A 140216-nucleotide genomic window follows, 5' to 3' on the forward strand; every position below is an offset into this window, starting at 1 on the left:
AATCCCCTCTCTCTCTCTCTCTCTCTCTCTCTCTCTCTCTCTCTCTCTCTCTCTCTCTCTCTCGGAACTTTAATAACCAAAGAGCTGTCTGTCTAGAAGGAGACAGCTTAACCGCATTTTATTTGCTTATGACAAATAAATCATGATATGAAAGGCTTTGCCATACTTAAGCCTCTTGTGTCCTACAATGAAACCTTTTCCCCCATTAGGGACTGCAATCAGCCCTCTCAGTCCTTCCGATCCATTTTTGGACTGGAGGAAAAAACATTAAAAGCCCCAAACAAAACACACCCACCCCAAAAGGGTAACAAACCAACTACTGCAATTTGGGATCCTCTAAGACAAAAATTCCCATTGGACTCCTTGGAAAAAAGATTTCAACCACATACAACAGGAGGCCAAACCCACGAGGGTGCTTAACATATACACTGGATGGCATTTGTCCATATCTTTACATTGAGGTTCCAACAAAAACACGATGTGATGGTCACAAGAAACCGAACATTTATTTCTATTGTCACTCTGTACAGGACACAAATTTTCACGCCAACGAAAGGTTCTAGACTCAGGCAGCCCCAAAGGTAGGAAGGTGCCTGGTTTGGAATGTCAGAAAGAGAACAGGAGAGAAGGACACACATGACATAAAATAATAATAATAATAATAATAATAATAATAATAATAATAATAAACAATGCAACAATGATAAACTATGGAAGAGGGCTCTGCAACATCATCCTTTCAGAGTGGGAGGGCCACAACATTTTATTTCCTAGTTTCACATTCATTTTCAGTCTAAGAGAGGGCCTCTGCTGTACAACTCAGGATTGGCCAGAGTCCTGCCCAGCTCCCAGAACTCAACTGGCCCCTCACCCTGCCAGGCCTTCTAGTGGAAGGCCCTCCCAGGTGTCCGGGTCACTCTTTTTTTTTCCCCCCTTGGACTCAATTTCCCTGCCCGCTCCTGTGTTGTCAAGGCAGGTCCCTCCCCCACGTGTCCCCTTCCTTCTGTTCCCTTCATCCCATGGTGGAAGGGGATGAGCAGTCATTGTCCCCCAGAACCGGCACTGAGAGAGAGGGAGGTTGTGTATGTGTTTGTTACCGTAGCCAAAACACTGTGCTATCTGGCAGTCACAGGGTGCTTTCGCTGGGTGTCAGGAATGGGGGACAAAGAAATAAAATCCAGGCTGTCTTCCAGCAGCGGCAGCAGCAGAGGCGGCGGCAGCCGAGCCGGGGGCCTCATTTGTTAGCCGAGTGTCGAGGTAATGGTCGCCACCGAGGCCCGTCCTCTCCTCGGCAGAGTAAACAAGACAGATGGGCCTGGGCCTGGCGTGATTAAAGATGAAACGTGGATCCATCTTCGCCAAAGCCGAAATGAGGAGCTTCAGCCTCCTCCTATTTCTCTTTCTGTCTTTTTCTTTTCTTACTTCTTCTTTCTTTCTCTTTTCTTTTTCTTTCTTTCTTTTTTTTTTTTTTTAAGGAATAAAGCAAGAGACTTGAACCTTGCTTCTGGGGGGGGGGCCTCTCACCGGGCTCCCTATTGTCATATTTATAAATAAAGCTCCCCTACCCCTCCTTCTTTGCTTTTATTCACATGTAGCTAAAGTGGGGGGAGGGCAGGTGGGATTTTCCAGGCCCAGGCCCAAGGGAGGGGGGTCCTCACGCACCCCCCAGTCTCCCCTCCCTTGCACTCTCTGCCCACCCTGGACCCCCACCCCAGGTTCGCAGCTCCAGTTTAGGGAGGCACTAGAGCGCAGGGGGGCCTCCGTTGGGTCGGCCAAGGGGCCCTCCGGCTGCTGCTGCTGCTGCGGTGCTACCCGAGCGGATCTTGGTATTGGGCAACTTGTGGTCTTTTTTCCACTTCATGCGCCGGTTCTGGAACCAGATCTTGATCTGGCGTTCCGACAGGCAGAGAGCGTGGGCGATCTCCACCCTCCGGCGCCTTGTCAGGTAGCGGTTGTAGTGAAATTCTTTCTCTAACTCCAAGACCTGCTGGCGAGTGTAGGCGGTCCGAGAGCGTTTGGGCTCCCCACCGGCGTAATTGGGGTTTACTGGACACACACAGAGAGAGGGAAAAAGAGAAAGTTTTATTGCCCCCGAAAGGGAGGAGGGAGAGCGCTTTCTTCCTACTTACAGTGTCTCCTTCCCTCCCTCCTTCCCAGACACCTCCTCTACCTCCTAGAGGGGAAAAGCCCCAAAGGGAAGAAGTGGAGCACAGGAAGAGAAAGATCTTAAAATATGGAAGGTTGTGCTGTCCTGGTTGTTGTTGTTTGGGTATCTAGTGGGGGGCAATGAGGAATCTTTGTAAGGTTTTAGTCGCTCCTCTCTCCCCCTAGGCCTGGGGCCCCGGTAGGAGAATAAGGGGTGAAAGAGGGAGGGGAGTTGCCCTAAACCTTTCCTCTGTTTAGTTCCCACCCTCGCTGCTCAGATCCCAAGCAGTGCCTGCCCCCAGTAAAAACTTTTCCCTACTTCTCCAGCCAAGGAGGCCGACTGGAATAAAGGAAAAAATAAATACTGGGAGTTGACTCAACTCCGCTTAAATACGGATTACTACCTCCTCCTCCTTCTCCTCCCCCACATCCCACACCCCTCCCCAATTCCAACTTCACTGAGAATGCATCTCCCTGGCGAAAGAGTCGCTGGTGAGAATGGGGAAGAGGATGGGGAACCGACTTCAAAGGCGCAAGGCCCACCAGGCCATAAAAATTTATGGGGGATGTAATTATGTGGCTCTGAAAACAGGCGACCGTAAATCTCTGGCAATGGCGAGTTTATAGCGGGGACAATTGGCTTCCCCCAGCTCCCTCCCCCCATGCCTCCGAGGTCCCTTCGGTGTAAAGCGCCAGGGGTGGGAGGGGAAGGGGTGCCCACGCACTCACCCGTGCTCACGTGAACTTTGCGCATCCAGGGGTAGACGACGGGCTCTTTGCACGCGGAGTGGGACGGGCTGGGATGTAGGGGGTTCTGGGCGCAGGGAGGCGGCGGGGGGCTGTTGCTGACCGCCTCACAGCGTTGGCCAGGCTCTGGGAGGAGGGCCCCGGCGGGTGGCTGCACAGGAGCCCGAGGGGACAGCCCCGGTGGTGGCGGGGGCGGCGGGGGTGGTGGCGGTGGCGGAGGCGGCGGGGGCCCAGGGTCCCGGCAGGCCGCGTAGCGCTGCACGGTGCACGCCGCGCGCCGCCCGAAGCCCGCCTCCGGCTGGAAGCTGCTCTCTCGCCTCTGGCCGCCGGCGTAGTACCCTGGCGAGTGGTCGCTGGGTAGGTAATCGCTCTGTGAATATTCCTCGCACGGAGGGAACTTGGGGTCGACATAGTTTGAGTTGATCAAAAAAGAACTCATAGCCATTAATTTCTGGGAATTGCCCACAAAATATACTAAAATTTATTCCGACCCCTGACTCGTTTTCCTGTTTCCGAAAGCCCTCCTACTTACTGTCAAGTGAACAAAGTTAGGGGCCCACGTGATCCTCCGAGCCAATGGCCACCCCGCCTGCGATTCCCGGATAAGGAAATCTGCTCACCCGGACCCTACTCCAGCCAAAGAGGTTTATTTCCCCTTCTTCTCCTTCCCCTCCCCACCCACCCACCCAACACTAGGATTTACATAGGGCTCCTGTGGGGCGACCCCCTCCTCTCCTTGCTCTCTCCGACATCAGAGAGACTGAGAGCCAAGGAGAGAGAGCGCGAGAGCTAGCAGGTTGCGACTGGAAGGCCTGTTGTTGCACTGGACAGAGAACAATCCCTGGATCCCCTCAGAAGTTGGGGTTCCTGATGTCGCCCCTCCTATTCTTCCTCACCTCTGTCCAGCATTCTCTGCTTTCCATAGGGCCCCATCTCCTCCCCAGGACGACCCCCTGCACCCTGCATCTGTGTGGGAATGGAATAGCGGGTGGACTGGGGGCTCCGCCTCCAAAGGGGAACCCACTGGGGGCGAGGGGCACTGAGCTTGGGGCATTTCTCTTCTGCCAGATGGGGAGGGGTATGGGGTGAGAGAGGAGGCGTGGGGAGTTGGAGGGCGGGTGCAACAGAGTGACTTGTCAGAGATGAATGGAACCTAGGGCGGATCGATAGGAAATTCATGCACTAATTCGGGGAGACCTCGCCTTCCAAATCGCATTTAGCTGCGCTATTAGCCTGGCGGTGTCAGTCCGTCTGTCCCCATTCTCCTATCTACTCCTTTTGCCTCACAGGGCCCAACCTCAGAAAAACGACTTGGTTTCCTACACTAAAGATGAACGCTGGAGTAAAAAATGTGCAACTTTGGAAAGCAAATTGAATAGCAATTTGCCAATTCCAGAATCAACCGAGCAATACAAACCGTGGCGCCAGAGACGTTCTAATTGCCGCTAATGCCGCAGCCTCCGCGGCGAATAGAAATCTCACACCCTTGTAGTACTGGGGATAGAAACCCTAGCGGTTGGATAACACCCCCCACCCCTACACACACACCTACACACAACACCACCCTTAGTAATCGCATATTTCCAGGGCATCTTGTTCTGAACCCTAACGGAAAGACAACCTCAGCATCCGCTTGAAAAGCGAATTTCCTTTGCCTTGGCATTGTATGCAAGCGTCATTTTTTTTTTTTTTTTTTTTTTTTTTTTTTTAGAATTTCCAATAAAGCTTCTCTGAGCCTAGAATGGAAAATGGGTGGGCTTGACACCAGAGGACAAATTTTAAAACATCGCCAACATTCATTAACTTCTTTAGACTAGTGGAAAAGGACCACAGCTCCCAAGGTCAGGCATGATGTTCAGGTAGAAGATTCCTCCATTTATAACCAGTGGTGGAGGGGAAAGAAAGACGAAGAAACAAAAAGGAAGGAGTCTTCTTATGGTCAGTCAGTGGATTGTCCTCATTTAGAAAAAATGTTTATTTATTTTTTCTTCTGGAAAAAAAAATGAGCGGAGTGTTTATGTCAACTACATATTCCCCTAGATACGAATTTGTGACCACAAAATTCCTTACACAAATTCGGATCTACAGGGTATATACAGAAGACAGACAGATCTTCTTGGCCCAGAAATTTTCCGGTTCTCCTACTTTCCGCACGTTCTTCATTTGAGGTGTGGTTTGAGTGCTTTCATTTTATTTCGTTTTGCTCTAGTTTTGAGCTCTGGGAGCAGAAAAAGGCATTGCAGTACCATTCTTGGGATTACAAGGTTTTCAATTCTCCTCTTCTATTAGAGAGAAATAGAAGCAGCCGGTCAGCAAGGGGACGCGAACCTCGCGGTCGACTCGCAACTCAGTGGCGGCGCATGAATTATGAGATGTAAACATTAGCTAAGCACAAAAGGAGAAAGGGTCATCCTGAGGCTGCCTGAAGTCGGAATCAGGCCCTTCTGGGTGCACTCGCGCCCCTCTCCGCCCCTCCCCCTAGGACTTTTATTTTTTAAAGGAAAAAACAAAACCCCAATCGGCTCCTCCAGTGCCCCTCACGGTCTTTAGGATGTGATCAAACGAATATCTAGATATTTTCCAAAGCGCCTCTCAGTAAAGGGAGGAGGGAGAGGCGGCTGGGTGTGAAGAGGGTGTAATAAAAGTCCTTTTGGAAAAATTCAATGGTAAAGAGAGGGAAACAGCTGTAAAGAAAAATGCTGGGAGACCAAGCAGATGGGGTCCTGGATATTTAATGATGGGCAATTCTGTTTACAACCTGAGAAAAAGATCAAAGGCATTTCATTTCCGAATGAAGGGCAATGAGGAACCATAAAAGATGCAGCCAGATGATGTGCCTGCCCCTCCTAGTCCCCACAAACCTCCTGGGGGCCAGAAAAAGAGGATAATCCCCTAGAGATATGGAGAAGAACCCCAGTCCCTAATTCTCTGGCCCCAGGTGGATTTCCTATGTCTAAGCCAATGTACTTACTTGCCCAGCCACCTGCTTGGATAACTGGCTGTGAGGCCAAAATGTGGATCTGGGATTTCTGAATCAACTTCCTGAGGCTTCTAATAACTGCTAAATTTACTAAACTGGGAGACTGGAGATTGTGCTGGGAGGAACTGGGCTTAGACTGTGAAAGCTGTGGCCAGGTGAGGGATGGTGTGCCCAGAAGCCTCCTCCCTTCAGAATCCTACCTATCTCCCTAGCTTTGAAAGATACTTGTAGCCCTCCTGAACGAGTCTAACACTATGAATTTCATTATCAACAAATCAATTCTCTAACCACCACACTCCAGAGGTGTCTGCCCACCCCCAGTCCTGGGATCCTAGCAGGTAGATGGAAATGGAACTCTCAACTTCAGACAACTAGGTCTAAAGACCCTCATTTTTTTTTTATCCCAAATCTAGTCATTGACACAGTTGGCCTTGGTTTTTAATTGCTAACACCAACATTCTCCTGGCTAGACCAGGCCCATACATAATTGAAGCAAAACAATTACATTGTACTTGCTATTTTTTGCCATGAAAGGCCCAACGGGTAATTTCAGACCCCATCTAGGCACCCGAGGAGACTGGAGACTTGCCCTGGGCCCACAGAGAGCCCCTGGTAGGATCCCCACCAGCTCTTTACCATCAAACAAGGACCTTTTTAAATAATCTCAAATGCCACTTAAGGGTTCCACGACCCATTCCAACCTGCCAGGACCCTCTCCCGTCCCGTACCTCCTGTCCTTTTCTCGCTGGATCTCTTAAAACCCGTTAGCATTTTGAAAGTTTTCGAAACCCGTTGGCTGGCCGCCGGGCCTCTCTGCTTCTCTATACTTCACAAGGAATGAGGCCCAGGTGCCCACAGCACCTCAAGAGAGTGGGATGGGAGGCAGAGTTACCTCGGGGTTGGCTATGGTTGGTCTTGGGGCCAGAGTTCAGAGATTTTCTTCCCTGCGCTCTGGGAGCCGCCACCTGCGCATCCCAACAAGGCATCGCATACACACCCCTCCCCGCCCCCACCATCACTCCAGCCGGGTGCAGCCACCAGGGGTGGAGGACAGGGTTTATCGGCGGCGAATCCCAGAATGGGTTTCACCATAGCTGGAGACTGCCTTTCTCCTCTTCACCCGGAAGAATACCAACAGCAATGTGCATAGTAAAAATAAGAACAGCAAGGGACTCGCGCGCGTTCAGAGCAACCTCTCCTGCGCTCCGCGGTCGTTTGGAGGCTTCCCCATCGCCTTCTCCTGGCAGCCACAGGTTGCTAGCGTGACCTCTCGCTGCCCAGCCCCCCTCCGCCGTGTCAGGCGTGCCCAGGCCGTGAGGAATCATCTACCTTTTGTTGACACGGAGAAAGGGACGCAGGAAGGAGGGAAACCGAAGGGCCAAGCAGAAGCGAGTCCCCAGGCAGTCTGCACCAGCGTCCACGCAGAGGAGAGGAAGGCCCAGAGGATGAGCGGGCAAGAGTACTCACCAGGCCGCTCCCCGCGCCCTCCCGGCGGACCCGTGGATCCGCTGAGCAACAGCTGAGCTCTCTCTGGTCCACTATTGTGTGTCCGGAAAACCGAACCTCGGCTGCGGGCAGAGGAGGCACCAGCCCCCTCCGAGGCCGGAACAAGACTTTTTTTTTTTTTTTTTTTTTGGTGTGTTTTTGTTTTGAAGCTCAAGTTTTCTTATTAATCTCATACTTTGGCAGTCTTTGTTAAACAGTGAGGCGCGTCATGAGGCTCTCGAACATTTTAATAATTTTTAGACGCCGTGACCTGCGGTTCACCCCTCTACGGGCCTCCCCAACGAGCAGGCAGTTACTATAATATGCTCCGCAGTTCGCTCGGTCATATTGTATTTTGCTCAGGTCATTACTTGGGAGAAAAATGACAGAGCAGGAATTTGATTCAGCTCATCCTCTCCAGCTCGACTTTTCGCCAGAACCTCCTCTTCCCCTCACCCAACCCCCACCCCCAAAAAAGTCCCATTCGGGTAGGATTCAGGCGGGCCCGCCCCTGCTTTGATTTTCCATCATTCCTATATTTTTGTCAGATCTGATTCCCTGGGCAAACAGTGAAGGAATGAGATTCCGTGGGGATTCCTTTTGAGGTCTGAGTACAAGGTTGGTATGGAGAGAACTGAAAGTTCAGCATTGGGTATCTGGACCCGAAAGCAGGCCTGAGCTAGAAAGGCCCCTTTCCCTCAGCCTTTCCCCTAAATGCATGCACTGGCAGAGCCTGTGTCCCCACCCCATTATACACTCCATTGGCTTCATTTACTCTCTCATGTGCCAAAGATACACCAATTATTGTAAAAACTTTGGAAGCTTATGTCCCCAGAAATGACTCTTCCACCTCTTGCAGTGGAGAGTTTGGTCCACAGCCCAACACATTTGAAAAAAAAAAAAGAAAAGAAAGAAAGAACTCAGAGATAGGGACTAGACTACACTAGTCAAAGCCCAGACTTGGGGACTTGGCTTTCAGAGGCTTAAGTTGTTTAAGAACAAAACAACATCTTTCCACCCCAAAATATTTTTTGAATGAAACATTTCTCATCTATAAGCAACTCCTTTGCCTACCCCCACCATTACCTCAAGGAGGTTCAGGAGCAAATCAGCAAAGTTTTTAAATAGCCAGAAATTTTCAGGATTTGTTTCTCCATAGTTAAAATATGGTGGAATGCCTACAACACATTTTTTACTTTCTCTAGGTAGGTCAGGTGACTCCTCTTCCACCCAGTTTAGGGTTCAGGCCTAGGGAGAGTCTGAAAAGGTAGTATTCCCCTAGTACAGAGGGGAGAAAGGAAAGTTGCTTCCCAAGGTGCCCAGCTTGGTCTGAAATGATAGAGGTCACTCCTTCCTCATCCTGAGGGCCCTCCAGCACAGGACCTTATCTTACTGGAGTCTATTCCAGAGATCCCTAAGTTCATTAGCATTCTATCTTGGAGGAAAAAGAGATTGAGGGGGAAAAGAAAGAGATGGATTCTTCAGTTCAGGCTCTGACTTCTTCCTCCTCAGGACCCAGGAATTCCTCCCTGGCCTGTCATTCCAGAGAAACTTGTTTGAGAACTAAGTATCAATAGGGACCTACACCAGCTGGTTTAGTTTAAAAACAATGGGGTCAAATCAATTTAAATTTTGATAGTAAACTTTTTCCTCCATTGGTCATATTTCAAAGGGCATCTTTACAAAAAGTCTCAGGTTATCTACATTCTGGAAGGGCAGTGCACCTCTTATATTAAATGCTTGGAAGAGACTATGATGACATCTCATAATACAACAGTCATTTAAAGACCGAAAATAAGCATATGCCCTGGTGTTATAATTACAGTCTCTCTAAGCATTTTACTTATGAGCTAAGCTTAATGCATGAATTCAAGGTTCATTTCAGGTCGCCTGTCTCAACTCCAGTTAAAAAAGATCTCTGTGAGGCCATTCAGTATTTTTCCTTTGCATTTCACTTCCCTCCTCCTAATAGGAAGAGAGGGAGCCAGAATGAAAATCCAAAGGACATTTGGGAGAGTGAAAGAACTAACAAACTAACCACCTTTCAATATTCTAGTTCTTAAACCTAGGAATTTAGAAATCCTCTAGTGCTTGTCCGTGGTCTTGAACTCCAACTGCCTGGACTCAGCCTGGGGGTTTGGTAGTTCTTTTTAACAAGCCAAGAGATGGGGGGTGGGGTGGAAGAGCCAGCAATTTGGCCCATTTAGGGCAAGTGGGGTGGGGTCGATTTAGTGAGAATCACCTTCGAAGCTTTTCTTTGGCCCTGCTGAACGTCCTGCAAGGACGTGTGGGTAATTGGATTTTTAAAATATATGCGGCTGGGTAAGTTTTAATTACATTTTATATGGTGACTCAAAGGTTATCTTTGGGAGAGAAAACTTCACAGAGGATTCGCCACGCCCCTAGACGCTGCTCTCTTTTGTGCAGCCCCCCACCACCACCCGTGAAGTTTTTAACTGAAGGGTTTTTTTTTCCTTCTCAGTTTCTCCTTCCCCAGATACCTGCCTCTCTTCTGCCCATGTCTGCTCCCGCCCCCAGTTCTCACAACCCATACCCCTGCCTTCCTTACCTCCAGCATCCCTTGCTCCCTCTTTTCTCTTCACACACACCGCCCCCTCCCCCTTTCCCACCCCGCCCCCACCGCTAGACGCCTCAACCTCCTGGCTCACGCATGCTGTAAACTTTTGACCCTCCAACTTTGCGACCCCTCGGGCAATAACACTGGCCTCACAGCCCAGAGTCTCATTCTACTATGCAGACTGCAGAAACCCAGGCGCAAAAAACGCTTTCCTTGCCCCTCCCGTTTCGCCACCTTGCCCCCACCCTCACCCACGCCACCGCTTAAGGGCCGTACTAAGACCTGGGGAATAGGAGTCTTTGATTATTAAATAATTACTTGGGGGAAAAAAAACGCCGATCCTGCTGCCTGCAACCTCACTGGTCATATCAGTTAGGACTCCTGGAAGAACTTTGACCATCCACCCTTCTTCATTCTTGTCCCCCAGAGTGGGACCAAGGTTGCTAGGCGAGGTGTCTATGAGGAGCCGCAGAATGGGTGGGCTGACCCGGAGAAGGGTATTTCTGGGGTGAAGAATGAAAGGAGTCTGGGGCAGGGTTTCCTTGGAAGCGGAGAGGACCACTGTGTTTTTAGGACTGATGGGAGACCTGTGTCCCAATAATACCAAGCCCGGCGAGGCCTGGGGCCACCTTGCACGGCCGCTCGCTGGCAGCTCGTAGGTCCCAGCCTGGCTGTGAACTTGGTCTAAGGCGGACTCTACTGGCAGCTCCGGGATGTTACAGCCTCTGCCTTTCGGCCAGTGTGAAAGACCCTGTGCGCTTTCGGTTTCCCTTCCGCTCAAATAGCACCTCCTAGGCCCCCAACTGTGGGGAGGAAGGATTTCATTTCTCCTTCCTTTGGGGGCTCTTGGGAGTCAGGAGAAAAGAAAAGAGAGAGAACGAGCACAAATTAAAGAGCTGGAGAGAGAGAGAGAGAGAGAGAGAGAGAGAGAGAGAGAGAACACAGTAAAAGAGTAGAAATCCGGATATAGGGATTAATCCCCTTAGTGCTTCCAAATCCCCAACAAGGAGACTCCCCCCTCCCACGCTGTCACTTTCCCTGCACCTGCCCTCTGGGTACCTCTTATAAGGTTAACTGCCCACCCCTCCATGGGGTTAGCTCATGGTTAGGCCAGCGGGCCTGGGGCCTGCGGTACTTTCTACCCCCCTAGACGGATTCATCTCTACCCCACCGGTCCCGGAGGTCAGGACTCTCGGCAACCAAAGCCAGCGCAGCCCAGGCAGCAGCAGCTTGAGCTCAGCCCAGTCCACTAGGAGAGCAAAGTCAGGGCACGGCCCCGCGGCCTGGGAGCGATTCCAGGGAGAGGAAATTGCAGGATGCTGCACCTTCCTCTTCCAGAGGAAATTTAGGAAGAGAAGAGACAGGGCGGGAGATGCCTAAACCATAGGGAAAAGGAAAAAAAAAAGAGGGAAAGAGAGAACGATTAAAACTTGAAAAGGAGATACTCTTAGGGATCCTACAGGTTCCCGAATTGTTCGAAATCCTAACCTCTCCAGTGCCCTAAATACCCCGACTCTTTGAAACCCGCGATTTGGATTTCAGTGAATTCGCCAACAGAACGGAGGAAAGATTCGCCAAAACCTGTCAGCATGCCCTGCCCGGCCTGCTGCTGTAGAGGTGGCGGAGGTGGCAGCGGTGTGGCCGGCAGTGCATAATGTATGCGGCAGCGACTCTGAGCCCCAAGTAGGCCAGCACTGCGGCCCCCAGTCTGCTGACCTCTGCGTGATCCCGGACTCTATGAATTATTGATGAGATATGAGCGTTGATTTCCCCTTTCAGGATGCAAACTCCATTATATTGTTAAAATGGCGATTTAATCGTTGAGAATAGCTTTGGTGTGGGTTTTTCCCCCAACTCATTTGCGCCTCCTTCCTTTTCATTTAACTCTCTTAATTAAATCCTTTAACAGATTTTAATCACTTTTTGGAGGGAGGGGTAGGAGGAAGGGGAAGGCCATTACATTATTACTACCAAACAACAACAAACAGGACCCTAAAACAAGGCAAAATAAAACAAACGCGAAACCCATCAAAGGCTTCTACCTTTGAAAAGTTGAAAGGAAGGTGGGGAGGAGACGTTTAACTCCTCTTTAAAGGTTGCTTTGGGAACTTCCATCAGAGACAGCAAGAAGATGACCAAGACGGACCTCTGGCAGGCAAGAGAGGCTGAGGGCCAGCCAGAACGGACCTGGGAGGTGTCTAATTCCACCCCAGGAGACTCGTGTGGAGTCCAGACTCAATTGTCATTCTTCCCCTTTCTGAGAAGTCCAGAGACCTCAGTCTTGGGGATTTGGGGAAGGACCACAGGATTCTTGTGAGGGTGACTCTCCAATCTGCGTCTTAGAGGCACTTAGGGAGAAATATCTATTCTCCTTAAGGGGCCCCCATTTCTCCCCTCCCCCTCCCCAAACAGCTCAGTTTCCAGGCGGTGTCTGGGCTAATTAATATGGATGTATAACAGCGCTGCAGTAATCAATAAATCCCCGCTCTGAGCAGATCCCATCCTCAAAATTCGATTACCCTGAGAAACTCCAAAAATAGGGTGAGGGACCAATGAGCTCCCTTCTAAAAGAGGGAGCTTGTTCTTGCTAGCCCTGTCTTCCAAGGTTGGCCAGGGAAGCCCATATAAAGAAAAAGGTACTGAGGAAAAGTCCTGGAAAGGCACTAAGTGTGGGGGATTGTGCTGGGTAGTCTATCTTCCCCTTTGCTCTGAATCCTTGGCTTCCGCCCTAACATCCAGATTCCAAGGATAAAGGAACCAGGCAGAGAAAAGAGCTTCCTCTTTGGTCTCCTGCGTCCTGCCCTTCCAGCCCTCAGTAAATAACTTCTCACAGCCAGGGAAGGGTTAAGTGTCCCTACCACAGTTATGGAGAGGAAGCCAATGAAATATGGGCACTTGGAACTCCAGGCCCGGCTGGCTTTCCTGTTTACACTTCTTTATACTTCCTCCCACCCTGTGGCCTCAGAGAAACATAACAAAATAAAACAAACAACCAAATAAAACAAAAAATCAAATTGTCCACTCGGTGGTGGCCAGGCTGGATGCAGAGCAAAAGGAAAACTGCAGCCTTAGTCTCTGGCTGCCACCTCCTGGGGCTTTCTCCAGGGTAAGGATTTGGTCAGAGGGTGCCAGCTTATAGCCCAGAAGGTTAAGGCCTGGACTGGCAGGGGAGAAAAAAAAGTAGTGGGAGAGGAAGGAAAAGAGAGATATGGAGAGAGAGTGTTTCCTAATAGGGACTCTTGGGGAAAAGTGGGAAGAAAGGACTCAGGTCTGGGGCAGGGAGAGTTCTTTGCCCCCACCCACCTCCCCAACTCTCATTCCCTCTCTCAGTTTGTCCCTGTTGGGGTTCAGGGAGAATTTTGCCCAGGCAGCCCACAGTGGGGAAGAGGAAAGGCCAGTCAGGGCTTCTTCTCCAGGATCCACTTAAATCCAGAGGACACCCTCCAGTGGTTTGCCTTCTCAGGCCTAAGTGGGCACCCCCATCTAGGGCTCCTCTTTGCTATTCAGGAAAATCTGCCCAGCTATGTCCCTGGGCTGCTAGCATCATTCATTCTTTATCAGAGTTTACAGAACTGATATGTGATGGGGGGGGGGGGATCTTTAGGGGCAAGCTTGCTTGTCTGGGGCTTCAGGTTACTAACGAAGTATCCAGGACAGAGAAGCCAGAGTAAGGCCAGGGGCTCAGTAAGAATGGGGCTCCCCTGGATGCCCCATATTGGACTCGGCCGCCGTTACACTCTTCCCCTGCACCTCTGTCAATCTCTTGCCTTGTATAGAGTGAAAACCTGTGGAGGCCATACCTCCAAAATGTTTTCATATTTTAAATGGTGCTGACCAATATCACCAAGGGACACACATCATTCTTGGGAAAATGTTTCTTTAAATCAGGGTGAGGACCTCAAGCCCTCTATACTCTAACTCTGCTCTAAAAGCCTGTTAAGGGTCTCTTGTAAGTGAAGCATGGGTAGAGAATGGCAGGTCAGAAAACAGAACCAGAACGGCTTCAGAAAAGAGAAGACAGGACAGTCCCACTGCCCCTTAATGAAAAACAGGAAATCTTGTAACCCTTTTTTATCCCAAATGACAGGAGCCCCTCAAGATGCCACATTTCCAATCCCAGGCACTATCTACCCGGGAGTTGGTGAGCTGAATCAAGAGATGGTGGGACAGAGAAAGCAAGAGGGAGAGTGGTTGGCCCCAGTATCTTAAATTGTGGGGAGGTGTCAATTTGGTACAGAAGAGGTATCTGGATTTTAGAATAAGGGTAACTTTTCTTTAGAAAAGGGTCAGATCTTGAAGTTGCTCTGGTTTGTGGAGCCACAAAACAAAGAGGCCTTTGAGGGTATCATAGGGAGAGAGGAGGAAAAAGAGGAGAGAGAAAAGAGCACCTTCCCAATTTCCTTTCCCAGCTCCTGGGTCTTTTTGCTGCTTCCCCACAGTTGGGGGTCTGTGTTCCTGAGGTGTTATTTGTGGAGGGCTTGCCAGGGATCTACTTAAATACCTAATTCCTCCAGGCTAGGGCAGAAGCTCCTTTGCTCTCCACCTCCTGGTCAGGAATTAGGTTTGGTATTGAGGAGATTACCCTCTCTGTCCGCTCCCCATTCTGACCTCAAGATCCTTCTTAGAACCTAGAAGAAGAGATCAGTTGGAGCCAATGGGCTCAATTTTGGTGCAATAGCTATGTATTTCCCATTCCGCATAAGCCTGATGAGGTCATAGAGAAAGAGAAGTTCTCTTTTGTGGGACCTACAGATCCAAAAGCCAGAGAGTACTCCAGGGCAAAGCAGCCCACAGCAGCTTCTTTCCCTAGTGCTTTTTCTCAGCTCAGATGTATTCAGATAAAAGTGACCAGCAGTGCGCCCCCCACATACCTCTGACAAATGAAACTCACAGGTTTTTTCCCCCCCTGGGGGTGTGAAGATAATCTGAAGATAGCCAGTAGTGAAATGCCCCCCAACAACAGGCCCTTCTTCCAGCAATGCACACCCTCCCTTCTTGCTCCCCAAATTTCCAAGGGAACAGAAGGAACATGGGTCTCCTGCAACCCTCTTTGCCCCAAAGAATCCGACACTTCACCAAACATAAACCAGGCAGCCTCAAGCACTGAAAGCTTTTGGAACTGAGTGCCCCCCACCTCAGGCACCCAATATCTCAGATCTGATGTATAAAAACAAGCTAAATTTTCCCTATATCACTCCACAGCCCTGCTGGAAACAAGATTTCCTTCTCCTAGTCCCAGATCCCAAAATTGCAAGGGAAGAAAGCGAAAGCTGGAAGCGACTTACTGCGGGATTGCTGGGCCTGGGCTGCCGCCACCGCCTCCTGGGCTGGTCAGGCTGCTCTAGGCTGAGAGAGCGCTCACCTACCTCTGCCCCCTTCCCCACCACAGCGAGCAGTTAAAGTGTCACTTAACATTCTGGAGAATGTGAAATATACCGCGCGGTGTCAACTCCCCAAAACCATAAAACTAACTTTATGGACCTCACGTGACTTTCTCGAGCCAGTGAGGGGTATCTGTCTGACTTCTCGGCGATTTTTACGATCTAACTTCGAGATAAAACCCCTATCCATTTGACATCTAAATGTCATAGCGACTTTTGGGATAGTTTGCTATCGGCAAAGGGGGACAAATTCAAGGGGTGAAGGGGAACAAGGGCCCAGTACAGTCTCCAGGACCCTCTGCTGCCTCCTCACCAGCCCCCCTCCCCCCAGGTCCTGTAAGAAGTTGGGCCCAGCTGGAAGGGAATTGACCGGGTAAGTGTCCAGACTTGACTGTTGGGCTCAGGGTGGAAGCTGACTTGGATGGAAGAAGACTGGGCCCTGGCTGGAGGGAGAACCAGAGGTTCTTTCAGGAAGGATCCCAACTCCTAACCTGACCAAAGGGGGAAGATCATTTGGGCCTCTGGAGAAAAGTAGCCCCTGAAAAGTGTAGAAAAGGCTGAGGGTAAAAGGACATCTTTGAAACTGAGCTGATGATTTTTTTTTCTTTAGTGGGTGGCAAAACTGAATTAGGATTTGGAACAGGGGACATGGCAGCTGGGCAGGCCTCTATAATTCCCAAAAGGCCAGGAGCCTCCTGCTCAGTACTTAGGCCTACATTACTTTCCCTGGAGAGTTTTTCAGAGGTTTTTCTGGCCAGCTGGTGGAAGGCCAAGATGGAGCCCATCTCGGTCCCACCTGAGGTTTCTGGCCCTCTTAGTCCTCCAGTCCTGAAGGCCTGTTTCTTGGCCCAAGCAGCATTGACCAAGCCAGGAACTTAGGTGATTAAGAAAGCCTGCTGGTAAGCATCCTGTTTGCCCTTCCCTAAACCCTAGATTTATTGAGAATGATCCTAGGGTATGCCAGGTGATGGGAGAGGCAGACCCCCTGGAGAAAAGACAAGTGGAAGGGCAATGGATTAGGGGAAACATTTATTTGACTTCAAGGAAAGCTACAAACAAATACCAAAAGCAAACCACTGAGACAGGCCTGGCAAAGACAGATTTCACACATAGCACAGCATCCACTCACTCACTACAAATGGCCTTGGAAGCGAAATGGATAGGGAGGAAGAGATGGGTCTGACCCAGACTATCCCCATATTTACAAGCTTTGGGTCCTCTAGCTAGACCCATAGAGAAATACACAAGACATTTTACACTGAGTATTATTTGTTTCCGCACACTCCCAGACCAGGCCTTGTGGGGCCTACCAGGCAGAAGGAACTTAAAATCTCACTGTTTTCCTTTCCTCTTCTCAACATCATCCTATGGTACTCCCTGGCCCCTTCTCAGCCCAGGACCAAGTCACTGGGAGACATGGGCCCTGGGAGTGAGGAAGGGGAGAAGGAGGAGGGGGGGTGAAAATAGACACAGTCAAGGACTCCATCTCAGAGGCCAGCTCAGCTGGGCCTGGGGATGTGGCACCCCACCTCAATTGCTGCCTCTTAGCGAAGTTTCCAGCTGAAACTCAAAAAATACAGCTATCTTCTTTTATAAATAAGTTAGAACACAGGTGGGAAGGGGAAAGTTCACATTAAACATGCGAATTTCTTTTTTTTTTTTTTCCCCTGGGGGAAGGAGCGCAACCACAGACACGAACATTCAGAAACACTGGCGGATTTGGGGCGAGCAGAGGGGAGTGGGGAGCATGGAGGGAAAATAATAAGGATTATTATTATTATTATTAACAATAATAACAAGATAACAAGTCCAGGAGAGAGGGAGCCACGGGAAGACATAAGACCGAACGAAAAATTGTAACACAAGGCCAGGGTGAGGCAGGCTCATGGGAACCGGTCCCCAGCGGTCAGCGGCAGCGCAGGGAGGATCAGAGGGGTCGGGGCTGGGGGTGGCCCGGGCTGTGGGGCTGCCCAGAGCTCCTCCGTGCGGGTTCAGGGCTGGAAGGCGCTGCCGGCTGTAGCCAGGCTCATACTTTTCAGTTTGTTGTCTTTCTTCCACTTCATGCGCCGGTTCTGGAACCAGATCTTGATCTGGCGCTCAGACAGGCAGAGCGCGTGGGCGATCTCGATACGCCGCCGCCGGGTCAGGTAGCGATTGAAGTGGAACTCCTTCTCCAGCTCCAGGGTCTGGTAGCGGGTATACGCGGTCCGGGCCCTTTTCCCGTCCGGCCCGGTCATATCTGGAGTAGAGAGAGTAGAGCCACAAGGCAACAGTTATTCTGGTTACAGGAGGGGGCACTGGGTGGGAGGGGGCGGGGAGCAGGACCCGGGCATCCCCAGTACCCAGCTCACGCAGCTCCAATCCTCCCCACTCCAGATGCCCGCGTCCAGGCTCGATTTCTGCGCCCGTTTCTCCTTCAGCTCCTACTTTTGCTGGCAGCGAAAGCGCCCGGCTTTGTCTCTTGCTCCCTCCCAGTGCCTCACCCTTCGCTGGGCTCAGGCGGCCGCTCGCCCCGGGAGGGAGGAGAGCGGCTGCACTTTTGCCCTAGAAAGCTCCTTTTACTGCTCACCCCTCCTTTGCCAGCGGTAGTCTCGAATTTTCAGGGGGTAAGCAGGACCCTTCCCCACATTACATAAACCCCAACCTTCAGAGTAAAGCTGGCTTACTGGCTGGATGAATAAAACCTACGACAAACCTGGGAACAAATTATTTAAAATATCCCCCCCCCCTCCCAGCAAAAGACCCTGTTTGGCTCTGTCCACGGAGCTGTGAGAATCCTCTTAGGGACTTCTTCCCCTTTAGAAAAATAAATCTATATTTGAGGAAAAGCCTTCCTCAAGCTCTCCTCGTCCCCCCTCCCAAACGCAGAGAAGGAAAGCCGAGAAGACAAAAAAAGAGAGACAGAATTACCATGGCTGATGTGAAGCTTCCTCATCCAGGGGAATATCTGAGGAGTCTGCCCCTCGGGCGCGGCTGTGGAGGTGGCCATGGGTTCTGGCTGCGCCCGAGCTAGGCTCGGGCTGCTTAGCTGGCTCGCGGCTTCCTCAGGCTCCGAGGACGCGCTGGCCTCGTCTATTTCGGTGAAATTGGCGCTGGAGCTGGCGGGGGTCGCTTGGTCGGAGGGGGACGAAGCAGAGGGCTTGGCGCCGTGGCTATCACCGTTGGTGCAGGGAAGGGACTCGGGCGAGGACAGGGAGCAGCTCGACGCCGCTTGCCTGAAGCGGGGCTCCTGAGAGGGCGCAGGGAAGGCGCGGGAGCTCTCGCCCACCGCCCCAAAGTGGCTGGAGGAGGCCGAGGAGCGGTTGACGCTGAGGTCCATCCCATTGTAATTGTAGCCGTAAGAGCCGGTGTGCATGGCAGCGGGATCCCTGTAAGAGCCGCTCAGAGAGCTGCCACTGCCATAATTTAGCAACTGATAGTCCGGGCCATTTGGATAACGCCCCGAGAAGGAGTTTACAAAGTACGAGCTCATTTGGGTGATTTTGGAGGGCTTGATTTGTGGATCGTGGTCGTTATAACCCTGTGCTTCACGATTTATGATGTATTAATGAATTATAGCGATGCACTGTACTTCGTTTTGCTATGTATGCGGCCAAATATGGGGGGGGGGCTGAAAGGGGGATGGGGGGGCGTTAGGGAATCACGTGCTTTTGTTGACCAGTCGTAAATTCTCGCTGATGACCTCAAGAGGTAATTCATGCTCTATGGTTACAAATAATGACGATCCGAGAATCGTTAGGGCCGATTCAATGCGAGCCTCCGAGAGGGGGAAAAAGGAGAAGGGGGAGAAACCGAGAAGGTTGGCGTTGGCCTCTGAGCAGAGCGCGCCACCTCCCGGCGATCTGCGGGAGCGCGGGCCGCAGGCCGCCATGGCGTCGGCGGCTGCCTCCCTGCTGGCTCCCTGCAACCGCCAAGCGAGAAAGAAATCCGGTCGGCCGTGGCTCACTCGCGGGGTTGAGCCTTCTAGAAGAGGGGTTTGAGCCTTTTACCCACTTTCTTGGGTGGCGTTAGTTTCTCTATTTGTGCCTTGTCTATCAAATTACCGTCATTATTATTTTGGCTGTGAATGAAATGATCAAAGATTGAGTTGCCTGTCCCTTAATGGGTCATTGCTAGTTGGGGGCATAACTGGGGATAAAGAGTTGGAAGTTGTGTGTGAAAAACAATTATTACAAGGAGTCTCCCCCACCATGTTTAGTCCAGCCTGCTTCCTAGTGGGGCTGCAGTGGCGGATCCACAGCCCCCAGGCTGAGCAGAGAAGCTGGGCTGGAAGCTCCAAGACACAGAAAAGCTTACTTCTCCTAGGTCCCTTGGAAATTTGGAATCATCTTCCTGACCTCATCATCCTTATCCCAGGCCTGAGAATGGCAGATTAGGACAGGAATCCTAGAAGGCTAACACAGCTGGAATTAAGTGGCCTAGTTGCCGAAAAGACTGCTGCAGCAGCCGCCCGGGGTTGCTGTAGTTTGGTTATTAATATGTGCCTGAGAGTTTGGGGTTAAAGCAGACCCTTCACCTTGTTTCCATATGCCAACTTGCACCACTCCAGGCCCCTTTCTGACAGCTGGGCAGTTTGAATTTGCCCATGGACCTACCGCCTTCCCTGGGAAGGTGTTCCCCATACTGGTGGCGTCTTGCTGAGCAAGCTGGGCGGCCAGAAACCGCTGCAGCTGGGCTCCTTCTGCCAGGAGCTGTTTTCTTTAAAAAAAAAAAAAGAGAGAGAGAGAGAGAGGGAGGAGGAAGAAGGAAAGGAAAACAATGTCTGCAGCTAGCTGCATGGGTAAGGGTGGAGGTGGAGAGAGAAGGGCCGTTTTGGGATAAGAGAATGAGATCAAGTGCCTCATCACCTGCCCTCCTGCCCTTGAGTCTCCAAGGAGCAGGGGAAAGTTGTGCCCTTGGCCTCACACCTACCCCAGAATTCACATTCTCTTCCTAATCACTGAGCTCCTATTTGAGATGGAAAGAGGTACCTGGAGCCCTCAGCTGCATAGTGGAGAGATGCCCAGTGGCCCCATTTTTTCAGTTTCCAGAGCCACAGGCCAGGAGCAAGAGCCATGGCCAGAGACCAGGGGCCTCACCTCACCAAGGACACAAAAGCTCTGCTGAGGCGCTCAGACCTGCCCAACTCAGTCACTGCAGGGGCTTTGGGCAAGGGGCCCTCAGTGGTGTCCTTCCTGTCCTGGAAAAACGAAGACAGTCTAGAGACTAAGAGGGAAAGGGCCCCTCTCCGTCTGGATATGCACCAGGAGAGGCAGTTGTGAGGCTTAGCATCAGGCAGGCACAGTTCTGGGGCCTGAGCAGACCGATGGTTCTAGTCTTTATCTCAACAGTACTTCCATGGAGTCCAGGTGGCTGGCAAGGCCCTGGGGCAGCCTAGAGCTCCTGAGTTCAGGCTCAGAAAGGATGGGGTAGCTGGGATGTGGGATGGGGAGGGGGAAAAAATACGGGGGAAGATTGGAGGTGACTGAGCGGCGAGTTTTCATGTCTTTATTATTATTATTATCATTATTAATAATATTAATATAATTACCGAAGTATTTCACGTCCAGAACTAAGACAAGACTACAAACACAACACATAGAAAATTAATAAAATAGAACTTTGTTTTCTTCTGAGGCTTCTCTTCTTACGTCTAGGTAGTATGTGCTCCTTCCAGTGGCTTTGGGGAGAGGGGGGGAGGGACGACAAGTCTGGGGTTAGGGATTCTTCAAGGCCCCTGCTGAGGGGACAGCGAATCTACCATTGAACCGTGCACAGGGGACATGGACGAAATGAGACGCGACACGGACAAGAGCATTTTGCTCTGCTTCCAGGAAACATCAAGTGAGTCCGATCCTCATTTCTCACAGGGAGCCTGATCGGGCCAAGGCTGGGTTCCTCTGGGAGGGAGGAGGCGCTGGGGTGCCGGGTGGGCTCAGGCAGCTGGGCCTCGGAGCACTAGGCTAGAGCTCTGCGGACGGGGGCGAGCAGGAGAACACTGGGCCCCGCCTGTCGCACGCTGGAGAGCAGGTCCCCAGGCTCCCCCGCCCGCAGAGCCTTCTCCGGGCTCTCCGACGCCCTCAGCTCCCCACAGGCCTCTCCCTTCGCGTCCCCCCTCCCTTTCCAGCACCTTCACTCGGCTGGTTTTTCTTCCTCCTCCTCCGCACTGAGCTGAGACGCACTGAGCAGTTTGCTCTCCTTTTTCCACTTCATGCGCCGGTTCTGGAACCAGATCTTGATCTGCCGCTCGGTCAGGCACAGGGCGTGCGCGATTTCGATGCGCCGCCGCCGGGTCAGGTACCGATTGTAGTGAAATTCCTTCTCCAACTCCAGCGTCTGGTAGCGCGTGTAGGTCTGGCGGCCTCGCCGGCCGCTGGGCCCGAAAGAGGAACCTGTTACGCAGAGTGAAGACGCTGAGGCCTGGGTCACCGGGCCCAAAGTCCCCTCCCCCACTCGACCCTTAAACGTGGACTACAGCCTGTCCCGGAATGCCCTCACTCCCCCCATATCCTTCCCCACTCCTCCAGCGCCCCCTCCAGATTCCTTCCCGGACTCCTAGGCCTTTGCCTTCTGTCTAGACTTCTGGTGGGGGAGGGGAGGAGCACTTTGAACTCCCACCTGAGTTTAGGGGAGGGGCTGGCCAGGTGTGTCCCTTCCTAGCTGAATCCCCCCACCTCTTTTCATTTCCATCCATCTAGCTCCCCCCAACTCAGTCCACCCAATGATAGATTTTGGCCTTTAATCCGTAATGACGGGGATCGATTCATAGTCCGCATCAAGGGCTCCTCACTTTCCTGTCCCTCTAATGGATATCTACTGGGACTTAAGGCCTACAAATAATCTAACCTGAGACCCAGGAGCCTACTTCAATGTCTCTCCCTGCTCCATCTGCTCCTATTCTTTTCTATTCTTATTCTTCCTCCTTCCCCGGACTGCCACCCTTTTCTTGGTACCCCATCATTTCCCAGCCCTACCCGCCCCCCACCCCACCCCGGGAAACAGCCCGGGACAGACTCAACTCAACTCTCCGCGTCACGACGCCCCCACCCCTTGCATGACGCACTCAGTTTTTAATGGAGCGGTCTTTGGATAGGGGACCCGATCAAGACTGGGGGTTGGGGAATGAGTGAGGGGCGCAAAGAAAAACAAATCCATTGACTGTGGCCCCTGTTCCCTTCAGGAACCCTGGCTCTGGCCTGGCTCTCCAGAAGAGCCCATTCACTCCCCCTGGCTCCCAGTACAGCTGGGACTTTGCAAACTTTGCAACTACTGCGGAGAAGAGGACAGTGAGCAAGACCCCGTGGAACGCCCTATCTGGCTCTATCTTCTGAGATGCCCACCCAGCAGTCCTGGGGAGATTGGGGGTGGCGGTCGCTAGTTCATCTTCCCGGGTTGTGGCCCGCGAGGGAAGAGACTGAAAGTCTCACTCACTGTTGCACGAATTCATCCGCTGCATCCACGGGTAGACCGGAGTGGAGCACTTCTGCTCTTCTGTCTCGCCAAACACGCTCTTGTCCTGCGCGCAGTCCGACTTCCGAGTCTCAGGGTGGAACGGGGGCGGCTCATCAGCGCCCGAGAGCGCGCAGGCCGACTCTTTCTCGCGGTAGAAGGCCGGGGCGGGCCCGTAGTCGCAGGGCGCCGCTCGGCCGTAGCCGCCGCCGGCTGGTGGGTAATAGGAGGAAGTCGCAAAGCTCTTGTCCTGGCCAGGCCCGGGCCCATAGGGTGCCGGGTAGTGCCTCAGCGGGTCCGCATAGCCCGATGAGTAGAGCGGTAGCTGGCCCAGGAAGGACTCCTGCCCGCTGGCCAGAGTGACGGGGAAGGTGGAGTTCACGAAATAGGAACTCATTGGGAGGGGAGGCGCGCGAGGCCGCTGCTGCTCCGCCGGGTTTATGATTTGTTGTGTTTTATAGTCCGAGCGCCGCGCCTATTAGTAGTATATCCGAGATTGGGTTTTAGCTGAGGGGGGATGGCGAGGTGCCAGTGAGGGCCAGAAGGAAATACAACCATCTGATCCAACACTGACCAATGGCAGAGGCAGGAATTGTCAAATAGCACCCAGGAGGAGCGCAGCCCGCACGAGGGACCCACGCACAAACCTATCAACCTTTTTTTTTTCCTCCTTCTTCTCTTTCTCTTCTCTCTCCCTCTCTCCCCTACAACACAACACGTCCTGTTCCACCTACGTAAGATCTGCGAAAGAGGCGTCTGTGCCTTTGAGGGAGGAGGGAGCATTTGGTTTGAGACCACCCCATTCCTCAGTGATTAAATAAATACATCCCTCCCCCACTCCACGCAGGATAGGAAAAAGTTAATTGTGTTTTCAGAAAAGTTAACCCCTGAGTTGCTTGGACCTATTCCCTCAAGGGAGGGCTGGGCAAATGTCCCTGAACCTCCTCAAGAAAAAATTAAGGGAGGTTGGTTTCTAGGGTTTTGTGTTGGCAGAAAGAAAGCAGAGTTATCCACTAATTTGCATCGTTTCAGAATTCGAAAGGGAAGACAAAAACACCCTCCAACCTAGGTTTTGAAAATCGTTTTTCCTGTTTATCAGGTCTGCTCTCTCTTCTCCAAGTCTGGGTTTGTTATCCCTGCTTCCCCCACAACTCTCATGGTCTGAGAGAGCAGGCCAGATCCTCTGCCTAGAAGACACAGACCAGGGGGAAATGGCAGCAGGGCATGAGCCCAGGCTTCCTCCTCTGCTCTGCAGCTAGGCTAATAGCTATTTCAAAGCATGAGGCTTCCTTCCCAAGACATCCCACCTAGTTAAGGAGAAACCCCCAGCTTAGATAGCTTTATTTGTCTGATCCCTATCCTACCTATAATCCTCACTCTGACCCTGCCTCCCACCCAAAATGATACAAGAATATCCTGGGCTATGATTCTTTAAGAATCAAGGATGTTCCAGTGAATCTGGGGACAAGAAGAGATTGTACTGATACTGACAGCGATCAGAGGCCACCTGGAACAGCCCTGGTTTCTTTTTAAGATCTCTCTAGAAGCTGACACTTCTTAAAATTATTTCCCAAGACTTGGTTTGAGTTTAGTTTTATAAGGAGGGAGGGATGTTCAAGTCCTCCTGGGGACTTAGCAGCCAATCTTCCAGTCATCAGCCCATATCTCCTCTCCAGGCACTCAACCTTTCTATTTCTAAGCCTCTCTACAATCCCCTCTCTTGCTTCATGTTTGTATCATTAGCTTTGCTTCTGTACAAGCTTGGGTGTGAGAGAGTATGTACATCTCTGTGCCTTCTCTATTACTCAAAGAAAATGAGCATTGAACCCAGACTAGGAGAGAGGGCCCCAGTGTGTTTCCAACATTCTAATAAGCACTCACAGGCCAACCAGTGAAGGGTGACAACCTTCCCACCTGGGGACAAGAAGGGGTCAGGGTGTGAGACAAATCTGATATCAGGCCAGACTGATGCACTTTTGCCTCATTCTTTGGACTCCTTTTTGTCGGCCTGCTCTGTCCACTAATGATGGAAGGTGGTAGAAGGCTGAAGTTGACTGAGGGTGGGGACTTATTTCATTGCAAAATGTTATTTGAGGCTCTCTGAACTCAGGTAAACTTCTAGGCTGCACCTTCATGGCAAAGTGGCCATCCCTGGATGTCCCTCCAATCATTTCCTAGCCTGACTATCTGGGGGTTATGATGAGCATTTTAAGACTGAAACTCAATTCCCCAAACATGCCCTAATCTCCTTCTGGTTGGGCACATAGGTAGGGGCTGTTTGAGCAGGAGTGAAAGGTAGAGAAGAGTGCTTATATGCACTGACCTCTCCACTGAACTGAGGCTAGGCCCTGAGCCTCAACCCTCTCCCTGGTCACAGTGTCCCCACCTTAGGACTATACAGTGTGGTCTTCCCTATAGAGTAAGGGCAGAGAAAGAGGCAGTGAAAGAGGGGGGCCCTTCCCCTGTGGTAGAAGCAGGAAAATATTTGCCTTATCCTCAGAGTCACAGTTCCCAAATTAACCTCACCTCTGCAGGTTGCCTGTTGGGAAATGGAGCCACTACAGGCAGGGACGGCGCCTGGAGTCGGGCATGAAAGGAAATAGCGCCTCATCGCTCTTATCTAAGCCCAGAGGTATTTATGAGCGTTTATTCGTCTGATCCGTTTGTTTGGGAAAAAGAGCAGGCAGGCATGGCCTGGCCAGAGACTGCCTGGTTTCTGGAGCCAGATCTCCACGAATCTGTCTATGGTTCCGTCCATGTTCCTCTGTCTCCATGGGGGAATATGTAAATACACAGCAGTCTGCCATTCTGTGGTCTCCCCCCTCCCTCTCTCGCTCTGCCTCAATTAAGAAGTGTATACAGAGATGTGGGTATAAATGTGTACCAAGTCTCCAGTACACAACAGAGGGGTGGTATGGATCCCTACCGGCAGAATTTATAATTGTGATTTTCTGTGCTTTGAGTGAGTCTGCAGTCCTGTGGGTAAGCATGTACATTCCAGTTCCCAGGAAAATGTTTCCTAAGTTATGTTCAGCTCAGGAGTAAAATTCCCCTCCTGGGTAACCTCTAGGACAGGCATCTGCCTGTAAGGAAGGGAAGATTGAGACATTGTCCAGGCTTCTCATTTTCTAGACTCTATTCAAAGCCCCCTTCCCAGCTCTTTAGATTATGGGCACCATCCTCCACCCAACCCCCAACTTTGCCTGGGGTGGGGCAGATAAAAACACCTCAATTCTCCCCATGGATTCTGATTGCCTGGGGTTGGGAAACAAATGTTCCTAGAGGTTCGGTGTGGTTGCTCCCATAGGTAGAGAGAGACCCTTTACATTGGACATTTTGCCTTAAAATCGGCTGGTCCAAATCCAGGTACAAAGACCTCATTTCCATTATGCAAATGAGCGACATCCTCTTTGATCTCTAAGGGGAGTGGGCGGTGACGATCAGCGACTCTCCTTGTTCCTTTCCCCTGTGTCCACAGGCACCCTTAAATCCCCTGGTGTTTCAAGCCTCTGTACCAGTCTGAGTTCCCTCCCTATTTGTTCTTCCCATTGCCCGAAAGGAAAAAAAAAAAAAAAAATCTCTAAGGGGCCCAAGACTTTCCCGCCGGCTCCCTCTGGGCCTCCCGCAGAGCGACTCACTGAGCCAGGCCATCCAGCCGCCAGAAAGTCACTCTCGCTTTCGAAAAGCTGAAAGAGCTGCCCCAGAGGCCCAGACTCCAGAGGCGCCGAGGGGGCCGCAGAGGTGGTGTTTGCCCCAGCACTGCCGGGCGCCTAGACCTCCCCAGCTCCTCCAGCTCTTGGCCAGACTCTAGTAACACCTCGGCTTGCCTGGCACCACAGGCAATTTCCTGAAGCCCCCGCCCAGGAATTGGAGCCGCGCACCTTGAAAGGAGCGGCCAGAGCTTCCTCCTGCGGCTTGAAAGCCCGAGCTAATCAGTAACCCGAGAGACAGGGGCCAATACTCAAACGCGGCAGCAGCAGAGGAACGCACCCCGGCCTCCTACCCCCTTCTGGGAAAGCCATCGCATTAAGCGGGTGTGTGTGGGTCCCGCAGAAACGGAAATTCCTTCATGATTTATCCCCACTCCCACTCTCAATTTTCCCCCAAAGCATACTTGCGTCGATTCTCTTGAAGGGATCAACACTCACTTGCAGACACCAACAATTTCCAGAAAACTCGGTTCAATTCCTTCACCACGGACCCATCAGCTAAGGAACTGGCAAGACCTACCAGCCAACTGTAAGAACACAGACTCGGTTTGTCTTTTGACAACCAAGTGGAACTGCCGGGCTGGCGACTCTCCTGACCGGCCCCCTCACTTGGCTGAGGAGAAAACCAAATAAACCTCCAACAGCCTTGACTTCAGATCTCTTCCACGGCCCAGATCCTCTCTGGTGCCTTAGGTATAGGGTAGGGGTCACGGCTCTGATCCCCCGACCCTTTGGTTCAATACCCGGGTCCCAGGATTGCAGTATCGGTCCTCTCTAATAGGACTTCAGAGAAGCCGCTTCCTCTGCCAGCCTCCAGGTTTGGGATTGGGATGGGTGAGGGTTGGAAGAGATTGGAGAGGGATTGAGGATAGTGTATGGGGAGGAGGAGATTTATCCTGTTTTCAAATCACATCTCTGAACCAAGATCCAGCGGACAGCGTCGGTTTGGGCCCGAAATCCCCTGAATCCTGCGGAACCCCGCTGCGAGAAATTCCAACGGGCACTGCAGGGGCAGCGTCCTCTGGTTGCAGCACCTAAACCGCGCGCTTGTCTCTGAACGGACGGTAGATGGCAGCAAACTGCATAATTTGGGTCAGAGCAAACTGTCTAAGGGACGATTTATAACCCGCCAAGACTACAGGAGAAAAAGACCTTTAGTCTGGGTGGGTTTGGGGAATTTTCCTGTTAATAATAGGCCCTGAGTACCGTGGGCGCTAACGAAGAACTTCTTTTGCCCCAAAGCCAAGGAGTCTCTCTGGGATCCCAGCCCAGGCTTGTGCCTAGGGCATCTACTTGGGACCCCAGGGACACCCCCTCCCGTGCCACAAGTGGCTGTGTCTCCCTCTCCTTCCAGTTCAGGACTGAGAAGGCCAATACACACATACACACATGCACACAACTAGACCCCCCAAGCAAACAGGCCTGAGTCTGAACGCCCTGCATCTAGTCATAAGAAAGAAAAAACAATAACCTATGGGTGCAAACCAAACTAAATCAGTGTCTCCCCAACATCTGTGCCCAACAACTTGCAGCTTCTTCAGAAGCCTTCTCACCCCATTTTTTAGTCCTTATCTCCACGCCTGTTCCTTCTTCCACCTCACCAGCTACTTTAGGAACCTGTCTCCCACCCAGCAGTTCTTCTCTGCCATCCCCCAACCCAGAAGGCCTGACCGAGGGATGAAACCATGCACCAGAGCAACAAGGCTAGCTGTCTGGGCTCAGCACCAGACTGCTTTCCAGTCCTGACACCACTCTTTTAATTTTCTCCCTTCTTTGTTTTCTTTCTGTGTACAAGACTAAAACAACATGCTAAACAGCTCTTCACAATCATCACCTTTGGATCCAGGAAAGTTTGAAATATTTTCATATCAGACATATATGACAATTTTCTTCTCCACTGAAAACCATATGCCCCATACCAATAAAACACAAGTATTAGAATCAATATTGCCCAGAAACCAACATGCTATAAACCACATTAAAACCACAAAACTCACTCCCTGCAGAACGAGGTTCCCTCTTGCGGAGTGTCGAGAGACCTGGGCATTCTCAAGCAGACTTCTTGGGGAGTCTCCCTCCTTTGGGGTGTCTCCACCCACAGCCCTTTAATTCCGGAAATGTCTCCGAAGGGAGATAGTGAATATTTCTCTGTGAATTGTTCTTTCTGTGTCTCTCTAGCCGCCTCCTCGCCCTCTCTGGCCTCTGCAGAGATTCCAGGCCCTACGGAGACCAGGACGTCCCTCAGCGCCACCGCCCCTCTTGCCAATGCTGCCGGGAAATCGCAGATACCCGGGAAATCGCAGATACCCGCACTGGGCAAGAGAACTGCGCGGGGGCAATTGGGGGAGGCCCGGATCAGGGAGGGATGGTGAAAGGGGGAGGGAGCACAAACCCACAGGGGTTGTAGCGACTGGCTTCTTCCGGCCAGAGCCGCTGAAGCCCAGACACCCCCATCCTCTCTTTCGCAGCCCCCATGCTTGAGCTCTCCTCCCACCTTAAAAAGGCGACTAGAAGCTGGGCTTCAGTGGCCCCTTTCGGTTTCCCCTCCCATGATCTCTGATTTGGATCCCCCTTCAGAGAGCGGCCACCCCTCTCTCCACCACCGAATTTCCTAGGAAACCTCTCCCTGCAGCCCCAGAGGTGGGGTTCAGCCCCTTCTTAGAGTGTGGGGGGGAGAAAAACCCAAGCCCCACCCCCTACAAAAGCGATGCAGAAGATTATGAAGAGTATTGTAGAATTTCCCTTACCTTTGAAGACCTTGGCAGATTTTTCCTCCGGATTGAAAAGAGTGGGAAAGGAGGGGGGAAAGCGTTCGGTTTCTTCTTTCAGCTTCCAGATAATATTGTCCCAACCTGAGAGCCGTTGCTTCCCCTTCTCTGACTTGGGAGAGAGGGTGTTTCTTTTTTTCTGACATTTGCTTAGAAAATGGAGTAAGTTCTGGCTTTGAAAAATGGTATCAGGCTGCAGTCCTGAGTAGATTGTCCATTTACCCTTCATGATGACTAAAATCCCAGATCAGCAAGCAAATTAACTTAAGAATCAAAATTATTTTTGTTTCTCTCTTTTGTGTGTAATTCCCACCCCTCCTTCCCTCTCTCACTCTCTTCTCTCCTCTCCCCCCTCTCTCCCTCTCTCTTTTGCTCTATTGAGCTGATATTGAAGTATAAAAATATCAAGAGGCTGGAGCCCTGAAGGACGACAGTGCTCCGACCTAGGTGTGGTGTCCAAAAGAATGCTGCATTATAACCACCAGGGAAATGATAAAAAGTTCATGTTCACGATCGCCCGGCCACATGACCGGCGCCGGCCAATCGCTGGATTCAACCACTCATAAACTTCTATCACAAAGTTGTAAATTTTCATAAAACAACAAGGAATTTATTGCATTTCTTCATGGCTGCTCCACCAGCAACCCTTTTCTCAGTCGCCATCTTCTTTTCTTCTCCTTCTCTCTTTTTGGGAAACCCCAATCTGAGAAAGGGTGAGATTTGGGGTTCAGGAATTCAGGATGGAGAAGTCACAAGGGTCCAGCTAGGAAGGGGGTTCTTTTTGGAACCTCTCTATTTTCCTAAGGAGCTCTGCCTCTCTTTTCTAGTAAAGAATAACCCCAAATCCTCCTCATGGGACTATTCTAAGGCAATTTGGAGGTGAGACAGGAGTTGCCATCAGCATCAAGGCAAAATGAAAGCTTCAGTAGTTCCTTTCCCCCTCTGACCTGATCCCCTCGATCTTAGTCCTGAAGATAGTAGGAATCCCCCACCTGTGAGGCTTGCAGGGTGTGGGGCCCTAAATTCCCTAGGGCCTAGTGTTTGCCCAGAGGGGAAGGTGGCCTGCAAAGGAGCCAAGACCCAACAGTTCTTCAACTGGATTCTCCCATTCGGCACCCCAGAAATTGGGGGAGGGTAAAGCCGGATCCCAGCCTTTCCCGCCCAAACGCCTGCTGGTCCAAGGTTCCAAGCGCCCGGCCCGGCGCTCTCCAGGGGGTTCTCTGGTCTTTAATGAAGGAAACTACAGGTTTAGGGACCTTTTACTTTCAATTCAATTTAAACAGATTTTCTGAAAACCAGTCCTCCAATCCCCTTTCTGTTCGCCATGTCTATTCTTTAAATTTAAACAATGCAGGGTTTGCAATCAAATAAATGCTTTTTACATTTATTCAGCTCTGAGAATCTAGCTGTAGAGGTACCATCCTTCAGGGTTTTGCCCTATTATTGAGGCTCTGCTGAGCAAAATAACAACAACAACAATAATTCATCCCGTGTTTTCCAGGTTCCCTAAGATATTCCTGAATTTTGAATTGAGCTATCAGAACTCAAATACAAGAAACGAAATAACCTTCCCCCAAATGTTTCTCTCTTTCTCTCTTTCTCTGTGTCCTTGAGAAGATTCCAGGTTGCCGGCGGCGCCGAACAGGCAGAAAAGCGAAGAGGAAGCACCCGGCGGTCGGCGCGGCCAGGCTCACTGCGGCCAGGATACACTCACACCAGCCTGGTAAATTCGCACCGCTCTCGCAATCGGGAGTCCTTTTGCCCCATTTTTAAGGTTTATACGGGTCGCCTGTGTCAATTTAGAGTGAGACAAATTAAATCAAATGAAAGTAAAATAAACGGAAATAAAAATAAAGGAATAGCTCTTGACAAAAAAAAAAAAAAAATGTTTGCCAAATGAGCAGAAAGCTGGGCGCGGGTAGTTCCTCTGGGCTGGGCCAGGAGGCCTCTGCACGCGGGCCTGGCCTCTTCCCAACACAACCCAAGAGGCAGGACTGGATTTGGGTGTTCACCTTCCGTTACCATCCCTTCTTCTTTCTCATAAGGCCTAGCATTTTGGATTTCACCCTGTATTTGTAGCCAGGGGGCTGCTCAGACCCCTCAGCCTTTTTTGAAGGCCTGCATAAGGAAGAAAGTTTGTGGAATTGCAAGATTTTTCAATTTTGTTTTGTTATATTTTGTGAGTGTGTGACTGAGCGTATGGGTTCATGGATATATTTACTTGGGGGCAAATGTGAATCTCTGTTTATAAGCCAATGTGTGAATGTGCATTGGTATCTATCAGTGTGTCTGAGTGACTGTGAATGTGTGTTTACTTGTGAGTGTGTGTGAACTTAAATGCATTTGTTCTGGGCATGGAGCCCTGATTGTATGAATGCCCGTATGTTCATTTGTGAACATATGAATATGGTTATGTTTATTTGTGACTGTATGTGACAGTGTATATATGTGTGATGTCAGCCTGTGTGTGTGTGTGTGTGTGTGCGCGCGCGCGCATGCTTGTGTGCACACACTGGTATATATCAATATGTGTAAAAAGAGTGTAAAGGGAATATATGTGCATATGTAATATTGGGGTTCACAAGTTGGCAGTCCCTAGAGCAAGGAGCCTGGGGGGCAGAGAGCAAGCCCATACAGAAAGGGCCTGCTCCAGAAGGATGAAGGGAAGGATTCTGGGTCGCCCACCTATTACTAACCCTAATCCCCTCCCAACCCCTAGGAGACACAGAAAACAGGGCACCTGCTCATTTTTAATTGTGTTTTATTTTTTCATCCTTCAGATACACATAGAATGTAAAGAGGAGCACCCGTGGGGCGCAGGGAAGTGTTGGTGGGAGCAAGGAGCAGTAATCAGGCAAAGGTGGGACACTCCAGCTACTGAGCTACTGGAAGGGTCCTTAGGGCTCCCTAATGCCCTTTTGGTGTTGCTACTAGGAAGGCCGAGGCTCAGGTGCACGGGTGGGAAACAGGCTGCACTCCTCCAGACCCACAGTCCACAAAGACAGCATCCAAGGGGGTTTACAAAACAGCAAAAATTTGCAAAGACCTTACAATAGCCACATAGAAAAGGGGAGGCAAATTTTGAAAAGCTACAGAACAGTAGATATTGTACAAAAAACGAACCCAACAGTTTCCTATAGGTAGTATTATTTTTACAGTGTTGAGAAACCAAAATTTCACCTTTTTCTCTCCATTTTTTTAACTGCTTTCATTTAAATAGTTTTTTTTTTTTCCACACTATTGACTTGAGTTTCCTAGTTCAGTTCCCAGAACTGGAATTCTTCTTTCCCTTGCTCTTCTCTACCCTCTTCTGTCCTTCACTCTTCCTCATCCTCCTCTGCTTCAGCCTTGTCCTGGCCGGTGATTCCCGGACCTGCGGTCTTATTTTCCTTTTTCCACTTCATGCGCCGGTTCTGGAACCAAATCTTTATCTGTCTTTCGGTGAGGCAGAGCGCGTGCGCGATCTCGATGCGCCGCCGCCGAGTCAGGTAGCGATTGTAGTGAAATTCCTTCTCCAGCTCCAAGGTCTGGTAGCGGGTGTAGGTCTGGCGGCCTCGCTTACGGTCGGTTCCTGTGCACGGTATTTAGAGAAATATCAGTGAGTGCGGAAAACCTTGTGAATAACCATCTCGCTCAAACCTAGCAGGGTATTTGAAATCTATAGAAGGAAAAAGTCCATTTCCCCACTAAAAGCAAATACTTGCTTTCCATATCCGAATCCATAGTTCAGGCTGTCCCTCAATATGAAGAACTTTCCTCAGCCCTCCAAAGGTAAACACTTCCATTCTTTTTTCAGCCTGGAGCTTCTGAAACTAGGAAGACCTCACCTGCTGGCTCTCGGAGGCGCTGTTCCTAAGGGGTTTTATACGGAATGAGGGGAGGTTAATCCTCGGTCTTCTCTGGGTCCAGGGGCTCCAAGCATTCCCTTTTGAATGTTGACACTAATGGTCTTTGGGGTAAGGTTGGAAACTATACAAGTGACCTTGGAGTAGGGTTCCAGGCCTTGCCTATTTCCCAGGAAGTTAGGAGACAAAGAGGCCTCACAGGCTGGGGGAGGTGAGAGGGTGTTGCACAGTCTGTTGTGGAATGAGGAGGAGGTGAAAATTTGCAGATATCTTGGAGCATGGAATTGGTCTGGAAATAGCTGCCCTCTGATGATTTTTTTTTTTTTCCAGTAAGTGGCCAGGGTTCAGCTAAGGCCTGGCTTCAGTCCCTGCCTGTCTGCCTTCCTGCCCACCCACCTGCCCAGACAACCTGTTCTCCAAAGCAATTTTTGGGCCTCCAGGACAGCAAAGGGGGTGAAAATAGACAGCAGCCTGCGATAGAATGAAACATGGTGTATATATGTGGTGGGGACTAAAGGGTAGATGGGAATCTCCTAACTTAGGTCCAGAATCCTGAGGATACTTGGGGGAGGTGCTGGCATCAGCCCTTCTGGAAAGGAGACAAGGGGGGAAAAGTAACTAAGGGCCCTAATTTCAAGTCAAATAAAAGCCAAGTTGAAATGTTTATGAGCAGAAAAATTAGGGCTTTGATAAATCAAGTAGAAAGACAGTTGAATTAGGGAGCAGGTAATGGGGACCATGACCACCAATACTGATGATGTAAGAACTGGGCTTCTCTTGGCCCCCAACCATGGCTAGGTTAGGAGTTTCTGATTACAGGCTTGTAGGATCTTCTGGATTGTAGAGTTGGCGTTCAAGTCCATCTGTCCTGGGGTAGAGTAAAATAAATATATATATATATATATATATATATATATATATATATATATTTATATATATATATATATATATATAAACCAGGCTTGGCAGGAAACCTAATAGAAGTCCTGGTCTCCTGAGGCTCCTGAAGTAGCTATTTGGTGGCTCTGCACTGAGGCTTATTTGGCTCCTTGGAGTCCAAGCCCCTCCCCCAAGAGGAGACTCACCCTTCTAATGACAGCTCCAAACTTGTTGGCCAATTCTCTAGAGGTGCCTATGAGCCCTAGGAAGGAACCTGGGAAAGCTAGCTATATTTCCATGAAGGCTCTGTCTTTTCTTTAATTTTCCTGCCCCCCCCCAAGTTCACTGGAGGATTAGGAGCCTCATCTCTCTTGATTTCTGCCCCCCCCCCCTGCATCTCTGGCTCTGTGTCCCTGGCTGGGTCCTCAAGTCTCCTACCCACTCCTCCCACCAGGCCTCTAGAGCCCACCTCTAATTGTTCTAATGGGAATAATAGGGGAACGGGGTTGGCTGGGAAGGAAGGGGGAGGGGAGAACTGCTTAACGCTATGGCCCCCTCCCCCATACCTTATCCAAGCTGGGTTGGGGATGGGGGGACACACCCAGAGCTGAGATCCCAGGCGGAGAAGGCGGGGGAGAGGGGGAAGACCCTAATGGCTATTCTCTGCAAACCCCAGCCTTCCTTCTCAAGACAAACGGCCTCGTCTCCAACCCGTGCCGGCGCTGCTGATAAATATTTAAAGCTAAAAGGCCTGAAGGAAGGGTAGGGGGCGGGCTGGGGGCTCTGCGCGCCGCGGCGTCGGCGAAGAGAGATCCGCGGGGAAACAGAGCAAGCCTGAAAGCACCCAGGAAAAATGGGGGTGGGGGCAGCGCGCCAGGTCCCTGCCAAGCGGGGTGCCGCTTTTCCAGGGCCGATCCCGGGCGCGCTGAGCACTCTGGACGCGGAAAGGGGCGCTTGGCCCGGAATGGGGCACCTTCAGGGGAATGTGCCCGGGCCGCTGCCACTAGGGATGGCTCGGTGCGCTGCGTTACCTGAGCTTCGCATCCAGGGGTAGATCCGGAAGTTACTCTCGGCCGCCAAGTCCGAGTCCCTCTGCTCCTTGGCGCCTGCCGCTTTGGCGGAGTCGCCGGGACACACCCCGGAGAGGTTCTGCTCAAAAGGCGCGCAGTGCATGTTGAAGGAACTCGGCTCGAGCCCGTAGCCGGCCGCGTAGACGCCGGCCGCGCTCTGGCCCGCCATGCCCCCCCCGCCGGGGTACAAGCCCTGCATCGACGCGGCGAAGGAAGTGCCCGAACCCGCTCCATAGCCCGGGCGCTGGGGGTTGGAAGCAAACGCACAAGAAGTTTGTTCGGGGAAGGCTCCGGCAGCGAAAACCGAACTTGCCGCTGGATATTTAGAAAATAAAGCATTCGCATAATACAATGAACTCATAATTTGGCCGGATGATTTGTAGGCAGGGACGTTTTAGTGTCGGTTTTACGAGATTCCTTGATATATTACAGAATTAGAGTCCAGATTTACACCAAAAAGGACCCCCTTTTTCCTCTCCAGACCACGTGACTCACACCCACGTGACATCCCCTCTGCCAATGGCCTGACGGCCTCCCCACGGCTCCCGGTAATGTGGAAAAAATTGTGTGGCGTTAGATTTATAAAATATGATCAATAATGAATGGGAAAGCCGAACTCTGTGGATTGGCGTTGGGGGCTCAAGGGCCGCTGTCGACCCCCGCGGGCTGGAGGCAGCTTGCAGGCGAGATTTGGGGAGGAAGGAATTGAGTTCAAGGGAAAATAAATAACCTCTGAGCAATCCGTGTTGTCACCCCCCACCCGTTTCCCCCAGTCCGTTACCGAGCGAAAGACAAACGCAGAGATTGAATGCGCGCAACTTGGTGGGTGGGTAAGGGCACATCAGGTCTTTATTAATTCGAGCTAATTCATCTCCGCTAAGCCTTTAGGGGAAGTTGGTCCGATTCTCCCAAGGTGAAGAACGAGGTGAGCATGGCCTCACGGCTCTCGCTCTCGCTCTCTCTCTCTCTCTCTCTCTCTCTCTCTCTGTCTCTCGGTGGCCCACATATACTGTCGGAGATGGAACAAGGCTTCGTAGGTGCTCTAAGGCACGGGATCCAGCCTACGGGCGGACACTGTGCTTTCTGATGGCTAAATAAAACGGATTGGAAAGTTTGAAGAAAAAAAAAAAAAAAAGGAACGGGGTGGGGGTGGGGTGAGGAGAGAAAGGAAGGGAGGAAGGAGGCCTGGGGCTCGGGCTCTCTGCTTTCTCGGTTCCGGGAGGCGGATGCTTCAGCCGAGCGTGGCTGCCAGAGAAGCAGAGGCAGAGAAGGAAGGAAGGCGGCGAGCCACCGCCTCGGAACTGGGCAAAGAAGGTCACATCTCAAAGAGGCAGAGGTGGGGAGGAGGATCTCACCTCCCCTCCGGCTCCCGCCCTCCACCAAAGTCTGAGAAAAATAAAAATATAAGCGTGCTCAGCTGCCCTGCACTTTCATCTTTATCCGCCCCCCTCCCACGGGAGGATACACACTGAAACAAAGAGAGAGGTGGCAGGGGATACAGTCACCAACTGGGCGCATCTCTTCTTCAGCGCGGCCTGGGCGCTGGGGTCTCTGGGGCCGGCAACCTCGGAACGCGAGGGGAGGGGGTTTCTCTGGGCTCCCTCCCTCGTCCCTCTCTCCTCCAATCACATGCAGCCGCCTCCCTCACCCCCTGCGCCCCTGGGCCGAGGGACTCGCACCACCTGCCTCCAGCCCCCGCCCCCTCCTCTCTGCGCCTAGCCTCAGCGGGCCCAGAAGCCTGCTGACCCGCAACCCCCAGCACTGCAAGGCGCCTGGGAGCAAATGAGGAGCGCGGGCCGGGCGGGTCTCAGATTCTCGCTTGTAAACTTTATTGTAACTCTTCCGCCCTTTTCAGGCGCAGACAACAGAACAAAGTATAGAGGAACAACAAAATATATAATTAGCCCTCCCTCCCCCCCCATAAAGCAATTCACGGATACAGGATACATTCTCTTCACAGTAAAACTAAGAACACTTTTAACAATTGCCCACAGCGCGCATGCTAACTAAAGTAATCTCTTTTGAGAAACACTTAAGACAAAATTGTCAAACCAAAGGGGGTGGGGAGGAAAAGAGAGAAGCAAGAGAGAAAGCCAGCGAGCTAGGCAGGGCAGCTAGAGAGGGGTTGGGAGGGGAAATGAGGACGCGGCGAGAGAGGGAGAGAGAAAGAGAGACAGAGACAGAGAGAGAGGGGGGGGGGGAGACAGAAAGAATTACGGCGTGAATAGGCAGTTTCATGTTGTTGGGAGAACTTAGCAGAAATCAGTACCTTCGGTCATTACAAAGAAGCACGTTCAAAGGAAATAAAGACCATTGCACAAGGAGGCTTTTTACAAGGGGCGGGGGTGTGGGGGTTCAGTCGGGCCACGGCCGCTCACCCTCGCAGGGCGAGGGAGTCCTTGCTTAAAATCCTTTTCTTTTTTTTCCCCCCCGGCCCTCAAGAGAAGGGAAGGAGATCCACGGTAGCTCACACACAGAAGCTATTACGAGATACTACCACTAGCGGGGACTGGCGCGGCAGGGGACGCTGCGGTGGGAGGCCTGGCTCCTGGCCCTGCTCGCAGGGCCAGAGCTCTCTGAGGCGGGGGCGGGCGGGCGGCGGCGTTGGCGGCGGCGTGGGGGGGACCCGCAGACTTGCGGGCGGCCGCGGCCCTGGTAGTCCCAGCTGGAGCCTACTTCTTGTCACCCTTCTGCGCGTCGCCCTCGTCCGCCGCCTCTGGGGCCCTCTCCAGCTTCTGTTTCTCCAGCTCCTCCTGCTCGCATTTGCTGCTGGGGAACTTGTCTTTGTTATTCTCTTTTTTCCACTTCATCCTCCGGTTCTGGAACCAGATTTTGACCTGTCTCTCTGTCAGTCCCAGCGCATGCGATACCTCGATCCGCCTCTTGCGAGTCAGATAGGGATTAAATAGGAACTCCTTCTCCAGCTCCAGGGTCTGGTAGCGGCTGTAGGTCTGTCGGCCTCGCCTGCGTCCGGCGGCTGCTGGGAATGGGGGAAAGGGCGAGACGAAGGGGAGGGGAGGGGAGAGTGGGGGAGGGGGCAGAGACAGAGAAGGTTGGAAGATTCGTGAATCAGCCTAGTAGACCAGTATAATAAGAGCAGGGGACCTTCTACCCTGGGCGGGGTGGGGGGTGAGCTTGGAGGCGGCGGTCACGGGGGGGGGGTGAGGAGAATTAGACACCACTGAATCTAAGGGAGTCAGAAAAGGGGAGCCCCCTCCTCTAATAGCCAGCACCAGAGTTGGGTGGGGGGTGGTTGAAATCTATTAAAAGTACCATAAAGTTTAGAAGGAAGGATGTGAAGGGGGGATAAGAATAAAAAAGCTGTGGTGGGGACGAATGGACCCACCTTGAAAAGCCCCCAGAGCCTCTGCCCCAGAAGAAAAGTTTCTTCAGGGTAATTAAACTATAAAGCAATTGAGAAGTGCAAAAGTTGAGAGCGCCCCCACTCCCACCACCCTTTTCTGCACTACCCCCCATAAAACAGTAAAAGGGAAAAAAGGAGGGGAAAAAGAAGAAAAGTAAAGTAGGGTGAGGGGTTTATGGCTTCAGGAAATGTCGCTTAGCGACCCCCCTTCAAAGGAAACAAAAAGGGAAGAAAGGAAGGAAGGAAGAAAGAAAGAGAGAGAGAAAGAAAGAGGCGTAGGAAATTGGAATAGAGCCGACAAGTCTTGCAAGAGCTGGAGGAAATGCTCCCCTGGCCTGCCCAGCCCCCTGACCGGCCCTGGGCCCTCCCGGCCCCTTCCTGCCCTGGCCAGCCCCTACGGGAGCTCACCTTGCGGGCGCATCCAGGGGAAGAGCTGTGTGGGCGACGGGCTCTGCTCCGAGCCCTCGGCCTCCTCTCCCAGGCCGCTGGCGGCGGCGAGCTTGCAGTCTGCGTACTGCACCAGGTCTGGATCTTGCGCACCGAATAGGCTCTGGCGCTGCAGCGGGTCGTAGCCGTAGAAGTTGCCCGGGTCCCCGTGGCATGCCACGGCGCACGGGTTCTGCTGGTAGGGAGCCGTGGACAGCGACGATGGCCCGTGGTAGAACTCCTGGATTTGCGACGGGTGCTGGAAGCTGCCGCCGCTGCTGGGACCGTACACCACGGTGGGTCGGCCGCCCAGGTCCTGGGCGAAGCCGCAGTCATAATAATTGGGGCGCAGGGACTCCCCGGTTTTGTATTTGGAGAACAGTGAGTTGACGAAATAAGAGCTCATTTTATTGAATTTTGAGGCGGCGGCGGCGGCGGAGGCTGTAGTTGGGGGCTGTTGGGGAGGGGGTGGGGAGGGGGGAAAGGGAGGGAGAGAGAGAGAAAAAAACGCGGATTCGCCGGCTCCTAGTCACCCTCGCCAGGAAAGGAGAGGGAAAGGGAGGAGGAAAAAAAAAGAAAAGAAAGAAAAGGCGAAGAAGATCTCGAAGCCGCCACACTTTTTGTGATTTCCAGGAATAGAAAAGGACAGAGAAGCCTCCAAAAGTCTAAGCTTGCATGGCAGCCGCGGCTCGCTCGCCCTCCCCCCACCCCCCACCCCCCAAACAAAAATATACCGCCACTTAAAGAGGTCCTCGCTTTACATTTCGAAGAAGGGATGCCAGTTCATAAACAGTTTTCGGTGATTTACTTCCCTGCAAATGAGTTGTTTCATATTTTGCACTGTCTTTTCATGATCATTTGCATCCATTAGAGACCCCGCATCCTATTGGCTTCTCCGTACTCCTCCCGGACAGAACGCAGAGCGAGGGTGAGAGCGAGAGAGAGCGAGCGAGAGAGAGAGCTAGAGCGAGAGAGCGCCAGGGAGTGAGGAGAGAGCGGGGAAAAAAAAAGGAGGGGAAGAAAAAAAAAACACCCAGGGAGAGAGAGGGGAGAGGGGGAGAGAGAGGGGGAGAGGGAGAGGGGGTGAGAGAATGAATACGGATTAAATCTGTTTAACTACCTACATTAATGAGATATCTCTCGCCTCACAACAAATCAAATACCTTCGCAGACCACCCCCAAAGACTGATGTGGGGGAGTCACGGAAAAAACCACACACACACACACACACACACACACAACGCGCCAGGCGTAGGCACGCTGTTAATTTCGCGATTTTAACGAGGCAATTGGAGTCTTTCTAAATGTCAGGGTCGCTTCGGAAAAATGTAAAAGAACACGGTTTAATTGCGCCGAGTTTTAAAAGGTCCTATAAATGTAATTGGTATTTTAATACAAGTTATCAAATCATACAGCTTCCTCTCCTAAACATATTTTCAAACAAACGAGGTAGTCATATTTAAAGCTTTAATGATCAATTTCCTTATTATTGATAAAGGTTTAACTATCGTGTGGAGGGAATTGGCTGGGTAACCGGCCCCCAAAAAACGGCTGTAAACTCTTTAACAAACTATAAAATGCAATAAAGCCGGAGTCTGTTGTTGTTTATGCCGCAGCGCATAAAAGCTGTTAGCATTTTACGAGTTCTTTCCTCTACAGCTATAAAACTGCAGCTTCGATCGCCCCCGCCGCCCGACTGCAGCACGGTGGGGGTGAGGAAGCCGAAATGAGAACGATTATGGGTTTTTTTCTTCTTTTTTTTCGGTGCAAACGGTTGACTTTTCCTAGACTTTCACCTCCTTCAGCCGTGATAGGCACCTGCCCCCACCCGCCCTCTGGAGACCCCAAACTTGTCCCCCTCTCTGCCACACCCAAGCCACTTGGAGAACTTTCCCTCATTAAACAAACAAGAAAGGATTTTCTGTGGAGGAGTCTGGAAGGTCTTGGAAAGGGACTGATAGTAGAAACTTTCTGGTTAATGGGCAGTGGTGAAGCCCAGAGCAAAGTTCACCCTGCAACTGCTAATTCTGCAGCTTTGCACAATCTCTACTTGTTGGGGGAATGCTAGGGCAGAAAGGGGTCTTCTGAAGGCACTTTTGCCCAGTCAACTCTTTGCAGGGAAGACAAAATGAGGGGAAAGGGTCCTGATACCACCAAAGGGGTGGCACCTCACAGGGCTGCCCCACACCTGCGACTAGGCCTTGGAACCTAGTAACCAATCCCAATGGGCATCCAACCTTCCTGGGCCAATCCCTCGCACCTTCTATGTGACCTTCCCTTGAGAGGACATTGCCAATCCCATCAACCCACCAAAAGAGGGAAAGGCAATGGAGGCTGATGCTAGCCACCCAAACCCTGGTGACTGGTCTTGGTTACTATTGTTCTATGCCCTCCACTGCCCCAGGCAGTGGCTGTAAGATATTTGCTCTGGAGAAGCACTTATTATTCCTCAGGCTCCTCATGGCCCTGTGAGTTACTATCACTACACTTACTGACCTTGGAGTGGAGGGAAGTGGGATAGAGCAAGACCACTGAGGTTTCCATCTTCTCTCTTTGTCCCTTGGGCAGCCTGTAGTTAAACCTGTCCTCCCTGCAGATCTGGGCACCTGAGCCCTGAACCCCAGAATGCAGAACCAAGCTGATGGTGTGCCACACTCTCAGACCCACCGCCTCCCTACATACCTGGCCTAGCTGTGGTGGTACCCAGACTTTAGAAGGCCCCTATCTGTCAGAACCAATGGTTTCCTGAGGTGTCTGATAGGGGAAGGAAAAAAAAAAAAAAAAAAGGAAGGACAGACAAGGAGAAAAAAATCTGGAAGCAAAGGCAGAAGTGGCCTGACAAATACATACAATCCATTGTTATTCAGGAAAAGAGTGATTTGCTTTTAGAGACCTTTTGGGGATCCCAATCTTTATAAAAATGAAACTAGCACCTTTTCTGAAGGAAAGTTACCACTGGGGTCACCCAGTTTTTCAAAAGTGAATCCAGAGAATTGGAGAAGAGCAAAAGGGGAGAAGGGAGAGAGAAGAAAAAGAGGAGAGTAGGGTCAGGAAGAGGATCGGGAATTTTCGGGAGGCTGAGGGGGCGGTAAGGCAGCAGAAGGCAGAGTCAAGTTGTTGAGGGAGCGAACATTTTTATCAAGTGCGGGGGATTTTATGGTCATGATTTGAGGACTTACCAGGGAGGTAGAAATTCAATGGCTTGTTCTAAATCATCCCTACACCGTGCCAGAAATTTCTGACGGAAGGAAAATGTTTCTATTATAAGAAGAAAAAAAAAAAAAGAAAAAGAGAGAAGATAATTTATAAACACCCAATGGAGCATAGATTTATTTGTGAAGCTCAAGTTGAGAAGAAACTCCACTTTTCTCTTTGCACCCGGTTCTGGGGAGAAAAAAAAAAGAGGCTGGGGTAATTTTGTGGGGTTGGTTATCTATTTCTCCTGCAGATTTATCCGAGGGGAGGCAGGGATCTGGCGGCTTCGGGAGGAATTTGGAAATTTGGATTTGAAGGTGCTGTGGGCAGAAACAGCGCCGATGCCAGAACGAAAAGTGCTTGAGTCCAGGCCTTCATCTGCTAAATTACATAAAGACCGGCACCCCTAAGGTTTGCCTGGGCAGGGGGGCAGCAGAGCTGGATCCCTCTGCTCGGGAGCCACAGCTCTCACCTGGAAGCCGCGGAACGCAGGAGGGAACCGAGCTCCCGCCCCCTGTCGCAGTGCCTGCGCCCACAGCTATCCGAAAACGCGCTTTTCCCGAACCCCGACCCCGACCAACACCGGGAGTGTGGGGCATCCGGAGGAGATATCCGAACCTTTCCGCACTCGCCGCCCTGGGGAACTCATACCCTGTGCCTGGGTCGCCAGGCGCGCGCCCAGCCCAGACCCGCACCGGTACAAAGGCTCAGGAGCTTGAGCTCCAGTGGAGCGGCCCCGGGGGCCCAACCGCTTGGGGAACCTCTGAATCCCCATAAAAGCCAAGACTGCATTCCTCCCCAAACTGCCCCATTTCCGGACTGGCTCACCAGGTTCCCTCTCCAGCCAGTGTGGGCAGCCCTCCTCCTGGCAGCTTCCTTTCCATCCGTCCCTCTTCTGCCGGTTTGTCCCTCTCACCTGACCTGATCACCCGCATCCGTCGACATTCCGCTTGCTCCCCTGGATGGAAAATGTCATTTTCCCAAGTCAATTCTCTTTGATTTGGACCCATTATTCCTATTATTACTCTTATTCCCCGTTTTTACGCATTTGTTGCCCAACCGAACAGAGCCACTGGGCGAGAAACACTGAGCCCCCATGAGGGAAATTCAGAAAATTGACCATTTGAGGGGAGGGGAACACTACTATATCTAAAATCTATAAAATGGGGTGGAAATACCATAACGAACCCTATATTTTTATTACGTGCAAATTATTCATGACTTTTGGTAGCGCTCAGTTCATAGATTGAGACCCGAACAAGGTGCGGTGTTGGAATAAACCAGAGTCGGTAGTCGCCGCACTAGAAATTTTCACGTGGAGCAAGGGTGCCATCTAGCGGCAGCTTTGCAAAAAGGCTCCCACCACCGGCTCTGCCAGGTTCTCTGAGAGCCAGCCACCTCGGTGACAAGCAAGAGAAACTTTCATTATTAATAGAAAAGGGGGAGGAAAAGAGCGGGGTAGAGAAAAGTCATTGGAATCACGAAACGGTTCATGAAATTGTGCAGATAAAGTAAAAGAAAAAAAAATCACGGGAGGAAGAAAAAAAGAAGTTATAAGCTTTTTTCTTTCTACTTTCAGCCCCCCCGCCTGCAACCAGCCCCTTCTACAGAAGACCGCCAAGCAGTACGCCTTTATGGTCCGTAAAAGGGGGAGTCAAGCACTTCTCAACCCCCACACTATTGTTTCAAATTCAGACGAGTAACAATTGGGCTATTTGTGGGGGGAAAAGAGGCCTGAGAGGAGGGGATAGGGCTGTAAAAGGATCAAGAGGCTGCCCTCTCGCCCAGACGTCTGGCCTTGCCAGACCTGTGTGGGGTGTGTGTGGGTGGGTGTGTGTGTGTGTGCGCGCGCGCGCGCGTGCGTGAGCACGAGGGCGAGTGTGTGTGCAGGGCCTTCTTGCTTAAGACGCCTGATTTGTGGGCGGGGGGGGGGGTGTGAAGAACAAAGACAAGAGTCCAAATTGCAATCTATGAAGCATTTTCAACAAAATGTTACTCTCCTTCTCTCTTCTCCCCTCTTTGTCTCCGGGGGTGGGCTTCCCCGAAAGTCCCAAACCTGGAGTCCTGGGCGACTGAGGGTGGGAGCTGCTGGAGAGGGGGCCCACCCATTCCCCTTCCCCGCCAGGCAGGGAGCCCAGGCCCAGCTGCGGCTTTCTCAGCTCCGGAAAGTTTCCCCTCACTGTTTGCTTTGCTGCTGTTTAGTTTCTTAACCTTCAGAAATTTATACGCTATAAACTTTTATAGCGGTCATATTCTTTTATTGCTGCGCACACGGCATTGAATTCCTCTCCCGGCTTTTCTCTGCCTCGCACTCTCTCGGTCTCCCTCTCTGAATTTCTCTTTTATGACAACTGATTTCCCCATCTCCGGCTTACTACCATGCGCATCTTCGCCTTTGTTTGTCTTGAAAGAAGCCACCGGGCTGGGGACCCAGGAGCTGCCGCCCGAGGCCACACCAGGCTCCCTCGCCCCCTTTTCCTGCAGCACTCCGATCGGCTCCAGCCTCGCCTTTTGAGTTTCCTTTGAAAAAACAAGCTGACTCCTTGGCTCAATCTCAGCGCCGGCTGAGCCAACGGAGCCTAGGGTGGCCAGACAACCTAGTCTACACCAGCTATAAAGCCAGATTCATTTCCAACACTAACGGAACCCTCCTCAGAAGGCGTAAGGGAGCTTCGCGGTCTCTGCCTCTCTAAGAGGATCACTTCATCCTTTCGTTAGAGAGGGGTAGGCCTGGCATTTTGCAGGCTCTCTTCACTGGGGCCAGTCTTTGTCTCCACCTCTACCCCAATCCACAGGGTCTCCTCGGGTTGCAGTGTGGCAGGGGTGGGCCCGTGAAAAGCTCCAGCAGGAGGCAGCCCGGCAGCGCCGGCCCCACAGCAGTGGAATCCTAAGGCTTGGAGAAGAAAGGCAGGGATCCCCCCAATTGGGATGTTGGGAAAAAGCACTGACTGGGACACTGCAGTCTGAGAGGCCCACAAAGGGCCTCTTGAAACCAAGCTTAATTCTGGGGTCTGTTTGGGAAGATAATTTTTTTTTTTCCAAAGGAGGCATTTGTGTTCCACATTCAGCCCCTACCCAACCTGCCTGCCTCAGAACAAGGCTGCTATTCCATGGCTCTAAAAACCCGGGTGTGTGTGTGGGGGGGGCAAAGAACCCTATGTGGCTGTTCAAATAAGTTCTCAAGCCTGGAACCTGTCTAGATCAGTCTACTCTGCTGCAGGGAATAGCAGAGAGGGTATTGCCTTTTTCCCTTGCATGGTATTTTAAAGTGCCCAAGCCAAAGTGGTGATCTCAGTTGCCTGAGAGAAGAGCCACTTCCAGGAGTTATAGAGCAGGCCTCGCCTTCCCTCTTGCTCTCCAGATAGTGGGGGAGGTCCCCAGAGCAACTGTCTGGTGGAAGACCCCCTGCTCTAGGAAGACCCAGTCCCCTCTCCAAACCACAGATATTTCTTTTCTTCCTCTTCCAGTCTCCTAGTGCTCCTGTTGAATGGCTCTTACTCAATTTAAACACCTTGGGTAGTAATCAGCTATCTGTCAGCTCCACCAGTGAGTGCCCAGAGGTCTGTAGGGTCTAAGAAGAAACTTAGGGAACACAGCAATCTTTTTTCCCAAGCTAAGCTTTTAGCAACTGAGATTTTTACCTATGGTAGACGACAGCCAACACAGAATGAGACTCAGGAGAGATTTATTTTCTAGAGTGATATATATTTTTTGTTCTTTTTCTTTTTTCTTCCAAAACAAACAATTAGAGCTCTAGGCCCCCTGCCCTCCCCACTCCCACCCACAACCCTCCCATATAAGTAACAACTTAAAACAGTCAAACAGTCGAGACAGTCTCCCCCAAAGAAATCACAAAACACAAGCACAATTTCACAACAGCCACAACAATGCAAAAAAAAAAAAAATCTACTGGAATGCCCCCTTGCAGGGTCAGGAGAAGCAGAAGCAAGAGTCCTGGAATTGAAGGGACTGAGTAGTGGGCAAGCAGGGTAGGGGGAGGAAGCAGAGAGTGAGCTTCGCCTGATGCTTAGTTGAGATTTTGCCTCTTTCCTTTGCACGCGGGAACTGTTCCCCAGAAGGATACACAGAACCAGCCACACAGAGCAAATCACCACCCAGGCTGGTGCAGTGGGAAGTGAAGCCCAGTGCTAGAGTGGGCAGTCTAACGGTTTTTCCTTGTATGTCAGGAAACCCAGTGGGATGAAGAGAGATGCGACAGCTCAGTGCCCTGGGGCCATAGCTCCTCCCTGTCCCCTATAGCTTACTCCAGAAGAAAGCTGGGAAGTCCATTCACAATAAATTCTCAATCCGAGTCTCCAAACCTGGCCTTCCTGTCTACAATGGGGTTGACATGGGAAGTGGGGGTGAAGGGTTGAGGGAGTGTTCTAGAAGGGGCAGCTTGACTCCCTGGTGCAAGGTGGATTTAGCTGAACAGAGTTGATTTCAGAGCTGAAGGGGATGCAGAAGAATGCAGGGGCTGTGCAGAGCAAGAAAAGCTACAGTCTCTGTCAAGTGGGGCACAGATGAATGGGGGAGGACATTATCAAGGCTCTACAACCCACAGTTTGACCTTCTTTTGTTGGAAGGTGAGGAAAACATCATGCAGAATTAACATTTCCTGCAACAAAATGTATATGGAAGGGGCTCCATCTAAGATAACTTCATAAAACCACTTACTGCCTTTTCTTGCCCTTTCTATCCTACCACCTTGGGGACTAGGTTATCCCCATCTGCCACAGGCAGTGTACTGGGGTATAGTTGGCAATTCCATGTGGGATGGTATTGGGATGCTGAGACTTTGGGCTGCAGCACCTCGCTCAGGCTTCTGTCTCTAGACATCTTCCTGGTATGTATTTGTATCTGGGGTAGAAACCCAAGGTTGCCTGATGATTTGAGAGCTGTTCTGCCAGACTTGGTGTGTGATGTTTGCACTTACAGTGTCATTTCATTTGACTTAATTTCACCAATTTACTGTGAACTCCAAACTTTATGCCTGTGGGCGTCTACTAGGCTGTGTGCGGTTGGCGTGTCCCTGGGTGACTTCTGCATAGGTGCAGAGAAGGAAAAGGCGGACTGGAAGTGAGGGGATAGGACTTCTCAGAAAAATTACAGGGGATTCTAGGAGTTTGACTAGCATCTCTCTTTCCTGGTGGCTCATCCCTTTCTTTAGGAACCAACTACTTCTATCTTCTAACTTAACAAAACTTTCTTCTGACATCCAGGAAGAAGGGAGGGACAGGTATGGGCAAAGGAAAGGAGGCAGGCTCTAGGTGCAGTTGAGGGACTGTGGAGAGGAAGCCCTTCCCCATTCACTTGAATACATCTCAGACAGCACTGGCTTTGCAGCCATCACATAAATAAGAGCAAGATGGGGAAGGGCTGGGAGAGGCTGGGAAGGGCAGGGGTGATCTTTACTCCTTGCCCTGCTCCTTATTCATTTTCTTCATTTTCATCCGCCGGTTCTGAAACCAGATTTTGACTTGTCTCTCACTCAGATTGAGGAGTCTGGCCACTTCGTGCCTGCGGTCCCTGGTGAGGTACATATTGAACAGAAACTCCTTCTCTAGCTCCAGCGTCTGGTATTTGGTGTAGGGACAGCGCTTTTTCCGGGAAGAGCGGGCGTGCAGCCAGTTGGCAGAGGGGTTGGCTGAAAGAGAAGCAGGGATAGAATCAAAGGAAGGAAGGGGGTGAAGGGCCCCAGACCAAGAAGTGCACCCTTGGTCTCCTCTCTCCATCTGACATTGGAGAAGAGCACTTGGGCCTTCAAGCTTCCAGACAAGGTCCCAGAAATGGGCCAGCAGCCACTAAAGACACTTTAGAAAGGATGAGGCCAAACTTGTGCCTAGGCTTCCTCACATACTTTCAGAGCTTCAAGAATGCCTCAAGTTCTCTCAATCTTTTTCCACTTGGTCCAAACTGGTAGGACTCAGGTCAGAATCCAGCATGTCTGGAGCCCCACCATCAGCACACTAGAATGGCTAGGTGAGGTCAACTTGAAGGATCCCTGGCTCTAGGTCTGAGAGGAGAGATGAGGGATTGGGAGAGGGAGAATGGCTTCTCTTCAGTCATATCCAAGAGATCCCCTAGTACACCCTGCCTTGATCATGAGAGAGCTTGCATCTCTAGGCCACATGGCAGCAGGCATGTGTAGCTACATAGATATTCCCCCTCCCTGCCACCACACACCACAAATATGGGTCCACACTTAGAGCCGCAAGCAAACATTCAGCACACTCCAATTCATGAGAAACCCAATTGCAACCATTTATCAACTCCAGCCTCTGGACAGGGAAGCACTAGGGCTCACAGATTACTTATGGCTGCAATAGCCTCTTCTTTTCTGCTGCTCAGCTTGCAGTTTGGTTAACACAAGTTCAGGGAAACTGGGGAGCAAAATTGCTCCAGTCCCAAGGTGGAGAGCCAGAGATAAGGTAGGGGTAACAGAGAGCCCTTCACAGCACATCTAGCCTTTTAATTGGTCCTGTATATGTGGAAGGGGACAGATAAAGGGGGCAGATAAACTGAGTTAAAGAAGGGCAAAAAGAGGAAACAAAAATATATACAGGGTTCTCTTTTTCTCCTTACTATCTTTCCCCAGACCCTAGAACTCAGAAAAGTTGCCAAATAAAGCTGAGCTAATTAAAAATAACATCCACCCTCTCCCAGCTTCCTTCTCCCCAAATGAAAAGCATTGAATTAAAAAAATATATATTCAGTTCATCCTACACTAAGTACCATGTCTTACCAATTTGCAGCACTATTTTCTTAATGTGATTGTCTGGGATGGGACCCACAGCCGCATTAAATATGAAAGAGGGAAAAAAACTGTTAATAATTGATCCTCGCCAAATGGCCGCCTTGCAATAATGGGCTTTCCAGGCAGTTTGGGGGTATGGGGTGGTGGTGTCTGGGTATGTGAGGGAGGGTTTGGGAAGAGCTGTTTCCCCAAATGCCAGCTCTTATGATTCGACCTGGCTGGTTGGAGGTGTGGGACCCACAGGAGCCTGGGGAGAGTGGGGCAGCTTTTTACTTTTTGCAGGCAAGGAGCTCCAAAGGTTCAGTGGACCACTCTATTGGTGGGATCTGGTGCGGCGAACAGAAACTAAAAATCTGACTCCTTACTCCCCCAAAAGAGTAAGAGGTGAGGACTCAACCCACCGGCATGCATGTAGGTTATTGTTTGGGGCTAAGAGCCCCCCAATTGACTTGCCCTTCTCTGCTTAAAAAATTCGAGAACCCTCTCCTCCCAGCCAGCAGCACCTTCTGGAAATTAGCCAGACTTGGGGTTCTGACAGGGGTGCTATTGAGGAGAGGGAGGCGAGGAGAAATTCCCCACGAAGGGTAAAGTTCTCCGCCTTTCCTCACCCGTCTTTGCCCCCACCACTCTTCTCCCTGGGGTCTCTTCGGGATGTCACCTTCTCTGCTCTGGCGGTGGGCCCCGAAATTCGGAAGTGATTCCCCGACTCCCCGCGAGGCGGACAGCCTTGGCTGGGGCTAAGGAGCCCCGCGGAGAGCAGCGGGAGCCGCAGAAAAGGAAGCGGCAACCCGAGCGAGGATGCCGAAGAGGGGAGGGGGCCACCGGAGGGAAGGCTCCCGGGGAGGGGCCGGCGCATCCGGGGAGGGGGCTCAGTCACCGCATCCTGGGCTTCCCCCGCCCCTCCCGGCGCCGGCTGCGGACCCTGAGCGGCTACTGCGCGAGATCTGCTAGGAACAATCCTCCGCCAAGCTGTTGCATCGCAAATAAAATCCTAATGAGCCCCCTCCCCCTTCCCCTTGGCCGGCTTTTACGGTCTGCGCGTGGCTCGGGGAGCTCTGCCAGCCGCGCGGTCCGGGGCAGCCCCGTACGCTCCGGTCGGTGCCGGCGCAGGGTCTTGGCCTCGCTGGCCATCAGCCCCGAGCTCCTCCAGCTCCTTTCCCGGCTGTTGCGAGTCTTATCCGGCTTTCAACCGGGCCTCGGGGAAAGAGGGGGAAGGGAGGGTGAGAGACCAGCGAGTTGGTCCCCGAGCCCCAGTTCCCCACATAACTTGGGAGCAGTGGGGGCGGCGTTGCTCAGACGTTTCAGTCTCCCCTTCTAGGGCATTCGGCATTTTCCTCTCCCTTCTTCCTTCCTGCTTCCCTTCCTTCATCTTTCCTCCACCCCGAGATCTCTCCGGCCATCGCCGCGTTTTCCCTTCACATTGTCCCAGTTTATTGCCTCTCCCCTCCCCTCCCCCTCGCCTGGCCTTCGGCCTGGGTATTTCCTCACTTTTTATAACTTACTTTGATCCGGCCTCTCTTTGTCCTCGCTTCCTTCGCAAATTTTATTGTCCCCGTAGCCGGGTCTTTGATTAGACAGGACGGCCTCCCTGCCCGCCGAAGTTTCCAAACTGTACTCGGGCGTGCCCTGTTTGAGCAGCTCCCCAGGCGCGCCCAGCAGCGGCTCCGCCTTCACCGCCGCCTGGCCCTGCCCCGGGGCAGCTTCGCCGCGAGGCGCGGGCTCCAGCCAGGTGCGGAGGTACCTGCTCTCGGCCGGCGGGACGCCCTGGGGCTGGATGTAGGGGTGGTAGACAGACGGCAGGCTTCCGGACGCGTGCGGGCTCAGCGGCGCCCAGGAGGCGCCGAACACCGGCGCTTTGGGCTGGAAGCTGCACGAGGGGAACTCCAGGTGCTCCGCGTGGCCCGGCTGCCGCGGGCTCGCGTACTGGCCGGAAGGAAACTTGGCTGGAGGCGCGTCCTCACTCTCGTGACTTATGATCGAGTCGACATAATAGCTGCTAAGCGTCCCAGAAATGGACATTCTCAGACATTATCCGGGCGCTCGCAGGGGGAAGGGAAGCGCTCGCGCGGCGGCGCCCAAGCAGGGAGAGGTGGCACCCGGACCGGTGTGAGGGCTTTCGGACGCGACCCCCCCAACCCCCCACCCTCCCACCCCCACCCCCTGCTCAACTTCTCAGCCAACAAAGTACAGTGGAGCAGCCCGGCTCAGCGCTCCTTGCAAAATGATTGGTCAAAGTTTTTCCGACTGCCTGATAAAGCGTCAGCTCCGACATAAATCAATCGGGCGAGGGGGCTGCGCTCTCGCTGTCATCCGTCCGCACTGCATTCCATATCGAGGATGGATTGTTTTATGCTGATGCAATGTGCTATCACGTCAGGGCTCCGGCGGCCACGTAACCCCAGCCTGAGCTGCTGGTCGCCCGGCCTCCTCCCGCCTTTGCAGGAAGGGGGGGGTATTCTCGACATGGGGCGGCGGGGGCGGAGGAGAGGCGGAGGCAAGCAGCGGGCTGCCGCGCAAGGGGGACGGCAGCAGTGGAGCCCTCTCCCTAGGCGGGTCGGAGAGGGAGGGAGGGAGAGCACGCAGAGGGGGAGAGAGAGCGCGCCCCAGCCCCGGGAGCAGCCAGAGAGGTCCCACTGGATAATTAAAGAGGAGGTAGTTCTGCCCCCCCAACACCTCCACCTCCACCCCGCAGGCCCTCATTTCCTCTTCTCTGTCCCCTTGACAGAAGATGTTTATTAAACAACAGCAGCAGCAGCAATCCACAGGAGATGAAGTGCAAGGGATGGGGGAGAATTTGGGGATTTTATAGGGCGTTATCAGCTTTGGAGGGGGTTCAGGTGCACTATTTGGGGAGAGATTTATATGACTGGGAGCTTCCCCTTCTTCCACAGTGGCACAGGGAGGAGAGAAGGGAATAAAATGGGATGAATGTTCAAGGACCCACTCACTATGTGTACTGAAATGAGAACCTGCCAGAGGTCAAAGGGATTCATTAGGCCCTGGAAACTCGAGCCTCCAAAAGAGTTTAATACAACTAACCAAAGTCTTTAACTCCTTTAAATTTCTTGGGTCTTTTTGGGTGTGTGGGGGCCTGATATTTCTATTTTCCTTCAATGAGAAACTTCCCAGGCCCCTAAAATTGGGCAGATGAGGGAGCTAAATAAAAGAGGTTAAGTTAGTTCCCTTAAGGTGTCACAGAGTGGAGGCTTGGGAAAGGGTCCCCAGCCAGAATGGGAAGAGGTCCCATTCCACCCAGAAAAGGAGGAGCAGAGGCTAAATTTTCCACCCTCCTGTCCAGCTCTTCTAATTCGGATTGTCCTTCTGGACGACTTACAAACACTGGTATAGGGCACCAACATGAGCAGCAAGCCCCCAGGGTCAGTCTCTCCCCCACCCGTTGCTTTCCCTCCCGCTGATCCCCTCGCTGGAGCTTCCAAATAGTCCGTTTTATTAGAATCTACTCCGCGGCCCAGAGAAGGAACTCCCCCGGGGCTGCTGGCTGGCTTCCTGGCTCTTCTCCCGGCCACTGCTCCTTCAGTTTCTGCCCTGGGTACAATCGCCTCTCCTGGCGTGTGTCTCCGGTATTCGCAGACCCTAGACAGACCCAAATCCCTCGGGTTGGGTTTAGGGGCAGATTTCCTGGCAATTTTCTGACCCTGGACCATTATAAGGCAGGCTGCCCTCAGAGCCATGGCCTCAGCCCCCGCCCAGTCCTTTTAACAAAAGCGGGCCGTTCTAACTTGGGGTTTTATCTTTTTGGCCACTACCCCTCTGCCCTGCGGAAGGCTGCGGATAACCTCCGCACACGCACAGAAACACTCCCGCCCGCTTTTCTTTCCAAATGAAGCCATCTCGTGTCATTACGTGTGAAATACGAGGGCGAAGCGCCATATTTCTTCACATTATGGCGATTTCAAAATGATTTTTTAAAGATCAATGCTGGAGCCCAGCCGGCCCCCTCCTACGCTACCCCCCGCTCTCTGAGGGCGACAGCCGGGCAGATCCGGAACCAAACAGCGTGAAGATCTGCTTTTTCCATAGGACCCAAATGGGGAAACAAAAATCCGATGCAAATTCTTTTAAGTAGCGGCTGGACGCTTGGGAAAGTCGAAGGAGCTCCCTGGACTTGCCAGCTAGAAACCTGGGCGCAGTTAAGGCAAAGCACCTGTTCTTTATTTCCCAGACTTTTGGAGTCTGCTGTTGGCTTTACCTGTGATAAATATATTCTGCAGGGAAAAAAAAAAAAAACTCCCTGCCATAAATAACGGCGTTATGAAGCATGGCGGGCTGAGTATATGATTTCTGTAGTATATAAATTAGGGCCCAAAAGGACATGTGAACTGTGGGCTGGGGCTTTTTTTTTTTTTTTTTTTTTTTATGGAAAAGTCACAGCCCTGGGCTGTTCTTAAGATCCAAGCTGTGCAGACACTGGGCTCTGACTGCCGCCCTCCTGGTTCCTACTCTCTGGCCCTGGCTTTGCCGGAATGCCTCTCTGCAACAAGAGAGGAACCCAGAGGGCCGCTTAGTTTAGGGGAAAAGTTAGAGGAAGAAGAACGTTTGGGCTCATAGCTCACGTCCTGCAGCAAGGGTGAGATGTTCCAGCAGACAAAGTTTCAGGTTTGTGGGTTGCTAACTGTTTGGGGAGTTTTCCCTAATCTCTGGTGACTCCTAGATGCTGGGTAAGTAGGGGACTCAGGGCTCTTTTCTGAGGCTTAAGCTTCGTTTTTGCTCACAAAGAAGCTGGAAAGTGGGAACAATTTCAGAATGACTTGTTTTGGAGGTCTTAGTCTTCTTGAGAGAGGAAATTCTTGAGGGAAGAGAGTGAACTTGCCCTCAGTTCCTGGAGTCTGCATCCCAGCTCATCTTCCTCCAGTTGGAGATATGGATGCATCAAGCAATGTGTCTCACCCCAGCCAAGCTTTCTAGAAAGTATTGTTGCCCCAAATTGGAGTCCAACTCCAGCTCAAGCATATGATTAAAGGGTTATTGAAAAGGGCACCCCTTGCTTACGTGCTCTGAGAATATATGAATTCCCCAAACTTTGTTTTCTCCCCAGACAATGGTACCCACCATGACAGGAGAGCAAACAGGATTGTGGCCCCTGGAACCCAGCTTCTAAAGACACTTAATAGAGGGGCCACTCTGTTGGGGGGGTCACTTTGTCCTGAGAGAGCAAAACTGCTCCACACCCCACTCCCAATCCTAAAAAGAAAAAAATAAAACCCTGCCTTCCCTCACAGCCTCTTGCCATTCCTTGCACTGAAGCCTCCCTTGAACACAGCTGGGGCTGGGGCTGGGGCTGGAGTTGGTTGCTGGTAGCTTGGGAAGAGCAGGCAGGAAAAAGCAGGCAGCCCCAGTCTACAGGGGAGCCAGAGCAGCCAAGAGCAAAGAGGCCGAGGTTTGAAGAGCAGAGGCCGATGGTGTCTTGAATCAGCTGGTGAGTGCCTGTGCTTTGGGGGCAACTTTTAGAAGGGTACTTGCCCAAAAAAGAGAGAAAATCTGGAGGGAGGAAAGCAAATGGTAGACATATTAGAAAGTAAAAATAAAAACAATGAAAAAAGGGAAATTGTTTTTAATTAATAAGCTAAGCTGAAACTGACGCATATTGTATTTGAATAGATATGTGCACCCTGTATGTTTATTTCAAATAAATATTTATGTATGGGAAACTAGTACTCAAATGTTATGTGCTCTATACTGTGTAAATATATAATAAATAAGTTTGCCCAGCTACAATACTGGATGTGCCTGGGCGTTCATGTATAAGATCTAATTACGCATATGTGGATACCTGCATAACCTTTGTGAAAGATGTGGGCTAATGATTCTGCTCATATAAGATGATCAGTGAACCAAAAGCTTGTGTGTACATTTTCTATAAACATCAACACTCTTATGGAGAGAGCAAAAACCTGGGGATTTGTGTATTTGAAATGTGGCTATAAAATATTAGCTGATTTAGAAGTCTCACTTGAAAATCTGCCCTTAATTGATATTCAAGAAAAATATATGCCATATCTTCAAACAAATGCATGTACCTTAAAGCTGGATTCTATTACAATTTCCTTCCAGAATATTTGTCTAAAAGATGAAGGAAATGCCTCAAACTGACCCAGGAAAGGTCATGAAATTTGGTGACTTTTTGTCTGACCATGAAATCCTTTACTGTGTATCTTACCCCGAATTGCAAGAACAGTGTGCATTGTGTGATGCTTATTTCATGGAAGTGATGGGCATAGGAGTAAAGGCAACCTATGTAACATGGTTACATATGCATACATATAACTTCCACAAGTGTGAAGCAAAGGTAGACAGAAATGAGCTGAGTGGGAAAGTCCTCAGGTAACTGTAGAGGTTATGCAGAAGCATTGCTGTGTACAACAAAATTAGAAAAATTCCCAATCCATGTTCTCAAGCACTGAAGGCATTTCTTCTGATCCAGGATCAGAGACCCACTCTGGGAAAGAGTAAAGTGTGAGGACACTTAGATCTCCGGTGGAAACAGGATCCCCAAACCTGTCCCTTTATCCAAAAGGCCTCCAAAATAGATATCACATCGAAACTGCACACTCTGGGTCAAACCTCAATGTTTCCATATCCCCCAAGTGGGAATCTTAATTGTAAAGTAACGAAATCTTCTGCCAAACCTCCCTCCTAAGATGTTAGAGGTGAAAGGAAGGATGGAGAGGTCAGTGGCCCCATCGACCTCCGGAATCTTCTTAGGAACTCTCAGCCATCAAGGATATCCAAGGCAGTGGGGGTGGTTGACTTCTTGGGGAGGGGGTATCCAGAAGGCCAAACGGGGTGGGTAGCAGGCGGGGCGGAAAGGAGGCGAGCAGGTAGAAGGTTATTACGGAATTGCGGAATTGCTTCCATAAAACCTGTGGCTGTTGTAAAACTCTGCTTTCCAAAGACTTTATTTCCCCTTTCTCTCTAACATCCCCCCCCCCTTTTTTCTTTTTACAGCACTTTTCCTGGGAGGGGGTTGCCAAGGGAAGCTAGAGATGGAAGACAGTCAGGCTCCATCCTGGGAGTTGACTGGACAGGTTTGTGAGAGGCCGAGAGAGAGAGAAGCAAGGTAAGGCTGCAGGGGTATTCCAGACCTTCTTCACCCAGACGCTCTTCACTCAGACCCCAGGATCAAAAAATATCAAGGGACAGCTTTGCTGGCCTTTGCTTATCAAGACAGTGGGTTGAAAGCTACATTTCCCCTGTACTGGGTTGGGTCTTCCCAGTGCCCTCTGCTGTAGCAGAGGCCCCTTGTTCAGAGAGCCCCCTGGCCCAGACTGGCGCCCGGAGCCTCATCCGGTCGGGCCTCTTTCCTGGGCCCCTTTGCATATTTCCTCTGCCTGAAGCAGGGGGGAAATTTTAGGAACAAAAGTTAGCTTATGTTTTGGCAAATCCCCCTCCTTCCACCAGCACTTCTAGTTATTCCTTTACTGGGCACAGAGCCAACAGCCTTAAGAGGGCTGGGGTCAGAAAGGGTAGCAATCTCACCCAGCCCCAACCCTCTGCCCCAGCCCCTCACTACGTCAGACAATACTGAATTACTGAGCAGCCTGGGTTTGCCAGTAGCTGGGATATCAGGCCCTTCTCCTAGGGGGAAGCCCTCAGGATCTACCTGAACCCACAGCCCAGCTCAAGGGCCCTTGGCCACTCAGTGGAGAAGGAGCCCATTGGAGTTTAGGAGTGAAAGGACTTTTTTTTTTAAACCTACCTCTGGAGGTCCTATCCCACTAGGGGGCCCTAGGAAGGGCACTGAGGACCAGTAAAGGGAGATTACAAGAGATTATGATGTTTCCTTTCAGAATGGGGCTTATTAAACCCTCTTCAAGGACCTGAAACTTCCTGGTAAGGTGGAGCCCTGTTCCTAAAAGTTACAAAGACTTCAAGGACCTCCTGTGTCTCTGTTGAAACCAAGCTTTTGTGTAGTTGGGGAGACTTTTTCTGTCTGGAAGGTTCTGAATGTAGAAAGGAGCCCAAGACGTTAAGGCAGAAAGCTGGAAAACCTAACTGGCATCCTTGGTTCTGCAGAACAGCTCAACCACTGCCATTAAGGTGCCTTTGGAGAGCTGAGGGCTCCCCACTCCCCCTATACCCTCTAAACATACACTAAAAGCATCCAGAAGTGGGAAGATGTCCCAGAATTCCCCAGATTTCTTCTCTGGGGAACATTCTTGCTGCTCTTGGATGAAGGAACTCAAACATTTTCACCATTTTGCAAGAGTGATACATCAGTCCTAAGATCCCCCACCCCACTCCTCCAGCTAAGCGAGGAGCAGTAACTGCCGTGAATCTGGTGGTTTAATGTCGTTGTGTTCAGAAACCCAGGCCCAACAACATGAAACTACCTAATTCACTCAGCAGTCTCAATTCAAGCTCCAGGTCAAGGGCTCACTGGGGCAGACCCTGTGGCCATCCTGTGGGCCAAAATGGCCACTTAACTTACTTTCTTCTACTTATTTTCCTCCATTTCTTCTCACAGAATCCAGTTGCTAGTAAGCAATGTATCTAAGGTACTGGATCCAGAATTCCAGATGAAAGGGTCCTGGCAGCTCAGATTCCAGGAACTTCTCTCTTCCAGGAGCACTGGCCAGAGAAGACCCTGGGCCAAGCTCCAGGCCTAGGCATGGCCCTTTGATATACCTGCTTGGTGTCTGCCTCCTCAGCCTGTCTCTGCAGTTGGAAGTCTCCACAGATGAAAAGGATTTTCAACTTCAAACTGTTATGAAGGTATGTCTACACTCACCATATGGCTAGACCCTGTATTCCAGGGTCACCCAGCCTCCCAGGACAGCTCTGAGAACCCAAATCTTCTACAACCACCCTCAGTTTTGAGACTGGGGTGTGCACAGACAGGAGAAGGGGCCAAGAAGAGCAAGAAAGAAAGTGACAGGGACAAAGTGCAAGAAAGAAAGTGACGGTTTACCGAGCATCAATATCAAGAATTCTAGATAGCAACAGAGGAAGAATGTGATTTGGAGGGAGCAGCCAACTGACAGGAATAATCTCTATGAAGTCACCCTGCTGAAATGGTCCAAGGCCCAGGCTCCAGAGACGCTGAGCTGCCCCAGGTAAGAATTCATTTCGCCTTTACAATGGAAGCGGGAGGCTATGGACCTGGATTGGCACGCAGAAAACAAATTTGCTTCTTCCTTACTGACCTTCTGTCTGGGCCCTTCATCCCCGCCCCCCGACGTCCCCCACTGCCCAGCCCTACCTCCCCAGACATTCGTGTACTCACAGGTGCTCACACCTGCGCTGCACTCATCCCACAACCACCCGCAGCCTCTCCCAGCGGGCTTACCTGGGCTGCAGCGGCCGCGGGGATGGGTGGAAGCATCCAAGCATCCGTCGGAAGGTACTGTCCCCGTCTAGATGAGGACCGGTTCCCTCCGGGCCTCAACCCGGAGGCCAGTGTCCAAGTGGCCACGTGTCCGGCGAGGAAGCCCGAGGCAACGAAGGAGTCTGCCGGGCGGCCGGCTCCCCCTCCTGGGTATAAATCTTGGGGACCGGAAATACAATAAAACTTCACCGTGTTGATGAACTTCAAACGGTTTACATCCCTTCCTGCCCTGAAAAGAAAGACGGCCGGGGGCGGGTTAAAAGGAAGGGGAAACAAATTTACGAGCCGAAGAAGTACCCTCCTCGTCTTCTTTCTTTTGCTTGCACAGACTTTGTCCGCGTGGAGAGAAGCAGCCTTGGTCCCCCGGCCTTTGCCTCAGCCACGATGACCGCCAGGCGTGCTTTTCTCCTCTCCCGGGAGCGCGGCGCGCTGACCCGACCCTTGCGAGGCCCGAACGCCTCACCGCCAGGACTGTAAGCCACCGCCTAGAGAATTCACGGGGCCCCGAGCACTGTCAAGTGCTGCTGGGATGCTGCTCCCAGTCTGTCTCCAAGGTTCTCAGAGGCGCTTCTTGCTAAAGCCCGGACTCTCCCAGTTTTGCCCCGTGGCCTCCATTCTTTGCATCTTTCCGCTGAATCCGGGTTTTTTTTTAGTGTGTGTGTTTTGGGTTTTTTTTTTTTTTTTTTCACCTCTCTAGCGGCCAGACCTTTGCCCTGTCCCGCCCGTTTATTATTGCCAGGTGCTTGCAAAACCAGAGATAAGATTCAGCAAAACTCTCTAGACTCCAAAGGGGGCTGAGGGGACCAGAGGTTCCTTAGGAGAAGCCCGAGGGACCGGTCGACAAAGTGGAAATGACAGCCAGAGAGGAGTGGTGTTCAAATCTGCCTCCACCACGGACTTCTGTCTGGATCTTTAAAAGCTTCAAGTCAAACAAAAACAACCACTACCCAAGTTTCAATTCTCCACTGTATAGTTCTTTTCTGCTCTGAACCCGTTTGCTTTTTCCAAAACTTTGTGAAATCCGGATTTGCTACCAGGCTACTGTGAACCAAAACTAAGGAAAATCTCTTTTCCTCTTTGAGCTCCAGGTAACTGGGAGCAAAGATACTGACTTCCTGCTCCCTTTGTCTGGGGCACCTGTGAAGTGCTTTTTTGGGGTAAGAGAAGTTATTCTCTCCAACTGCCCCTAAACACCAAGGCTTCAGATCTTAGACACACTGGAGGGCTGAGATTAGCTCAGGCTTTGCTCAGGTACAGGGTGGAGACACAGCTGCAGGCCCAGGAGGGGTACCCCATCCCCCAAACACACAGGTGCAGCCTGAACCAGCCAACTCCATTCCTCTCCCCAAGCATACGTGCCAAAGCATTGCTGGAGATTTTTTTTTTTTTTAATGAAAAAGAAAATGGAATGGCCTCAGAAAATAATCAGGCTGTCTTCTATCATTTAAAAAAAGGTTTTTTTGTTTTTTTGTTTTTTTTTTCTCTGACAGGCTAACTGTTGCAGGCAGTTCCACTCTGCCCTGGCCTGACCAGGGTTAAAAGTGACATAGTGGTGATGATGGGGTGCCCTCTGGCCCCTTCCTGGCACCAAAAGGGAGGAAGGAAGGGGGAGCTGTTTAACAGCTGGAAGACAGGAAGAATCTTGTTTCTATCCAACATTCACATTTCGGGATTTGCTTGGGGAGGCCCCCTCCAGTTCCTCTCCTCATTATGTGCCCCAATTCTCTAATTTTGCTCTTTATCACGCTATATTTTTATTTAAAATACTGTGATGGCACCTACTGGCTTTCACCCCTTCTATTAGAATTTGCCTCTGAGAACCATAGAGAAGGGCGGAGGGCATAAATGAGGGACCAGCAGTTTCTAAGCTATTTTAGGACTGCTATTTTTCTGTCCCCTTCCAGGGACCTGCCACCAGGGTAGGTCAGTGTGCTGGCTCCCAGCCAATTTCTGGCCAGATCTCTGTAGCTACCTGGATGAGGAAACAGGTTCTTTAGAAAACCTGAAGAGGCTACAGCCTTAAAACAACACACCTGTGCACAGGCATGTTTTGCATTCACTTTCAGGGGCTTTGCAGCTTCATCCACTCCCCGCCCCAGATGCCAGGCCACTGATCTCAGTTTAAAAAATAAAACTCTACCAAAGGACACCTCACACCCATTCTGCAGATTCCTTCCAAGGTCACCTAGCCTGAAAGAAACAAGTCATCTTTCAAATGCTCAGTACAGACTCCCATGGTCACATGGACAGAGATACCCTCCTAAACACCACTTAGACCCCTAGCTGAGCTGGTGGTTACTGAGTAGAGACCTTTTAGGTAGTTTTTGTTTGGTTTGGATGGTGCTGGGGGGTGGGTCTTGTGCATGCAAGTCAAGCACTCTACCAACTGAGCTATATCCCAGTCCTATGTAGTTCTTTTTTACACTCCGAAATATTTTCCAAATACGTTTTCAAAAAGCAGGTCAGTCTCCAAATTATTCAAAAATTGATGGCCAAGCTGTAAGGTTCAGGGACAACTTCCCCTTTCCCTTTTCTTCCTAGAAGGTAAAGCAGGGTATTAGCATTAAGGGGAGGGGCTGGATAATTTGGGTGGTGAGAGGAGAAAGTGTAGAAACAAATGCAGAACAGAAGACCCTTAAAGAAAAAAAAAAATTGAGACCCTCTTCCATTTAGTGAGAGTCACAGGAATAAGTATTTCTGAGAATTTCTGGCTCCTCTCCCTTCCTGAGGTTTATTATGGGGAGGAGGGGAGGTGGTTTCAGAGAACTGTAGCCCAGTCCCTGATCCAAGCTAAAATTTGTTTTGTTTTGTTTTTGCCATTTCTGACGGCGGCTTGGGAAGCAGCTCTGTTGTGGCGGGCGAGTGAGGCCGAGGCCGCGACCGACCTCTAGGCGGCGCCCTGGCGTTGACTCCTCCAGGCACAAATCCTCCTGCAGCTCTGTGTTCTGTGCTGGGTGAAAGGGCCGGTTTCTGCCGACGCACTGGGCTTGGCCTGGAGTTGGCCGCCGGCGGGTCGCCTTTGGCGCCCTCTGCCAAGCAAGAGAAACAAGATTAAAAGAGTGCTGGCTGGAAAACGAATCACAACTAATCAAGGACCCCCGCCCCTACCCACCCCCCCACCCAGCCCCATCCCCGACGCTAGGGAGCCTTCCAGAGCCCGAATCTTCTTTGATCTCCCCTGCAGCCGGCTGGAGGGCAGCGCCAGGGACTTTAACTCCCTCCCTCAACTTGCAGAAGACGACACTGGGGTTCTATGAAATTAAGTGTTTAGCCCAAGATCAGAGCAGCTTTTAATAAAGTGGTGAGGCAGAGGATGTGACCTCCACTTCGAATGGAATTTTCTTCCTCCAAATTATGACAATCAGCCACCCCAACAAACTTGTTTTTCTTATAATTCATTTCTGGAAAGTCAGCCTTTGGGGGTTGTCTTTGTTGGAAGTGTGGGGGCTTGGGGGGCATAAGAAAAGTGGAGGCCCATACAGGCGCAGCTCAGCCAGGACCATGACAAATCCAGTCCCCTCCCTTCCAGGAAATGGCCAGTTTATAACTTTCCTAACTGTGTGATACTGGAGGAGTGTTTTCAACCTTTCAAAGGCCCTAATGAAAAAGACCTATTGGACAGGGATATTGTGAGCTTTGAATAAGAGGTCCTAATCATTAAAATAAAATGTTGGCTATAGGACTGCTTCATAACCTCAAAAAAAACAGGGACAATTAGGGTTGGTGGCAGGTCACTATTCTTCTTGGCCTAAATGAGACCTCTGTTAAGTCCTAGGTGGAGCAAAAAAAGAGAGCCCTTCCCTGGGACTCAACAACTCTGGGTCTGTGCTTAGAGACATCCAGGACCTGGGAAACACTGCATGGGAGAAATCAAGGTCCCTGGATCCCTTCACCCAAGGCAGAGGCGCCATTTTACATGGCGGAGCCCTAAAGCTCTCTGCTTAAATTATTCCCAGGGGAAAGGAGCCAGAGAATCCCCAGTAGGGGAGGAAAAGGAGAGAGGCCGATCCGGACGCTGGGGCGGGGCAGTAAAGAGTATGCTACTACAGGCCAACTACAGCGATGGGTTTGCCGGGGCCTTCAGTCCCAGGGGATGCTCCTTTCCCAGCCGGGCAGCAGTTCTCATGGACGCCTAATTACTGCGTGCACATCTGGAGCAGCTGTGCCCCACCCGGCCTTGGGCCCATTATTTCCCTCCAAACCCTATTTTCATTCTCAAGGCTGAGTCATAAAAGACTCTGGAGGCAGAATAAAGTCGGGTCTGTGTGTGTCAGCATTCCTGTGTGTGCGTGTGCGCGCGACCGCGCGGCGTCTGTGCGTCTCCCTGTGATTGCCCAATGGATTCGCAAAAGTTGGGAGGAAAATGGAGCAACATCAGGCGAATTCAACTGCGAACATACTGTCGGCCTCATTATCCGCCCATTTCAAGGGAAAGCATTTGGGTCTAGGAATTAGCCAGTTAATTGCCTCACTTCTTTGTTCACTTTAGGGCAGGAGAAACTATTTGCCTTCTATTAAAACATTCTATATTTCAAAACTTTTTAAGATCTTCTCATTCTCCATTTTATTTCCACTCGTTATACCCTTGAACATTTAGATCTGCCAGTATCACATCAACTTTACCGAAAACACACACACACACACACACACACACACACACACGCACGCGCGCGACTGGAAAACTGTTTCTGTGCCTGAAAAATCTGGATATCTTAACTCTTAAGTTTTTTGTAATGATTAATTAATGTACTGTGTGCCTAGGATCTAGTACAATTCCTGGTGCACAGAGAGCATTAAATGGTAAATGGTAGCTATTAATGAATAGAAGGAGGAGGAGGAGGAGCAGGAGCAGGAGGAGGAGGAGGAGGAGGCAGCGGCAGCGGCAGAAGGGGGAGGAGGAGGAAGCCTGCTTTGTTCTCAGAGAACCAGTCTAGGTTGGAGGGTGTGAGTCTTAGCCTGCATGTGTATAGTGTATTCTTTTGACTTAGAGCAATGTCCATAAAAGTGAGGCCCCTTGAACCCCTTGGCCTGTAACTACCTCTTCAATAAGGAACAGAGAATTGGGGCAATTATCTGGCTCATTTCAGGTTCAAACTCCTTTTAGCTTGAAGAATCTGGGTCTCATGGGGAAAAGTCTGGGAAGCCAGCCACAGCATATATTCAATTGACTTCTAGGTGAGCCCTTTCCCTTTGCTGGAGTGAGCAGGGTACCATCCTGCCTTAGAAAATGGATAAAAAAAATAAAAATAAAAACAGGGGGTAAAGGGACTGGAATTAAAGAGAACAAATGAGAAATGCTTGAGAAAAATCAGGTCTTATCCACTTCCTGGGGCAGTCAGGAGGTCTTGGGGCTCTCCATGCTCCCGCCCAGAAACTCTTCAAACCAGTCAGGATTTTACCCGACAGGGACTTTCATTCCATATTCAGTGAACGTTTATTGAGCACCTACTGTGTGCCCAGCATTGGGCTGAGATGTGCAGCTCCAGTGGGAGCCACACCCCACCAATCAGCAGTGCTGACTTGGCAGACATTGAGAGGTCTGGCTCCCAGAAACAAGCCCAGGGACAGGAGAAGGAGGGAAACCCTGCTGAGCAAGAACTTTTGGCCAATGGAAGGCAGCTTTTCAGGGCCAAAGTCCTGGTGCAGGGGTGGAGCCCAAGGGTCGGGTGCCCCCCACATTGTCTGTCAGAAAGAGGCCAACTCCGCAGTGGGGACAGCCCTGTGGGAGTAAGGGTGGAGTGTAGGGGAGCAAGGAGGGGTGAAAAGATGACTAGAGGCTCCTGACCCTCAGTTGGAAGTTCCTGAAAACATTAATTAGCTTTCTTTAATTAGTAGAGAGCAAATGGGCATATATTCCTTCTGCTCTGATTAAAAGCATTTAGGTCAGGTTTTCACAGCCAGGATTATTCAGTTTAAGCTGCCCCAAGCAGAAAATTGTTTATTTTTTTTTCTCTTTATCTTCAGGCAGGGGTTTGAATACTATTAGCCAGTCATTGGCTTCTTGTCACAGACCAGGGCTATAGGTGGGCTGGTAGGTGGTCTTTGTGCCAGCTCAAAGAGGGGCAATCGGAAATGGTTAGAGCCTTATCTGCTTCAAGTCACCTTTATTTGAAATGTGTAGGTAACTGAGAAATGTGTAGGTACTGTAGGTAGGAGAGCCGGGGCATGGTGGGTATATGTGTGTGCAGGGGAAGGTAAAATTGACCAGATAATTCTGGTTTCCTTAATATGTCTGAACATAATCCTAGAAAAAAAAATTGCTTACTTCTCAGACTCCAAAAAAAGCCTAGCTTTTCTTCTGGAAGATCTGGCTTGGTCAACTCATATCATTTTACTAGGCTAGGCAAGAAAAGCTAACTCAACTTCTATATGGAAATAAACCTCAACACTTGAAGCTGGGTAAAACTGGGAGATCTCCAGGACGCAGAGATTACATACTGTTTGGCTGTTATAAATATACTGTTTGGCTGTTTATAAAGATTATAAAAGTATTTAGGAGCAAATCCTCCCCCTTCCAGCACAGAGTTTGATATTCCCCAGCCTCAAACCTTGGTTTAATTCCTCAGTTCCCATGCCCAGTTGGAATACCTGAGGAAACTGAACAGATAGATCAATAAGGGACACAAAAGAACATTCTATTGCCTCATCTGATCCCCATTTTGCTTTCTTGGCTCAGAACATTAGCTATGGGGTTGTCTCTGGATATCTGTCTCTCTCCAGTAGAGTCCCAATAGAGTTCTTTAGCAGCTGAGAGGCTGCCCAAACCTGGTCCCACCCATAGCCAGTCCAAGATCAACTTTCCCCAGTAAAACTCTTCCTACTGTCACCAGCTCCCTGGTGTCTGGAAAGAAACACTGACCCCCTCCCCCCGCTGGAAGTCTGGACCTTACTGGCAATGGTGTGTATCATTGCCACCTGAATGTTTTGAAAGGTGAAGGTTGGCCTGGAGAACACAGAGGCAACAGTCAAAGGGAAAAAGTGACACTGTGGCATTTTCTGAACACCAGCTCCTTTGATCATTCCAAATAGGAATTCTTAACCTAGGCTCTGAGGAGACTAAAACCCTCTGAAATGGTGGGTTTGGCAAGTATAATAAAGTGCATTTTCCCCCTGGGTAGATCAGCATTTTTCATCAAATTTTAAAATATCAGTGGGTGATATTTAAAATAAGAACTTCTCATCAACCATTCACATATAAGCACTCAAAAATGTGAATCAGAGGGAGGAGAGTGAACTGGACTTGGTGCCTAAAAAGACAAATTAAAAGACAGGACAATCATGTGCACAAAGGTCAGGTAGATACTGTCACCTGGTTTTGCCTGAAATATCAGGCATCTGATCAAATATGCTGAAATCTCTAGGACTAAGACAAGGCAGCCCACACTATCCAATGCCCACTTCATGCACAGTTGCTTCATGGAGAAGGAGTATGTAAGCTGTGTCTCTAATCAAAATGATACAGAATTTGCTCCACTAGGGCCTGTACCTTCTCCTGCAATATGCTGCCTTGTCTTAAGCTGGTCCATACTGAATGTTTCAGGAAACACTTCCCTTCTCAAAAAGGCCCTCCCCTTCAAGAGGAAATATTTTTTCCGGTGTCCAGTTACCACAGTTACAGCCAAGTTTAAGGAGCTCACTCTGGACTAAGGAGCGGAGACCGCCAATGGGGCCGCCTCCTGTAAACTTTGAGTTCTTTTGGCCCTCCCCTCGCTGGGGTCTGAAAAGGGCACAAGAGACGGCTGGACAGGTAGACAGAAGTAGGTACAAAGAAAGTGATCCTCGACGACCGGCAGAGAAAAGATGGAGAAATACAAAGAGAAATTAAATAGCTGGTCAGGAAGAGAGAGCTGGAGCGCTATGAGCAGGTGGAGCAGCCAAAACCCGGGTGCTGAGAAGGGCTCAGAGAGGCGGCACGCCCTCTGTTTCCCATCCTTACCGGGAGGTTAAAGACACCTCCTCAGCGCCCCCTCGTTCCAAACCGCACCATTACAACTTCTCGGGCTCCTTAATGTTCTGATTAATTGGCTGGCTGGGGGATGAAGGTACCCCTCTGCCAGGGACCCGGCGGTGTTTCGTTAGATCGTTTGTTAATGATGAGGAGGAAGGTAGAATCCGGAGAGAGAAAACACACAATTGGAGAATGGGGCGAGCGACGCTGGCCTGGAGAGAGCAAGTGAACTGTTCTTTGGGGGCAGCAGATATATTTTGGAGCGCTGAGATCCAGGCACTAGGACCCACTCCCCTCTGGGCAGATGATCTTGAAGATCTTGCTCACTTGTTACAGGCGAGGGAGCCCTGTGTGACGCTCCGCCCTAGGGTTGAGTCGGATCTCTCTCTATTGCTCTGTCCGAGCGTTCAAGATCCCGCTTGGGGCGAGGCGCTAGGTCGCGTTTACAGGCACTCCTTGAGCTGATGTCTGGACTGAGCCTTCCGATCCCAGTTCATTTCCTCCCATCCCAGACAGTGGAAGTTGTGGGTCTTTCAGGCTTTTGGCTTTGTGGGACTTGAGGGCGCATCTGTGTTAACTGCGACCTCCCTTTGCCCCTTAGGTGCTGCTTTGCGACGCCAAGGCAGTATTTGAAAACCTCTTTTCTAATCCCTCTGTTAGGCATCCTCCCCTAAATTCTGGGACTCAGGGCCTCCAGATTCCGCCGCTGCGGCAACTGCGTTATGGAGGCCTGGGCCGGAGGAGCACAGAATTCCAGAGAGCCCCTGACCCTTCTCCTGCTCCAACACTGCAGCTTCTGCACCTCCCTGTCCTTTGCAGTCATGATGCCTACTGTAGAGATGCAGTCTGAAAGGGGGCCAGCGGCTTGCACAGAGATCACTCTGCACCCAGCCCAGCCAGAGGCGAAGGTACAGAGCCCCAGAGGGGAGCACTGCGGGTGCGCGCCGTCGGGGTGCGCCATGGAATCCTGCCCAGGGGAATCTAGACTAAGGACTTGCGTTGGTTCTGCGCAGTACCAAGCTGTTACGAAGACTGCTGTGGAGGGGTGCAGAGGTCTCCAATACCTCATTAAGACTTCCGACTTCCCCGACTACTCTACCTGCGTGAGACCTGGTCACACAGCAGTGACGCTGTCAGGAACAGCAAAGCAGGGACCTCTTAGCTCTCAGGGGAAGACCAGCAGGGAGAAGGTTGCTACAGGATCTATTTCCTCTGGTTCACCTCGGAGTCGAATTGAAGAAGAGGTAAGAGTAGAAATTTGGGCCCGCTCCCTTTTATTGTTTTTAAGGAGTGAGGTATCTGGCCATTGATTTCTCTCTCCATAGGGAAGTTTCCCGAGTACTGGCCGAATAGTCCTTGCTGGTCTGCACCTCAGCGCCCTCCCTGAGGACCAGTCAAGGGTAACTTTTCTGGGTGGGTGAGGCTTGGATTTTTGTTATTTGTTCGTTTTGTGGTGCTGAGAATGAATCCAGGGCCTCGTGCAGGATGGGCAACTGAGCTATAACCCTAGCCTCTCCTGGTCATGTTTTGTCATTATTGTTACTAATATCCAGATTATTGTGAATTAAGGTCCCCTCCTCCACTCTGGCTGAGATTCTACCTTAAACAGTAGTCTAGAAATACTTCAAAAGAGAAGGGCGATAAGTTCAAAGCCAGTCTCAGCAATGGCCAAGGTTCTAAGCAACTCAGTGAGACCCTGTCTCTAAATAAAATACAGAGAGAGAGAGAGAGAGAGAGAGAGAGAGAGAGAGAGAGAGAGAGAAGGGTGAGAATGGAAGAAACTCAGAGGGCCCCAAGATGGGTGACCAGCTAGTGGGGATGCTTTGGCATTAATTATCCTTGCAAGGTAAAGGCTATTCTCATAGCCTGTGGAGAGGTAAGGATGGAAAATAGGATCAGGGTGGCAACTTGGTATCTTCCCAAGAAAGAAGGCATTGTATTTCAGACCCAATTTTTAGGCTCTGGGTATTTTTTTCCCTTTGATTTACAGTCAAAGGTAGGGAGGGACACATTGCCACCTGGGTGTTTTTAAGCTAAAGGTTGACCTGGTTAGGATGAAGATATCAACTGAGGAGGGGAAAAGGGAAGATCTACACTCTACTGACCATATTTGGTTTTACCCTCTTCCAGGCACATATTTCTCTGATCAATCCTAATAGGTCTTAACCTAAGATTTACAGAATTTGAGTCCCTCTGAAATTGTGTGATTTCACAGTTCTACCAAAAAAAAAAAAAAAAAAAAAAAAAAAAAAACCACAAAAGTTAGATGTCACTTTCTGAGAAGCCCTGGGGAGGGGGTGTGAGCAAAATCTGGCATGGGGAAAGGAGGTTAGCCCTGCTGCCTAACTCCATTGAGTTCAGGACCCCCAAACTCTGAAACTCAAGCTGATCCTATCCACATTGCCACACTGATGGATAAAGATTTTCTTTATTGCTTTCAGAATGAGTCTGAGTGCTTAATCAGGGCTTCTGCTCTTTTCTTTAAAATATTCTTTATTTTTGGCCCAGAGTGGATTTGGTGGGAGGGCTTGGAACAGCTAGATAGGAGAGGGACCTGGGCTTCTAGTATCTGATTTCACCTCTAGTGGTGAAGAGCTCAAGGTTCCCCACCAGCAAGTTCAGAACAAAGCCTGCCTTAGATAGTTGCTCAATTGGTGTCAGGCCTTGCCTCAACCCTCCTTCCCTCTTCCCCCAGACTCCTTTCCTCTGTGACCCCAGACCTCCTGACCAAACTGCAGACTCCTTCTACTTCTAGCCACCTAAATAACTAGTGATTTTTTTTCTTCTCTCATTTTTGAAAACTAAAGAAGCCCCAAACCTTTAGTTCCTCTTGAGGAATAAGATGCTTTTGGATCTTGGAGTGGAAAGAAGTATTGTGGAATTAAATAGCCTGTAAATCTCAGAGAGCAGGCTCCAATATGATAATTTGGTTCCAATCATTGTTTGGGTACTGTCTGAATGGACCAAATATCTCCCCCTTTCCCTTCCATCCCTTTCCTTCAAGCCCAGAAGTCATGCATTTTCTGACTTCCAGAGTTTAGAGAAAAAGAGAAGACAAAACCTGTGAGTAACAGAGAGATGAGGAAGGTGAAAATGAGAGAGAATTCTAATAGATTAAAATAATGAAACACTCCTTCTAACCCAAAAGCATTTGAAGGCTTATGTTTGTTTTAATACAACCAGGAAGAACAGAATTTGGAGGTGGGCTGAGTAGGAGACAAAGTTCCCATCCCAAAGGATACTCCCTAAGGATGCTTCTTACATGGGTTCATTGCCTTTTGAGGTGATGCAAAGGTAGAACTGACAGCCATTTGTAGTAGTGGGTCTTTCACATTGTACTGTGGTAGAGCAAGGATCCAAAGAGATCCTCAGAGATCTTCCCACAATACCCTACCTGGGGCTTGTTAAGTTTTTCCTTGCATTTGTTCTTGGGGCAGTGTGTGTGTGTGTGTATGTGTGTGTGTGTGTTGTGTTAGGGTACTGGTTCTAAATTATAGCACAGGGCAGGCAGCTCTCCTCCTGGGGAGTCAAGGGCTATCTGGTTAGGAGTGGAGGTTGTTTCATCCCAATTAGGCGGGGGGGGGGGGGGGGGGGGGGGGGGGGGGGGGGTTGTATCTGGACTTGGATCCAAGCTAACCCGTTCAGACTCTAGGGAAAGGAAGGAGCAGCAGCCCCAAAGTGGGCAGGAAAATCTTCAGCATCTTTTCCTCAAAGGGTCAGGGAAGTTCACTGAGAAACAGGAACTTTCACTCAGAGAGCCCACCTTCTCCATTATAAGTCTTTGTACTTCTATTTATCCTGAGCACAGCCCTATGCAGCACATTGCCAAATTTAGCATGTATGGAGTACCTGAAAGGTACTATGTATTGTCTTACTTTGGGAGGGGGGGGTGCACGTTTCTTACCTATTACCTTTATTATAGAGCACAACACAATTGGAAGCACACAATTTTGTCTCTTTTGCATGTTTGGGTAAATCGTCAATCTTTTTTTTTAAATATGTTTTGGTTGTAGATGGACACAATACCTTTATTTATTTATCTTTATGTGGTGCTGTGCCCAAACCCAGTGCCTCACCCATGCTAGGTGAGTGCTTTACCACTGAGCCACAACCCCAGCCCTGAATCATCAATCTTTACACGATGAGAGGGGCAGTTGCTGTCATATAAGATTCCTCACCAACTCCTGCAGCAGCTAATTCCTCTGAGACCACACAATACTCACAAGATCCACACCTCTCTTCAAAAGGGAATAATTTTTGTATTGACCCAATAGCTGGTTCATAAAGATTGAGACTCTTTTCCTGCCTTCTGCCCACTCCCATAAACAACAGGCCCCTCAACAAAAATGCACACACTGTGTTTTTTGTGAGTGTGAGTTTCAAGTAAGATGGCGGCGCCTGGCACCCCTTGAGAATCAGATGCACGCTTTCCCGGGCAGGAGGCCATCGGAGGCCCATCGCAGTTCAGAAGAGGAAGGAAACCTAGGTCCCCTTGCTGCCCCCAAAAGTGAAGCAAAAACTTCCCTGAGAATTCTTCCCCTGTTCCAGAGGGCAGCTAGAGAGAGCTGATTTTACACCTCAGGATCTGGGCGCTCATGTCTGGGCCCAGAGTTCCAAACAGAAATTTCTCATTTTTATCCAGAAAACGGCCTTTTTTCCTCTTCAAGTGATCTCCACTCCCCCACGCCCCCCCCTCCCAGCCGCTGGACCCTGCCTCTCCCACTACCGCGGTTGTGAGCGGGAAGAACCGGCGCAGAAGGCCTGAGACTGAGCCGGGCGCTCAGCACCGGGCCCTGGGGAGCCAGAGTAGCGGGTAGAGCGAGGAGGGGCGCGCCGCTCGCCCCCACGCACACACCTCCGCTTTGAGTGAGAGAGGAAGGCGCGAGCGAGTGGAGAGGCCAAGGCGTTCTGGGTGGGCGCCCGAGGCCCCACCCAGGAACCTGGTCGGTCTGGAGCTCAAGGTTAGGTTGTGGCCCGGAGTAGCCCACGCTCGCCACGGTCAGTCCTGGAAGCCTGGTCGGGGGCCGCCCAGCCTGGAGAGGGTTTTTTTTTTTTTTTTTTAAACACCGCAGCTCTGATCTGCGTGGTTGCGGCCCCCAGCGGCGAAAGCAAGAGCGGGGAGCGGCTCACCTACCTCTCACAACCGCGCCGTCCTCCTGCGTCTTCCCAAGAGGAATCCTGGGCTTCTAGGGACGAAGGTGAGGGCGCTCAGAGCAAGGAGTTACGTGGCCCCGGGTGGCCGCCCGGACCGCCGCCCCTTTGAGGCCTCTGAGGCCGTGTCTGTGGCTGGGCGGCGCCGACGGCGCAGGGGGCGCGAAGGGACTCAAGCGTCCTGCGTCCGCCTGGCGCCGGCGAGTTTGAGGGAGAGGACTGGGCCGGCCAGGTGGATTGGCACCGGCACCTCTTTTCTTCGCGTCCGCCCGGGCGGGGCTCCAGCCAATCTCACCTGCCCCCGCCTTGGGGCGCCGTCGGATCACCGCGTGGCGGTTACTGGGATGGGCCTTGCGCGTTTGTGAAAGGCCAGAGCAGTGGCGGAAAGGCGCCGCGATGGCTGGGAGGGAGGAGGTTGGAGAGGGTGAGGGTGTGTATGTGTGTGCGTGCGCGTGTGTGGAGAGAGAGGGAGAGAGAAGGGGGGGGATATGAATGAATATAACAGACAAGAGAGAAGAAGATCCAGGAAACGCTCCCAGAGAAACCGTCAAATGCAGGAATAGACAAAAGAAGGGCAGAAAGCAGAGGCAGGGGACGGAGGGAAGCCCCTGGCGTCTGAAGCGAGCGACAAGTTGTCCTTGGGAGTTGGGAATGTGAGAGGGAGGGGCGGAGGAGTCTGAGAAGGGGAGGGGGCGCCCAGACCCTCAGCGGGAGGCGACACATCCAGGTTTAGGACACAGATGGGTAGGGGGAGAGTAGGGCCCTCCTCCACACCCCTCCTCCGCCCGGTTGCAGCCCATCTTCAGCTCTGCGGCTGGCTTCCCGCCCTTCACCAAGACCGAGCAGCTTCTGTCTGGAGGGCGGCACCAGACAGCAGGCTGCTCCTCTACCTGCCTCCCTTCTTCCCAGGGCATTAAGTGAGATTCTTCCCTGTTGAAGGAACAAGTGAGCTCAGAAGGAACGACCTTGGCCAAGGTCACAATAAGAGCTTGGAATTTTGACTTTCCATACCAGCCCTTGGAACTTCTTTGCGATTTGACCTGCGGGTTCTTAGGGTGTCATCCTGAAACTGCAGGTTCTTTTTACTTCTTTCTAAGATCCAACTTACCTACAATCAGTGAACTACAATTTTCCTGACTATCCCTATCTGGTTTCCAAGCAGTTGCCCCACTCTCCTGGCCTCATATCCCAGAGTTTCCTGCTCCTCCAGCCTTGGACTGCGGACCTACTCAGTCCAGCCCCTTCCTGAAAACAGTTGACCAGAAGTCAGCAGGGGTCTGTCTGAAATCTGTGTTTTGTTTTGTTTGAAACAGGGTCTAAGTTACCAAGGGTCTTGCTAAGTTGCTGAGACTGGTCTCAAACTTTCAAACCTCCCCCTTCAGCCAGCTGAGTTGCTGGGATTACAGGCCTGCACCTAGTGAGATCTGTGTTTCTAGACCTAGTTTTACCACTACCGCTAACTTATTGTGGAACTTCAGCCCCTCTCCTCTCTCCTCTTTTGGTCTCAAGTTTTGCCTCCATAAAATGAGAGTAGGTTGAGTGACTTATGTTTTGCTTTTTGTAGCCCATTTGCACATATTGGTCACCTTAAAATACTGAAGGTTCTTCCTACTTCTTAAAATACTGAAGGAAAAAAAAAACACACACATCCAAATGGAAATTTTATTCTATGTGCATAGAAACATAGGAAGAGAAATATGACAAATTAAACTTTGTCTCTGATGGATCTGCTTTTAAATTTTTATTTTCTGTACTTTTGATTTATGGTGCACAGGCAATAAAGGACACTAAAATTAAGTGTGTGGCTCAATGTATTTTGGCATATGTACACAACTATGTAACTACCACCTAGAACAAGATATCTGCCATCTACTGAAAGACTCCTTGTACTCCTTCCCATCAGCAACCTTCTAGTCAATACTTAGCCCCCAGAAGTAATAATGATTCTGTCTTCTCACCTGGGTTAGTTTTGCCTACCCTTGAACTTCACATAAACAAAATCAGTGGTTTATATTCTTTTGCATTTATCTTCATTTGCTCAATATTATACATGTTGCTGTATCTGTAGCTAATTTTATTTTTTTGTCATATTCCATAATATGAATATATCACAATGCACTTGTCCATTCAGTTCTTGGTGGATTTTTTTAATTTGTTTTCAGTATAGGACTATTGTGAAAACTGCTATGAACATTCCTGACTATATCTTTTGATAGACACCTGCATTTGGAGACCCTGGAGTGGAAACACCAGGTAGTAAGGTAAGGATATGTTTATCTTTGTTACATACTGAGACTTTTCCAAAGTAGTTGACCAATTTAACACTCTCAACCAGTAATGTTTGAGAGCAATAGTTGCCCCGTATCTTGTCTAACACCTGGAATTATCTTAATCATTTTAGTCACTGTCATGCATTTATAGTGACCTTACAGTGTGACTTTGTTTGTTTTGGGAGATTTTTGTGCATTTAATAAATTGTAAGCACATACAACATATTAATTCTCTTAACTATTTTTAATTATACAGTTCCATAGTGTTAGGAACATTCATACTGTTGAATCAGATCTCTTGAACCTTTTTGCAAAACAGAGATTCTATGTCCATTAAGCAACAGGTTTCCACTGTCCTATTTTTCTAGCTCCTGGGGACCACCACTCTGTTTTCTGTTTCTATGAGTTTGAATACTTTAGATACCTCATGTTAGTGGAATCATATAATATTTATTGTTTTTTGTGACTGCTTTATTTCATTTTACATAATATCTTTAAGGTTCGTCTATGATGTAGCATGTGACAAGATTTTCTTCTTTTTATAAGGTTAAATAATATTCTACTGAATTTATATACCTCATTTTGTTTTTCTGTTCATCCACAGGTGAGTATTTGGGTTGCCTCCACATGTTGGTTTTTGTGAATAGTGCTGTAATGAGTGAGTATACAAATATCCCTTCAAGATCCTCATTTCAATTCTGTTGGATATATACCCAGAAGTGGTACTGTTGAATTATATGGTAGTTATATTTTTAATTTTTAATTTTTTTTTTATTTTTCCGGTACTGAGGTCTGAACCTAGGGGTGCTTTACCATTGGGCTACATCCCCAGCCTTTTTTATTTTTTATTTTGAGACAGGGTCCCACTGAATTACTAGGCTAGCAAGAGTTTGTCATCCTCCTGCCTTAGCCTCCAGAGTCACTGGGATTACAGGTGTGTGCCACTGCGCTCAGTGACTGTATTATATTGTATGGATGCACCACAATTTGTTTATTGATTTGCCAATTATTGGACACTGCGATAGTTTCTATTTTTGGCCTATTATGAATAAAGCTACCATAAAGATTTACTTTAAGTCTTTGTATGGACACATGTTTTAATTTCCCTTAGAAAAAATACCAAGCAGTGAATCAGATAGTTGACATATATTTGACTTATAGCCTGTGGCCTTGTTAATATTTCTTATTACCTCTCCTTGCTTTTTTTTTTTTTTTTAATTCCTTAGGATTTTTGTTGTTGTTGTTTTGTTTTTTGGTACTAGGGATGGAATGAATATAGGGGTGCTTGACCACTGAGCCACATCCCCAGCCGTTTTTTATTTTGAGACAGTTGCTTAGGGCCTCTCTAAATTGCTGCAGCTGGCTTTGAACTTATGATCCTCCTGCCTCAGACTCTTGAGCTGCTAGGATTATAGGCATGTACCACTGAACCTGGCATTCCTATTTGTTTTTATGATTGATTGATTGCAGTACTGAAAATTGAACCTAAGAGCTCTCCACCACTGAATTACATCTCTAGCCTTTTTTATTTCTTGTTTTGAGACACAGTCTCACTAAGTTACCCAGACTATTCTCAAACTTTTGACCCTTTTGCCTCAGCCTCCCAAATCAGTAGGATTACAGGCATATGCCACCATGTCCAGCCCCCATATTTGTCCCACTTTTTGTCTGTTTTGTTTTTCCTTTTGGATTGAACATTTTAAAATATTTCTCTTATTTCAACTGTTGAAATTGTAATTTTTTGTTTTAATATTTAGTAGTTACTGTTACCCTAAAAATAAAAACATATTTTTATCAGAGTTCTAGGTCAGAGGTCCAGCTCTGTGGATCCAACAAATTAGGTCCATCCACTTGGACCCACAGAAAAAGTAATGGTGAAAAGCATGAAAGGAATTTTAATCAGTGCAGCTCTATGGGAAGTAAATGGGATCCATGTCTTTAGCTCTGTTTTTGAGGGGCTGACAATGACTTGGAGTTTTATAGAAGGGGGAATGAGGGCAGGGATTAGGGATTTGCACAGCTGGGGGCTTTTCATAGCTGCCAGTGGAGGTGATCTTGATCAGGTGTGGTCTGTCCATCATTATCCCAGGTCCTAATAAGAAAGTTATTGTTGCATGGGATGGGGGGTGTGGAGGGTGGTGGTGATAAGCTTCAACTAACCGCAAGATGTTTATCAAACCAGACTTTGTTCCTAGTTCCAAGATGACTAGGAGCAAAGAATATGAATACAAAATGGAAGCAGAGATGCCAAGTCTTTAATCCTGCTTGTAGTCAGCCATTGCACATTCACAGGCAAAAGTGAAGAGTCTAAGTCCTTGCTAGAATATCAGCCAGAGTTCTCTAAAACACAGAATCAATAAGAGATACACACACACACACACACACACACACACACACAGAGAGAGAGAGAGAGAGAGAGAGAGAGAGAGAGAGAGTTAAAGAGCTTTATTGTAAGAAATTAGCTCACCCAATTATGGAGGCTAAGAAGTCCCAAGATAAGCAGGTAACAGGTTGGAGATTCAGGAAAGTTTATGGTTCCAGTCTGTGTCTGAGCCTGAAATGCTTAAGATTGGTGTCCCAGCTCAAAGACGGTCAGACAGAAAGAATCTTCCTCTACCAATAGAAGGGCCTCTTGGTTCTGTTCAGATCTTCAAATGATTGGATATGGCCACCTCACATTGAGAGGACAATTTGCTATACTCAGTCTATCAGTTTAAGTGTTAATCTCATCCAGAAATATCCTTGTAGACAAACTCAGAATATCATTTAACCAAATAGCTGAGTACCCCATGGCCCATTCAAGTTCACACATAAAATAAACTATCACATCAAAGATTTGCAGTTTGCATCTTTAACTTATCACAGTCTATATTTAAATAATATTCTATCACCTTATGTACAGTGACACGATAGTGTACCTTCATTGTCCCCTCATATGTGGATATTGCCTGAGTATAATTTATTTATAGCTATGAACTCTTTAATACATTGTTATATTTTGCTTAAAGAGTAAAGTTATCTTTTATTTAAAATGAAAAAATATTATCTATTTATTACTGGTGGTTGAGCACAGGACTATTCTCTGAGCTACATCCCCAGCCCTTTTTATCTTATTTTGAGACAGGATGTTGCTAAGTTGCCCAGGCCTCAGCCTCTTAAGTAGCTGGAATTATAGGCATGTGCCATGATGCCCAATTTTTCTATGCATTTTTATCTTATCTGGTGTCCCTTGTGCCTTTTATAGACCCAAATATTCATCTTTGTCATATTTCTTCTTCCTCGTGTTTATTATTTTTTCCTTTATACCTTCCTTCCATCCTCCTTTTTTCCTTCCTTTCTTTTTTGAAATGGGGTTTCAGTGTGTTTCCCAAGCTTGTTTGAACTCTTGGGCTCAAGTGATCCTCCCTCAACCTCCCCTGTAGCTGGAACTACAGGCATATGCAACCACACCCAATTTCTGATCTGTTTTTATAATAATATTTTATATTGTGTAGGTCTGCTGATAACAGTTTCTTTCAGCTTTTATTTGTCTAAAAAAGATATTTCACCTTTAATTTAAAATTTATTTTTTTAACTTTACAATTTACAAAGAGTTTCAAATATGCTCCTAGAATTTCCATAAACTCTGTTCCCAGTTTCCCCATATGGTAGCATCCTACATAGCTACAAATTACTATCAAAACTAGGAGATGAACATTGATACAATACTATTAACTCATCTAGAGACCTTATTCAGTTTTTGTCCTTTATCCTTTTTCTGGTCCAGTATCTAATCCTGTATGACTTATGGCCTTGAATTGTCTTTTCTCCCTGGTCTCCTTCACTCTGGGACAGTTCCACAGTCTTTCTTTCTTGACATTTGTACTGGTTGTTTGTGGTTGCCCTGCAGAGCAGGGATCAGCTCCTTATCCACAATTTGGTTTGAATGTGGAGACTGATGATGTATACCATGAAGACGTGAAAAAGTTAATCACTTACAAGAGGAGACTTTCTGGGCAGAGCAGAACAGGACTTCAAATGCCTGTTGAGAGAAAGGAAGGGGCAAATGGCCCTGGATTTTATTAGGGCTAAAGGATGAGGCTTAAATGAGGTTCCCATGCACAGGCCAGTGTTTTTATGATTTGGACTTCCTGCCAGAGCCAAGGGAAGAAGCACCTAGGCTTTTTTATCTACCAAATGTAGGGCTAAAGGGAAAGGGGGAGTTGTGAGGCTTCAAATCTGTCAGTGAGCAAGCATCAATCATGGAATCAGACTCTGTTGCAATTCACCCTGACAGTGGATGTGAAATGAAAATGTGTCATATTTCATTTGATAAAACTTAACCTTGGGGAAGTAAACTGATATTATGCTCTATGAGGCCTGCAGGGCCAGGGCCAGTAAGGGAGCTGAGCATTTTGTTGGATGCTTTGTTTAAGAACCCAGTCTGATGCATTTTTTTTAATATTTATTTTTTAGCTGTAGTTGGACACAATACCTTTATTTAGTTTATTTATTTTTATGTGGTGCTTAGAATTGAACTCAGTGCTTTGCACATGCTAGGCAAGTGCTCTACTGCTGAACTACAACCCCAGCCCCCAGTCTGATGCATTTTTAAAAGTGAAATGAATGTCTTGGTCACTCTCAGTAATGTCCAAAACTCTGAAGAGGACAAAGCATGTCTTGGTGAGACCTTGTATTGTGGCTCTAGTATGTCTGACCCTGATTTATATTTTTGCATGTGTTGAAACAAGACATTCCCAGAGTTTCTTACCTCAAAGAGGGTAACCTTGGAAAAGGCATCATTGCCATTGGTTTGACCAGATGACCAGATGATTAGCAATTACCTAACCATCTGAAAAATATTAAGTGGGGTCATTTGTTGTCCAGGACACAAATTTTAATGCTAATATGAATGCTTTAAAAGTTGGGCACAGTGGCACATGCCTATAATCTCAGCTACTCCGGAGGCTGATATAAGAGGATCACAAGTTTGAGGCCAGCCTTGGAAACTTAGAAAGAACCTGTCTCAAAAAATAAAATAAGAAGGACTGGGGCTGTAGCTCAGCAGCAAAGAATCATTAGGTTCAATTCCCAGTATTAAAAATAAATACTTTTTTAAAAATTGTGTGGGAGTTAGGGATATTGCTCAGTGGTAGAGCACTTGCCTAGCATGTGCAAGGCCTTAGCTTTAATCTCCAGTACCACAAACACACACACACACACACACACACACACACCAACAACAACAACAACAAAATACCAATGATAAAATTTAAAAAAAAATTGTATGGATATTTGGGTCCTGTCTTTCATCAGCGAAGTCTGTTAAGGGATGAAAGGTGCAAATAGAAAGCAAGCACTATGGTTGGGGGTGTGGCTCAGTGGTAGAATGCTTGCCTAGCATGAGCAAGGCACTGGGTTGGATCCCTAGCATCACCACATATGCATGTGTACACACACACACACACAAGCAGAGGCACTGCCATCCTTACAGTATATGAACTCCCTTTACTGTTCACCCAGTTAATCCCAAGAGGATCCCTAAGTAGCCAAGAAGTCAGGAAGAGCATTGTGGCATCTGGTCAGGAGATGAGAACAGTGGAATCTATCTGTGCTGCAGGTAGGATATGCTACAGGACTCTATTGTAGCATATCTATACTGTAGATACCAATTTCATATTAGCAAGAAGGCCTCAATAGCCATGCTAAGATTGTGTGATCCTGCTCCCATGGCCCAAGACATAATGGACAGCTGGGCAGCATGGTCTCAAGTGCTATGAGAGCCTCCTTTATGGAAGAATCCTGTATGAAGCTAGTAGTTCTCAGTCTAATGGTATATAGCATGGAGCTGGAGGAGAGCAATTTCTTGCATCAGAAGTCTGTAGATAAATTATAGGCATCATGGGTGATTTAGAGACTAAGGAAACATGAGAGGAGGTTGTTAAAGCCTCTATGGTAAAGAAGTCTTTTGTGGGGGCATTAATAAAGGATCTCTTGTATTGCAATTTTTTTTTTTTTTTTGGTACTAGTGATTAAACCCAGGGATGATTTGCCACTGAGCTACATCCCCAGCCCTTCTTATTTTTTTAAAAAAATATTTATTGTTTAGTTGTAGATAGACACAATATCTTTATTTTATTTATTTTTATGTGATGTTGAGGATAGAACCCAGGGTTTTGCACATGCACGGCGAGTGCTCTACCGCTGAGCCATAACCCCAGCCCTTATTTTTTTTATTCATATATGTTTTTAATTGTAGGAGGACACAATATTTTTATTTCATTTTTATGTGGTACTGAAGATCGAACCCAGTGCTCCATGCATGCTAGGTAAGTGCTCTACCACTGAGCCACAACCCCAGCCCCCCCATTTCTTTTTTTTTTTAGAATTTTTTAATATTTATTTTTCAGGTTTCGATGAACACAACATCTTTATTTTATTTTTATGTAGTGCTGAGGATCGAACCCAGTGCCCTGCGCATGCCAGGCAAGCGCTTTACCGCTTGAGCCACATCCCCAACCCCCCCCCCCCACTTCTTATTTTTTTATTTTGAGACAGGGTTTACTAAGTTGCTCAAGTTGGCCTTGAATTTAGGATCCTCCTAACTCAGCGTCCTGAGTCACTGGGATTACAGACATGTGCCACCACGCCCAGTCTTGACTTGTTTTAACATTGACTATATTGAGGGTCAATAGGTGTTTCTTTTCTTTTCTTTCTTTTTTTTTTTTTTTTTTTGAGCGAGAGAGAGAGAGAGAATTTTAATTTATTCTTTAGTTTTCGGCAGACACAACATCTTTGTTTGTATGTGGTGCTGAGGATGGAACCCGGGCCGCTCGCATGCCAGCCCCCAATAAGTGTTTCTTGACAGCATCGAGAATGTACAATCATCAACTTAACAAATAATGTTCAGAAATTTTATGAGGTGATTTGTATTTATATTTTCTATTTTGTGTGAAGCAATGACTCATCCTTTTTTCTGAACTTCTTTTTTAATGTTCATGTCTTAGAATGTCCAATGAGAAGAATGTCATTGACCTAATGTATGTCACATCTAATGAACATCATCGATCTAATGTCATACCTGTGTTCCTGAAGAAAGTTGGATGTAATAAAGATCTTGCTGGTGAAGATTGTATGCAGTGGCAAGTCTCTCCAGGTGCCATGTGGGTAGCTGGGTAAAGATATATTGTGTTGCTTCAAAGGTGAGAGTACGCCTGTAATCCCAGCTGCTTGGGAGGCTGGGGCAGGAGGATCACAGGTTCAAAGCTAGCTTAGGGAAACCCTATCTCTAAATAAATTATAAAAAAAAAAAGGGGGGCTGGGGATGTGGCTCAGTGGTAAGTGCCCCTGGGTTCAATCCCCAGTACCAAAATAAAAATAATAATAAAAACAATAAAAAAATGGTTGGAGGGGCCGGGGCTGGGGCTTAGTGGTAGAGCACTTGCCTAGCACATGTGAGGCCCTGGGTTCAATCCTCAGCACCACATAAAATTAAATAAATAAAATAAAGGTAAAATAATTTTTAAAAAAATGGTTGGAGAGATGGCTCAATAATTAAGTGCCCCTGGATTCAATTCCAGGTGCCAGGAAGGAAAAAAAAAACAAAAAAAAAAAAACTAGAGGGCAAACTGGCTGAAATAGGCATTTGACAGAACATACTAACCAAATATGATTGTGAAGTATTTGCCAGTTGCTGATTAAATAAAAGCAGTAATTTTAGTAATATAGGATAAGGAGGCTTGTCTGTTCTTTACTTTTTACTTTTTAATTACTCATGACACTTTTATTTGGGGTGGTGCTGGGGATTGAACCTAGGGCTTCACACTTGAGTGCTCCATCATTGGGCTACATCCCCAACCTTTTTTAATTTTTATTTTGAGCAAGGTCTTACTAAGTTGCCAAGGGCCGGCCTTGAATTTGTAATCTTCCTGCTTCAGCCTCTTAAATTGCTGGGATTACAGGCATGTGCCACAATGCCTGATTTGCTCACAACATCTCTGATGGCAAAAGTGTGAGTTTTTCTTATACCAACTCAATTTGATTCTGATACTATCTCCCTTGGGTATCCATCAAATCCTACAAGATTGTCTCTACTTCAGACACCAAGTCCCAGGGCTCCTATACTTCTCATTAGGAGTTCCCAAGATCAACTCAAATTTGACGTTTTATTAGAACAGCTCACAGAACTCAGGAAAATGCTTTGTTTACCAGTTTGTTATAAAGATACAACTCAGAAACAGTCAAATAAAAAACATGCTTAGGGCAAGGTGTTAGGCCTAAATAGCTATCAACCAAGTAGCACTCTGAACCCCAAAGGTTGGGGTTTCACAGAAGTTTCATTACATAGACATAACTAATTAAATCATTGGCCATTGGTAACCAATCACAATCACAAGTCACTAGTCATAGCCCCTTTGCTCACCCTAGAGGCAGGGAATAAGGAGCATTCCAGTGCTCTATAGCCTTTGTCTTTCAGGTAACCAGACCCATCCTGAAGCTACTTAGGGGCCCCAGCCACCAGGCATCTCATTAGCATGCAAAAGATACTCCTCACTGGAGAGTTCCAGGGTTTTAGGTTGCCAGGAATGTGAGACAAAAATCAATATATATATTTTTAAAAAAACAGTACAAAAGTCTTAGTGCATGGAGCTAAAGCATTATGATGTGGTAATCCACCATCAGGCATCATTCACTAATTCTATGTTTAAGACTAGGACAAATCAGAGTGGAAAAAAAATGGGATAATCAACCCTTCTTTTTATCTTTTATTTATTTATTTTTTAATTTGTTCTAATTGGGCTGGGGATATAGCTCAGTTAGTAGAGTGTTTGCCTTGCATGCACTGGGTTCAATCCCCAGCACCAAAAAAAGAAAAAGAAAAAGAAATTTTGTTCTAATTTGTTATATATAACAGTAGAATGCATTTTGACACATTGTACACAAATGGAGCACAACTTCTCATTCATCTGGCTGTACATGGTGCAGAGTCATACCAGTAGTGTAGTCACACATGTATGTAGGGTAATGTAGGGTCTGTCTCATTCCACCATTCTTCCCACCCCCACACCCCCTCCCCTCCCTTCACTCCCCTCTGCCCAATCCAAAGTTCCTTCATTCTTTCCTGCCACCCCTGCCATTATGGAGCAGCATCCACTTATCAGAGAAAACATTTGTCTTTTGGTTTTTTGGGTTTGGCTTATTTCACTTAGCATGATATTTTCCAACTCCATCCATTTACCTGCAAATGCCATAATTTCACTCTTCTTTAAGGCTGAGTAATAGTTTATTGTAATCACCTCTTCTTTAAATAAATCTTATATATGATGGGTTTTCAAAATGCTTTTTTTTTTTTTGTACTTTTGTTCCACCCTGGATTGAATCCATGGGTGCTTAACCACGGAGTTACATCCCCAGTCTCCTCTTTTTCAAAAATTATACTTTATGTTTAAAATTTTTTTAATACTTATTTTTTTATTTGTAGTTGGACAAAGTTTGTTTGTTTATTTATTTATTTATTTATTTATTTATTTATTTATGGAGCTGTGGATTGAATCCAGACCTCACGTGTGCTAGGTGAGCCCTCTATCACAGAGCCACAACCCAGCCCTGCAAAAATTATATTTTATTTTTGAGACAGGGTCTGGTTAAGTTGCTGAGGCTGGCTCTGAACTTGAATCCTCCTGCCTCAGCCTCTGAGACACTGGGATTACAGGTGTGCACCATCATGCCTGGCCTAAAAATGTTTTGTTTTGCTTTTATTCTTTGCAGTCCTGGGGATGAAAGCCAGGGTCTTGCACATGCAAGTGAGTGCCCTACCACTAAGTTATACCCCCAGCCCTATACAATGGGTTTTCAGTTGCTGAAGCCCTTATATTAATCTATATTGGTCTGTGTAAACAATTTTAATAGATGTGGCAAATCTGTATGTTCCCATTTTGCTAAGCCAGTTGAAGATTTAACCTTGTTTTCATTTAGTTCTCTCTAGGTCAGGGTATATGCCCATTATGAGATATTTTAGGGCAATGAACATTATGACCAGAGGAGTTTTGCACACCTATTTGCCCTCTATTTTGTGTTTGGCAACATGTCTAAGAGTATGGGGAATACTTTGCTTAAATTTAGTATAACTGTGATTTGAACCCCTGCATCCATTAAGACCATGAAGGCTTGCTAATTGGTGCATTGAAGCAGAAGTTAAAGTTAATTTAGAATTTATGCTTTTAGAAGGTCAAAAAACAATCAGGACTGTCTCTCCTGCTGGAGAATGATAGCCCTCATTCTCCCTTGAATATATATTTCTTCTTTACTGCTAAGAGCCATAGCCAAATAGTAATGATGCATGGCATTTTTGGTTGAAAGGTGACGCCAGCAAGCCATTGAGATGATATGATTATATTAAGATCTGCATTCAAATGGATATTAGACCCCTGCTGTCCACCTCAGCCTGCTACTTTGGAGCTCTAGCGGGACTCCCAAAGAGTTCCCATTGGTTGGGAAAGTGCGGTAGGAGGGAATTCCGGAGGAGGGATTTCCTGTTGGGGTAGTGTGGTCCAGGAGAACACTGCGTGTGTGGGTCGGCATATTTCCCAGGAGCATACAGGGTATTGGCGGGAGTTTTAAAAATAAAGTTTTTTCCTGTTTGAATGGCTCTTGATTTTGTGCCCAGCCGGACTGCGGCACTTTACCCCAAAGGCATCTCTCACTTTTGGAGATTGTCCCCATTCTCCCTTTAATATGCATCTACTTTCCTAAATAAGCTTGTATATGCCTTATATATGCCAAATCAGCCTGTGTGTGTGGGGGTGGTACTGGGGATTGAACCCAGGGCCTCATGCATGCAGGTAAGCACTCTACCACTGAACTACATCCTCAATCCCTTAAATACTTTTATCTTATAGTTTTAAAAGTAAATTTTAGACTTCCAATTGCGTTAAATCATGAACTTCTGTTTCAGTTTTTGCTCTTTCTCCCTGAATCAAGGGACTGTGTGTGTGTGTGTGTGTGTGTGTGTGTATGTGTGTGTGTGTAACTGGCTATGCCTTCGGGAAAGGATCCTCTTTTCTCTGCTTATATTTTTAAGTTGATTCCTCTAGAATTCCGAATCAGTACTCTTAGGATTAGGGGCATCCTTCATGGCAACTGCTGTTTCACTTGATTTAGGGACCTTGGGCTTAAGCTGGGTTTGAATGAATCCCTTGGTATGTTGATAAGCTATAGCATTTAATCAAACTCACATTCTTCCTGGGTCTGGTTTATAGTTATCTGGTGGGGTGATGGCATCTTCTAAGAGGAATGAGGTAAAACATTCTGGGCTACTTTTTATAATGGTTTATTCCATGAGTGCTTGGACATATTTCTGTTTAATCCTGTGACTGTTCTTCCTCACAGGAGCAAGAACATGATGGGCCTGTACATTGCACAGGGCATCTGTCTTTCCCTTGAAGGCTCTATATAGAACATAGGCATTAGCTGGTGCCTGGTTGAGACATACAACCAATGATGACTTACTGTCATTTCTTTGAGTCTCAGACCATGGTTCCTGCTGGAATGAAGAAGACATATGATTTAATCTAGCTGCACAATAGGTCCATGTGGATACACAGATCAGGGTAACTTTAGGACAGCCTCAACCTCGTACTCCTATGGGTAAATCTATAGCAGGTACATTAGGGCTTAACAAATGTAAAACGATACTGCACAGCTCAAATTATAGGTCTTCTAATAGGCAGCAGAATCAGTTAGCAAGTCAGGCCGAGAAAGCCCCCCAGAGTTGGGGATCACCATCTAAGCCACTTGGTTCGTTATGTTAGTTGTCTTGTGATTGTCACTCAGGAGACAAGATCAAACCTCTACCCAAAATCTGGTTTAGATATCAGGATTGATGAACACACACACACACACACACACACATACACACACACACCTTTTGGAAAAGTTTATTAATCATATAATGGGGCTTTATGTGCAGAGGAGGGCAATTTCTCACACAGGCCTCATAATGGCTTTCAAGGAGGAGTGAATGATCCTGGGGTTTTATTGCTAGGGAGTAGGACCAGAGTGAGGATCCTGATGCAAGGATCATGGTTTTCATGGTTTGAATTTCCCTGATGGTGCCAAGGGTGGAGAGTGCCCTAACTTTTTTTTGGACATAAGAGAAAGCAATTGGGGGAGAATCTTGAAAAAATGTCAGCAGTAAAATATAAAAATGGAGTCAAATACTTTATTATACTGATCAGTAAAAGGAAATAATAATTTTGCAAATTTTTTTCTCAATTTTAGTTTGATATTTCTCATGACTAAATAGAAGGTATAAATTTTGGCATGAGCTGGGAATGGTAGTTCAGGCCTCTAATCTCAGCAGCTTGAGAGGCCAAGGCAGGAGGATCAAAAGTTCTAGGCCAGCCTCAGTAATTTAGAGAGTCACTGAGCAACTTAGCAAGACTCCTTCTCAAAACCAAAAATAAAAAGGGCTAGGGAATATAGCTCAGTGGTAAAGTGTCCCTGGGTTCCAATCCCCAGTACCAAAACCCAAAATGAAACAACAAATATTTTGGCATAAATATTCCAGAAGTGATGTTGAACCCTTCTCAGTGATGACACCAGGAGTTGTAGACATTTTCACTAGGGAGGGAATTTTTCTCCAAGTACTCTTGTTAAGATTTTCAAAAATTTGATTGTGATATATCTTGGTTTGGATATCATCCCATAAGGCACTGTTACTTTTGTGTGTTTTTCTTTGTGCTTTATTTTGAATAGTATCTATTGCTATGTTTTTGTTTTGGAGTTTGTTTGTTTTTGTTTTTTGGTACCAAGGATTGAACCCAGGGATGCTTAGCCACTGAACCATATCCACAACCCTTTTTGTTTTTTATTTTGAGAGAAAGTCCCACTAAGTTACTGAGGCTGGCTTTAGATTTGAGTCCTCCTGCCTCAGCGTCCCAAACCACTGGGATTACGGGTGTGCACCACTACATCTGGCTATTGCTATGTTTTCAAGTTCACCAACCTTTTTGTCTGCAACGTCTAATCTGCTGATAATTTCATCTAGTGTTTCTTTCAAATTAGATCATGTCTTTTTCATGTCCTGAAGTCCCATTTTGGGTCTTTTTTATACCTTCCTTCATCATATTTGTTTTTCTTTATATTCTTGAGCATATTTCTGAGATTTATAATGGCTGTTTTAAGGTCCTTGTCTACTAATGCCAACATCTCTGAATTTGGGGGTCTGTTTCTGTTGCTTGATTTCTCTCCTGATTATGGGTATTTTTTTTAATTTGACTACCTGGCACTTTTTTATAGGATGCTGAACATTGTGTATTTTGGTTTTTGTTTTTTTTTTTAATTTTAATATTTATTTTTTGGTTTTCGGCGGACACAACATCTTTGTTTGTATGTGGTGCTGAGGATCGAACCCCGAGCCACACACATGCCAGGCGAGCACGCTACCACTTGAGCCACATCCCCAGCCCAAAATTGTGTATTTTGGTTTGTTGCATGCTTGACATTGTTTATTCCTTTAAGAGTGTTACATTTTTTTCTGGCATACTATTAAGTTTCTTGTGATTTCTTCTCTTATGAAGTCTTGTTTTTAATCTTTGTTAGGGCAGATCCAGATGAGCCTCGATTTCGGAGCTAATTTATTTATTTTATTTTTTTTTAATATTTATTTTTTAGTTTTCGGCGGACACAACATCTTTGTATGTGGTGCTGAGGATGGAACCCGGGCTGCACGCATGCCAGGCAAGCGCGCTACCGCTTGAGCCACATCCCCAGCCCCTCGGCTACCCTTCTAAAGACTACCTAATACATTTGTGTTATGAGGTCTGGCTACTAGAAGCATGAACCATTCCTACTATCCCTGTGTAAGTTCCAAGAATTGTTTGGTTTATTGCTTTCTGGTTAGCTTTGGGAGTTTCTTATGATACACATTTATGCAGATCAGTGCCAGCCAACGGTTTGAGGAGATCCCTCTGAAAGTCTGTGGGGCTAGTTTTTTTTTTTTTTCTCTCTCTCTCTCTCTCCCTTAGTTTTTTAAAACTGGGTATCGAACCCAGGGGCATTGTACCCTGAGCCACATCCCCAGCTTTTTTTTTTTTTTTTTTTTTTTTTGGTGCTGTGTATTGAACCCAGGGCCTTGTGCACGTAAGGCAAGCACTCTACCAATTGAGCTATATCCCCAGCTCCCACATCCCCAGCTTTTTTATTTTTTATTTTGAGACAGGGTCTCACTAAGTTGCTGAGGGCCTCCCTAAATTGCTGAGGTTGGTTTTGAACTTACAATCCTCCTGGCTCAACCTCCCAAGTCAAGGGGATTAAAGGTATGCACCACCACACCTGGCTTTCTCTCCCTTACCTTGCACTCTGTTACAAATTCTGGCAGACTTAGATGCTTTGAATTCCAACTTTGTCTCCTAAATTTAGTGAGGCCCGTGGGCTCTGCTTTAGCAGCCTATGCAGCACCCTTTGAGCTGTCTCCAAGCAATCACCTGGGGCACTTGTGAGGCTCAACTCATTTGTTTCTCTTCCTTAGAGATCTTCCTCTTATGCTACCTGCTGTCCAATGTGTGACAACAGTTGTTTCATATATTTTGTTCAATTTTCTAGTTATTTTGTGTGCAGAGAGGGGAATTCCTATAGCAGTTTATCCTTCCTGGGCAGAAGCAGAAGTCCCTCATTGATCCTTTTAAAACACATGGCTAAAATTCACTCCTATGCTTAACATTTCAAATATTGATTTGGCTTCATAATTCAAATGATTAGCTGAACTTAGCTTTATATTTAGAATTAACAGGCTTCTAATATTTGAGTGTACAACTTGAAGACCAAATAAAGAAACTCTCACTTCTTGATTTAATTGGATTGAAAGAGATTGAGTCTATGAATCTTTTGCCAAACCAGAGAGAAAGGACCTTGGAGCATTGAAAGAACAGGAAGCAGGTCAGACATAGCTGGAGTAGAGGGAGAGAGGAATACAGTGGTTATGGACTGAGATTGGAGAGCCAGGCATATCATGCAGGATCTTGGAGGTCAGAGTGAGGAATTAGGTTATTATTCTGAGTTTAATGAGGGTTACTGAAGGGTTTGAAGCAAGGGAGTGGCACAATTTGATCTGTGTGTGTGTGTGTGTGTGTGTGTGTGTGATGCTAGGGACTGAGCCCAGTGGCACTCTATCATTAAGCTGTATCCCCATTTCCTTTTATTCTTTTTAGTTTGAGCTAGGATCTGGTTAAGTCCTGGAGGCTGACCTCCAATTTGCAATCCTCCTGTCTCAAACTCCCAAGTCACTGGAATTACCAGTGTGCGCCACTGTGCCTGGCTACGGTCTGACTTTGAAGAGCACTCTGCTGTGTGAGCAATGGATTTCAGGGGCAAAAGGCAGAAGCTGACCATTGGGAAGCTGCTGTTGTAGTCAGGGTAACCTGAACAAAGGTAGTGAGAGTCGAAGGAGACAGGAGTAGACAGGCTCTAGCTATATTCTGCTAGGAGCTGGGAAAATAACAAATGCATGAAAGTGATAAGCTCCTGCCATGTGGGGTCTACAGATGAATGCAGTGGCTGGTTGTTAACATTTTGGGTTCACAGACTCCTTTGAGAATTGCATGAAAGCCACAGGCCCTCACCAACAAGGAAAACCATTTTGTGTCATTTATGACTATTTTACATTCATAATGATAAATTCACCTGATCTAGTAGATACTAAAGGAGGAGCAGAGGTTCCCCTGTGTGTAGAGAAGTAGTGCAGACAGAATTATGGAGAAATGAGGGTGGACCATCAGGACAAGCAGGGAGCCACCTGTGCTGTACTAGAGGATGCTTGTGGGGAAAAGTGACAAGACGTGAGGCTGGTATCCCCTCAACCCACCCATCAGAACAGTGCTGAAGTTAGAAGCCTGGTTCTTCTCTGAACGAGAAAATACAAGAGACAGAGTGGTTAATCAGTGCTAAGGACTGAATGTTGGTACCCCAGGAAATAATACATCTGTTGAAACGTAATTCCATATGACAGTATTCAGGTGGTTACTGTGTAATTCTGACCCTGTCTCCAGCTGGCTGTTCCTCCTGCCTCAGTTTTTTCACCTGTATTTCAAATATCATCATCATGATGTCCCCCTCCTGGGTAAGCCAGGTAAGTCAATTAACATAGGGCCTGCACACAAAAAGAACTGGGAACTGTTTTATATTTTTAACTGGCAATATTGTTTTGCAGCGGAAACCTGAAAGCAGCTTAGCATAAGCAACATTAAACTAAGGTTGGTGGGAGACAGAATTCTTGGCAATAAGTAGGGATCTTTAGGTTACGCTTTGGCCTGCCTTACCGCGAATAGACACTAGAGGGTGCTCCGCGCTCAGAAAGCGGCTTGTTTCCAGGTGCAGAAACCTGCCAGAGAACGTTGGTCCTTCCCGCCCAGAAGCTTTCTCTATGGGTCTGATGATTCATGGTGGAGAAGTAGCTGCTGCCTTGGCTCAAAAGTAAGGACTTGGGGGAAAAAACAGGAGAGAACAGCAAGCAGCTGCATGGAACAGAAACGTGACTCCCTGAAACTATTGTCAATTAACTTTCTGCTGGTCTTGTGACCTGGAGGACTGGGGCAGTGTCTTAACCATCCATGAGCCTCAGAGCCTAAACACATAGTGTCTGTCAGCCAGTTAGCGGTTTGTAGATATTTATGGAAGGGAATATCCAATGGGAACGTCTGAGACCTAAATAATTATAATTACAAACTGGCAAATGCTGGCATGGACGGCTACTGAGCATTATAGGTGCATCCAGAAGAAAGAGGACTGGGGAGGCTTGATCAGAACAGCTTATTTAAATTCAGGGTTTGGGGTTCGTTGGGGAGTACCCAGAAAAGGTCTTTTCTTCCACATCTGGTTTTGGATATTTAGAAACAGCTTCATGCTCCATTTCCTCCAGGTTTTTCCTGTGGAATAATTTCTAGGTTTCTCACCAAGTTGATGGTTCTCTGCAGAATTGTAGAAAGGCAAATGATACTTTATACTTACTGAGTTCATCTCTTCCTATCATCTTAATTACCTCAACTAATTTTGTCATTATCTCATTTAATCCTCATAACAACCCTGTGAGGCTAAGGCTATTACTTACATTTTACAGATAGGATGTGACAGGGAGTGGCAGGATAAGTATTTGAACCTAGGCAGTCTGCCTTCAAAAGATGCCTTCACAACTTTTTGCTTGTGGGGCATGGTGGTCCATGCCTGTAATCCCTGTGACTCAGGAAGCTGAGATGAAGGGATTGCAAGTTTAAGGCCAGCCTCAGCAATTTATCAAGGGCTTCAGCCTCTTGATAGAGACCCTATCTCAAAATTTAAAAAATAAAAAACTTTTTTGCTTAACAACTGACATTTAAAGGGCACCAGAGAATCTGTGCTTTACATTTATTAATTCATTTAAGTCATTTAATTTTGACACCTCTTTGAACTCCTATCTCCCATCATCTATAAAAATTAACACAATTTCAAGTTTACAGTTAGATCAAGGTTCTAACGGTAAGAACTAAAAGCATGGGAAAAAAGTGGAGGTGTACCTGGGCTACATCTGTCTCCAGCTCTTTTTATTATTTTATTTTATTTTGACACAGGGTTTCACTAAGTTGCCCAGGCTAGACTCAAATTGTCATCCTCCTGCCTCAGCCTCCTAAGTAGCTGGGATTACAGCTGTGCACCACTGTATCTGGCTTCTCTTTATTCTCTTCATAATTACTGAGAGTTCCAAAGAGCTTATGTTTATGTATTTGATTTTATTTTCATGTCCACTACCCATTGACATTTACTATGTTAAAAATTAAAACTAAGAGGATAGGAAAGGTAGCAGAATACAACAGTTACTAATAGGGCATTATGTAAAAATGTGGATGTGTAACCGATGTGATTCTGCAATCTGTATTTGGGGTAAAAATGGGAGTTCATAACCCACTTGAATCTAATGTATGAAATATGATATGTCAAGAGCTTTGTAATGTTTTGAACAACCAATAAAAATATTATATAAAAAAATTTAAACTAAGGCTGAGGATACAGCTCAGTGGTAGAACATGTGCTCAGCATGTGTTGGGCCCTGGGTTAAATCCCAGCACCTCAAGAAAATAATAAAAATAAAAACTGAAAAACCCAAGAGGGCTGGGGATAAAGCTCAGGGGTAGAGCACTTGACTTAGATATGCAAGGCCCTGGGTTAGACTCCTAGCACCACAAAAAGAAAAGAAAAAAAGCCTGAGAAATTTTTTTCTAAATATTTGTTAATTCATTTAAAGTAGTATCACAAATCATAAGTATGTTAACATAAGTAACTGTTTATGAAAAATATATCTTCCAAAGCAAAAACTAAAAGAGTGACATTGTTTTGCATTTTTGCAAATATTTTGAATGTCTAGCCTGATAGAAGATGGGTAGATTATCATATCTGTTTCTTCCTATATTCAACCTGTTGAAATTTATTGTTTTGATGGAAATAATATGAAAATACTCTGACTTCACAGAGATATGTAATTGGAAAATGGGGAAATATTTTAACAGACTTTTCAAATGTGTTTGTTTTTCTTAGACAACACACCAAAACTGGACAGGTGGTAATTTGGTTTTGTTTTGCTTTGTTTTGCAGTTCTGGGGTAGAGCCCATGGCCTTGTGCCTGCTAAGCAAGTATTCTACCTGTGAGGCATGGTGGCAGACAACTGTAACCCCAGAGACCCAGGAGGCTAAGGCAGGAGGATTGCAAGTTCAATCCCTGGCACACACAGACACACACACACAAGGCATAAATAATAGTATACTGGTTTGGAGAGGGTCAAAAACCTGCTTCTGATACCATCCTCCCATCCAAGCTTCAAGTCCCAAGTTATTTATCTGAAAATGAGAAAGGGACTAGTTTCCACATTCACCTCAGAAAGTTAGGGTGGAGTTCAGGTGACCCAAGGAGGCACTAGAAGGTTCTTCATGCATTATAAATGTGTTGCCTACTCCTGTTAGGCTCAGCTGCCCTCTCTAGCAGGTAACCTCTGCAGGCTCCTCACATGCAAGTCACTTCCCCCTCACTTTCCACAAAAATCTTATGCCATATTTTTTTTTCTTTTTCTTTTTACTGGGGATTGAATCCTACAGGCACTTTACCACTGAGTACATACCCAGTCCGTCCATCCTTTCTTTCCATCTATCTATCTATCTATTGGTACTGGGCATTGAACTCAGGGGCACTTAACCCCTGAACCACATCCCTATCCCTTTTTATGTATTTTGTTTAGAGACAGGATCTCATTGAGTTGCTTGGGGCCTTGCTAAGTTACTGAGGCTGGCTTTGAACTGGAGACCCTCATGCCTCAGTCTCCCAAGCTGGGTGGATTACAGGCATGCACCACCACAATTTTATTTTTTATTTTGAGACAGGGTTCTCACTAAGTTGCTGAGGCTGGCCTTGAACTTTCAATCCTCCCACCTCAGCCTCCCATGTCACTGGGATTATAGGCATGTGTCACCGTGCCTGGCAATCAGATTTCTTCCATTCCAAATGGATATTCTTGATTTGGGGAGATGATAAAGGATTTGACATCAATCTTTACTTTTGAAAGTATGTTGTTTTTGAAGATTATTAAAAGATTATTAAAATCTTTTCAGGTCTTACCTCCTAAATCAATATATTTTAATTGCTAACAAGCCTGTCTTTTTCTGTTTTTATCCTAGTTACAGAAAAAAAATGCTGAGCTCTGTATAAAATGCTAGAGACCTCCTCCCCAACACACACCTCCTGCTGGGTTGCTGTTGAGCTGTTCTCTGTTGTCCTTATCAACTTGGCATTACTATGTAGGCCATGTGTCATATCTCCAGCCTGTTTTCTGGCTGTTCAGAGACTCTGCTGCATGTTTGGGCTGACTGTACACAGGGTTTCCTGCAGAACGCTCCTCCACAATTTTCTTTTATATTAAGAAATGCTCATGGTCTTATTTAGAAATGCTCTGTTTTCTTTGATTCTAGGTGTTTAGCTAATGTCATTCAGCCCATGGAGGTGACAAAGCTATGCGTGGAGTCTAAAGGCTGAGAATACTGGCTTTCTGCTTTGGGTCCCCCCTCTCCTTCTTTTTCTTAAGCAGTCAAGAGCAGAGAGAGAAGGGAGGAGGAAGACGCTTTGGTGACCTCAGTTTTGCAGTTAACCCTTCTGTCAGGACCCAGATCCTGACCAGATGCGGGGAGGGGGGGGAGTGGGGGTGACTTTGGTGACAGCGTCTGCTCTGTCGGAGAGCAGGTAGTTCTTTGGTCTAGCGTTGGTTCATCTGCCCCACGCAAGGCTCGGATTCAGTCAGAAAGCACATCCTGGGTGACTAAGACAGGGAGTCAAGGTCGTAAGGCCCGGGAAAGGGGCCCCTGGTGCGATGGCCATCGCTGGCTGGTTGCAGCTCCACCATCCTCCACACTCTGGGAGAAGCGCCGGCGCCTCTTCCCCTCTGGCGGCCAGCAGGGGTCAGTGTTTGGCCGCAGGTGAGCTGGCGGAAGCCAGATGCTCAAAGTTTCCTCTGATTGGATCTTATGCCCAACAACCTGTCAGGTATCCTTCCCCAGCCACATCTTTCCTGATCCCTTCGGGTTGTCTTTTCCAAACACCATGCCTGCACCCCTCCTTTGTAGGCATTAGTAGCTGGACCTATGGATAATTGCTTCTTAGGTTCATACCAGATAGAGGTGCCACATTGGAAAGAGAAGTTGGCATAGAGTCAGAAGGTCTGGCTTCAACTTTCCTTTCTGCTAATTACTGCTGTGTGATCTTGGGCAAATCACTTTACTGCTCTGTGCCAAGTTTCAGTTCTTCAAAAATGAGCTAATGACAGTAAGAATGGCTGTTTTACCATATGCCAAGGATTTATATGCTATATACTATGTGTATTATCATCTAAGGGTTGAAGATGAGGAAACTGGGGGCTCTGGATGATCAACAGTAGCAGAAAATACAGAGTTGGCATCTGAACCCAGATCTCTCTCTTACCAAGTTATCCTACCTTGAAGGGCCACAGTGAGATTTAAATATGAAAATTATATTGTTATTCTCTCTGGCAGTTTGGCCTGGGTCCTGGTGAGTACCCCCTCCAACTGAGAGGGGTACCTGGGGGAACTCATTTTCCAGTTGTTAGAAACATCCTCAATTAGTGAGCTGTGGAAAGAGGCCAGTGCCTTAAGACACCAAGACCAGAAGGGCAGGTGTCTCTTCTGTCTTGCTTAATGCTCTGAGTCTCTTACACAGCATAGTTCCTGATGCATAGTAGATTTGCAACAAATATGAAAAAAAATATAAATCTCTATGCTTCCTCCATCATTCTAAGATAAATCTTAGTTCAGAGCCATTTTTCATATCAACCATCCAATTAACAAGCAAGTGACACTAATTACTTGTCTAATGGCCATTGTCAAGTTTAATTAAAGGTTTTATTGGATCTCCTAAAACTCCTACCACACTTTCATTATCTAAATCACAGAGATTCAATAACAATATTTTTATTAGTATGCTCATAAGATAAATTGAGTAAATGATCTTAATGACTCATCTTTATGACTTATGACATTGAGAATAAGATACAGGGAAATGACAAATGACATAACACTGAAGTATCTGAGAAAATGCAGTGGGCACGTGACTCTGAATGTCCCCCCAAAAAAACTCTTCTATGTGTACCTAGGGACTTCAGAAACCCTCCATCTCACATCCCTCCTTGTTCTACTTTGATAATTTATTATTGAAGCATTTTTGAGCATCTTGATTCTCTTGATGTTCATAAGCCTAAAAACCGAGTCCTAAGCAGATGTGTGAATATTGACCACTAAGACAGCGGCATGAGGGCAGAGACAGGGAGCCCCTAGTATAGAAATGGGCATATGCTTAGAGAGGGAATCTATAAAATAAAAACAGCTTGCATATACAAATCCCTAGAAGTCAATTTAAGAATGACAGCAAGCTGGGTGTGGTGGCACACATCTGTCATCCCAGAGACTCCTGAGGCTGAGGCAGGAGTATCACAAGTTCAAAGCCAGCCTCAGCAACTTAGATTCTAAACGGCTTACTGAGACCCTGTTTCAAAATAAAATAAAAGGACTGGGGTTGTAGATCAGTGGTTAAGTGCCCCTGGGTTCAATCCCTAGTACCAAAAATAAATAAATGAAAGTGAAAATGACAACACAGTACAATAAAAATCCAGGGGTCTTTTTAAAAAATATTTTTTTAGTTGTAGTTGGACACAATATCTTTATTTTGTTTATTCATTTTCATGTAGTGCTGAGGATCAAACCCTGTGCCTCACACATGCAAGGCAAGTATTCTACTGCTCAGCCCCAGCCCCAGCCCCCCATGTTTTTTTTTTTTTAATTTTTGTTTTTTCCCCCAGTAGTGCAGGGCAAAGAGCGAAAGACCAGGGTTTGAGTCTTGGAGGAGACCACTTCTTAGTCTAGTCCTTCAGCTCCAGTTTCCTGAATTCTAAATGGGGGCTAGTATTCTCCAGTTTCTCTTGACACTCCTTTTATTTTGGTTGTAAATTCTTCTGCTGCCTCTCCTTCCCCCTGGTAGACTCTAACCTCTGACTTTTATTTTTCTCCCACTCCACTGTCTTGTTGGTCTCACACATTTATGGACCAAACTGCTGCCTGTATGGGGTAATTCCCAGATGTACAGATTTACTATTCTTCTTTACAACAACTTTAGATCAGGCCTCCATCCTTGACCAATCAACTGTAGTTAAGGAGGCGAAGTGTGTATGAACAGAAACCACCATTAGGATCCCAGAAGTCAGGAAGGAAAAGGAGAATTTACCAGCAAAAGTCAGGGGAGCAACACTGGACAGACCACACTTGATGGCTGACAGCTGAGGTCATTTCTCCTTAGACGTGCCCACAGTGATATTGTGCAGTCTTTGCCTAAACTTATCATCTTCCTCTGAAAAGTGAAATCTCCTCCTGTTCTAACCTCAACAAATGAGGCCACTATCTACCAAGTCACCCCAGCTAGAGATTTGAGAAACATTCCAGAATCTTCCATCTGTATCATAATACCAATACATCTAATTAATCAAGTCTTTCTAATTTTGCCCCTGGATACTTTTCCTGTCCATTCCTACCACCATTTTCTGAGACCAGGACTTCCATATTGTTGCTTCACACATACGAGGATTTTTTTCCTCATCTGCTTGACAGAGTCTGACACATCTGTGTTCCAGCTTGTAGGAAAGAGGAAGAGACTAGAAAAATACATGCTCAGTGTCTGAAAGCTCAGACTAAAAATGGCCTTCATCCTTTCTGCTCATATTCTGTGGTGAAAACTTAGTCACATAGTCACCCTTAGTTGAAAGGGAGGCTGGAAATGTGTCTCCAGTTGAGCGGCCATGTGCTGTACCTCTATTATAGTTCCACTACCCCTTATCTCAAGTTTTGAAATTCCAGACATTCTGAAAAGCTTTTTGTTAAGTTAGGCACAAACTCATGTGGTGGCAAAATCTGTCTTGAAAAGACATGAGGAATTTATAGAGGCATCTATAAAGACTATTTATAGTCTTTATTCCACCCACTTAAAATGACTATTACTGTATTTTTGTTGCAGAAGTGCCAATATATTTGATGAAGCTCTCTCCAGACCTCACCGGGGTAATTAATACTATGCAGTGGATGTAGCATATTACCTTTCCGAAACTGAATAAATCTAAAATTGAAAAACCCCATACTTTGGAGGACACTGATTTGACAGTCTTTGAAATGGTGCTTGCGCCCTAGGTGAGGAGTCTGTGGGTCCCCTGCCACAGGAGCATCTCCCAACCCTAGATCATGTCCCAGGTACCTGGGACACTGGGATTTGCTGCCCAGATCCCTGTGAGGGCCACTGTAATAGGTCTACCTTCTGGACAGAAGAGCGTGCCACTATCATATGCCTAAAATGTGACCAAAGGGCAGCTATTTGCTGCAGGAATGGATACAAGCTGGTTGTGCAAATTAAGATGTCTATACGTGTGTTTGTGAGGACAAAATTGAGTGTGTAAAGAGAAAGGTACTGGATGGAATCATCAAAAATTGTGAACTTGTCCCTGATCAGATGTGTCAAGGTAGGACTGAACACACGGTTATTTTACAGCAGACACCTTGGTTTATACATTTTAATATTTTAGACACGGATAGGCAGCCTTCCATTTGTACTCTTGCACCAGGCCCTGCAATTTCAGGTGAATCTGTACATCAACAGCAGAGGTTTGGAGAGATTTGGTGCACCTGTGCTACGAAGGAAAAGGAGAATGGAAACCACATCTCCTTTCCTGACACCTACGAGATATGCAGTACATATCGAACCGAAACTGGGATCACAACTAGCCCACAGAGCTTTTGGGGAGACCAAGGGATGTGGTATGTGAACGCACTGTGTAATTTATGAAAGACTCTACAAATGTGAATGATGGTAATCATGATGATTCTAGAATATAATCTGAGAAAAGAGGAAGGGCAGGAAAATCTTAGATCTAGGGTAGATGATACAGGGAAAGTAGAATTTTATTAAACCTGTACATCAAATTTAAGAGACTGAACATCTTTGCTGTGTTGAGTCTTGAGTTGAACTTGAGTCCATGAACATGACAAGTCTCTCCATTCATTTATATCTTGCTTGATTTCGTTCATCAATATATAATTTTCAGCATACAAGTCTTGTTCATGTTTTGCTAGGTTTACATGTGAATATTTCTTTTTCTTAGTGATTTAAAATTATATATTCTAAATTTTGGTGTTCATTGCTAGTAGACAGTATATAGAAATACAATTGATTGTGGTTGTGACCTTGATGAACTCACTTATTATTTCTAGGATGTATTGTGTGGGTGTGGGTGTGGGTGTGGGTGTATGTGTATCCCTTGAGATATTCTATGTAAATAATCATGTCAACTGCAGAGACAGTTTTACCTCTTCATTTTCAATTCATGTGCCTTTTATTTCCTCCTCCTCCTCCTCCTTTGTAGTAGTTTGCATTTTTTTAGACTAAAATTAAGGAGTTGGAAGGGTTGCTTAACCACTGAACTACATTCCCATTTATTTTAAACTTTTTTATTTTGAGAAAGGGCCTTGCTAAATTACTGAGGTTGACTTCCAACTTGCAAACTTCCTGCCTCAGCCTCAGGAGATGCTGGGATTTGGGATTATAGGCATGCCTCTCTGTGCCTGGTTTCTTTATACTCTTAATATGGTAGATTACACTGATTGATTTTTGAATGTTGAGTCTGCTTGCATTCATGAAATAAATCCTACCTGGTTATGGCATATAATTCTCCTTATGTGTTATTGAATTCTATTTGAAAATCTTTTTAAGTTTTTATTTATTTACTTATTTATTTTGCAGCCCTGGGATTGAACCCAAGAATACTCTACCACTGAACTACCTCCCCAGTGCCCTTCCCCCTTTTTTTAAGAAAAGGGATCTCAATAAATTGCAGAGGCTAGCTTTGAAATTGCAATCCTCCAATCTCAAGCTCCTGAGTAGCTGGGATTATAGGCAATGCACCACTGCTCCTGACTATTTGTTAATATTTTGTCAAGGATTCTTTTTTCATCAAAATCATAAAGGATACTGGTCTTCAGGGGTTTTTTTGTACTGTTTTAACTGTTATTTTTTTATTAGGATAATATTAACTTCATAAAATTAATTGGGAAGTAGTCCCTCCTTTTTGTTTTCTGGAAGAAATTGTGCAGAATTTAATTCTTTAAATGTTTGGTAGATTTCTCCAGTGAAACCATCTGGACCTGGAAATATTACAAGGGTAAGGAACATGTTTTTTTTTTTTTAATATTTTTTAAGTGTTGGCAGACCTTTATTTTATTCATTTATTTATATGTGGTGCTGAGAAATGAACCCAGTGCTTCACACATGTGAGGCAAGCACTCTACCACTGAGCCACAACCCCAGCCCCAGGAACATGTTTTTTATTACAAGTTCAATTTCCTTAATAGTTGCAGAACTATTCAAATTACCTATTTCATATGGGATGATTTGTGGTAGTTTGTGTTTTTTGAGGAATTGATCCATTTTGTTTAAGTTGCCAATTTATGTGTGTAGAGTTGTTCATAGGGTATTAATTTCCTGTGGTTGTAGTAACAAATTAACACTATTTAATGACTTAAAACAACAACAAAAAATTTACTCTCGAACAGTTCTGGAAGCCAGAAGCTCAAAGTTAATATCAAAAGACTAAAATTAAGGAGTTGACAGGTTGGAACACCTTCCAAAGTCTCCTAGGGATAATTCATTTCATGTCTTTTCCAGTTTCTGGTAACAACTAACATTCCTTGGTTTATGGCCACTTCATTTCAACCTCTGCCTCCATGGTCACATTACCTTTGTCTTATCTATGTGTCTGTCAAATCTTTTGTCTTTTTTTTTTATTGGTACCAGGGATTGAATTCAGGGACACTCAACCACTGAGCCACATCCCCAGCCTTATTTTGTATTTTATTTAGAGACAGGGTCTCACTGAGTTGCTTAGCATCTCGCTTTTTTTGAGGCTGGCTTTGAACCTCTGATCCTCCCACTTCAGCCTCCTAGGTTGCTGGGATTACAGGCATACACCACCGCGCCCCGCTTTTGTCTCTTTCTTGTAGGGATACTAGCAATTGTACTTAGAGCCAACAGGGTTGATTTCTTTATCTCAAAATCCTTAGTAAGGGGGCCTGGGGTTGTGGCTCAGCAGTAGAGCGCCTTGCATGTGTGCGGCCCTGGGTTTGATCCTTAGCACCACATAAAAACAAAATGAAGGTATTTTTTTTTTTAAATTCATTTCCCTTAAAAAAAAAAATCCTTAGTAAGGGGATGGTCTTCTGGCTCAGTAGCAGACCTCAGTAGCAGCATGTGTGAGGCACTGGGTTCCATTATCAGCACCGCATATAAATAAATGAATAAACTAAAGGTCCATCAACATCTAAAGACATTTTTTTTTTTTTTTACAAAAATCCTTAGTAAGGTGGCTCAATGTTAGAGAGTTTGCTTGGCATGCCTGAGGTGCTGGGTTCAATTCCCACCAGTACACACACAAAAAAATCCTTAGTAAATCACATCAGTAAAGACCTTTGTTTTTTACTTTTTACAATACTCAACTCCACACCTGCTCCTTTTTCTCTCTCTCTGAGCTACATTCCCAGCCTTTTAAAAAGTTGTTGTTGTTGTTGTTGTTTTGAGACAGGGTTTTACTAAGTTTCCTAGTGGGGAGTCAACTTGCAATCTTCCTGAGTTGACTGGGATTACAAGCATGTGCCACTACATCTGGCAAAGACTCTTTGTCCAAATAAAATAATATTTACAGGTTCCAAGGATTTGGGGAACTACCAAAGTTAAATAATGGCCTCCAAAGATATATCCCTATTGTTGTTTCCCATAGTGTTTCTCCATCATCTTTTTGTTGTCTGCAATGATATCTCTGATTTCATTCCTAATGTTTCTCCTTTCTTTTTAAATGTGTCAGTTGTATGGGAGATTTATTGATTTTTTTCAAACAATTAGATATGTCCCTGTTCATCATTTTTCTCTTGTTCTTTTCAGTTTTCTGTTGGTTTCTTTTTCTGATTTTAATTTCATAAATTTCTGTTCTTGTTATTTCCTGACTTCTGATTGTTTTGGATCATTTATATTTCCTAGGTTCTTAAGGTGGGAGCTTTTCTACTTTTCTAATGTGTGCATTTAGTGCTACAGATTTCCTTCTCAGCACTCCTTTAGTTATGTCCCACAAATGCCAATACATTATATATGTATATATTAACTGTCACTCGGTTCAGTGATGGTTTTGCTATTTTCCTTTCAGTACTGGGGACTTAACCCAGGACCTCACATGTGCTAGGCAAGTGCTCTACTAATGAGCTACATCAGCCCCAGTTCAGTGTTGTTTTTAAACTTTTCTTAAGACTTCCCTTTTTGGTTCATGGAATATCTAGAAGTTCACTGTTTAGTTTCTAAGGATTTGGAAATTTTTCTGGAATCCTTTCATTATTAATTTCTAGTTTGATTCCATTTGGTTAGAGAATATACTAAATATGGTTTTAATTGTTTTGATTTCATTGAAGTTTTTTAAATGGCGCTGGTTCTTGGTGTGATGAGTGATTTCCAGTTCATACCTAGACATTTTACATTACATTATGAAAACTCTATCTTCAGTTGTTTTCTCTGACATTGCTTCTGCAGAAGAAGGGAACATGTGTCATCTCTTTACTGCCAAATGCCATGTTACCCACTTGGCCTCTGTTAATACCTGAAGGAGGGCATATTCCTCATTCCGGCTGGTCGGGGTGATTTCTGCCTCCCTGTTAAGGTCTGTAAACAAGTCAGATTGGCACCTGTTATTTTGCCAGAGAAATGTTAGAGTCTGTAAACAAGTCTGGATGGCGCCTGGCCAAATGCCAGAGGGAGTGGTTTGTAAAGTAACAAAAGCAAGCCATTAAGTGTGGAGATTCCTTATTGGTTGACTGCTGTATCTATTTTATGCTAATTAGATAAGCTGTGTAAAATGTATAAATATCGCTCAGATCCTACAATAAACGGCTCCTATTCCTGCTGCATCAACATACACAAGTTATTCGTCACCCCCCCACACCCCCCCACCCCCCCACCCCCCCACACCCCCGTTATTTTGCTGCAGCCGGACTGCGGCACCTCCCTACATGGTCTCAGCTGACTCTACAGTAGGAATAGATTTTAACCACTGGGTAGTGGTAAAAGTCCTCCTTTCCACTTGGCCCCCTCTGCAAATTAGTGGAAAGCAGGGAGGACAGCTCCTTACTGCCAGATAAAGGTAAAGAGAAGGCTTCCGATGCAATTTTCATTGACATAGGGAAGCTGTAACACACCTGCAGAAATAAAAGTCCCTGATCTCTACATGTCTTCTCTAGCAGCACACCAGTGGTGGTGTCAGGGGGCTTTTATGTAGCCTCACCTTCAAAAGCGTGGAGGTCTAGGCTCCTCACTCAACCTTCACTGGTGTGGATGAGGCTACAATACTTCCTGTAGTGAGTGGCAGGAGTGGAGCAGTTATTGCCTAAAAAACTCTCTGCCTTGCTGCCCTGCCCCTGTCCTGATCCTTTGGTTAGTGAGAACAGGCATTGTTGAGACTTTTTTTCTTTTAATACTATTTAGTTGTTGATAGACCTTTATTTTATTTGTTTATTTATATATGGTGCTGGGAATCGAACCCAGTGCCTCACACGTGCTAGGTGAGCACTCTACCGCTGAGCTACAACTCCAGCCCCAAGACGTTTTATTTTTATTTATTTTTTGTCTGCATCCATTGTTGTTTCTGGATTGCGATTGCTGCTCCAAGTCTTGGTTTTTGGAAATAAAAAGAAAGCTGAGAGAGCTCACCACCATGCTTTTCATTAGGTACCAAGATCCAAAACCAATCTGCCTTAATTTCTGTACCTTTGCTAGTGGTTTTTGTTGTTGTTGTTTTTTGTTTTGTTTTGTTTTTAGTACTGGGTGTTGAACTCAGGGCACTCAACCACTAAGCCACATTCCCCAGGCCTTTTTTTATATTTTATTTAGAGACAGAGTCTCACTGAATTGCTTAGGGCCTTGATAAGTTGCTGAGGCTGGCTTTGAACTCATGATCCTCCTGCCTCAGCCTCTGAGCCCCTGGGATTATAGACCTGTGCCACTGTGCCTGGCTTCCTAGACTTTTTATGATTTTTTTTTCCCACAGGGGGCAGGTACCGGGGATTGAGCCCAGGGGCATTAACCACTGAGCCATATTCCCAGTCCTTTTTATTTGTTATTTTGAGACAGGGTCTCAATAAGTTCCTTAAGGCCTTGCAAAGTTGCTGAAGCTGGCTTTGAACTTGCAATTCTCCTGCCTCAGCCTCCCAAGTCACTGGGATTTACAAGTATGCCCCACCACATCTGGCTTATACTTTTTTTAAAATAAATAATATCCAGAATTCTTGGCTGTATTTAGAAGAAGGAATAGAAAAAAGTTCAGATCCTTATCCTCTTATGCCGCAGTCTGGCTGGGCACAAATCAGGAGCCACTCACAGCTTTGTAGATTCAAACAGCAATTCTTTATTCCTGATCTCACACCGGCCATCTACAAACACGTTCTGGGGAAATCCACGTTCTCTGCCCAAATCCACACCTCCATTGGGCTTCTGTCTCCCAAAAAATACTGTCTGAATCCCTAAGAACTCAAGAGGAACTCAGGCAGCAGGATACGCCCTATTCCCAGCAGGAATAATCTTCCTAAACCGGGAATGCCCTAAACTCGGATTATCCTAAACCGGGAACCCCCTAAACACAGATCCGCCCTGGTCCTTGAGCAAGGTCACCTTCCAGGAGTCCTTCCACTAAGCAACATGGGGGTACGCTGGCAAGGAAATTGTCATACCTACTTGGCTAATGGCTCCCAGCACTCTTAGATATTGAATTCTGTGTCTCCTTGGTTTTGAACAGTCCAAACTCAAGAGAGGTCAAGCAGAAAGCAATTTGATTATTTTCTCCTACCAAATCCTTTCAGTTTAGCTGTGGCCTCATTCTTCCTCTGAATAAAATCTCAGGTAGATCCACAGCCTTTTGAGTCACTTTCAGGTATAAACATGAGGAGGGGATGTGTTTTTATTAACATCAATATTCTAAACTCTTTTTCCAATTTAATTTTTTTACCTTCTCAAAACTTGGACCTACTTCAGGGCCTTCTTATATTAGAAAAGTGAGGGGGTCTTTATTTGCTTATTTACTGTTTTCCCCTTCTTATTCTTTTACTCCTACCCTATTTCTTCTTTCTTTCTTTATTTCTTAACCTTCTTTCCTTCCTTCCTTCCTTCCTTCCTTCCTTATTGAACCTAGGAGCTTAAACAAGATAGGCAAGCACTCTAACACTGAGCCACATGCCCAGCCTTCTGGTACATTTTTAATCACATGCTGGAGTTCGCTGGGTATAGTCAAAGGACTCTTCTGTGTTTTTTTTTTTTTTTTTTTAACTTACATCTGGTTATTATGTGGATTCAGAATATCAACAATTAGGCATCTTTCCTTATTGAGCTGTGAACTGCCCACACCCATTTCCATGTACACATTTATTTGTTTGTTTGTTTGCTTGCTTGCTTTGTTTTCTCATCTTGGGGGTTGAACCCAGTGTCTGATGCATGCTAAGCACATGTTCTATCACTGACTCCCCCCTCCAACTCTCTGCCTGCATTTTCTCCCCCAAAACTCTTCCTGATTAGAAAGCCCCCTTCTTCCTCATTTAGCTAAATTCTGCCCTTTCTTTGAGATCCACATAGCACTTCTTCCTGGAAGCCTTCTATGACTATTCCAACTTGCTTCTCTTTCTGCAAGACCCTCCCATCCACCTTTCACGATAGACTCTTGCTTCATGATGGCTAGTCTTATCTCTATAGTGGGCATTGTGCCCTTTGGAGTGGAATAGAGAACATGTTCAAACCAGACAGTCTGGGTTGAGACCCCAGATCTGGGACTAACTAGCTACATGACTTTGGCAGATTATGTGACTTCTCTGAGCCTCAGTCTTTTTTGCCTGAAAAATGAGAAAAATAATTGCAATATCACTAGTCGTTCTGAGGATTCTAATGATAAATGCAAAGCAGGAGAGGGAAGTGAGCAGTTGCAGGCATGCCATTCCCCAAACAAAGTCTTTCGGTTGTCATTGAATGATGTTGCCCATTGGAGTCCAGCCTGCTCAGGATCTTCCTGCTGGGTTCAACCCTCCCAAAGCCCTTTGTACAGGGTCATGTCTCTCCCATCCTAACTCCTCCTAGGGAAGGTGAAGAATCATGCACATACAGCAGAACTGGAGATTTTAGGAAGTTAATGATTGTGTTCTGCTTCAGGTTAGAAGTGGGTGGGAAAGCCACTCCAAAGCCAAGACAAGCCATTTCCTGGAAAAAGAAGACCATACTGAGCTCAGGGTGGCCTGGATCCCGCTTCATTTCCTGAACTGGCTCCTTAGCTGCTTATTGCATGGCCAATAAAGCAAAGCTTATAAAAATCGACACACTCAGGCTATATCACTGCCGTGGTATCCAAGCACCAGTCAGTCTGGGCTTCCATTTGCTGATGGACAACAAACCCTGAGTGGTGGGGGTGGGGAGAAAATGGGAATAATGTTCTCTAGAGATTTCTCTGTGTCCTCTGATGTAAATAGAGGTCATGTTTTCCCCAACCACACTTGTTATCTGAATCTCTTGGACTCAATGCATATTTTCCCTTTACCCTTTGTGAAGCCTTAGAAGTGTACATTGTCTAAAGAGTGATATAGTATACACGGAGATCTCTTCAAGCTATGCAAGAGTTAGAGATGTGTTTAGGCTCTTCAGCCAATCTATTATGATCATAGACTTCCAAAATTTGAAGAGAAGAAAAAAAAATCATAGTTCCCAAACCAGATATTTTCCAATGTCCAGATGTTCAGTGGCATGCAAACCGAATGTCTGGATTATGAGCTCACTTTTTAAAATTTTATGTTTTTTCAACATACATCCAGATGCTAGAAACATCACCCAGGGTGCCCATTCCCCACCTTTCCTATTCTCTTCCTGATTACTTTTCACACTGCTTCCCACATTCTCCCCTGACTCCCCTTCATGCTGCAGTAGGGATGATACAGTTCACATCCAGAAACAATGCTACCCTCCACAGGTGGGTTTATGAAGGCAGATCAGGAATATCTCTAAGGAAAAAATCTTGATCACTTAAAGCCCTACTTTCCCCAGCAGACCTTAGAGGACAGCAAAGTCAGGCCAGGGTATGAAGAAGGAGGTTCCAGGGGCTTCAGGAAATAAGGGCTAGGAAGTCAAGGGAGAGGTTAGAGGAGACCTATACCAGATCAGCATCTAGAGATCTAGAGTAGAGACACCTTCAGGTTCATCACCTTACCAAGGGCAAGAGCACAGAGGATAACTAAAGCATGATGACAGGACTTTAAATGAGAGAAAGAGAGGATGGAAATCAGATGCAGGAGGAGGCACTGACTTTCCCAGGTAGTAGGTCAGAGAACTGAGCACCCTCAGCCAGCTGGATTTGATTAGGGAGGACAACTTGATAAAAGACAGAATGCACCTTTCTTCCTCATTAAAACAAGATGCTGTTCAATTCCCCTTGTTTGTAGATGTTCTACTAATGGAATGGGGGGCAGTCCAGGGTGGGAACAGAGAGCCCCTTCCTGTCTGGAGCTGGACATCCATCCTCTTCCTTGTCTCAAGACCAAAGTCCTCCTGACAGCTGCTTTAACTGCTGCCCTAGTTCTCTTCCTGCCTTTTCAAAACTCTCTCCACCCAGGTGGGGGAACCTGGATCCAAGGCTGTACCAGCTACATGGCTCCAAAGTTGGTAAGGAGGTAACCAGAAGCTGGACGCTGGCTGTCTCCTCGGGACTGTACCACTACCAGGAGCTAGACGGATAGACGTGTTCCCATTGGACTACATGGTCCTCTGACGCTGCACATTTCAGGATACCAAGGACAGTTGTCATTGGGAATTTGACTCCTGGAGGTCAGTGGGCATTTGGGCCTCAGAAAATTCAAAGAAGGCAGAGGACCACTCTCTTCTCTGAGGCTTCCTGCCATAGAGTTGGTACTGAGGAGGGGTGCCCACACTTGAAGGGCCAGCTAACACCAAATCATTATGATCTCTGTTCTAGGAATGAGGAGCTTCCTCATCTCAGTCTGCCAGGTCCCTGGTAGGATGGGCTTGTCCCACGTGGGATGTGAGCCTTTTGGGGAGAGGCCTGACTTTGAGTTTCCCTCTGAGGCTTTCCTAGGCATCTGCTTCTCCCTCTCATTCTGTTTCCTTTTTTGTCTTTTTCAGTCTGCTATCCTCCTCTTTCCTCTCTTGTCTTCTCCATCTGTTTTCCTGTCTCTCTTCTCCTTGTTTCTCCCCATCTTTCATTTATTCTCTCACCCCTTTCTCCCTCCCCTCTCTGCTGCTGCCTGGCCCTCCATATATCAAGCGGAGTCTACAACCACCTTCAGAGGCAGCCCTGCCACCTGCCATAGGACTGATGGGATGATGACAGTTCATGGATGTTGTCATTTCATAAATGGAGGGACAGCATCAGGGACAGTTCCTGATGACTAAACCACTTCTGTTACTTTTTTTTTTTTTTTTTAAGAAATACATTCTTGGGCTGGTGTTGTGGCTCAATGGTAGAGCACTTGCCTAGCACGGGCGGGACCCGGGTTTGATTCTCAGCACCACAGAAGAATAAAGGCATTGTGCTGTGTCCACCTACAAAAAAAAAAAAAAAAAAAAAAAAGATTAATTCTCTCTCTTTCTCTCTCACTTAAAAAAAAAAAAAAAACAACTTGTAAAAATTCGGCTGGGAATGTATCTCAGTGGTACAGCACTTGCCTGGATGTGCAAGGCTCTGGGTTCAATCCCCAGTACCACAAAGAAAGGAAAAAAGGACTGTAAAAATGTATAAAGTAAACAATCTCTTCCCAAACTGTCTTCATCTCTCCCATTTTCACTATTGTCCTATCCCCTTAAGAGGAAACCAGTGTGACTAGTTTCTTATATACCCTTTAAGTGTGCCTTTATGTAAATGGAATTTATTGTGATAGCATATTCTTATGTTAAGATAGATGATCATAATCCCACTATATATCTTTTTTTCCTCTTAATGAAATCATGATTTCATTTACAGGTGTTTATTGAGCAGTTACCATGTGCCAGACACCAAGCTGGGCACTCTGGAACATATGCAAATGAATAAGACATGATCCATGGATTAAGGATCTGACAATCCAGCCACAGAGCCTGACAAACTCATCCACCATGAGTAATCACAGTACACAGGGCCAAATGCTTTAAAATTAGTAAAGTCATGGAACAATGAGATCACAGAAGAGGGAAGAGATCAGGACTCAAGGTAGAAGTGGTGTTTGAGCTAGACTTTGAAAAATGGATGTTTTTTTTTTTTCTTTTTTTGCAGGGGAGGTACTAAGAATTGAACCCAGGGGCACTCTACCATTGACTACATCCTCAGCCCTTTTTATTTTTATTTATTTATTTATTTATTTATATTTTGAGACAGAGTCTCGCTAAGTTGCCCAGGCTGGCCTCAAACTTGTGATCTTCCTGCTTCAGCCTTCCAAGTCACTGGGATTATAGTCTTGTGCCACTGCACCTGGCAGGAACAAATGCAATTCCAAACACACAGAGTTGGGGAAGTGGGGTTTCATATGGTCATAAACTTAGAGGTAAGAAAGGAGTTCTGGCACATGCAAGGAAGTGAAAGGTAGAAGCTTAGGGCTTAGGAGAGGAGATAGCTGGAGAGGCAGTGTGTGTGCAGTAGGAAACAGAGAACTAGGGTTAGCATCTGGATTCAAGTCCTGGTTCTGCCTCCTATTGCTGGTAGGTTCCTTATCTGCACAATGGGGGTGAAAATTATCTCCCACATTATTAGAAGGATTAAATGAAACAACATTAGTAAAAACACTGTAAACAGACTTTATAGTGTGGATTGTTAAAGCTAAAAATGTAGATAGGAACTTGAACACTGAAGAGTTTGGGATTAAAAACAAAAGTGATTTCTATGACTAGAGCCAGAAGGAACAAGGCAGCACCATAGCATTTTACAAAGTGCCAAAAGGTATTACTAAAATCTTATCTCATGATTATCAAAAGTAACACAAATAATCTTTTACTTTATTATAAAAACGATTTATAGTCTTTGATGGTGTCTTTAAATCTATTAATTTATTTACTTCTGTTTATTCTTTCAGCCAACATTTATCCAGTACCTATGGAGTTACTCACTTTTGTTAGACTTATGACCTTGAAGTGAAATTATTAAACTCCATAATACAAAGGTCCAGTGCATTCCATAACCTCTCTGTTGTACCCCAGTGCCTCTCCAGAACATCATGAGAAGCTGGGCATGGTGGTGCATGCCAGTGATTTGGGAGGCTGAGACGGGAGGATTGCAAATTCAAGTCTCAACAACTTATCAAGACCTTAAGCAACTTAATGAGTCCCTGTCTCAAAATAAATAAGTAAAATTAAAAGGGGCTTAGGAATGTGACTTAGTGGGGAAAAGTACCCCTGGTTCTATTCCCAGTACAGAAGGAGGAGGAAGAGGAGGAGATCATGACAACACATTCAGTAATCCTTCTCTCACTTCCAGCTCCCTGCAGTCAAAGGAGTCAACCCTGGCAGGGCCAAGGGTGACAGGAGAGTCAGATGGGGAGGGTAAAGTTATGATGTTAACAGCGAGGATCACAACAATAGCCAAAGGCTGGGGGTGTAACTCAGTGGTAGAGCATGTGCTTTGTATGCAGAAGGCCCTGAGTTCAATCCCCAGGATCAGAGGAAGAAAGGAAGGAAGGGAGGGAGGGAAAAGAAGGAAAGAAGAGAAAAAAAGACCAAGGCAAAAAACTCTCAGTTGGAATTGAGAACTGAAGATATGTCATTACTGGGTTTAGTTCTCCCTTTAAGACTGGCTGTCAATGCCTCATTCCCACTTACCTTTCTCCCTAGATTCTCCTGTAGCCTGATAGTCTCCTGCTCATAGCAAGTAAAGGGTATGGATGGAGATATGGCATGAGCTGAGAGGCAAACCTCAGCCTTGTTAGTGAACTGAGGCAGTGGAGAAGGCCCACAGCCCAGCCTCTGGAAGACTCCTGCCAAGTGGGAGGCAGACATCTCAGCCCAGAGTCACACTTTCACCCAACAGCTGTGCCAAAAATGATCCCGGGCCATGGAAACATTCAGAGTAAAAATAGTATGTGGGGCATATTGAGATGCTTCCAAGAAAACCTTCTCAGGGACAAATAAAATATTTTTATGGGGAAAGGGCTTGCATCCATCCTTCAAGTCAGCTCTAAAATGAAACAATGTCTCTGGTTACTCACACCTAGGCTGAAGGATCTTCTTCTCTGGGGAAACCCTTGTTGCTTATGTATGAATGAGGAAGCCTTTCTGTTGGAGCCATGGCTTACTGTCCAGTGAAGAGGCATTGGGAAGGGAAATGCTAATTCTAAGGTCTGAGACTCAGAAAGTCATTCTGTGAGAAAGCCAAGGAAGCCCTACCTTGGGCCAAGCTGGGAAGGAAAAAACACTGGTTGGGGTTTTGTTTTTGTTTTCGTTTTGGGTATGGGAGATTGAATGCAGGGGTGCTTTACCACTGAGCCACATTTCCAGCCTTTTTTTTTTTTTTTTTTTTTTGTGAGACAGGGTCTGACCAAGTTGCTTACAGCCTCTCTAAATTGCTGAGGTTGGCCTTGAACTTCTGATTCTACTGCCTCAGCCTCCCAAGCCACTGGGATTATAGGCATGCACCACCATGGCTGGCTACAACACTGGTTTTAATTATCTCCTGTACACACATTCCCACAAGGACCCCTGACACAAAGTTTTTGGTTCCCCCAAGCCTTAGTCCACATGGCACCGAACATTAAAATGGAATATTCAATTAGGGGCTGGAGGTGTAGCTTAGAGATAAAGACCCTGGGTTGGATCCCTGGTGTCACCATACACACACACATACACACACACACACACACACACACACACAAGTTTAAAAAGAAAAATTCAATTAGGCACATAGGCACTATACTTCCTGAGATAATTTAAACAATTGACAATTTGGATGAGTTTGTGCTGCTTATCCAAATTATAAAAAGGAAAGAAGACAGAAGGAAATAACCTTGAATCTTTAGGCAGAGTGTCAAGGTAAGAAAGGACAATAGCATGTGCCCCCCGAACCCCTAGAGGATCAAAATTTTCTTGGTTAGGGGCTGAGGGTGTGATTCAGTACTACTTACCTGGTGTGTGCAAGGCCCTGGGTTCCATCTCTAGCATTGAAAAAGAAAAGAAAAAAAAACATTCTAGGGCAGTTTTATGTAATTGATACAAACTGTCAAAGTACATTAAGTCAGCCACACCATATTGCAAAATGTCTGACATTCCATGGTGACTATATAAAATGCATGTTGTTCATTAAGATACAAACCAAAACCCGTAATTTATGGACATTTTGCTATGATATAGCTGTATATAACCTCTGACCTCACCTCTTAGGAAGATTCCCAACACTGTCATCACCTAAGTAACAGCTTCTCTAATCCCCATGTGCCCACTTTCATTTTTATTATTTATTTATGTATGTATTTATTTATTTTTGTGTGCTTGGGATTAAACCCAGAGCCTAGGCAAGTGCTATACTACTGAGCCACACCTCCTGTCCCCACTCCAAGCATTTTAGATGAGCTATCTACCAACTAGCTGGACAGTACACACTGCTAAATATACCTGGTTTACTCATGTGTCTAATTCTTGACCTGGCCATTCAGATTACTTCTTATATGTCTCTTGACATGATACATCCAGACTTGAGACACAAAAAATTAATTGATAATTTGAATAATTCAGCCAGAAAGTTCTCCTTAGGAGACCTGAAGATAATAGAGAAGCTCTGTGGAGACATCAAATCTGGCTCATCCCTAAAAGAGCTCCAAAAACTGTCTCCCCCATTTTTCCCCCTCCTCCAACCCAGACTTCTCAGAACTACTCTCAAATCTCCACAGGAAAGAGCTGAAGACCAAAGTCAGTGAGTGAAGGCTTCTCTCACCTCCAAAAGGACAATAAGAAACTGCCTCCAAGGTATTACATAAAATGGGAAGATTCTTTTCCTTCTGTTGTACCTCACAGTACCACATGATATAAAAGACACGAGTGTATGCAGAGATGTTGAAAACACTTGGAAAATTAAGAAGCACTATACAAACATAAGAGTACCACCAACATGAAGGAAATACAGAGCTCATTCTATTCTACCACAGTTACTAAGCAATGAGGCAAGCTCTGTCTTGGGCCAGGACAGGGCCAGCCTAAGGGAAGAGCCAGTGAGCTGTGTTATCCTGTTGGACCCAACAGAGAATGTGACTGGAAAAACGAAGGCAGATCCTGATGTTCCCTAGGCCCTGGGTGTAGCTGCAGAAACAGCCCTGCATTTCTTTCCTCCTGAATATTAAAATACCTCCTAATGTTCTCTATGTCCTAGATTACTATATGAAACTGGAAATTAGTATTCTGTTCCAATACACTGTAGCACTTCGCTTTGGGGGTTGAAATGATGGTTTTTAATAAGCTGGCTCCAAGCACCTGTCACCAGTAATGGAAATTCTGCCGGGGAAGATAGATCGATTCTTGTTAAAGGACCAGGAGGTAATAAATTTCACAAGACATAACTCAGCTTCCAAATCAGGACTCAGGAGAATCACTTCCATCTCAGGCACTAATCGTTGGGCATGTGGTCCCTGCTGACCCTGACCATTGCCTCAGTCAGTTAGCCCTATACCAGTGCACTTGCATTTAGGGGAGTTTGGGGAGATCCACACAGGCATAACTGGCAAATGTGAAGTGCCCAGGGGAGGGAGACCACAGGAAGGACCAGAACCATGAATCTTGGTGATCTGCCATCAGCAACCCCAAATCTCCACTGTCCCATGGACATTAAGGTTATCAAGTCTTCAAAATAAACTCATTATAGATATCCAAACTAATATAATCATATCCTTTGATGTATTGTGTTTTTTATTTTTCTGAAGTCTGATCATTTGTACCCATTGTTGTGGGGAATGGAGACTGACACATAATTTGATGCTTAAAACACTATATGACTAATAAAGCTAAACATATACCTACTCCAAAATCTATAAACTATATAGTAAATGAGTCAATTTGTTCACCAAAACACATGTTCAAGAATAATCATAGTAGCTTTATTCATAATAGCCCCAAATGGAAACAACTCAAATGTTCACTAACAAGTAGAGTGGATAAACTAATTGTTTAAAAGCAGTTAAAAGAACTAAAAACTGAGTTGGGCTAAGTGACAAATGCCTGTAATCCCATTGGCTCTGAAGACTGAGGCAGGAGGATCACAAGTTCAAAGCCAGCCTCAGCAATGGCGAGACAGTAAGCAACTCAGTGAGACCCTGTCTCTAATAAAATATGAAATAGGGCTAGGGATGTGGCTCATAGTTGAGTGCCCCTGAGTTCAATCCCTGGTACTCACCCACCCCCCGCAAAAAAAAAAAAAAAAAAAAGAATTTAAAAAATTTAAAATTGATGCACACAACAACATGGATGAACCTATGAATCTGACAGACTTTTTGTTGAATGGAAAAAAACAGACCCCAAAGAGTACACACTATATATATTTTTTCTTTCTTCCTTTCTTCCTGTTTCCCCAACCCCACCTTAGTACTGGTGATTGAAACCAGGTGTGTTCTACCACTGAACTGCATTCCCAGCTCCCTTTATTTCATATTTTAAGACAGGGTCTTACTAAGTTGACAAGGCTGGCCTCAAACTTATGATCCTTCTTCCTCAGCCTCCTGAGTCACTGGGATTACAGGCTTGTGCCATTACACCTGGCTTGTGCTATATAATTCTATTAAGCAGGCCAAACAAATCAATATTAATGAAAATCAGAATCACCAAAAATCTAATTTCAAAAATCTGAAAATCTGGAATATTATGCTGAAATGTATAGGGAGTGTGAAGGAATATTCTATTTCTTATTCTGAATTATGGTTACAAGGGTAAATATTCATCAAGTTGCACTCTTAAGATTAATGCACAGGGGGCTGTGGTTGTAGCTTAGTGGTAGAGCACTTGCCTAGCATGTGTGAGGCACTGGGTTCGACCCTTAGCACCACATAAAATAAATAAATAAAGGTATTGTGTTCATCTACAACTAAAATAAAAAGAAAAGATTAATGCATAGTGCTGAATATATGTTACACCTTAGAAAAAGGGGGTAAAGCATTTTTATAAAATACCTATTACATAGTTTTCAACATGGAAAGATGGCTCTGATGTCTTTCTTCATAAGATATTACAAATCTCCAGGGTATGGCAGTGCATGCCTGAAATCCTAGTGACTTAGGAAGCTGAGGCAGGATGATTGCAAGTTTGAAGCCAGCCTTAGCAACTTAGCAAGTCCCTAAGTAACTTAGTAAGACCCTGGCTCAAAAATAAATACAAAAAGGACTGAGGATATAACTCAGTGGTAGAGCACCCCAGAGTTCAATCCCCAATACAAAAAAAAAAAAAAAAAATTTTAAAAAATCCAACTTTGTCTTGATTCTAAACAAAAAAAAAAAAGAAAGAAAGAAATCAATCATCCAGGAGAAGTGGGTCACACTTGCAATTCCAGTTACTCGGGAGGCTGAAGCAGGCAGATCTGTTGAAAGTTTCAGGTCAGCCTCTGCAATTTAGAAAAAACCCTGCCTCAAAATAAAAAATTTAAAAAAGGTCTGGGGAGGAATGGGGATGTAGCTCAGTTGGTAGAGTGCTTGCCTTGCATGCACAAGGCCCTGGGTTCAATCCCCAGCAACACACACACACAAGAAAAAGGTTTGAGATGTGGCTCAGTAGTAGATCACCCTGGGTTCAATCCCCAGTACAGAAAGAGAGAGAAAAAGGAGAGAAGAAGAGAAATAACCCCTAAATATGAATGGGTAAAGTCTCCTATCCAAAACATAATCAGGATATGAAATCACTAGAAGTGTTTTTTCCTCTCTCTATATCCCAGGATTAAATATGTGTCAGCAAGCAGCCTCAAAAGCCAGTGCCAACACAAGTAGGCTCAGATGCCAGGGCCAGGCTCTGCTCCACCCCTTCTAAGCCCTTGTTTTCATTCTGGAGAACAATTGATCCTTCAGTTTCCAACTTATGCCTGATATCTTTTTAAAGGAAAGTAAATTACAAAATAAATCTACAAGTTTTTTTTTTTTGTGTGTGTGTATGTGTGTGTGTGTGTGTGTGTGTTGTTTGTTTGTTGCAGTGCTGGAGGTCAAACACAGGGCCTCAGGCATCCCAGGCAAGCACTCAACTACTTGTCTGTTAATTTTAATTCTCTTTTTTAAAAATATTTATTCTTTAGTTGTAGGTGGACACAATACCTTTATTCAATTTTTTTGTGGTGCTGTAGATCAAACTCAGTGCCTCATGCATGCTAGGCAAGGGATTTTTCTGAGCTCCAACCCTAGCCCCTTAATTCTCTTTAAAACTCTTCTACCCTATTTTTATTCCTCTTCAACTCACTTTGGAATTCAAAGCACAGGAGTGCAACTATAATAGGAAAACCTCTAACTAACAAGGGTTAGCACTGAAGTCGGGAAGAAGGGACAAGTGCTCCAGTTTGTGCTTGCTCTCTCCCCTCACCCCATCACAAACTGTCAAATGTTTGCTTTTGGTAAATATTTTGGTCTCTATGAACCAAAGATAATACCCCAGCAAGGGGTGAACTGATCCAGTTTGGGTTGGTCTCCACCCACTTCTTCACTTCCTCCACCTATTTCCTGCATGGCCCTCTTTCTGTGTAAACAAATACAGGCTTTGGAGGCAGAGGGAGCAGTATTCAAAACTAAAAACTAAAGCACACACATTTTAAATGTTCAGGTAAATGAATTTTTTACCATACGCACATAGGTAACCACCTCCTTAACCAAAACATGGAATATTTTAAGCACTCTAAAAGCCTCCCTTTTGTTCTCTCCCAACAAATATTGAGAAGGGAAATTTTTAACTTAATAACTTTTTAGTGTTCTATGCCAGGAGTATTCAGCTCTCATCTTTCTACCAAACACACTTAGGGAGCATAACAATTTCTCTCTTATGAATTATTTTAAAAAGTAAACATGGAAACCGTCTAAATGACCAATAATTTTTAAAAAAATGCTTTTGATGGTACATCTGGTGGATTGAATACTATATAATCATTAGGCATGCTTTTTAAGAATACTTAATGACATTGGGAAATGTTCATAATTTGATATTGAAATAAAAAGCAAGATGCAAAAAAATGTTCATACAGAATCTTGCTTTTGAAATTACATACGTTCAAGGAAAAAGAACTGATGAAAATATAACAAAAGATAAATTTTGGTAAATTTTGGCGGTAAGATATGGGGTGGTTTATTTTCTTCTTTATAGTTTTTAATATTTTTAAAAAATCTTAAAAATAAAAATGTGCTACATTTCCAATCAGGAAAAAAAAATGTTTTATTTTTAAGTGTTGTGGCAGCCTAAATAGCCCACGCTAGGAAAATGCTTTTCTAAATGCCTGACAACTCCTTTCATTGTATAATATGCAATTTTAAAAAGGCATTTAGAAAACTACAATAACTTGAGGAATTGCTTACTACCTAATAATTGTATACCATTTTGAAACAAGTTAGAATGTATATAACTACGAATTAGGACCCAGAAAGGGGAAAAAAGTAGACAGTGGTTGCTAATTGTAAAATATAGGCATTGAAAAACGAATAGAAATTTTTTTTCAAACAAGATTATTTTAAAAAGTTTTCATAGTATCTGTGTGTTTAAGCTCATTTTTTTATCTGTATTTTGCTTTTCTTTTTTATATTTTGAGCTTGTATTTTTTTTTAAGAGGCAGGAATGCTAGGGGAATTTATTTCGATGCGTAGAGTCTGAAACTTGGTGGGAAGCAGTGTAGATGTGGCCTCTTTTGCTCTCAATCAGATTCCGCAGAAACCCTTGTGTGTAATGCTGTAAATCCTTAACTTTGATTAACGCTGGTACTGAACTACCGCAAAATCACTCAAGTGCCCAAGACAGGACATTTCTGGGAATTTCATTACAGGAGACCTTCGCACTTATTTTTTCCAAATGAAGGCTTCGTTCCGCATGGAATTGTTTCTCTTCTACAGAGCTGGGGACGGGGAGAAGCGAATGTGCGAATCGAATCGCAGATTAAAATTGAAAAGTACCTTTCCTGTTTGTCCCACAATGTCACCATTGCTTAGGGCTCTCCTAATCCGATGAGACTCGTGGCCTCCCTTGCCTTAAAAGATACAGGACAGGTCTGTGAATTTGACCCTGGCGACGCCCAAGCCTCTCTTCCCCAAAGGTCAAAGGGAGAAGGGTTGGCTGGATTTTTTTCCAGGGCCCGGAAGGCCTGAGAATCCAAGGCTGAGGAGGAGGAGGACAAAACAACAAATCCTTTTGGTCCAAAGAAGTCTGTGGCGAGTAAAAGCCAAATTGGGGGGGCGGGGGGGCGGACACGGTCAGCGTTAGTGGAATGACTCCCTCAGGTCTCTTACGACTTGCCTGTAAGGACCTGCCTCGTTGCATTTTCTCTAGCCCCAAAAGAGAAGGCTGGAAGCTTTTCGTAGGTTCCCCGGGCTTTGGGGTCTTAGCGGATCGCTGCGGCTCCGGGGGCTCCAGGAAAGCGCGGAGCCAGGCCGCGTAAGACACAGACGACCCCGCTTCTGCCCGACCTCCCAGAGCTCCCGCTCTTCTTCTACTGAGTAATACTCAGCCGGGAAAAGACCTTTGACTCTCCTTTGCTGCAAGATCCCGAATTCTTAAAACAACAGAACAAATAACTGATGCCGTCTCCGCAGGCCGCTCTGAGGCCTCCGCACTGAGCCGATCGCTGGAAAGATCTGCAAGTTTCCCGGGTCCCGCGGTTGCCCCGGCTGAGGCTTCCTCGACCACGGATTCAGGGAGACCAAGTTAAAAGTTTCCAGATCCCGGGAAAGAGACCGAGAACTGCATTGGGGAGGGATGGGGGGCTCGGCAACGGCTCTGGTGGCAGCCTGGAACTCGCCACAGCGCCCGACACTACCGCGCACCAGGAGGGGCTCTTTCAAACCCCGGCTGCTGCCTGCGGCTGCCTGCGAACGTTCTCTAATAATGCATCGGCCTTAGCTGTCATCCGATTATTATTACTTATGTATTTTTTATCTTGATTGTTAAAAGAAATGAAGAGATTTACCGCCTAATTTAAGGTAAGATAGCATGATTACGGGTCAAGGAAAACGTTACATTGCTTTTTGATCCTAACCTTGGTCTCACGGCTATGTAGCCTCAATAATAGAGGGAGTTCTTTGTTTTGTTATTTCGGGTGTTTTTATTTGTTTGGTTTGGGGGTTTTGTTGTTGTTGTTGTTGTTTGTTTGTTTGTTTTTCTGGCGGTGTTGGGATGGAACCTTGTTCGTGCTAGCGCTTCCACACAAAGCTACATGTCCAGCCACAATAACCGGTTTTTAAATGTAGGCCCAGAGAGTTTTCCCGGGAGGCAAGGATCAGAAACGCTTTGAAAAAAGCAATACCGGCTTGAGTGGAAGAGGCCTGGTCTTTCGCATTCTGGCTCCTTCTATAGGCCCCTCTGCCTTCTTTCCCCCCCCACACGCTTGGAGTCCCCGTCTGGCTCACAGAGAGGTGAAGGAATGTTTATAGCCAGACTCAAGTTCAATGACAAAACCTTGCCTGGAGGGGGAGGGGCACTGAACTTCAACCACGGATCGGACAAAGGCTAGGCGCAGGTCTACCGTGGGGTTGACTGGCTCGGTCCACCTAGGGTCAGAGAGCTGGGAATCCAAGAGATGGGTGCGGACCCTGCTGTTAAAGAGCTGCCTCTCTCTGCCCCTTGCCTGAAGCTTTGGAATGAGGCCCCTAGCGACCGCGCTCTCTGGCCTCGGTGGAGTTGAATGGTGTCTGATTAGGACCCAGACTTTTCCTTGGCATCCAGGACCGTGTGAGATGCTCCTAGCGTCTTCCTAACCAGCTCTCTCATCCAGAGCCAGAGCCAGAGCCGAGCCGGGATCCATACAGTTTTCCAATTGTGATCTGCCTTTCCCCTTTTTCTCCCCACCCCCACCCCGAGTTTTCCTCACATTTTTCCTGAGGGTTTGACATTCTGAGCATCTTTCCGAATCCTTCTATACTGATTGCATCTCCTTGGTAGCCTCCAGATGCCATGGGTGTGTGCATAAATCTTTCTTACTCCTTGTTCCCCATTTGTTCTGATTTGTAATCATTTACAAAGGTGTCTTCCCACCTCACAGTACCAGAGCTCATAGAATATAGTCCCCATGCTTCAGGGCTGCAGGTTTAAGATCTTCAAGACCTTAGGAAGAGAGATTCTATTTCCAAGGCATTTCCTCCTGCCTTCCACTCTCCATGGAAGATTTTGTGTACAGCAGGCATTCAGTACATTCAGTAAATGAGTAGCTGGTTGAACTAAATTTCTGCATGTGTTTAATCGCCTGTGTTTAAACTTAGATAAAGATGTCTCCTGGGGCTGGGGATGTGGCTCAAGCCGTGGCCCGGGTTCGACCCTCAGCACCACATACAAACAAAGATGCTGTGTCCGCTGAAGACTAAAAAATAAATATTAAAAAAAAATTCTTTCTCTTCTCTCTCTCTCTCTCTTAAAAAAGAAAAAAAGAAAAAAAAGATGTCTCCTCACAAACTGGAGCTGGGTCTAGGGATTTGAGTAAACTAGTATGGCCTCAGCTGGGCAGCCCCAGATGGGAACAGGTGTTTGTCAGTGTCTGAAGGGATCTAGTGTGGAGAGGTTTGTTGAAGTGGGAGAGAGGCTGGTCATCCCATTCTGTCAGTTGGTGGAGACCTGGAGCTTAGAGATTAAAAGGATTTTAAAATGCTTTGGGGCCCAGGTTTCGTGACACCCTTCAGGCAACTGACTCTCTTATTCTCAATTTATTTATTTTGTAAAGTATTCACTCAGTTCTAGAAGGCAAGGATCAGATACTCTGATAAAGCAACACAAGCTTGGGTGGAAGAGGCCTGGTCTTCTGAGAGGGGCAGTGGCAGGGGAGGAGCTCGATGGAGGGTGGGGAGTTAGGTGAGTCTTGGTTGTGTCTGTAGATTCATGTGTCCATTCTAAGACCAAGTTAGTAGCGGCAGTGGCTGAGGATGTGGGCATGTGGCCCAAGTCTCTGTGCTAGTCTCAGTTCCCCTGCACCTGCATGAACCTGGGGAGAGTCCCTGCCAGTTGCTCCTCAGATCCCAGCACTCACCTAGCCAAGGAACTTCTGAGAGGGCACAGGTTTTCAGGGAAGGAAAGCAGGGGCCCAGAGGTTAAAGTACACTTTTGTTTTTTAAAGGACTAGAGCTTTTCCCTTAAGGGGGATTTAATAAATTGTTATCAAAGTTAAATTTTGCCCAGTTTTTGAAAGTTATTTTATAAAATACTATAGTTTTAAATTAAAATAATTTAATTTAATTAATTTAATACTAATAATATTATCTTTTTTTCTGTTCCAGGACTCCATCTCTTCAAACTTGGTTGGGGGCTTACTTGTTATGCTGGCTCCCACCAGCAAGCCTCTCCCAAGCCAAGGCTGTGCACGTCTAAGTGCTTCCAGGAAGCATTTTCTTTGTCCCTTTTTGTCCCAAGTGATTTCTGGTCTTTCCAGAAACCAGTAGGAGGTGTCCCTGCCCTGATGTCTCTGTGAGAGTCTGCTCCAAGTCCTTCTCTTACTTACAAAGACTTCAAAATCCCCCAAATTCTTAGAAGACCCTCTTCCAGAGACTCCTGAAGCAAATTCCAGACTGGAAGATCAGTAATGCCCTTGGCCCAGGCATTAGCTAGTTTACCTATCAGAGAGAAACCCTTGGAGATAATAAAAACCCGACCGGTCCTTGATTTGAAAAACGGGCGCGTAACATTTCTCCTCATTCTGCCAAGGCCTACACCAGAATCCAGCTTGCTTCTAGGCCCAGAGCTCAGCAGCCATCAGCTTGAAGATTTCAGCCTCCCAGTGGTCTAAGGCTCCACCTTAGGGGTGCACCTAAGTTTAGGAGAGGAATTACCAGAGAGCAGCCCTAACTGCCGGCTCCCTACAGAGTCTGGGGCGGGGCTCAACAAGACTGCCCACAGCCGGTGGTTCCCCACTTAATAGCTGCAAGTCGGGGGCGAAGACTGGAATGTCGCCTCTAGCCGCCCCAGGCTCCTCGCCTCCTCTCCTAACGGCATCACCCAGCGGGTCTCCTGGTACTTCTCGCCCTTGCCATCCCCCGCGGTTTGGCTTCCTCGCTCCTTCGCGAAGCCAGAGATGTCCCCTCTTCCCCTCACCTTCCTCTTGCCGTAAAGCGTTGAGGAGTGTGGGGGCGGGGTGGAGACCACCAGCCTAGATCCTCAAATTCGATGGCAAAGTCCCTCCCCCTTCCCCCCCAGACTGGGTTCCAGCAGTTGCTGCTTTTTTCCCTTCTCATCGTGCTAGGGGCGACTGAATTCTTTTGCTACCCCTCTGTCCCCCTCCTATTTCGGAGGCAATTTATAGAAGGGGAGGGGGCAACCATGGCATTCTTTCACGTCTCCTGCTCCACCCCCCCCCACACACACACACACTTCTACACACACTGGAACCGGAGATAGAAAAGTTGGCATCGATTCTCCTTTGGATGTTTAAAATCTCTCCAGGCCCAGACCAGCGTCTGGGGAGAGGTACCCGGTGTCCTGCCCTTGGGCAGGAGGCCGAGGGCCGATCCAGTAATTTCTCGCCTCGTGAAAACAGAGAGCAACTGTTCAGGTGGGTGAAAATATCATATAAATTTCTTTCAAAAACGTCGAAACCTCCTCCTTTCACTCCTTCCACAGCAGTCGCCTCCATGCTTTATGGCACGTTTACGGGAACCAGTTCATTTATTTAATTCGCGATTGTAGCTCTGGGGTTTCTGTTCGACAGGACGGAGGTGGGGCACAGAGCTTTCCCTGAAGGAACCCTAATTAAAGTGCAGCACTTAGGATCTTGAATAAAACTTTAATGAAAGGGAGGAGGGGAGCTGGGGACAGAAAGGGTTGCTCTGGATTGGGGGAGGGGAGCCGGCGTCGCTCCCCAGAACTAAGGGACTTAGTTTGCCTTTTTTTTTTTTTTTTTTTAATTTCTTGCTGCTAGGGCAGATTTCCAGCCCAGAACAACACCCAGTAGTGGTACCGGTGGAGGGGATTCAGGGCAGATTCTCGGTCCGCTGTGGCCCCGCTGAGTGATGGACGGCGGGAAGCGTTTCTCTGCAGCGGAGAGAAAGGCCCTAACCACGGAGCCTCGGAATCGCTCTCCGCTTTGCCGTGGTCGAAATCTAGATTTAAAAAGAGCTCCCGGGGGTCGCGACCACACATTTCACCACCACCGCTATTTATCGTCCTCTGTGAGGCCTAATAAAATCTACCTGGTTTGGAGTTAGAAATGATTTTGGTCTCGGAGCCCACGTAGACGCGGTGTTTCGTTCCTTGCTGAAAGTCGCGCCTGGAGGAGCTCCTTTGACCCAGAAGGAGGGGAAGAGTGTGGAGGGGCGCTCAAAAGGAATTATGCCTTGTTGGTGAAAAGGCGTATTTTCCAGAGTACAGGTGTGTGCCTCTGCGTCTATTTGTCCGTGAGAGCGTCTGAAGTTACCTGTTTTTGAATGCTGTACTCACGCGTTTGTCTAAGTAATTTAAATAAAAACACGATTGTAGCTTAAAATAGTACTTTAAAGGAAATAGCTGCAGGCGAGTGATTGATTTCATGAATGAGTAGATTTTGTTGTGATTTATGTAGCTTTTGCGTTGTGTGTGTATGGGGAGGGGTGTTAAATTCAAGGCCTCGGTCATGCTAGGCAAGCAAGCGCTCTGCCACTGAGCCCTGATGTGATTTGGACACAATAAGAGTTTCACCAGTCGGTGGTGGGTGGATATAATTCACTTGGGAATAAAGTGGGTGTTTGGAAAATGATTCCATAAAAAGGTTTAATAAAAAACGAAATTGATATTTTTTTTCCCACAGGTTCTATACAAATCAGTCAGAAAAAAAAGGGGGGGTCACCGTGAATTACTATGGGAGGAAGGTGAATATATTGTTCCCGTGGAAGGAAGACGTGGACCAAAGGCAGATGGCGTCGCCGCCTTATTCTGAGTTCTGACCACCCTGTTCTTTTATTCGCATTGCTCCGTGCTGGCTCTCCTTGTTCTCCTCCTGGGCCTCTCAGAGACTGACTTTATACATGAACCGACAGATCTGCGGATGGATTGACTAAATTGCAGGCAACTCCTGGTCCTGGAGCTCTTTACACGCAACCCAGGACCCTCCAACTCTGCAGACTGAAAGCTACCGGGCGACTGTAAGCCTGAAGCTCAGCTGGGCGGCCGGCGGGTTCCCTTGAAATTTCGAACATTTGCCGGAAGGGGGCGCCCTTGTCTTCTTTATAGTCTAAACACACGGGTTAGCAGAATAAATCTCTTAAACCCTCAAATCTTTTGTTTGCTCTGAAATTACTGTGAGAAAAAAAATAGGGCCCCGAAAATTCAAGTCCCTGGCAGAATAATGGAGGAGTTAGGGTCCTGGAAGTCTAGAAGCCCCTCATCGCCCACAGGCCTCTACCTGGGTCATCTCCATCAACTGAGGAAGCAGTCCATCTTGTGGCCTTTACCCCTCCCCATGTGAGGAGCATTCGCCATGATGCTCCCCTCATTGATCTTACACCCTTTCCTGTGCCCATCGGCGCTGAAGTCTCGCCACTTCTGAAGTTAGCAAGGAAGAGATTTGCTAGCATTTGGTCTCTTTGGTCAGGTTTGGGTTTTATAGTGACAGAAATAGGAACCTGTAACATGAAAAGCTGCCCACACGTTGCTTCACTTGAAGGAGAATGTGGAAGGCAGAAAGTGATCTCCTCTGACCAGGGTGTGTAACCAAGGAGCTTAGACTAGACCACAGAGCTTGGAAGGAATTTTTCAGTCAGGAAGAGGAGGTCTCATTCTCCTCCAATCCACCCCGCTGCACACAAAATCTGAGACCAGGGAGGGAGGCTGACCTCCATCCAGCCTTCTGCCTTTTCCCTCATTCCTGGCTTTTCTGGTAAATTAATGTAGAAGAATCAGTGCTGCTTCCCTTCTCATTCTTTTCCCAGGAGACAAGCCAGGGCTGGGATCCTACCCAACCACAGCCAGACACTTTTGAATCCCTTGGCTGAGGCAGCCACCCTGGAATTTCCTCAGGAAAGAGAAAGCCCCCTGAAATGGTGGCTTGGAAAGAGAAAGCCCCCTGAAATGGTGGCTTCTGCCAGCCACTGCTCACCATCCACCCACCCACCATTGGAAATTTAGGTCCAAGAGCTCTCCCTACTTTAGGGTCTGTGCACTGTATCCAGGGACCCCCACCAAACCAGACCTCAGGAAGGCCCAGGTGGAGGTCCCCGTCAGCCACTGGGCTCATGTACAAGACATCAGGGAACCATTACAGAGGTGGAAATCAATGTCTCTCTCAAGGTGCCGGCTCTGCAAAAAAAGAAAAAAGTCTACTCCAAGTTTCCAGAATTTTGCACTATGTATCCCAACCTGGAAAACAAGAGTTGGTGCCACTCTGCCTTCCACCCACCCAGGATTCAAAGTATGTGGACTGAGCTAGTGAAAAGGAAAGGAAGTCTGAGGCCAGTGGGGCATTGGCCACCTGGAGTTCCTCCACCCTGAGTCCTGGTCTTTGCACCTCTACAGTCACTAGTTCTTTCACCCACAAAGACCTGCACATCTTCCCAGCCTGAGGCTCCAAAGTTCCTCTGGGTGTCTCAGAAAGACAAAGGAGAAAATGGGTGGTTTCCACTCCTGCTGAGCTATCCCAGCATGCTTGGGACTGGCCTAAGGGTAGCATAGATTACTACTCTCTGTTCCATAACTACTGTGTCTGATAAGCACGCTCTACAACGCCACAAATATCTACTTCATGTGGCTCCTAAATGCCCAATAAACCATGGCCTACTTGGGTCAGAACCACCAGGGACTTTGAGGGCAGACTTGGTGAATTTGGGGGAGGAAGTGAGAAGCTTTGAATTACCCAGGCACTTCCTCAAACTCTGTTTCTCTGGAAGAAGGACAGACTAGAGCAGCCTGTGGCTTCATTTTCATGCAACTGAAAAACTGAAGAGTTAGAAATGGAGCTTCCCGATGGGCCCGACCTAGAGGGTAGGTAGGGACATCCTGCCCAGCTGTCATCTTAGGAAAATTCTGGATGAGCATCACTTCCACAGAGGAATCTGCCTTTTCTCCTCTCCCCTGCTTTCCTGATGTCACTGGAATATGGGGGAGGGGTGGAATGAAAATAGAAGTGGGTCTGAGAGGAAGCTGCCCTGCAAAGGGATCGCCTTCCAAGTTTATTCATAATCAGTTCAACTCATGAAAGCAGTTTCTAAAGTGCTCTACAGAGCTCTAGATAGAAAATATGAGACTAATTATCATGGCAACTAGTACTGGTTATCATGATTATCACCACTGTTAGAATGAATGATTATGACTGGGATGGATTCTTTAGGAACTCTGGCAGAGAGAACTGTAACTCTAAACCTCACTCTCCTGGCACATACAGGATGCCCAGGCTGCACCTGAGGAATAGTCCAGGAGCCGGTAGCCTGCAAAGAATGTCATCTCTGGGGGCCCCTCACGGAGTCCTTTGCCCAGTCAGGCTCTGGCAAGTCTTCTGGACTCCTCAGGACACCCCACCTTCCCCTGCCCCACTCAGCCAGGAAAATCCCTCACGGGGTAGCGCTGGTCTTGACCTTGGCGAGAACCTTCTTTTCCTTGACCCTGCGGTTCTGAAACCAGATGGTAATCTGGCGCTCCGATAGACTGGTGGCTGCTGAGATCTTGCGCCTCTTGTCCTTGGTGATGAACTTGTTAGCCGCATACTCGCGCTCCAGCTCGCGCAATTGCCCCTTGCTATAGGGAATGCGTTTCTTGCGGCCACGGCGGAAAGCACAGCCTTCGGAAGGGTGCTGCGCGCTGGAGTCTGTGTGTCAGGAAAGGGAGGGAGGAAAAGCACTCTCAGACCCCCACCTAGCGCCAACCTAACCGCAGACCCTGGCCCCTAAAGCTCCGAGACTACGTCATCTTGCAGGCGCATCCAGATCATCCCACTGGCGCATGTGCGCTCATACTCCCCCAAAGCACACTGGGGCACTCCCTGGATTATGGCTGGGTCTCTGATCACTTCTCAGCCTCTCCTCCTGCAGGCCACCCTCACCCATCACTGCACTCCCACCCAGGAGTCTACAAACACCCACCACAATCAGGCCTTTTACCCACGATCACATCCATCCACCCCCACAAGAATTTTCACTCTCGGTCACTTAAAGATTCTACAAGCAAATTCTGTACAGGAGTAAACACGTTTCTGCGCACACACACACACACACACACACACACACCAATGCACACACCTTAGGTGGCAGGAAAAGTTAATTTTCTTTTGGAAATTGAAAACTTGCCCAAGAGAAAGTGAGGGTAATATTCTCTAAAGAATACTCAATGCCTCCTTTCCTCCCCTACCACCCTCACACTCACTGAATTGTTAGTCTTTGTGTAGAATTAGGCTGAGATTGTGTTAGGTAGGAAACCCTGGCCCTAACTCACAGCAAAGGATTCCAAGGCTCTCTGACATATTGAAGAGCTAGTTCCAGGGCTTCCTGGGGGAAGTGAGGGAGGCTGGCTGACCTCAGGCTTCAGATAACATCCAGCTCAGGTCCCTCACATTGACCCTCTGGAGCCTCCATCCAGGCCCCTCCAACAGGACCCTCCTTTAGAATCCTAATAAGCAACGAAGCTCCTCCTCATCAGCCCCAAGTATCCCTCCTCTCCTTCCTCCTCCCAGGCAAGTGCCAGCGTAGCCCACTCTCAAGAGCCAAGGGGACCCAGGGTAGTGGAAGTTACCTGCAAATGCCGCCTTCCAAAAGGGACCCGGTGGGTTCTGTTCACCCTGGCAACACATCTGGCTGTTCCAGCCACTGGCCAGGGCCCAAGGCTGATAACTGTCCACAGGCAGCAGGGAGTCATGTCGAGGCTCCCCAGGGGCACCGAGGGTCTGCACCACCGACACATCCAGGTAACTGGCCATAGGCTGGTAGGGTCCCGGATACCCCGGATAGAAGGCAAACTCGGTGGGGCGACTAGGGTACTCCTCTCCAGCTGCAGGAGTCTCCGTGGGGTAGGCAGCCAGAGTGGCCGCCTGGGCACAAGGTTTCAGCGAGCTCCGGGACACCCGGCAGGAGTAGTACCCGCCTCCAAAGTAGCCATAAGGCACTGGAGCTGGGGATGCCCCTTGGGGCATCCCAGGACACGGGTGGCATTGCTTTGGTGGCTCTGCAGAGCCTGGCAGATCCAGAGGGCCATAGTTGACAGCGGGCATCAGTGTAGGAGCCGCTGGATGGCTGGGCAGTGGGGAGTGGGCGACTAGATTCCGACCCCCTCCTGCTCCCAGCAAGCCTTCGATATCCTTGGCCCCGTCCAAGGTGGCATAATTGCCAGGCTCCATGGGGTCCGCTCATGGGGCGCTGGGGGTGGGGGATGTAGAGGGGACCCAGCTCGCTCTCCCCACCCAGGCCCGGGGAATCCAAAGCGTTTTAAATCGCTCCCAGCTCGCACGGCGCCTGCATTCGCCCTGTCCGGCCGTCTTGACGCAGGAGACGCAGAGGCCCAGGCACGCGCGTTGATTGGCTGCGGCTAGGGGGAGAGAAGCTCATAAAATCCTCCCGGCAGAAATTGCGGAGAGAGAGGGGACGAGGAGCAGAGCCCCACCTCCGTCTACTCCTCTCTCTCCCTGGCTCTCTGTCTCCTGCGCTTTGGCAGGTTTAACGAGAGAATAAAAGGCTCTTCCAATAAAGTGTCCATCTCCGGGGGGGGGGGGGGGGGGAGGGGAGTCGGGGGTGGGGCTGGGAGGCCGCTCCCGGCCTCAAAGAAGAACCCGGGAATGCGCCTAAGAGGAACCTGGGAAATGAGGGTACTTCGGAAGCCCTTTGCTTTGGGGCCTGGGTACCATTCCAGTTCACTCCAGATGCCCCTCCCGTCCTGGATGCTCTGAAATGAGCTCCTCTGATGCCCAGAGAAGTTCCTGGGACACCCCTTCCCCAGGGACCCTAACTCCTGCCCAGAAGGCTCTGGTGGCCCCAATCCCGGGTGAGGCGGAGCAAGGGGGCGGGAGACACGAACTCAACGTAGAAAACGTGCCGTCTGGAGCCCAAGACACGCAGCGTCCAGGCCTGAAGGGGAAATGGGGCCTCTACATGTTGCCTGTGAAAGGGGGGTCTGGATTTCCGTTTAAGGGTGGAGAGAAACAGACTCACAAGATATGACAGGAGGGAGGAAAGATGGGGGGAGAGGGAGGGAGGGAGAAGGAGAAAGAGTGAGAGAGAGAAAGAGACATTCAGGGATTGCTGCACGAAGGGTGCTATCTTATAAAATCCTGAAGTGCCAGTTGGAAAAGAGAATCTTTTCTCACCCTCCTTCCCCTTTGCTTCTGGGGAAGCAAAGCTTGGCCAACTGGTCATGAACCAAGTTTGGGGATCCTGGATCCTGAGAATTCGAGAGGCTGTCTTGACTGTGTGGAATTGCCAGCCCAGCCGCTCAGCCCCGCGGTCCTCTCCCTGTGATCCAGGAGGGCCAGCACATTGTCCCTAGTGCCAGCACACTTCCACTTTAGCTGAGTGCCCAAAAAGCCCAGCACCACATCTGCTTTCTCTAGATTTTAAACTTCCTTAGAAGAAGAAGGGGAGCCCCAACCGCTGGCAGTATTGCTTGAGGCCCCTCTCTTGGGGCCTATTGAGCAGTTCATTCCAAAAGATTCAGTTTCATTTACAAATCTGTCTTTAGAGGTTTTCTGTTTTCCTTCACTATCCCTCCCAAATCAAATCCTCTTATTTGCTTTTTCTAGAGCCCCCTTCATCCCCCCAGTTTTTCTGAAGAAAAACAGGAACTTTTCTAGTCTACACTAGGGTCTTGGCAGTTACTACCCTGAGTTCTGATTGAGTTCAGCTACAACCTCTCACCAACCTGAACTTGAACTTGAGCTACCTGGTGGGAAAGGGCCCGTGCAAGATGGAGTTACTTGGGAGTTGTAGGGCTGCAGTGTAATGTAGTTTGCTTTCAATGAATATTACTAATAATTGAGGATACCAAACATGGAATCCTAGCAAGATTTTACCACATTTGAATACAACAGGAAAGGAGGGAAATGTCTCCTCAATGATTTTCAATTTCTCATCAAAGAATTTTACTTGTCTATGAAAGACAAAAAATACTAGAATTTTCTCCTAAAGACTGATTAATTTCTAGTGATTTTTATTTGATAGTTTAGGGATACATAGGAGGATTCCACAATTTCAGCATCCAGTAAGCAAACATATATACATGTACATACGTGTATGTGGAGGATAAAGCTTCCGTGTGTAAATTTATTCATGGCTATACAGTACAGGCATAATAGATTCTTAAATTTAAATCATATTTGTACTCTAAAACCCAAACTTTCTGGGCATAAACCCAACAAAAAACAAAAATCATTGTCTATCAGAAGGCGTGTTTTAGTGCCTGCTTCTGCAGCACATGTGCTAAAATTGGAATGATACAGAGAAGATTAGAATGGTCCCTGTGCAAGGATAAGATGCAAATTTGTGAAATGTTTTATATTTTAAAAAGGAAAAGATGAAGGAGGAGGAGAAAGAGTAAGACAAAACAGCAGAGGTGATGTGTATTAGAAGGTACATGAAACTAGAAACAACCCAAATGTCCATCAACAGTAGGATAGGTAAAGAAATCAAGCTGGAATTAAACAATAGAGTATTGTACAGGAATTTTAAAACAGAACAAACCACAGCCATACACAGCATGAATGCATTTCATAGATATGTGGGATAAAGAAGTCAGCCACACAAAAAAATAATTTTTGTATGATTTCATTTTTACACAGTTCAAGAACAACCAGAAAGCCAACCTCAGTGACACATTCCCATAATCCCAGCTACTTTAGAGGCTGAAGCATGAGGATGGGAAAAGTTCAAGGTCATCCTGGGCAACTTAGTGAGTTCTTGTTAAAAAAATAAAAAATGAAAAGGGCTGGAAATACAGCTTGGTGGTAAAATGTGAGAGGCCCTGGATTCAATCCCCTATAGAAGAGGGAGTAAGGAGGGCATGTGAAGAACCAACAAAATTAGTGTGTGATACCAGAGGTCACAATAAAAATTTTCCTAGGGGGATTGCTAACATAAAGGGGACACAAACAAGCCTGTGGGGTGCTGGAAATGTTCTCCATCTCAATCTGCATGTGCTAGAGTTACATGGTATGTCCGTTTTGTGAAAATTGCACAGTTTTTATAAAAATTGAAAATTGTATGCTTGGAATTTTAATACTTACGTATATCAGTTTTACCTCATTTTTAAAAGAAAAAATAATTAGAACAAAAAATTAAAATTCATAGTAGCAGGGTTAGGGTGTAGCTCAGTGTTAAAGCACATGCCTAATATGTATAAGACCCTGAGTTAGAGCCCTAGCACTGAAAAAAAATTAAAGAAGAATTGTCTGCAACTAAACTATTTTGGGGATACGATGTTTATACCCATGTCCATGGAAATAAGCATTAAAGTGCATATAACTCTGAATTGTTGTGGGAGGAAGACAAACTTTGTCACAGAGACACTCACCAGCTGTGCTAGAGACTCTCACACAAACAGATACATCTCAATACAAATAATACTATGGGTTTTGTCTTGGTTATAATTCATTTAGCATCTACTATAGATTTGGGGGAGCAGTTCTGGATCTCATATTTATTAGTACCTGGTTATGTGCTCCTATTTCCTGTGCTTGTCTATAAAGATATGTGCATCTATCCTATTGTATATGTCAGTTGGAGTCAGATAAGGTAGGATTATGCCTCCTTATCTGTAAAAATTGTGATAATAATTCCCACTTCACAGGAATGTTGTGACAATTTAATGAGATTTTTTCACCTGAAAGCATTTCATAAACTGAATAAACATGACTTCTGCTTGTATTTCTATATATTTTTCCTACGAAGCCATTTAAAAAGGACAGTTGTCCTAGAGAGTACCAGCCACTTGTCACTTACTGCTATGTAAGCCTGAATTTTCACATAGAGAAGCTAAGGCTCAGCCCCTCTAAGCCCTCTCTGAGACTACATGAGTTCAGCACCCAAATCCCTGCACAAATCAGGCGTCCTGGTCACCCAACCTGCCTGGGCAGAGCCTGCCCTTCCCCCATCCCCAGAGAGGCCTTTGTGTCCTGCTGGGAGCCTTAAGGCAGACCCTCCGGGAGGAACCCAGAACCTCTCAGCCCCGTTTACTGACCCATCCAAACGCGCTGAAAGCCTCAGCATGCTCCTTTACATACCCGCCAGACACTTCCAGGAAGGTCAAGGCCAAGTTGAAAGTTAAGAGTCTGTTTACCTCCGGGAGCCCATTCAGTGCAGCCGGGCAGACCGCCTGTGACCTTTACAGCCCGGCCTTTGAGCGTGGCCGCCGCGCCCCCAGGGGTTCCGGCCACGGGGACTTGGCACCTCGGTGTCAGCTCCCGCCCCCCGCCCGGGCTTGAGACCCGCCAAGGAGAGGGAGGGGTCGAGAGTCGCCCACCCGCCCCGCTTAGGGGCATTTGTTAAATTATGTTTTATGTTTTGTGAAGTGAGCGCCCGGTGGTGCCTTCCTTCTAACTGGAGCAATGTATGTGGTGGCGACGATGGCGGCCCTCAGGTCGGTCACAATGAATAAACGAGGGGTTTATTTGCATCGGGGGCGCTTTCTCCTCCGGAAAGAGCCGGGCTCCACTGTCCCGCCAGACTGAGCGGGCCTGGCCGAACAGCTTGGGGTCGCTTAGCTTCTCCCGCTCTTATGAAAATCATCTAATTGGGGTGCGCCCTTCTCTTTCTTTCCTCTTCGGTCTTTTCCTTCCGTTTTTTTTTTTTTTTTTCCTGTCTTTTTGTATCTTTATTTTCCTTTTGTAATTGTGTTTTTCTGCCTTCAGTTTCAGATATCTTATTTTTGCGTGTTCTTTCATGATTTCTTTCTTTTTCTCTTTATCCCTTACTTTCTGGCGCCCCTGTCCCTTGCCTTATTTTTATTTTTTTCCTTTGTTTCCTTTCTGGCTGTTGTCACCTGTACTCTTTTTCTCTATTTGCTTCTCTTTCTCTCGTTTTTTCCCCCTTTGTTCGTTTTCTCTTTTTCCCCTTCGTGCCATTTGGATCTTCCTTTCTCATCTGTTTCTTTTTCTTTCTTTCTTCTTCTCTTGACTCAACACACATGTTTTTCCTTTTCTCGCCTTCTTGCATAATTTCCCATTGTTCTTCTCCAAATTCTGGAAAGGACCTGCTGGGCGACAACCCTCGGAGGCTGGGAGCCTGCACTACACAGGGGGCAATCTGGTAGGGAAGACTGGAGCAGGGTCTGGGTCGCAGGCCTGCAGAGCTGAGTTAGGCTAGATTGTCACCGCCTGGCTGGAGGTGAGGAAAATCTTTTGGACAATTTGATGGAAGGGTCTGAGAGCCGGGAGAGCCCAGAAGGTGGAAGCATGGCGGGTAAGGGAGGAAGCCACTGTAATCTGCACCATTCCCTCCCCAACCTGGGCATCCCTGAAACGTCCTCGGTATTAGAACCCTCTCAGGACAACCATAAGTGCTTCTGAGGCCAGGGTTGAGGAACTCAGCTACGAAATTAAAGCCAACGATGGCCTCAAAACATGGAATAAGTGGATCTGAGGAGAAATCAATGCATGGGCTGCTGAGGGAAGAGGCTATGGTTGGAATCACACAGTAACTGCTGCTGCTGAGCACTCTGATGGCGCCTGAAAACAGAGGAGCGCTTAGCCAAGCCCTGGGAACGGTGAGTGGGGTTCCAAGCAGGTGGAGGGAGGAAGGGAGACACAAAACTGAGGTCCCCTGAAAAGAGACCAAGAGACTCCTGTTTTCCCGTCCTGTAGCTCCAACCTAAAAATCAGCGTTCTTTGCCTGTCACACTGACTCACTAGAATCCCCGTCCCCTTCTTCAACCCTGAGCTTTATTGGGGTCAGACCAGTCACCTATCCTTGATCCCCAAAATAGAGAAATCCAGCCTGGACCTGGATCAAACCATTAGAAATTCTGGGCCTAGATGGTCTCACCACAGACTGGAGTCTCACGCAGGGTTCAATTCTAGCTAGTGTGGACACCTGCATAAAGGATAGGAGGTCATTTCCCCTCCCTGTGCCTCAGTTTTCCTATCTGAACTCTGTAAAAAGAAATGGGCAGGACTCATTTCCCTTTGAGTTCCCAACAGGGTTTACTTTGGGCCCTACAGCAGACACAGGCAAGAGAGAAGGCGGCTTTGCTGGAGGGAGAGGACATCTATGTGGAGGAAAACTGCAGAGGGAGCCATTAAAAAGCCACCGATTTTTCCACGAGGGTTTAGGGAAGGACCCAGTTATTTGGGGACTTAATGGAACCCAGCTCTGTCATCTAGCCCTTGTGGAGCAAGCATCTTGGGCTGACTCAGTTGGAACAATGAGTCCCAGGGTGTAAATTCTGCAATAGTTCATTAAATGACACCAAATTGGCAGGGAAAATCTCCTCCATGCTTATCCTAATTCCCTGAAAAGTCCTCCAGCCCAGAGACAGATGGAAGTGGAGTAAAGGACAAGGAGCCACAAATGGGGTTCACGATCAGTGTCTTCAGGGTTTGCTAGAACTTTCAGGGGCCTGGGAGATTGAAATTCCTTTGTTTCAATTCCTGGGATTCCAGATGGAACTCAAGGATGAAGAATATTATCAAAAAACTTGCCTGTAGAACAAAACAAACAAACAAAAAAGCCTACCTGCAAATTTAAGAAAACAATTTGAGTTGCTTACAACCCTGCACCCACCATTTTCACCCTGTTTTTCCCTTCAGGGAACGTGGGTATGAGTGATAATTTCTAGGAAAGCGCTGGCTATCTTTACTCCTTAAATCAAGAGGAATGGCCAAATCACAAGCCTTGGCCCTTGAAGTCCTATGCCCACTCCTGTAACTTGAGGTGGAGCTATAGATTTGAGGTTTAAGAGAAAGTACAATTTGAAAGATTCTATTTGTTGCTCTGATTTGCATGTTTCCTTTGCAGAGTCCTGGTACCTTTGCAAATGCCCAGAATTTGACCATCAGAGACTCACCTCCCTCCTCTTGGTTCCCATCCCATAGCAAAATCTTATCCCTTCTCTTCTCTTGGAATAGTTACCTGTTTAAAGAAACAAAGTTGGACTGGGTTGTGGCTCAGTGGTAGAGTGCTCGCCGAGCATGCTTGAGGCACTGAGTTCAATCCTTAGCACCACATAAGCGTAAAATAAAGATATTGTGTTCACTTAAAACTAAAAAATAATAAATAATTTTTAAAAAATAAACAAAGTTGAGAAAGGAGAAAGCTGAGCATTTTTTTTCTCTCTCTCTCATACATACACAGTGGAAGAAAGAAAAATGACCCATAAGCCATCCCTATTAAGGTCTGTTCTGTACATGGTACTACTCATGGATCCCTGCCCTTGAGTTCTGAAAAGGACTAACTCCATGGGCTTCAATAAAGACTTGAAAATAAACACCTGCCTCCAATAGTTCTGTGTGAATATGAAATACTCCCCACCCCCACTTGCATTTCTTAATTTCAGCCTTAGCTTGAGATGAACATTGGGTAGTTCCTGGTTACTGCCCTGCAGACTCTGACCTGGGAGAAAGTCCATCTTAACCAGGTCCCTAAGGTTCTGAGCCAACCATTTATCCTACACCCTGACCTTCTGAAACCAGAGACAGGCTGATTGTACCCTGTGTGCACTGACCCTACCAGTTCAAAGCTGATCTTAGGCCATACACATGGGATCCTTTCATCAAAATGGAATTTAGGGTTGGATCAGAACTCTTACTCAGCTTTGTCTCTGGATCACATGGGTTTAAACCAGTCCTTCTTCTCCTATACCTCCTGCAGGTGGTTTCAGGAGTTCCAAGAGGGCAGGTAAAATGCTTTTCACTTTAAATTGTAAAATCACATTTTTTTTTTCTATTTGGTCCTTGAATAGTTTCTAGCTTTGTCCATGATTAGAGAGGATTATAGCCACTATGGACCCCTGACTCTAGGAATCTTTCTAAAGAAACCTGCAGATCTTTACTGTCTTTTTGAGTTGCTTATATGACCAATCTTGGGAGCTACTATGCAGAAAGTAACACCAGAGGCTAAGGATATAGAAACATAACAGAAACATAGATGTTTCTTCTAGGAAATCATTATTTAGGGTTATCTCTGACAGTGGAGCTCCCCCTCTTTCCCTTCTTAAAGAAGAGAAAGTTCCAAATTCCTTAGATACCCAAAGTAGTCAGTTAATATTTGGGGCTGGGAGAATCTTTATGGATTATTCAGTTCTATCCAGCTATTTGCTCCAGTGGGTGGATAGCAAATACCTAGAAAAGGAAGCTGCTTTTCCCTGTATCAGAGAGAATTGACCTCAGAAACTAGTGACCAACCCTGAGATCCCAGCTATTTGGGAGGCTGAACACAGGAGGCTCACAAGTTCAAGACCAATCTGGGACACTTATGAAGACCCTGTCTCAAAATAAAAAAGACCAAGGGCAGGGCTGGGGATGTAACTCAGTGGTAGAGTGTCCCTGAGTTCAATTCCTAATACTGAAAAAAAAGAAAAGAAAAAAAAATAGTAGTTCCTGGAAGCTCTGAGCTGCCACAGTAGGAATAAGAGAAAGAATGAGGTGAGGAACACAACAGACAAAGGCAGACAGCTCTTGCAACTGGATTCAATTTTTGGAGCTTCCAGTGATGCCCTGGCTGTGGTTCCAGGCCTGCCCTAGGGAAGTCCAAAGAGTCAGGAAAAATGATAGGTGACTATATAGAAACCCACATGTTTGGGATCACTTTCTGGTCCCACTCTATGTCCACCAGGTCCTAAGGAGCCAAAGGCTGGTCACAAGGAGACCTCTTCCCAGGTTGAGAACTATTGTTCTGTACAGTTCAGCTGTATTAGGAAAAGTCAGGTCTCTTGGTTTCTTACTCTGACATCATCCTGGACACTTTCCAGAGAAACCTGGCATGATCATGAGGCTGGGGGTGGAGTATGGGCAAGAACAATGGGAAGCAGACCCCTATCTCTCCATCCTCAGCATCCACTCAATAACCCCTGGATGGTACAGAGCCAACCCGGATCTTTACCTGCTTGTGTGTGCATATGGGGAGAGCAAATGCAGTTAGATATTGGGGTGCTCTCTGTCCTTGAATTGGAATCCCCTACATCAGCCTACCTGAAGTTTCTGCCTTCTTTGTCCCCCATCCTCAGGAATTAATTGCCTGCTTCAGGAGTGCAGGCCAAGCCCTGGACCTTGGAAGACACAGACAAACTGTAGATCAGTCATCCTGGGTCCTGCTTGGCCCAATATCTATGCATGTCAGATGGCTCATTTGCAGGTTGGAGAATTCATAGGAACCAAGGGGAACACTGCTACCTCTCCATCAATACTAGGGGTCAGCCTCAGGATTTGTTCCCCTTTTGAAAACAGATTTGCCTTCCCTCCATGTTTGTAAAAACCTAGTCTTAGAGACTTTTTGTGTGTGGTGGGGTGCTGGGGATTGAACCCAGGGCCTAGTGCATGTGAGGCAAGCACTCTACCAAGTGAGCTATATCCGCAGCCCCTGGTCTTGGAGACTTCTTGGTAATGAAACTGAAGTCAAGGCATCAGCAGATTTACTCGCCTGATCTTGGATGGCAAAGCAGCCTGTTTGGCTGGTAAACTCTCTAAACTGAGAAAGCACAGCTGGAAGACGGGAGCCTTCACCCAGTTCCTTCCCTCTATCCACTGAGACACCGTCTCTCTAACCACAGGTGCACCTCCTCTCTGTGGATCACTCATTCGGATGCAATGGTCTACCTTAAGACACTGCCGAGCAAAACCCGTTTAGAGTGTTCAAGCATCGCACATTGCTGCCTGCGGGACCCAAGATTAAGACACTGCACTCCCTGACACTTTGACCAGCACTTCAAACCAACAGAACTTTTTGTCCCAAACCCAAAGAACTTGTCCCACTGCCCTCCTTGGGACAGACTCTTCAGAATCCTCATCATTGTCACATGCCCTTGTGTCAGTGGGGTGCCTTAAATGCCCGGTAAGTATCTTTCATTTAATCCTCATAACAATAGAAGTGGGATGGGTGTTACTCTGTTTTTTGTAAACAAGAAAACTGAGGTTTAGGAAATTAATTCATTCAATTTCTAGAGGATAAATACAGATGAAGACTGGAATCCAAACAGAGTTTTTATGGCACCAATTTCCGACTGGCAATTTCACTTCTCTATATTCTTCTAATCATCTATCTGTCTTTTCTTCCTTTCCTTTTCTTTCCCCACCCCTCTTTTTTCTTTTCTTTTCTTTTTTTAAGACAGAGTTCCTATGTTACCTGTATTCAAATTATCCTCCTACCCAGCTTCTCCAGGATCTGGGATTATAAATGCATATCACAGCACTTGGCTTCTTCCCTATTCAAATGCCAAGTCCTTGACCATTTTTAAAAAGGAAAAAAAAAAAAAAAACTCATTTGTATCTTGAAATGATACCAAAAAATAGACCTAAGTTATATGGGGAAATTACTAAAGGAAAAGGGGAAAAAGGGATTTGTAAAATATCAAAACATTGACTCCAAAATAAAGGAACCTCTTCAGTAATTTTTGCTCAGTGTTCCTCAGAACTTCTAAAACCACAAAGGTAAGTGATAAATTCTGCTCTCTTATCCCAACCTACTTTCCTTGCCATCCTTCAGAAGCTTTCACTTCAGAAACTCAGTCCATATGAGCAACTAATGAACTCTGCCTGGAAATTTTCACCTCTAGTTGAATTGTGGGATACCCGAATTCGAATGACCCTGTTGCCCATGCCTGCAGCACCACAGAGGAAAAAAAGCTTGGTTGAGTCAACCTAGTGCCAAAACATCTTTTAATTTTTTTCCTTTCCATGGGGCAAAATGACAGTTGGTGGGCACCAAGGATTTGAACTTGATTCCACAGATGCTCTCAAAGGTCCACCCCTTAAATCTGAAAAAGTTAGTAGGCACATGTGGTTTTCGGGGATATGGGTCCACAGCTTTAGTGATGGTTTCCTAATGCCAAATTTCACATTTACAAAAAAGTCCACAGCGAAGTATAATGAAGTCTCTTATAGCCAGCATCCTACTTCAACAATGATCAACTCATAGCCAACTTGAAATTTTTCCAAACGTGTTTTAAAGTAAATCCCAGATATCATTTCACTATTAAAATACTTCATTTTGAATCTTTGACAGATAAGGATTTCTTTCTCTTCCTCCTCCTCCTCCACCTTTCATTCTCTTGCTCTTTCTTTTTGCATAGCCTCCATGTGATTATCACACAAAACAAAACAAACAGTACTTCCTTAATAATATTCATGATAGAATTTCCTCAATTGCCCCCAAATGTCTTTTCATTGGTTTGTTCAATCAGAATCTAAACAAGTTCCACATATTACATTTGTTTGATCTCTCTCTCTCTCTCTCTCTCTCTCTCTGTGTGTGTGTGTGTGTGTGTGTGTGTGTGTGTGTGTGTGTGTATGAGAGAGACAGAGAGAGAGAGAGATGGATATGCTGGGGATCCAACCAGGGAAGCCTCCAAAAAAACTTTTTCTTACAAGTTTCTGCCCTGCTTGTCCTCTCTCTAGCTGTGGAAGCCAGGTGTGGATACGAGAGCTGCACAGTTTTCTCCATTCCCTGTCCCTGAAAGTGGTGCTGGGTCAGGCAATGTCCTATCCAGCCCACTAAGTTGCTAGCTGACTCCCTCTTGATCTTGTTTTTAGATTGGGGGGAACTTCTCTCTCTCCCAGCCAAAAATGGGATCCTTTGATGAATCTTTGGGTTATGTAGGTTTCAAGGACTGTTGAAAAGTAGAATAACTTCTATGTCTGCTCTGGCTTGGTTGCCAGCTGTGTGTCCTTGAGCTGGTCATCTCTTGTCTCTGAGACTCAGTCTTCTCATCTGTAAAATGGAAGTGATCATCTCCATCTACCCTTTCTCACAATATTGTTTGGAGACAAACAAAATGAAGGAAGTGAAGACTGCAAAGCCTATAAAGGATTGTTTCTCTCATAGTTGATGTTGAGAAGAAAGTATAGATTTCTGCAAGAGGAAGAGGAACCAGCTTACAGAAAATCTTGTTCTAATCACATGACTATGGAGAAGCATCACCCCCACACTACCTCTGCTTAATAGTGCCCAGACTGTATGACTTCCTAGCATGGAGAAGACTGCCAAGATGCCCACTCCTCTTTCTCAGAATCTGCTAAGCAGCCTACATCTCAAGACTGAGAAATCCCCCCTGCCCTTTTCTTTTTTCCAGGCATCTCAGCTTTGGGACATCAGCCACCCTGAAACCCCAACTTCTGTTTCAAAAAAACACTGGCTGGCACAATTACAGAAGCTGAATGAAGTCCAACTCACTGTAGTAAATTTATTCTACCTTTTGAAGCCAAAATCTCTCCTTACCCCAACTTTGCTCTCCAGGAACTGGTGGGGAGGGTTCCCTGGAGGGCAGAATGCAAAGCAGACATAAGGAGGATCCTTACATTTTTCATTTCCAAACTACACCTCGCTCATAAAAAGCCAGTGAATATAATAAAGTCTCCCCTGCAGGACATGGTTTTAATTAATTATTGAGTTGTTCAAGGTGACTCATGTGTGAAACACAATTTGCAGTCGTAAACTGAATCTCACATAATCCATTCTGAGTAACTGGCTGTTTGCTATCCTCTCTGGAGACTTACACAAAATTTATATTCACCCTTTGAGGGTCTTGGGGTGAAATATAAATGAGACTTTAGCCTAAAGAAAGCTCACTCAGCCAGTTCAGGGTACTAAGAGATTGGGTCTTATTTTTTTTAACTCCTGAATTGACAAATTTTCTTTCTTAGAAAATCTGGTTTTTGTTGTTTTGGTTTTTTTTGTGTGTGTGTGTGCGCGCACACACACACACACACACATAATTCACTTTGTTTCCCAGGATCTGCAAAGGACATGTGGAACCATCTGATTGCAGAATAGAAATTTATGCTGAGTTTTGCTTCAGTTGCAGCTCCTCTTACTGTTGAGGCCTCCGAAATTCAGTCTTTATCACCCAAGATCCTCATTTACCTCACATCTGGAGGTCTCTACTGTGTAGCGTGCAATTGCTTTGTCTGAGATTT

General features: G+C 47.0%; 7 protein-coding genes and 1 non-coding gene across 13 annotated transcripts; 1 reads left to right on the forward strand and 7 right to left on the reverse strand.

Annotated features, from left to right (window-relative positions):
• Nucleotides 1–529: 529 nt before the first annotated feature.
• On the reverse strand, nt 530–3523 carry Hoxb4 (homeobox B4). The gene is made up of 2 exons (XM_076870075.2): nt 2875–3523; nt 530–2046 (listed from the first exon to the last, which is right to left on the reverse strand). Exons 1-2 carry the CDS (start codon nt 3335–3337, stop codon nt 1742–1744), a joined length of 768 nt encoding a protein of 255 aa, XP_076726190.2. The 5' UTR covers nt 3338–3523; the 3' UTR covers nt 530–1741.
• A 12849-nt stretch (nt 3524–16372) lies between these two features.
• On the reverse strand, nt 16373–19262 carry Hoxb5 (homeobox B5). The gene is made up of 2 exons (XM_076870074.2): nt 18227–19262; nt 16373–17555 (listed from the first exon to the last, which is right to left on the reverse strand). Exons 1-2 carry the CDS (start codon nt 18786–18788, stop codon nt 17308–17310), a joined length of 810 nt encoding a protein of 269 aa, XP_076726189.1. The 5' UTR covers nt 18789–19262; the 3' UTR covers nt 16373–17307.
• Nucleotides 19263–20854: 1592 nt separating this feature from the next.
• Nucleotides 20855–29665, reverse strand: Hoxb6 (homeobox B6). 4 transcript variants are annotated; one of them, XM_076870076.2, is made up of 3 exons: nt 29202–29665; nt 22727–22957; nt 20855–21687 (listed from the first exon to the last, which is right to left on the reverse strand). In XM_076870076.2, exons 1-3 carry the CDS (start codon nt 29449–29451, stop codon nt 21428–21430), a joined length of 741 nt encoding a protein of 246 aa, XP_076726191.1. In that variant the 5' UTR covers nt 29452–29665; the 3' UTR covers nt 20855–21427. The 4 variants fall into 4 exon arrangements, with proteins under 4 accessions (XP_076726191.1, XP_076726194.1, XP_076726193.1 ...); XM_076870079.2 differs by having other exon boundaries at nt 22727–23251; nt 29202–29246; XM_076870078.2 differs by having other exon boundaries at nt 22727–28674; nt 29202–29246.
• Nucleotides 29666–31997: 2332 nt separating this feature from the next.
• Nucleotides 31998–35455, reverse strand: Hoxb7 (homeobox B7). The gene is made up of 2 exons (XM_076870080.2): nt 34978–35455; nt 31998–32793 (listed from the first exon to the last, which is right to left on the reverse strand). The coding sequence occupies exons 1-2, from the start codon at nt 35375–35377 to the stop codon at nt 32540–32542; spliced, it is 654 nt and encodes a 217-aa protein (XP_076726195.1). The 5' UTR covers nt 35378–35455; the 3' UTR covers nt 31998–32539.
• Nucleotides 35456–37687: 2232 nt separating this feature from the next.
• Hoxb8 (homeobox B8) lies at nt 37688–39212 on the reverse strand. Of its 2 annotated transcripts, none has more exons than XM_076870912.1 (2): nt 38789–39212; nt 37688–37993 (listed from the first exon to the last, which is right to left on the reverse strand). In XM_076870912.1, the coding sequence occupies exons 1-2, from the start codon at nt 39210–39212 to the stop codon at nt 37689–37691; spliced, it is 729 nt and encodes a 242-aa protein (XP_076727027.1). In that variant the 3' UTR covers nt 37688. The 2 variants fall into 2 exon arrangements, with proteins under 2 accessions (XP_076727027.1, XP_076727028.1); XM_076870913.1 differs by having other exon boundaries at nt 37688–37996.
• A 6590-nt stretch (nt 39213–45802) lies between these two features.
• On the reverse strand, nt 45803–71546 carry Hoxb9 (homeobox B9). 2 transcript variants are annotated; one of them, XR_013092667.2, is made up of 4 exons: nt 71187–71546; nt 60990–61133; nt 58066–58333; nt 47568–47648 (listed from the first exon to the last, which is right to left on the reverse strand). XR_013092667.2 is itself a non-coding variant. In XM_076869971.2 (2 exons), the coding sequence occupies exons 1-2, from the start codon at nt 50775–50777 to the stop codon at nt 47413–47415; spliced, it is 753 nt and encodes a 250-aa protein (XP_076726086.1). In that variant the 3' UTR covers nt 45803–47412. The 2 variants fall into 2 exon arrangements, 1 of the variants encoding a protein (XP_076726086.1); XM_076869971.2 differs by lacking the exons at nt 58066–58333; nt 60990–61133; nt 71187–71546 and adding an exon at nt 50261–50777 and having other exon boundaries at nt 45803–47648.
• A 54184-nt stretch (nt 71547–125730) lies between these two features.
• Nucleotides 125731–127505, reverse strand: Hoxb13 (homeobox B13). The gene is made up of 2 exons (XM_076871520.1): nt 126905–127505; nt 125731–125984 (listed from the first exon to the last, which is right to left on the reverse strand). Exons 1-2 carry the CDS (start codon nt 127503–127505, stop codon nt 125731–125733), a joined length of 855 nt encoding a protein of 284 aa, XP_076727635.1.
• A 2047-nt stretch (nt 127506–129552) lies between these two features.
• LOC143411016 (U6 spliceosomal RNA) lies at nt 129553–129659 on the forward strand. The gene has a single exon (XR_013092748.1). It is a non-coding gene; the product is annotated as a U6 spliceosomal RNA (small nuclear RNA).
• Nucleotides 129660–140216: the final 10557 nt, after the last annotated feature.

This window comes from Callospermophilus lateralis, chromosome 11 (assembly GCF_048772815.1).
Source record: "Callospermophilus lateralis isolate mCalLat2 chromosome 11, mCalLat2.hap1, whole genome shotgun sequence".
Lineage (NCBI taxonomy): Eukaryota > Metazoa > Chordata > Mammalia > Rodentia > Sciuridae > Callospermophilus > Callospermophilus lateralis.

Coding starts and splice junctions, on each gene's coding strand:
- Hoxb6 (XM_076870076.2), bottom strand. CDS start 29,451: ATGAAGGGTAAATGGACAATCTACTCAGGACTGCAGCCTGATACCATT. Junction 22,958..29,201: donor ATCTGCCAAGGTCTTCAAAG/GTAAGGGAAATT, acceptor ATTACCCACCAG/CCGGCGGCGGCTACGGCCGA. Junction 21,688..22,726: donor GCGGATGAATTCGTGCAACA/GTGAGTGAGACT, acceptor TCTGCGTAACAG/GTTCCTCTTTCGGGCCCAGC.
- Hoxb9 (XM_076869971.2), bottom strand. CDS start 50,777: ATGTCCATTTCTGGGACGCTTAGCAGCTATTATGTCGACTCGATCATA. Junction 47,649..50,260: donor CAAAGAGAGGCCGGATCAAA/GTAAGTTATAAA, acceptor CTTCTCTTTCAG/CCAACCCCTCTGCCAACTGG.
- Hoxb13 (XM_076871520.1), bottom strand. CDS start 127,505: ATGGAGCCTGGCAATTATGCCACCTTGGACGGGGCCAAGGATATCGAA. Junction 125,985..126,904: donor TTGGAAGGCGGCATTTGCAG/GTAACTTCCACT, acceptor CCTGACACACAG/ACTCCAGCGCGCAGCACCCT.
- Hoxb4 (XM_076870075.2), bottom strand. CDS start 3,337: ATGGCTATGAGTTCTTTTTTGATCAACTCAAACTATGTCGACCCCAAG. Junction 2,047..2,874: donor CAAAGTTCACGTGAGCACGG/GTGAGTGCGTGG, acceptor GTGTGTGTCCAG/TAAACCCCAATTACGCCGGT.
- Hoxb7 (XM_076870080.2), bottom strand. CDS start 35,377: ATGAGTTCATTGTATTATGCGAATGCTTTATTTTCTAAATATCCAGCG. Junction 32,794..34,977: donor CCCCTGGATGCGAAGCTCAG/GTAACGCAGCGC, acceptor TACCGTGCACAG/GAACCGACCGTAAGCGAGGC.
- Hoxb5 (XM_076870074.2), bottom strand. CDS start 18,788: ATGAGCTCGTACTTTGTAAACTCCTTCTCGGGGCGTTATCCAAATGGC. Junction 17,556..18,226: donor GAAGCTTCACATCAGCCATG/GTAATTCTGTCT, acceptor TCTCTACTCCAG/ATATGACCGGGCCGGACGGG.
- Hoxb8 (XM_076870913.1), bottom strand. CDS start 39,212: ATGAGCTCTTATTTCGTCAACTCACTGTTCTCCAAATACAAAACCGGG. Junction 37,997..38,788: donor CCCCTGGATGCGCCCGCAAG/GTGAGCTCCCGT, acceptor CCCCATTCCCAG/CAGCCGCCGGACGCAGGCGA.